Genomic DNA, 129,939 nt, shown 5'->3' on the forward strand with positions numbered 1-129,939 from the left:
GTCCTCATAACTGAGCATGAGAAACAATGGGATGAGCAAAGATAGGAAGGCACGAGAGAGCAAGATATGGTACAAGAGTGATGTGATTGGGGTGTACTGCTCATGCAGGGCTATCAGGAGAGGGGAGAGCTGAGGCTAGAGATACCAGTGGGGATGAACAGTTGAGTTCCAGCTGAAGGCTTTGGATGTCTTCCTGAGGGCAAGGAGAAGCCCTTGAAGCATTGATTGATGGATCATTCCACTGACCAGTTATTTTAAGCAGGGAGTGACATGACAAGATTTGTGTTTTAGAAAGGCTGCAAGCTGCACCATGGGGGCTTTGAGTGGAAAAGGGAAGCTGGAGGCCAAGAGCTCAAGCAGGATACTGATGCACTAATCAAGAGGAGAAGTAACAGGCCTTGAACCAGGTCAAGAGAAGCATCCTAGAAGTGGGGACATCTAAGATGAGTCCTGAAAGATGAGCAGGAATACATCAGATGGAGAAGTTGGGAATGGTATCCAGGGAGAAGAAATGACACAGGTAAAATCTCAGCATATAGAGAGCTCCTGGCAGGCTTGGGAAATTTCTACTAGTTCAGCAGGGCTACAGTGTGGTCTAAGAGAGAGTTCATGAAGAGGGATGAAGCTGAAGAAGGGGGTCGGGGCCCTCAGTTTCTCTCAGTATTGTCTCCTGAACCTAGACTCAGGTGAGAGAAGAGGAGCACTGGCCACTTGTACAGAGGTGACTGTGTGGGGCTGCCTTCCCTGCAGACTGTGAGAGCCCTGGGTCAGGGGCACTCCTTACTCAAAGCAAACCTTTACATGATCACAACACTTCACATTTTACAAAGTCCCTTCACACTTGATCCTCATGGCTTCCTGGTGAGGAATGTGGAACAGGGATTATTGTCCTCATATAGTGGATAAAGAAACTGAGGCCTAGAAAAGTTCAGGAATTTATCCAAGGTTGCTTAAAAGCCCAGGCATCCCACTCTTAAAACTCTGATGTTTTTTCTAATAAACATACTTGTCCCTGAATCACACATGCACAATAGATATAGTAGCTGCTAACTAATGTGATTGCAATAGGAAAAAAGAAAACAGATCCGAGAAAGATTTTCTCCTCCTGTCCCCAGTTCCTCAGCCTTAACCCTGGAGCTGGAGACATTCCAGCTGAGAAACAGAACCAGGTTGCAGCCAATTGTCAGCCTGGGCTGCAGTCATCAGAAGGTTTGACTGGGGCTGGAGGATCCACTTCCAAGCTTATCTGTGGTTGTCGTCAGGTCTCCATTCTTTGCTGGCAGTTGGTCAAAGGTTTCAGTTCCTTTTTACACAAGCCTCTCCATGAGACTACTAATGACATGGTGACTAACTTCCCCTAAGTGAATGATCCAAGAAAGAAAATCCATCAAGATGGAAGCCATGGTGTGTTTTACAATCTAATCTTGGAAGTGACATACCATTGTTTTTACCATATTCTTTTTGTTACACAGACTAAACTTGGTACAGTATGGGAGGGGAACACAAAAGAGTATAAATGCCAGGAGGTGTGGATCTTTGGGAACCATTTGGAAGCTGGTTGCCACAAGTGCCCAAAACAGTACCTGGTACTCAATAGGTACTTATTCATTAGTGGCTGCTATTAGTCTCTCAATGGTCACAGACTAGCTGGGAAGACAAGATTTGATGTGAAAATATGAGACAGCTTGGCAAAGTAGACTGTGACTTCAACTGGGCAATGCTCAATTACATGGTAGAAGAGGGTCTGTGGGACAAAGAGGTGGAAATCAGGGAAGACCCCCCTGGCAGAGGTGGAACTGAGAGAGGATGCCAACCCAGAGAGGAGACAGAGGGCAAATATGGAAGGCACTATTGGTTGCCTTCCCACAGCCAATCCCCTTTTCCTCTTTCCAGGAGCAAGGTGCCCAGCCACAAGGATGGTCCAAGCCATTCATGGAAATGCCTTCTTCTTTGCCAGTGAGTGGTCTAAGAGTGGACATGTGACCTCATTTTGATCAGTGAAATATAAAGAGATGGTCTTGGAAAACTCCCCTCTTAGATAAGAGAGAGGCATGAGAGAAGATACTTTTTGCTCCCATGCCTTTTCTTCCCACTTGGGAGGACATGATACTTGGTGTCACATCAGTCATTTTGTGATCACAGGCAGAGTCTCTCAAGGCTTGGAGTGGGAAAAGCCTGGGTCATCAGACATGGTTGAATCACCAGACCAAACCTGGATAAACCTTCTTCTGTCTTCCTTGTTAAGGAAAGAAAAGGTTTAGGCCACTCTAAACCAGGTTTTCTCTTACTTGCATTCTAACTGATTTGGTGAGCAAAGTATTCCAGTTCCCTCTGTTTTTCTTTTTCTTTTTTTTTTTTTTTCCCCTCTTCTCCAGAGGGCAGTGTGAAAATGTGGAATAGGAAAGGGTCCTGGGCTGGGATACAGTAGTCCTTGGTCTAACCCCAGCTCTGCTGCTGAGTTGCTCTGTAATCTTGAGCAAGTCCCTGCCCCTCTGGGCCTCCAATAATTATAGCTAATATTTATTGACTGTTTGCTGTGTGCCAGGGACTCTGCTAAGAGCTTCCCTTACATTACCTCATTCAATCCGCATATCAACTCTGCTATGTCAATATTATTATCCTCCTTATTTTATAGATAAGGAGACCAAGGCCCAGAGATATTAGGTAATTTGCTCAAGGTTACACAGCAAGTGTAACCTTGGCTCTTTGGATTCTGAATTCAGGCTCATCTCTCTCTAAAGCCCAAGCTCCTGGCCATAATGCTATGCTTCTTCGTGGTAAAAGGAAGTCTCTGGACAAGATGACCTCTAAGGGGCTTTCCAGCTCAAATATTCTTTGATTTGCTGTCCCATTTCTAGCTACATGATGAACAAACCAGCTTATCCTAGAGAAGAAACAAATAAGGACTGTCTTTAGCCATCTGAAAAGCTGTCATGTGAGTGGGAGATTAGACTTATTCAGTGTAGCTCAGAGGACATGAACTGGATGAGTGTGGGGACACTACAGGGAGATAGAATGTAGCTTATATAAGACAGAACTTTCTAGCTTCCATTCAGCAGGGGGTAGATGTATGCGCAGAGGCAATGACTCCCCTGTCATGAAATTTCTACAAGCCTGTGTTTGATAAACGTTTGTCAGAAGTACTGTATTGAGTAGAGGTGGGATTGAATGGTTTAAAATTTGTGGTGGGAATTAAATGGGATAATATAATCTAGTATATTTTAATACTCTCAGCACCCCAACTGATACAAATAGAGGGAGTCAAAAAACTGTTGTTTCTTTCCCTTTTTGACCCTGAGATTCTTAAGATTCTCTAATATAGATTTTTGGTTCTTTGGCTCTAATATTCCACAGTTCTGTAATTTCAACACATTGTGATTCTGCCCTGCTAAGACTCTATGATTTTAATATTCCAACTTTCCATGATTGTGTGGTTCTAGAAGCTGAGCAGTCTATGATTTTGTAATTTAATACTCTCTAGCTTTAACAATCCAAGATTCAATTAAGTGTCTCTCACCAGCTCCAAAAACATGAGGGAGTTGCTCCATATGCTGTGCTTCAATGGCCTGGACACACACTGGGCTTCTCCCTCTGCTCATGTTATCATTCCACTGCCTTCCCCGATCCCAGCCTCAGTATCTTCCTTCAGATCAACCCTCCTCCCTAACTGATACCTCCATCTTTACTCTGCTGCCTCCCAACCCACCAAGAAGGTATGTTCACTCTCTACCTGCTGGTGTTTTTTCATTGAACAAGAAACTTCTCTATGCCCAGGCTTGTGCTTATTCCAAAAGAGACAATAGAATAAGAAGGCATGGTTGTGATTCTCAGGGGTCCTAAGATCTAGGGGCTCAAGTTTCTTTTAAGTTCAACTCAAACTCACCTCTACCAGGAAGCCTTCCTTGATTGACACTAAATATGTAGCACCAATATTCTTAGTCATAACTGTGAAGATATGAGCACTTTGGTTGACTATAGGGCACATTTTAACTTATCTGTTCATCTTGTCTCCCGGATTATAATTGAGATTATCCCCTAAATTAAGAGCATGTCTCATCAACGAGAGTGAGAGTTTTCTAGAGGAAGATCATATCTTCCCCATCAGACATGGTCCATGCCTCTCTTATATCATACTTGAGTTAGAGTTAAAGGCAAAGTAATGTTTCTCCACCAGATTAATAAATTCCCAAAGGCAAGTTCATGTCTCTCCCATGGGACTGAGGATTTTATAAAAGCAGATGCTACATCTCCCCTTAATATGGGGAAGTCCTGAAACCAAGGACTGAACTTCCACTCTCATGCTGGGGGCATCTCTCTGAGATCAAAGGGTCTAAGGCTCTGCCCTCTCTTTCTGTTTCTTTAATCCCAGTCCAGGACGTTAGTCTTAAGAAGGGATATTTTCTCTAAAGCAGATAGATGAATAGAAGAGGGAATACTAGGAACTCAAGCCTCTCCCCAACATGTCCAGACCTTTTTGTGTCCTATCTTGGGCCATCTCCTAAAAGCTCCATTCCTCTACGCAGACTGGGTCCCTCCTGGCTCCTCCCAGCAACTCAGAGCTATAAGTGAAGATGTCAGCACCTTGGACAGCGCCCAACCCATTACAGGACTCTGAGCCAGCGGAAGCTAAGCTCTCCGACTCCCTTAGCCTCTGGGTGATGGATTTCCTCGTTTCTCAATTTGATTAAAGCCCAGTAGATAACCAGAGCGCCTTGTTCCTTTCTCTTCTCTCTTCCTGATGAACATAATTAACTCCGTCAGGCTGAGAATACTTGCTCTTAAATACTGCCTGCCCAGCCCCGACCTAGGCATGAATCAGGAACACATAGCCGGAACACTTTGACAACGCACACTTTTTACCCCTTGGAGAGTGGAGGTGGGAGAGAAAGCTCTCCCTGAGATATACAGGGGCTATGAATGGAGATGAAATGTGGTGATTGGGTAAAGAAAACCCTGAACAGAAAGTCAGGAAATTTGAAGTTTAGTTCTGGCTTTGTCACTAATCTAGATAAGATCTAGAGCAAGTGATGTGCCCTTTATGAGCCTGTTTTTCCATTTGTAAGATGAGGATGTTGGATGAAACAACCTCAAATATTGCATTCAGTGCTAAAATTCTCTAGGGGAAAACTTTTAAAACAGAGAGGGAAAGAGATTTGCCTAAGGTCATATAGCAAGCTCATGGCAAAGGTGGGTTTGAACTCATGGCTCCTGGCTTCTATTTCAGGGCTATTTCCCTTGTACAGAACTCCCCCCTTCATCCACTTTGCAGATTTTTTGCCTGAGGGTGGGGCTGAGGAAGTGAAGACAGGTGGGATTGAGTTTGTTGGTGCCAACAAAAGAAAATAAAATTTAAGATATGTGAAAATGCTGATCTCTTTGCAGAAAGCAGAGAGCATAGTAGAAATAAAGATTATCTGGGAAGGACCACCTGATAGAGACAGAAATTCAATCTTAAACTCAGAGAAACCTAGAAGGGTTTTGTAACTTGCCCAAGGCCATCCAGCAAGGCAATTGTAGAATCCTCTTAAAGAGAAAGAATGAGCCTGATCAAGTGTTGGGGAGGGGGTGGCTCTACAGAGAAGAGAAGAGAAAATATCAATCAGAAGGTACGCATTAGGTTGCTAAAGTGTGCTCAGATCTGTACTAGGCACTTTTAGCAGGAATGTACAAAATAAGACATGAATTCTGCTTTCTATATCTTTGATGTGCTGCTTCTTCTACTTGGAATTACTTCCAGTGAGTCTATGTATGTCCAAATACTGCTGTTCTATTAAGGCTCAAAAGTCCCTCCTGGTGGGAAGGCATCCATAACCTAATCCAGATATTCCTTTCTCCTCTGAATCCCCAAAGCATTTTATTTGTTCCTGTTTTATAGTACTCAGCATCATCTGCCTTATCTGCTCCCATCCCCTCCCCTAAGAAGAGTGAAGAGAGAGAGAACTTGTATTTTATTCAGCTTTGAACTGCTCAGAATACTCAATACAAGATTTGAAATGTAATAGAATCTCAGTAAGTATTGGATAGATGAATGAATAGTTGGATGGACAATAAATATAGATGTATAAGTGAATGAGAGAGAGTAGAAGAAGGGATGGGTGTGTGGATGGGTGAGTAGGTATTTGGGTAGATGGTGGGTCAATGGATGGATGGATAGATAAGTACATGAGTAACTGAGCTAGTTGGTAGGTGGGTAGATGGACAGGTGAATGAGTACATGGGTAAATCTATGACAACTGAATGGAAGGATATGTAGGTGGATAGTGTGTTTGGTGAATTGATGGATTAATATAAAGTTAGTTGTGTGGATAAATGGATGAATGTGTAATTACATGAATACATGATTACATGATTATATGTAAAGATAAATGTCAGGGTATATAGAGAGAAGAATTATGGGAAACATGGAGATAGTCCTGATATCACAAAGATCATTTTCATGGAGGTTTTCCATTGCTAATGTCAGAAAAATGACTATGGGGGTAAGCTGACTCTGTGCTTAAGCCGAGTCAAAATATGCTAAGGCCCCCCAAAATCTCAACCTAGTATCAATGGAAGTCTAATATCAAGATCAAAAAAGATGGTGGTTCTGCCTTGATCTGAGACACTGCCCTGAAGTCTGTGTTCTGCCCTGTAGATCTGAAGAAATGATGACATCCATGGCTTGTCCACATAAAAGATACAGTGAGGAATAATCTGTAGAGTCTACCAAATGAAGAACTGGTGAAAAAAACAGGGGTGTTCAATGTAGAAAAGAGAAAAGTCAGGGGTGACTATCACCAGGTCTCAGGATTTGGCTAGCTGTCCTGGGGCATGCCCAGTGGCCCCAGAGGCAAAGCTGGCTGCAAGAGGAAATCACAATGCTGAGGCCTCAGCCCAACATGAGAAAGGCCATTATACAAGGGAAGGGCTTTCTTAGGGAAGTGAGCTCCCCATGGCTGGAGCTGCACAAATAGGATCTGGATATAATCTATCAGAGAAGTTACAAAGTGGAGACTTGCTTGGTGTGGAAAGTAAATAAAGGCAACTCTAAAGTCTCTTCCCACATGAAAATTAAATCATCTGTTCACCTCTTCAACTCTCAACAATTAGGTTTAGCTGTGACCTGTGTTCAGATTGGAATGCAAGGAGTTTCTGTCCAGAGCTGAGGGTCTGAGGAGATTTGAGAGACAGATAGGGTCTAATGGGACCCTCAACTTTCTCTCCAAGTAGAACCGGGGTTTGAGGAATAAGAAGGAGCTGAAAATGTCCTTTCAGAGGCCCAAATGATGGAGGAGGGGGAGAATCAGAGCCACTCAGAGTCAATCCATGACCTAGATTCCCTATAATTAATGAGCCTACGTCACTGATGTGTTGGCTTCTGATCAGTGCTGTCTTCCCAACCCTGCCCAGCTCCCTGGTATGAGAAGATTAAATCAATTAGGAGGAGGAGGAGATCTGGCTGGCACTGGTTAGGAGCAGTGGATAATTCACTTACATAACAGGGGATTGAGGTTTTGACTTGGCACTTGGGGTGGGGGTAGATCCCAGACCCCAGGCTTTTGGGGAGAGACTTCAGGAGTTGTGAGTAAAGGCAGAGGGGAAAGGGAGTGCAGGGGAGGGGGAAGCTGTGACCCTCAGGTGGAGGCCCAACTTCCATCTTCCTGTGAGAACTAACTCCCTGTTCTCTGGGCTGGGATAGGAACAAATTGTAAAATCACTCTTCTTTCCCCCAAATAAGGGGGTCCCAGTCATCAGGTTTATTCAAAAATGAAAATCTGACCAAGCGTCTCTCCTTAGCCTGACATTCAAGATCCTGCAACCTCTCCAGCAGCATCTCCTGCATCCAAGAGATGGGGGTGGGTAGTGAAGCAACTAGCACTTCCTGGTTTTCCCTCTGTGCCAGGTCCTGGCTAGGCACTGAAAGTACAGAGAGAAACAGATCCAGTTCCCTCAGAAGTGTTGCCTAGTTGGGGGGATACATACCTGCAACGCTCTGTGCCAAGTGGTAAAACAGAGGACTGCATGGGCAGGGCCCAGAGCAAACATAAGGGAGGCCTCCTGGGGTCAGTTCCAGAAGGCTCCCCAGGGGAGGAAGTAATTGCACTTACTGAGCCTTAGAGGAAGGATGGATTAATGGGAGTTCACTGGGCTGACCTGGTTGAGGGAGGGCCTTGGGTGGAGGGAACAGCATGTACAAAGGCATGGCAGTGAAACAGCCTGGCACACGTTCAGGGAAATAGTTGGTGTAGCTGGAGCATAGAGCATGAGGTAGAAATGAGGGAGATGAGGCAGGAGAGGTAGTTGGTTCAGGACTTGCTTCTGATGGCATGCCAAGAAAGGACTGAGGCAATGATGCCAAAGTCTCTGATCAATCCATGCTTCCTGAGCACTTGACAGTGTGCCAGGCCCTGTGCTGGAACTGGGAGTGGGTGCGAGTGGGAGATAGGGAGATGAACAAAACTCAGGCCCTGTCCTCCAGGAGTTCTAGGGGAACGCAAATATTACCCCTTACCAAGCTGATAGTCCCAGCTTAGCTCCAGGTGGGATTCAGGCCTGGCTGGTGTCTCTGGAGCTCTGCTGATTGGCTGGGTCTGCCTGCAGCCCCTTGCCTAAGGACTGAGATACCCAGGCAAGCAGTCTTGCTGTTCAAAAGTGAGCTGGCCTCTGAGGACCTGCTCCTGATACCTAACTCCTGAAGACTGGTCCTATGGCGAGCAAGGTCCCCATAAGCAAGTTCTAGGTGGAGAGAGTGATGGGCTGAGTTGGTATCCTGGGGAGGGAAGCAAAACACGGGTGGAGAAAACATTTTGGAGTTGGACAGGAAGGGTCTTGGGAGACCCAGGGTTTTTATCTTGGGTCATGCCATCCTATGGGAAACACAGGAGAATGTAAGGTCAGGAGGGGAAGAAGATGAGTTGCAACAAATTTCATCAGGTGGAGGCCCACAGAAACTTAGGAATTCCAGTGAACCACAAAAAAGCTGCCTGTAGGCATGTGGAAATTCCTCTCTTGCCTATTCTCTCCCTTCCTTCATTCTTTCCTACAGAAACTCTGAGTACCTCCTCTCTCCAAACAGGCATGGGGCTGAGCAGCGAAGCACAAATCTAGGGTCACCCAGTTCTTTGTCCAAAAGATCAGCATGAAACAACATTCTAGCACATCTAGGACTTGTCTGCATTAAAACTTTGGCTAGGAATTGAAGCTAGTGCCTGAAATTTATTTTACTGTTGAAAAGATTTAGGAAGTAACCTTTGTGATTGCAAGCAACAGAAACTGACTCAGACTAAGCAAAACAGAAAAAAATTAGCACTTCCACCGGGCAGCTTAGAATGCATGACGAATCTGGAGACCCAAATGAGCAGGCAGCTGGACTCATAGCCAAGGTCATACCACAGGAACACCTGGCCTCAACGCCTCCACAGCATGACCTTTAAACATCTCCACCACACTGCACCCCTAGTTGTGGCTCTGCTTACATGACATAAGCACAAATGAATTCTAACAAGTCTCCTTCTCAGCCTCACTAGTTGTCACATTCAAAGTCCTGAGCCAGGTACATCTTTTCAAATTGCAGGGGGTGTCAGTGGGAACGTATCTTGCTCCTTTTGGCTTTGAAGTGAAAGATGTGGTCCTAGTTTCCATAAAGATTCACCTAGTGGGAGATTCACTCAAAAGACAAAGCCATGAATTAGTCTTAGGCAGCAAAAAATGTCCATTACACATTTATTGAGAAGTCACTAAATGCTAGATGCACTGCCAGGAGTTTTATATAAACAAATCTGCAAAGCAACTCTCTAACTGGATAATGGTTTCTCCCATTTTATAGCTGAGGAAATTGAGGTTTTAGAGGTGAAGCAATTTTCCCAAGGTCACTCAGCTAGTAAGTGATGGAGCCAGGATTCAAATACAGGTGGGTGGTTTTGTTGTTGTAAATACATTATGCTCTCTCCCAAACACAGAGAATTTGTACTTATGATTCCCAACATTTTTTTTTAAAGTGTGAGGCACAGAAAAATGACTAGAGGTGACTATTCCAATATCTTCACATAATGATTGATGGGATAATAGGATTATGAGTAATCTTTCCACTTTCTAATGTTTTTCTATACTTTCCTTAAAAAAAAAAGAGCATGCTTTGCCTTAATAATCAAAAGAAAAAATAAAAACAGAAAGATTACAGTACTGTTAACACAATCATGGAGAAAATATGCATAGAAAAAAGACTGGAAGGAAATTTGTCCCAAAAGTCTCTGGATAGTACGATTATGGATCTGTTTATTTTTTTTTCAACTTCTATTTTTCAAAATTTCTATAGTGAGCATGCTCTGAATCAAACAGTAAAATAAGTTTTATTTTAAAATATAGCATAAAAATGATATTAATGGGGAGAGGGTATAGTGCAAGTTATAGAGCATATGCTTAGCATACACAAGGTCCTGGGTTCAATCCCCAGTACCTCCTCTAAAAATAACCTAATTACTCCCACCAAAATTTTTTTTAATTTTAAAAAATGTTTAAAAAGAAAATATTAACAGATTGTACAGCCGTGTCTTGGTCTTTTTAAGTTTCCGTAGTGGTTTGGAAGCCAAGGTAGTTCTGGGTTTTCTGGGGCAGCCTGGCAGTGCCTGGCAGTGTTTGCTACCAGAGCTGACATTGTTAACAAGAAGTGGGAATGCTGTGTTATTCCCACCCTGGCTCGGAGTGTTCCACCTGAGATAACTGTTGCTTGTGCTCTGTGCATCCTCTGGCAAATCACACACACCACCACCCCGATCCCCCTGACCACCCCCCTTCTCCCTTCCTGCTCCTCAGGTTCTCCTTGGGCAAGGTGAGGGAGCTAGATTACCTCGCAGGTCCTCCAACTCAGTGGGGACATTCTGTGTCTCGTTGCCCCTTCCCAGCCCCCTCCCCTTCCCAGCTTCTTCACCAATCTGCTCCCTCTCTTCCTCCTTCCATGTACACTCCCTTCCTACCAAGTCCCCAGAGTCTCCAGGTAGAGGCTCACTTTGGCTCCTGCAGTGGCTAAGCTGCTGCAGTAAGGGATGCAGTGGGGTAGATTAGAGGCAGCTGGGGAGGGAGGAGGGTCCAGGCCAAGGCTCAGGTCGAAGAGCCTGGGCAGGGCAGGCAGCCAGCCCCAGCAGCCCAGGCCAAAGCTACCTCAGCAGCTTCTGCTAAACTCTAGCAAGGCATCTACGCTTGGGTGGCAGCACCAGAGCTGAGAGGTTCGTAGGGGAGGGGAGCATCTGCTGAGGTCAGCACAGCCTCCAGAAACCTCTCCAGAGGAGGAGGAGGCCACAGAGAGTCCTGGCCCAAACTTTGGACTCAGAAATAAGAGGAAATGACATTTCATCCTCCCTAGGGAATGTGACTCAGGTCCTAGAAAGCTAGAATCCAGGGCTGAGAGGGTCCTCAGAGGATACCTGATGGAGATAAGAATCTTTACTACTCCCAGATGGACTGTAGGGCTTCCTTGCCTTCTGGGATGGAAACTCATTCCCTTCTACAGCAGCCCACTCCACTGAGAGGTGGTTCATGCCTCAGTTATCAAACTGCCACCAGTGTCATCTCTGCGCCAGGGCTTGGGCTGGGCCCTGGGGATGCAGAGATGAATGTGGTCTCTGCCCTCAAGGAGGTCACCATGTAAGGGTGGAGGCAGACACTGACCACACACTGTGGTGGAAAAGCTGCGGGAGCCCAGAGGCAGTCTGGAGCCAGCCTTGGGGTAGGGTGGGGCTCAAGAACTGCTTCCCAGGGCAGGCAGTGGACCCAAGGAGGGTCTGAATAAACAGGTGCTTCAGTTACCACCTAAACGCTGACAACTCCCAGCTTTGCAGCTCCAGCCCTTACATGGCTCCTGAACTCCAAACTTAAATATCCAACTGCCCATTCGGCACCTCCACTTGGATGTCTTGGCATCTGTAACTCATCAGGACCAAGGCTGAGTTCACCCTCTCAGCCCACTCCAGACCTGGTCTTCCCTCTCTTGGTGGATGGGTCCCATCATCCACAAACCAGACACCCTGGAGTCATCCTTCCCCCGGCCTCCATATCCAGTCTGTCACCAGGCCCTATGTTCTCCCCACCCGCACGCCACTACCCAGCCTAAGCACCATCACCTTCCACCTGTGCTCTTCAAAGCATCTCCTCAGTTGTCTTCTTGCACTCAGCCCTCTTCAATCATGCAGTGACAGTGATCTCTCCAAAAAGCAAATAAAATTGTCACCTCTTTGCTTAAAAGCCTTCAGTGGCTTCTCCTTGCCTTTGGAGTAAAGGTTAAAATCCTGAACAAGGCCTGCAAGGCCCACATGGCCTGGCCTTTGCAGGCCTCACCAACTGTATCTCAGCAATCCCCTCCTCCCTCTCTTGACGTCTCATCTCCCACCCACCTAGCCTAGTTGCCCACCACAGAGACCTTTGTACATGTTATTCACACTGTCTCCCATATGGGCACAAAGACATGGTCTGCCCTCCTTTCCTCTTCCAAATGACTTCCAGGACATCTGTTCTTTGCATGTTCACTGCCCCTGAACACCAGTTTCTGGGCCTTCTCAGTTGAAGAAAACAGGACATAGCCAACAGTTACAAAGTAACCATCATTTCTGGAGCCCAAGGTCCCAGAACCTCCCAGCATTCCCAGAGGCACATCCCTCACTCTGGCTCCCAGATGCCTTCCAGAACTTCCGTTCTCCTTCTGCTCTCTTACTCCATTTCTGGGCTGGGGGCTGGGAGTGGAGGGCTGGTAAACCTCCCCATCCCCTCAGCCTAGACCCTTTCTGGGCCTTAGTGAGCTCAGAGCCCTGAGAAGAAGAAACAAAGTGCCCAGGCTGGTGCTCCGCCTGGACCTGCAACCCACGTGCTCCCTGACAGGACAGCCATCCTCAGGCCCCAGGCCAGGCATTGCCTCCTCTGTGCAGTTTGGCAAGACCAACCCCTAAGGCAGGAGGCCCTTTTCCCTGGGCTCTCACAGCACTCAGTGAGCCCAGGACTGTCAATTCACCTGCTGTTGTATACATAGGTTTCTCTGACCAGATCAGGAGCTCAGCTGCTCAAGGGCTGGTTGTTTTAATCTCTGAACCCAAGCCTGGCTCCAGGGTGGTCTCAAAAGTGAGGCTCAGAAAAGGCTTGGCATTAGAATTCAAGACTAACATCACATAAATGTGTGTTTTTTGTCTTCTTGTCACATAAACCACTGTTAAGCTCTCTGACATCCAAAACATTTTGTGAGAAGGGGGACTAGGAGTCTGACCAGCCTCAGTTGTGATCTCAGCTCCACCTGTTTCTAACTGTGACCTAGGGCAAATGCTTAGCCTCTCAGGACCTCAGTTGCTTCCCCTATAAAATGAGAGCAAAGTTCCCCTCAAGGATTTTCATAATTAAGTAAGCAATCTTATGCAAAGGGTATGGCAGACAGTGTGTGCTCAATAATTCTCCACCCCTCACCCCCTGCCCCCACCCAATCTTTGAGCCCAGATAGGGACTTGGTATTTACCTGGATGAACTTGAACCTATGGTTGTCACCTATAGGTCAAGTTAATTCAGATCATTTTGAAACCAACATCGGCCATCTGACACAGATTAGTTACACATTTTATTTGACCTCATCCAAGTCCTTCAAAAATACATCAGACCCACAAGTCAGCATGGAGGACAAAGCCTGAGCCGGGATCTAGTTTGCCCTCCAGGCTGCCATTGATCCACTAATCAATTCTCCTCCATCAACTCTCCAGGCAGCTAGGGATTCCCCTAGAGTATCACTATTTGGTCCTGCCCCTAATCTTGCCATAAAAATGCCTTGGGAGATGTTCCAAATGCCTTTTTGAAATCAAGATTGTCAGAACTCTGACAGACCCTATCACTCGGGTTCTCGCAAAGGAGGAGACAGGAAGTCATATTGACTTCCTTCAAGTAAACCTATGCTGGGTCTTGATGGCCACTGCACTTTCTTCTTTATTTTTTAACGATATAAGGCATTCTTTTTCTGCTGTCTTTGTTAGTTTTGTTAAATCGGAAGAATTTTCAGTTCTCAGTGAAAAGTCTCACTTAGAAATGATCAAATTAACCCAGGCTACTTGCCTACAACAGTTGGCTGTTGGCTGAAAACAGCTCAAAACACATAAATGAGAACCTCTCTCTATCACAGGAAATTTGCTTTCTGGATGAATGAAGGTTTTCTATCAGAAGGTAAATTTCCATCCTGCTCTTCTGGCTCATAAATGTGGAATAGTGGGACTGAAATAATTGCTGTCTTCTTGTAATATTGAGTCAAACATTCACTTGTTAAAAATATAACAACACTGTGCCTTAATAAAAGCTTAGCTGTATATTTTAAGACCTAGAAAATAAGCTTAGCCGACTATGATTTTCAAAGTTTTGTAAAATTATTGAGAACACAAAAAGCCAGTACAAGAAGGAGCATAATGAAATCCAGCAGGAATAATTTGTAATTAGAAAACCCCACGCAATTCTTCAGCCAAGGATAATGGTGATCCATCTTAAAAACACATGTGTCCCATGCTGGGCACTGATGAGGCTAATCAGACACACTCCACTGATATTTTTCACAGTACTGAGGGGCCCCTAATTGCTGGTAGGTGCAAACAAGCAAGCTCCTTGCTGCTCCTCTTAGGAGATCATGATGATTAAGAGCAGGCCTGGAGCCAAAGAGCCTGGGGTGGAATCCCAGACCTTCTCTTACTCACTCTGTGACCTTAGGTAAGTTACTTACTTTCTCTTTGCCTCAGTTTCCTCATCTTTAAAATCAGGATTGAGAATCACCAACTTTCAGGGTGGTGGTTGTGAACACGGGACGAGCTGCTATGTGAAGTTGGCCCGCCCCAAAATGTATCTTTCTGACTCCCCAGTTGCTACTGGAGTGTTCATAGGCAGGGCCAAAGGAGGGTCTCCATTCCCTTCCCCATCCTGCCACCTGTCCCTGTGTTAGGGGCACTCGGCTCCTGCCAGAAGATGTAGCCTGTGTGGAGGGGCACCATGCCCACAGTGGCACTGCTCTGAGGCCTCGTGTTCCTCTCCTCCTCAATGCTGCCCACCCTACTCTTGACCACAGCCTGGCCCTGGCCCAGCTGGAATTCTGGTGATCTGCCCAAGCTAAGCAGGGGTGGCTTGGCTCCAGCAAGGGCTAAAGGTTCTTCATTTTGTTTTCTGCTTCAGCTTAACCACATGGGGTGGGTTGAGGGGGAGGGGAAGTGGCAAAGTGGGGAGAAGAAATGCACTGTGCCCACACTTCTTCCTACTCTGTCTCCCCCATGGCTGGGCACAGGCTGTGTACAGTCCAGCACTGTCCTCAGCCCCAGGAAAGTCTCCCACCCCAAGGGTCCCCTGCATGGTATCCCAGGGCATGGGAGTGAACTGCCTCTCTGTCTCTGCAGCACCTCCACCATTCCTCCAACTGTCCCCCTGCTTTTTATGTCCTTCCCTGGTTTAGCCTGTCCTGCCTGTTGAGTTCAATAGCTCTTCTCAGCACTTGCCACTTGCCTGTCCCTTCCCACGCTGGGTGCTGGGGGCACAGAGATGACTCAGGCCAGGGCTCTGCCCTCTGAGCGCTCATTTTATAGCACCAAGAGTACAGGCTGAACAGCACACAGCCCGAGCTGGACTCTCCACTCGGCCCCTTTTAAGCCATGTGATCTTGGGTCAACTACTTAACCTGAGTGTCCACTTCTTTATTTAAAAATTGGGGCCAAAGTACCTCCATTTAAAGGCCACTGTAAAAATGAACACAACCATGTATGTAAAGCTCTCAACTCAGGCACTGAGTGCACCGGGTGCTCAGTCTAGTCAGCCTGCCTTCCATTCCTCCATCCGTCCTTCTACCCATCCTCCCACATCCCTCCCTCCCTCCTTCCCTAGAGCCAGCTGCCTCTTCAGAGGAGAGGAGCAGGAAGAGATGGGTCTGCAGGTAGATGTGGAGCCCTCCCCAAGTTGGGGGCCCTAAGAGTCAGATGGGTCTGTGCAGGGCCCAACCCTGTGCTGGGTGGTGTGGATCGCAGACCAGCCATGGCTCTGCCTGCCAGGTGCTTTCTTTCAGAAGTAGATTGAGTCCTCTGACCTCCTTTTCCCTCTCCCCGTGGCTAATTAGGGCCGATTGTGGGCTCCTTTTTAGCTTTTCTTTTTCTGAACTTCCAACTGGCTTCTTTTTTCCTTCTCCAGGGCAGGGCTGGGGACACACTGGCAGGGCCAAGCTGAAGCCCCTGCCACCGCCAGGCCCTGTGCTAAGGAGGGGGAGAGCTGTCTATTGTGGATATGCCACGAGGGCTGCCGAGGCATGGAATGTGGAGTTGCCTCAACAAGGAACTGCTTCTTGATTGTTTAGGCTGCTGTCTATTGTCCTAAGTCCAAAAATATGTGGGGCAGCCAATAATCAATGTTCTGGCAAGCCTTCAAGAAAGTGATGAGCTCACAGAGATCCCAGGGAAATCAGAACTTTATTAGGGGTGGGAGATGCTACCCCAACCATACCTGAGGCTGAATGTTTTCTCTGCCATTTTGGAAAACAGTTGGGGAAATCTAGGGACCTAGATTGTGACCCACTGAGGGAAATCAGCACTATGTCCTCCTGGTAAATGGGCAACGAGAGGTTGGAGAGGAAGCGGGAAACCTCTAATTCTTGAGACCTAGGCTAGTGTAGCAAGAGATGGTCTGTCTGCAAAAAGCGGGGTTTTCTAGGGGTTCCTTCATGAGCTGGGAGCTCCAGCACTTCAGTGGTGGGAAATGAGTCCATTGTGAGTCCCAGGGCCAAGGATTAGCAACAAAGAGGGCTGAGACCCAAGGTGGGATTGAAACATCTTAAATCATTAAGAAAGGACTGAAACTGCAGTGCAATAAAGCTGCTCCAGCTGGGCAGAGAGAAGGGTGGTAGCAGCTGAAGCCAGGCAGGGCTGTCACTTACCGAGAAGCACAGATCAATGGAAAGGGTAGGCATGTCAGGGCGATGTCATATTGGAGCTCTGAGCAGAGCAGAGAAAGAGACAGGGGTAGGGTGATGGAGGCGGGGGGTGGGGCGCAGTGGTGCGGGAAGCAGAGGAGTCATCAGGAAGGCTTCCTGGAAGAAGAGTGTCACTATGAAGGTCAAGAAGTCTGCTGTCAAAAAGGTTCGGGAGGTAAACTGGAATTGGGCTCACCAACCATCTTGAGTGCCAGGTCCTGCGCTGTGGTTACCTCTGCATTCTAGGTGGGTGCTGAGGGTGTGATGCTGAACTACTCAGGCCAAGGTGTCCTCCATGCTCCAGCTCCAGCTCCAGCGGGTGGGAGGCTGCCACATGTTCTCATCACGCCTTCTCACCTGGAGCCGGAGCCTGCTGTCTGATGGTTCCTTTGCTAATGGCTTCCAGGTGTGTCCTTGCGCCCCTGGAGGGAGACATCCTGGAGGACACCCCCCCTACCCAGTTCCCACCCCTGTGGTCACCTTCAGCCACAGAACCTGAGCTGGCCTTGGGCAGGCCATTGTGTACTGGTGCAATCTCACTCCAGGTGGGAGGGGTATCAAAGGTCAGACTGCCTCCTTCTCTGATTGGCTGCTGATCTCTGAGCCCCGCTTCATTGTCATTTCTGGATCCTTGGTGCCTTTAGTGCATGGAACCCGGGGTAACATGAAAGTTGCCTGTGGAATAAGATAGTTGGATGGCCTGCATCTCTTTGGGGAGAGGGGTTGGCCTGTTTCCTCTTTGTGAGACTAACAGTGTCTGTGCCTATGGGTCTCCATGACTTTGGGCCTGTTTCTGCATATCTGTAACTCTCTGCGTGTCTGTCTTTGCAACTATTTGTCTCTATGTCTGAGACTATGGGTCTATGTGTTTCTCTGTGTATTTCACAACAAAGATTTCCTTGACAGTAACAACAAATTCCATCAGCATTTATTGTTTAATAAATGGAAGTCCAATATTGCCTTTTCTGCTTCACCTCCCTAAGGCCTTAAATTTTCATTCCAAAGTTATTTCCAGCCTAAATGGGTTGGGGGTGGGGATCTGATTAATGCTCTTCCGGGGGTGACTTGGACTCAGGAAGGAGAGAGGCTCATGGCTGATGAACTGCAAAGCAGCAGGGGTACCAGAAATCACTTCCCTGTGACTTGGAACAGTCCCCAAGCTCCAGACACCTTATAGTCCCTGGGTCTATCTTCTGGTACTCTCCTGGTCCAGGCTGGTCCAGGCTGACAATTGACCAGATGCTTGTGCTCCTGGACCAGAGCTTATATTGACCACCAGCTTTATCATCACCATCCTCACCATTACCTCTTCATCTCTACATCACTTCACTGCTACTATCACCACCATTACCATTATCACTCCTCCTACCAACATCACCACCACCACCATTATTACCATTGTGTCAGCATCAACATAACTGGTATACCTCAGTCATTGTCTCCATCAACACCACTACTCCATTACTAATGTTAGAGAGTTCAGGTTACTTTTCAATAGCTATTTTTTCTTCCTCTTCAGTAATAAGGACCACGACTTCTTGCTGGGAAAATTGCCCCCTTCCCAGTTAAAGGACTATAGTTTCCAGGCCCTTTGAAGCTATTTAGATGTGTCCATGCAATTGAAACTGCTGAGTGAAATTATGGGAAATGCCCATAAAGGGAAGGGACACCCTTATTTATCTTTTGCCTCCATCTGCTACTTGATGGCTGGTGCTCTAGCAGCCACTTTATACCACAAGAATGAGGAATATGCCTAGGAAAGGCAGACTAGGAGGCTGTAAGGAATACTGGTTTCTCAATGGAGAAACCATTCAGACCCTGGACTGCTATATATGGACTTTCTCTGATGAGAGAGTAAAAAATGAACTCCTATTTCCATATCACTGAAGAGATTGTTGTTTTGGGCATTCTGATGCATACAGCTAAACCTAATCCTAATTAGTATACATTATCTCATATTACTTTGCATTAAATAGTTCAGGCCAATGATCTGTATATGAAGGTGAGGGAGATAGGACATGAGGGGATGGGGTGAAGGGTGAGAGGCAGAAAGGAAGTGGGGGTGGGAGAGAAAGAGGCAGGGGGTGGGGAGAGAAACTGACTGAATTCCAGGACAGGGGAGCAATTCCTACCCTTGGGAAGTAGCCATTTTGAAACAGACAGTAGCAAGGACAGGCATTCAGCACCATGGACAGATCCTGGGAGGCAGTAATGAGGGAACAGGGCAGGAAAAGATGAGAAGTGTTTTGTGGTGGTGGTGATGGTTGTTTTCCCTCAAGGAATGTTCATTAACCCCCACTCTGTACCAGGCACTATGCCAGTATCTTGGATAAATACCAGGGCAAATTTCCACCACGTCCACATTGCTCCCAAGACCGGAGCAAGGAGATCAACATGCAAAGGCTCCCTAAAGAAGAAGGAAGGAACTGAAAAACCAATTGTGGGGTAGAACAAGAAGAATGCATGACAGGATAGACAGACAGTGAAGAATCGAGGACTCTGGGCTCCAGGCTAGAAGAGACTGAGTGGGTCAATTGGTCTGTGAATTAAAGGAGAGTGCAGCACTGGGTGAGAGTTAAAAGAAGTCAGTTCTCAGGCCCTTCTATTCCCCAGATACTACACCAAAGATTCCAATTTCTGGTCATAGGAATCTATGATACTGTGATTGTAGGAGTATGTGGAATCTGTGACTAAGATTCTACAATTCTAATTTAAGGCTTTGAATCAGTTATCTACTGCTGTGTAACAAACCACCCCCCAAAGATTAATGGCTTAAAACAGCAACCATTTTATTTGTTCACAATTCTGAGTCAGCAATTTGGGCTTGAGCCAGCAAGGTAGCTCTTCTGGTCTTATCTGGGGTCACCCAGGGAGGCAGAGTCAGCTGGAAGGTCATCTGGGAGCTGGTTGGTCTAGAACTTCAGCAGGATGGTTCCTTTCTGGTCTCTACCTCTAAGAGGCTTGCTTGGGTTTCCACACGTGGAGGTCTAAGGGGAGCAAAAAGGGGGGGTGCTCAGACACAAGCACTTTTTAATCCTCTGCTTGTATCACATTTGCTGATGTCTCAGTAGCCAAAGGAATTCACATGGCCAAACTGAAGTCAGTGTGGGAAGGGACAGCGTAAAAGACTGGATACTGATAGGTTTCATTGGGGAATATTAATATAACAACCTACCACATGGTCTAAGTGTTTCACCACCATTCATATTACCAACACCGTAAGAGTCTTATGTTCTGATTCCAACAGACTATGGTTCTCTGGCTCTCTGAGTCTTGTGGTTCTTAGAATTCAATGTTTTGATTCCAAGATTTTGTAATTTTAGAAGTAGAAGGCTTGGTACAGCTGAGGAGGACAGTGAGGACCCAAGCGGATGCAGGGGAAGTCAAGTAAAGTAAGGTCACTCCCAGATCTAAGTGGGAACCCACCTGTCTCTTTCATTCCCATCCCTAGAGCAGAGCAGTGGCATGAGCTGAGAATCAGAAAATCTAGATTATAGGCCCTGTTCCATCATTAGTCTGGGGTGACCCCAAGCACAGCATGTAACCTCCCAGTGTTCTCATATAACCAACAGAGATATCAATCCCTGTCTTCCAAATGACACAGAACAGTGGTGAAGCCAGGAGAACTGGGCCCACTAACTGCTATTATCAGGAGTCTGACCATGACACAGCTAGGAAGAGGGTTTTGCTCCCCTCTTCTCAAACTGCATCTATAGCTGCTGAGACCATGAGTTTTAAGGAAGCCAAGATTTAAATATGTTATTGCCCTTGGTCTGTCCTGACCTCTACCTGCAAAAGAAAGGAAGGAAGGGAAGGAGGAGAGGGGTTAGAGAGGGAAGGAATCCAACTCTGCTCCTTCTCCTTCCCCCTCCAGCCCCTGACTTACACTGGAATCCTGGGGCCAGACCCTGCCTGGCCTTGAGACTTAGTCTGCTCTGCTCTTTATTTCCCCAAGAAGAGGAGTATGGAGGCAAAAAGTAGCTCCATGAGAAGAGACTTAAACCAGGGCAGCAACTCATGAAATTTAACAGCTAGAGGGACCAATGGCAACACACAGGCTAAACCACCTTGTAGCACAGGTGAGGAAATAGAAGCCCAGAGAGGGACAGGGGCCGTTCACAGTCACATGGCTAGCCAGCAGCAGATCAAGACCAAAAGCCAGATGGGGACAGTCTCCTTTTCTAAATTTCAGTTTCCAATTCTAAACTGGGGCTAACAAGCCCAGCCTGGGGCACCACTTAGAAACTATAAAGCACAGTGCAGAGGTAGCAAGGAATCGGGCTTTTCCTGATGGCCTGAGCATCTGGGTGGAGGAGGGTGAGTAGAGGTGAGGGCAGGAGCACTTAAGACTTTCAGAGGACTCATCCAACTCATTTATTCTAGTCTTTCCCCAGAGGCCCAGGCCGCAGAGTAGAGGCGGGTATTAAATACCAGAAAGTTATTTAAAAGCCAGTTGCCTGCCCCACAAAAGCAGAGCTTGGCCTCTGCTGACTCAATGGAGAAAATGAATCTTGGGCCTATGGATTTTCCCGTGTCTTATGGCAATGGGGGGAGGCGGGAATGAGAAATGGGAACGGCAAAGCCTGCATTGGAGTTTTCCTCTCCCTGCCATGGCAGAAGCTATACAAGAGGAGAGAACCTGGGGCCTCCCCCACTACCTAATGACTGAGCTTCATCATGTCAGCCTACCGGGCTGCTCCTCCACCTACCTCAGGAAAGGGAGGCCAACATGAGGGCCACCAGGATAAAGGGATTGCAGGCTGCTACAGCGTAGGACTTAGGAGGACTCCAAACCATACTACTACTGCTTTATAGTTGAGGTGGGGCCAAGTTCAAGGTCACATATTGAGAAGGTGGGGCACCAACTTGGGCAAATCACAATATTACCTTCCCCTCCATGACCCCCATCCCTAAAAGGCCAAGAAGCAAAGGACTCACAAGCCCTCCAAGATCATGCTGCACACACACAGGCACACACAGCTTTGTAGACAGGGGAACAGAGCTGGAAAGGCAGACGTGCCCACAGGCTCTAGTAACTGAGTTGCCCCTGATTGACAAAGTGGAGCTGGAGGCAGATGGGGAAGGGCTACCTGCTGGGTGACCTCAGGGAAGTTGTAAAAACTCTCCAGGCTCCCTACCAAGGCTTAGTGGAGCTTACAGAGGGCAGGGCCTTTGCAGGGAGAAAAGGGGTCAAGTGTAGAAACTGGAGTTTGGGAGAGGGGACAACACCGTGGAAGGCTGAGAGGGGCTCTGAGGCCTGGTGGGATAATAAACTCAAGAATTGGGGTCCAGTGTGGCTGACGTGGGGAATTCTCAACATGGCACTGGGCAGAGGATCACTCTACCTGGGTGGGGCTGGAGTGCCTCACTGAGTCCTAAGGAAACCCTGAGGGCCTGAACTCTTTGTCCACAGGCTCCCTTGGGATCTGACCCAGTCACTCCCTAGAGAACCTAGGATGGGGAGGGCTGTGGCACAAGAGATAAGCAGGAAAACCGAGCTGCTGTCAGGCTCTGGTCCCAGTCGGCTGTGAAACCTTGGGGAAAGCATTTAACCTTTCTGGGCAGCTGTCTCCTGGTATAAAGTGTAGATGGGGGATCCTCACCTAGCCAGCTTCACAGGGATGGGTGGATGGAGCCAAAGATTTTTAAATCATTATTTCATTTAGTAAATGTTCCCTGGTGCCTTCTCCAAGCTGAGCTCTGAGCTGTGTGCTAACAACACAAGAAATCAGATGGGTCCTGAGCCACAGCTGCTGACAGTCAGGGAGCTCAGGGAAGCTCTGCCCTCTCTGATCACTAAGTGAAGTTCAAAGGAGAGCAAAGGAAGTCATGAAGGCTTCCTGGAGGGGACAAAACTCGTGCTGAGCCCTGAGAGACAGAGGGCTGGGCTGGAGAAACAGTCAAAGGGAGAGAGCACCCCATGTGGGGCAAACAGTGAGCAATCCCCTGGGTGCATCAGAGAATAAACACACAGTCTCAGATGCAATTGGAAACACATTTATTGAACACCTACTACATGCTGAACACTGACAACCCCAAGGTGGAGAGGGCTGTTCCTTCGGAGAACAGAGGCCCCCACATGGCTCACAGACTTGGTTCAGGGGAACTTGGACAGAGAAAGGGGACACTTGTACAAAGAGGGGAGGGCAGGGAGAAGGCAGAGTAGAAGCATACACAAAGGCAGCAACTGGAGACTCATTCTTTTTACAAACTACCATGAACTTGCAGTGTTGGGGGAGGAAGGAAGAAAACAGCAAAAAGACATGGAAGCTAATTAGTCCCAGAAAAGGGCAATGCCTTGTCCAGAGTCACATGGCAAAAGCATGGCATGAACCTAAGTAATATGGCTTTTCTTGATTCAAAACATTTTCCCTTCACATTATCACAACAGCTCTGAAAGGAACAGGAACGACAGGAACTCAGAAGCCCATCTACTTTGCAGAAGTAGAAGCTGACAGCCCAGAGGTAGAGAGAGGTTCAAGGTCACACCAGACCCACCCTGGCATCTGTTCTTGGCCTCAGCTTCCTGGGAGCAGGATGGGATTTCCCTGTGATGCTGGCCCCTCTCAGACACAGCTGCTACCTTGGATAAGGCCCTGAGTAAGGATCCTGGGGTCAGGTTTCCAAAGTCCTGAGAACTATAGGCTTTGGGGCAAGTCCCTGGCCCTGTGGTCTCAGATTCCCCATTTACGGAACACAGTCATTGCCTTGTTCTCTGGCACCTGATGGTCCTAGGTTCTCTGTGGATCTCCTTTCCCAAACTGAGGTATCTAGCACTGCCCTCCTCCTCACCCTCAAACAAAAGCTGCCTGCTAACCCTGCAGCTGTTTCCCAGGAGGGCCATCAGTCAATCAGGAACCAGCCACCATGGGGCCTGGGGAGGGGGTATCTGGCTTTAGCAGTTGGTCTGTCATTTCTTAAAGACTGGAGGCAGAGGGGCTCTATGCAGCAGGATAGTGAAGCAAAGATCTTTTCATTCATTCATTCATTCATTCATTCATTCATTCATCTAAAAACATTTACTGCACAATCTCTTGTGCTAGTCCTTGTACTGGAAACAACAGTGAAGAGAACTCATGCCTCCCACTGGGGGAGATGTCAGAGCTGGGGCTTGGAGCTAGGGCTGGACGAGTACAAGAGCTGAGGGCCCAGCCCCAATGGCACCTGTTTGAGCTCTTAGGCCCATATGAGAAGACACCACACCCTGTTAATGTCACAGACCAAGGACATGGTGGAGGGCAGGAATGGGCTCAGAGTGTGTTCACCAACCTCTGGATGTATGTCCTTGCATGCATAGGTCTGTAGGCTTGCCCCTCAGAGAACACACCCAAAAATCTGCATGGTCCCAGAAGTATGAATGTTCAAATATGTATGTGCTTATGAATCTATGGACACATGAGGATGCACTCAAATCTATGCTCACATGTATGAACATATGCATGAATGAGCCTGCATGTAACTGCAAGAGGCAAATCTGAGCCTGCCTGGAACTATGCACAAGCTTCTGCAAGCCTTCTTCTGCATGTGTATGCACATCCAAGTGAGCTTGAGTGTTGATGTCCTCACATGTGGACACAGCTAGGTCTGTTCATGTGTTAAGCATGCATCTAAGAGTACACGTGCATGTACATCTGTACAGACATGTTCAATATGCATGTGCAAGTTACTTTTCTCATCTACCAATACCTGGGAGTGATGATAGGGACAGGGGAGAGAGAGGGAAGGGGAAGGGCAGGTGCCCCCACCCTCAGCATCAACATCCCTGGTCCTTAACACTGGCTCTTGCCTGAGACCCACGCCACCACAGGGTCTACTTCTTCTCCTTAAGTGGTATTGATCGGTTGGTCGTCAGTTAATTATAACTTCAGGGAAGAAGTCAACCCAACAACCATTCCTAATTCAAGAGAAAGAAACTGACTGATTCTTAGGTCGGGGGAGCCTCTATCTCAACCAGCTCTGCTGATACCAGAATGGCCCACAGATCAAGTGTCAGTCTCTCCAGCCTGAATAATTAATGCCAAGGCCAGAAGTGCTGCCTTCTCAGGAGCCTGTCTCTTTAAATCAGGTCTGGCGCTCTTAAGTTCTGGGGGGGGGGGAAGAATCCAGAACAACCCAAACCTATGAACAGCTCAGCACTGGCTCCCTCTGAGACCCCCGATTCCATGCTGCAAAATCTGCTCCTGTTCTCACAACCTCTGGAGCCCCAAACTCTCCTACCCGTCCACCATTTATAGGTGGGGTACCCTACAGGGGAGGAGGGGCAGTTGGTGGCATCCAACAACCCTAAGGTCCTGAGACCAGAACAACCTAGCAGGGTGCCCAGGTGCTAGGGCAGTGAGGGTCAGTAAAGAGCTGAATCACCAGACCCACAGAGTCCCAGAGCCTAGGAGAGTGAGTGGGGGTGGAGTCCAGCCTGGTGGAGGAAATACGATGGAAGAACTCCAGGCAGAGCAGCCAGTGAGTTGTGGGGGTGAGGGGAAGGAAGGAGGAGGGGATGTCACTGACTTCCTCAGGGGGGATGGGTTGAGGGTGGAGAAAACAGTGGTCTCAAAGAACTTGCAGGGGTTTTGACCCAGTCAGGCGTAAAGTAACGGGTCACAGAGGAGGGAACCGAGGCTGGGAATTTTCCAGTCTCTCCTAGCACAGCCCACTCCTTGATCATTGGGATTAGGAAGAGGCTGAAAAATGAGTAACTTTCTCATCCCACCCCTCATCCCTGCCTGCGCTTGTAGGAGAAACTAAAATTTAGTCTTTCCTCTAAATTCTCGCTCAGTGCTGCTGACCCACCTGCCGGCTCTCCCCGGCCCGGCCCTGCCCCGCCCCACACGTGCCAGAGAGGGAGGAGGAAGGAACCAGCTTAAACGCGGGGGATGGGGAGAGATGAGGAGGCAGCAAGTCAGAACCTCGGAAAGCCAAACTTCTCAGCAGTCCGGGAGCCGAGAAGGGGGAAGAGCAGCCAAAAGCAGCAGCCAAAAGCCCTGGTTTTTCGGGAGCCTCCCACTCCGCCTCTCCGCGAGGAGGGCGCGGAGACACCGCTGGGGGCGGAGGAGGAGGCCGGGAGGCGGGGAGGGGGGAGGCAAACCCTGCCCACTCGGCTCCGAGCCCTGAACGGCTGCAGAAGTCGGAGGCCGGTGCGCAGGGAGAGGAGGGCACCCGGGGCGGGGGGCTCGGCTCCCCGCCGGACCCCTCTAGCCCCAGCCAGGAAAGTGAAGGCTCTTCGGACTGTAAAGACAGCGGACGAGCCGACCGCGACCGCCAGACGCTGCGGGTCAAGGACTTGCCCCACCCGCCCCTCTCCCCGCCCCCAAGGCGCTCCGAACTCACTGGTGAGCGCGGCGGAACGGGCGCTGGATGCGGGGGCAGCCGCGATGGCCCCGCGCGTGGGACAGCCGGAGCACAGGTGCCCGCTGCTGCCTGGGCTGCTGCTCGTGGCAGCGGCGCTGAGCCGGCCCGCCGCACCCTGTCCCTTCCAGTGCTACTGCTTTGGCGGCCCCAAGCTGCTGTTGCGCTGCGCGTCCGGCGCGGAGCTCCGGCAGCCGCCGCGGGATGTGCCGCCGGACGCGCGCAACCTCACCATAGTGGGCGCCAACCTGACGGTGCTGCGCGCGGCCGCCTTCGCCGGCGGGGACGCGGACGGGGAGGAGGCGGCGGCGGGCGGCGTGCGCCTGCCTCTCCTGACGGCGCTGCGCCTCACGCACAACAGCATCGAGGTTGTGGAGGAAGGCGCATTCGACGGGCTGCCCAGTCTGGCGGCGCTCGACCTGAGCCACAACCCACTGCGAGCCCTGGGCGTCGGCGCCTTCCGCGGGCTGCCCGGGCTGCGCTCGCTGCAGCTCAACCATGCGCTGGCGCGGGGCGGCCCCGCGCTGCTGGCCTCGCTGGACGCTGCGCTCGCCCAGCTGGACGAGCTGCGCCTCCTCGGCCTGGCGGGCAATGCACTGAACCGCCTGCCGCCCGCCGCGCTGCGCCGGCCGCGCCTCGAGCAGCTGGACGCGAGCCTCAACTCTCTTACCGGCCTGGGCCCCGACGAGCTGCACGCGCTAGAGCGCGATGGCGGCCTTCCCGCGCCGCGCCTGCTGCTCGCGGACAATCCCCTGCGCTGCGGCTGCGCCGCGCGCCCCCTGCTGGCCTGGCTGCGCAACGCCACGGAGCGCGTACCCGACGCCCGGCGCCTGCGCTGCGCCGCCCCGCGGGCGCTGCACGATCGGCCTTTCCTGGAACTGGACGAGGCGCGGCTGCGCTGCGCCGACGGCGACACCGACGGTCGCGGGGAAGAAGTAGAACTCGCCAGTCCGGAGCTGGAAGCCTCCTACGTCTTCTTTGGGCTGGTTCTGGCGCTCATCGGCCTCATTTTCCTAATGGTGCTCTACCTAAACCGCCGCGGCATCCAGCGCTGGATGCGCAACTTGCGCGAGGCCTGCCGGGACCAGATGGAGGGCTACCACTACCGCTACGAGCAGGACGCCGACCCGCGCCGCGCTTCCGCCCCGGCCGTCCCAACAGGCTCTCGCGCCACTTCTCCGGGCTCTGGCCTCTGAACTTCTCCTGTTGAGACTTGGGGGCCGCCCCTGCCAGCTGACGACCTTACTGGGGCAGCCTGCCCCAAAGCCATGGTTGTCAGATACCCGCGAGCTTGGGGCTTTGAGATCTGCCCCTGACCGACCTGAGACCTTTGGATTATGGCATCTCGCCCACCCGGAGGCCCCAAGCTGTATTCCCTCTCCCCCAGCCTCTGAGACCTGTCACCATCAAAGACGCAGACACCCTCTTCTGATTCCAGAAATTCCATCCACCCATCCCAGGCTCTGACATCCCTCCTGAACCACCCAAAGCGCCTCCTTTTCAGGACTCACCCAGAGACCCTGTCCTTCAATCCCCAAACCCTGAGACTGCTTCCCTACCCTGTGCTTTAAGCCCAGACCTCTCAGGACTGAACATCCCCTAGACTACACTCCAGCTTAGAGCCCTCAGCTCCCTTCCAGAGCTCAGGGACCCTCACATCCCATTCTGGTCTCAGAAGCAGAGCATCCCCACCAGAAGGTTTTTGTGGAGTTTGAGCCTTTTTTTTCTCATCCCAGAGCTCTACCCTCTATCCTGCGTAGAGATCTGTATCCCGGAGCTCTGAGGGTTGGGCACTCTCCCCCAATCTGAGGATGTATTTCATACCTCCTACCACCCCAGCTTTGGCCCAGGCCCCTTTCTTCCTTGGCCCAGGCTTGAGGCTCAGTTCCTGTCTCTCCCATCCCAGGAACAGGCACACCCCGTTATAGCCTTAGTGTCTGGCCGATCCTCAGCCTTTCCCACTTTTGGCTCTGAGCCCCCAATACTCAATTCTTGTCTCCAATCTCAAACTCTCACCTCTTTGCTTGGATCTGAGTTTCATCCCCTACCCAAGTCTTAGGCTCTCAATTCCCCCCACACCTATTGCTTGCACTCAGTACCCACGCCTACCACTCCCTATGTCTGGGTCCAGTGAGGAATCCATCCCTGTGATATGCCCATCCCCCTTTCCTCCTAGGATGAGCTCTCCAGCCCTGCAAAACAGGCGCAGGTGCCAAGCACCCCCTCCAACCATATCAGCAGATCCCCATGGGGATCCTGGAGGAGAGAGTCCTGAGGGTGCAAAGTAGATGGTCTGGCCTCAGAACCAGGGTCACCTGACCATCTTGCTGAAGAGAAGGGTAGGGGAGGTCACCCCCACGGGCTGGGAGCTGCTGCCCACATGCTCTTTCCACCCATGTGACTCTTCTCCCCTGGGGAGTCCTTGCTGCCACCCCCCCCAACCCTGCCCCTGAATGCCTTCTGGAAGAGGAAGGAGGTCTCTTCTGTCTCAGGCACAACCTCTCCTGTCCAGGGTCAGAGCCTCAGCGCCCTGCCTTCTGCATGATCCCAAAGCACAATCGGTGAGTGGGGAGGGGGCTGCCTCTCCCTGACTCCCACCCCCTAGGTCAGGCAGAATGGCTGGCCTGTGCTGTCTCTGCACACAGGAAGTCACCCTTCTTCAATATACTGGCTTGAGGTCTGCATTCCCACCTCAACCTGAGAAATCTGGATCTCCCCTGGGCAGTTTTCTATAAAGTCTGCAATAATATCAGATACTCTGCTCTTTTAAGTGGTGCTATGTCATGGAAGTGTTGACCTTGGATTGTTGAAGGGGGTCAGAGGACACCAAGGAGAGCATTTTGGACCTTCTTGAGGTGAAGCAATGACCCTCGGTGTCTTCTCTCAGACTATAGGAGAAGAAATGGGCTCTGACTATATGTAGTAGGACTGAGGCTAGACACATGGAGGGACTTCCCATTGGGATAGCATTGCTCTCTAAGCCAGTTTGCTTTTTATCCTGAGATAGGCTTATCCACAGCCAGGGTAGGATCTTGTGCTTCCTCTGCATCCTCTTACCCACTGGTTCCATTACCGAGGTGGAGTTGGGAGTTATGGGGGAGATACAGCTGGACTGACAAACTAGCATCAGATGATACTATCAGGGAGAAAATTCAGGTACAGAGAATCAGAGGCAGTTAATTCAGACAGTAAAGAGGAGGGATCATATAACTTTGGCATCATCTCAGATGAATTACCTGATACTCAATTACGTACTGTGTCACACCATGCTCTCCTGGCTAGAAGGGTAAGAACTGCAGGAGTATATGAGAGGCTAGGGGGAGAGGCAGCCTAGTTGAGGGCGTTGGGGAGTGGTGGGTAAAATAACCCCCTGAGATATGCGGAGCAAGGAGGCAGATGAGTTGTGGGCCATTAGGACCAGGATAAGAGGCTATCTTCTGCCTCAAGGTCTCCAGGCTGGGTTATTTTACATCTAGGGTCTCAGAGCCCTAGAACCACATGGCAGAAGTCTAGAATTCTGGCATTTTAGAATCTTAGGGCTGTGTAGTTCTAGAATTTGTGTCTTCTAAACATTGATAGGGACCTCAGAAGTAATGTGGGAAGCCTCATAAGCTGTCAACAAAGAGCACCCTCTCTTGATGAGGAGCTCACTCCCTGTCCTGGGAGCATCCCTCTCAGTGCTAGAGAAATCTGCCTGGGACTCCTTGACACTCCCAGTTTGCCTTGAGGCAAGGAGCACACCTCACCCCAGGACAGCTCTTCACAGAGTGGTTGGTCCTGCGTCAGTGTCCATATCTTCTCCCAGCAAATTCCTTACCCCTTCTTCCAGTCATCTCTCATGAAAAGGGGTTAAATTCTCTTGAAGCATTTCCATCCATCCATGACCTTCAAAGGGTGCTCTGCGCATCCTGCAGGACAAAATAGTGATGGTCTCCCTAATACAGGTTAGAGAACTGTGTCTCTAAAAGGTCACCTCCCCAGTTCCAAAGACATGTCCTCTGATAATGTAGCCTAATACTGCAGTAAGTCCTAGCAAATGAAACATGCTACTAGCTGTGGGTTCATTGTCAGCAACAATCTTTGAGGGTTAAATACCAAATCAATAGTTGTCAAAAAATCAATAATTGAAGCCTAATGTATGCCAACTGACATTTAACCTTAGTACCATTCACTGATTCTCATCAAATGTCTCTGAGCTGCTACCCTTCTTGCAGCCTGTCAGTGGCCTTTGGCTTTATGAGACTCTCAGCAGGTTCCCAGGGCCCCCAGCCTTGCCTCCTCTGCAAATCCAGCCATTCACTTAGTCTCTATTGAATACAACTTTGCCAGTCCTAGAAAAGCTAATGACCTTGGGAGAAATTATATTCATTCAAGTTCTAGAGAAAAGAGGTGCCAGGAAACCATGAGAGCTCAGAGTAAGGGCTCTCAACCAAGCTTAGGGAAGCTTCTTAAAGTCACATTTGAGCAGGGTTTTGAAGGATGAGCAGGAGTTTGAAGAACAGAGAAAGATCAGAAGTATCAGCTTGTGCAAAGTCCTGGAGGCAGGAAGATCCTGTTAGTCTGAGAATTTGAGAAGACCATTAATGGTTGGGGGTAGATGGGACAGTGTGTGTGGGTAAGGTGATTCTGTGTTCCCTTCATTCTCCCCTGGGAGGCACTCAAGGGACTTCCACCTTCAGAAAAGAAGACAGGGAAGTGGGAAGGTGTGATATGTGGACCAGGAGAACTGCATGGTGCCTCTTACTTGTGCCTTCCTTCTGCCCATCCTTTTTGTGCCAGGCCTCATGCCAAGCAATGAAGACAGAGAGAGGAGTCAGAGCTAAGACCACGGGAGGCCAGATGAACTAGGGGGTAAGGGAAGGGGCCACGGAGAGGCCTTGCAGGAAAAGGTGAGATGGAGGAGTCTGACTGGCCCTCCCCTTACACCCTGATGTCACCCACCCACTCCAGACCCTCTCTCAGCAGTGCCAGGGACCGGCTAAATGTCTAGTCTCCCCCCAATCAGATGTTATGAATGCTGCTGAAGTTGTGGGTGGGCAGGGGACTGCAAGGGCAAAGCTGGGGCGGGGTGGGGTATGGAACCCCGTCTAGGATGTGCCCTTAAAGAGCAGGTACGATGGAGAGCAGGGAAAGGGGGAGAGAAAAGTTGTGTGACTGTCAGAAATGTGATAGACATGAAAGCAGTTCTGCTCCAAGAAACATGTCCGACTTCCTGGAGTTCTGTGAACCTGTGAAAACTGAAATTTCCTCTCAAAAACAAAGAGATACCATGATCACCATCTCCTTGAGAAGACTTTTACTTCTGCGACCCTTTTCCTACTCACGCTCCTCAAGTCTGAGTGGGAGCCAGTGAGGGCCCAGCTGGAGTCCAGAGGACTGAGTTTCAGTCTGAGCTCAGCATGACTTGCCGTGTCATCTGGTCCCTAATCAGTTGGAAACATTGGTTAGGCCCTACACTGTGCTGGGTGCTGGGGATTCAGCCGTGAACACGGCAGAGCCGGCGCCTGCCTTCCTGGCCCAGTCTGACCCTGACTGTGGACATCCCCCGCCCCTCTCTGGCTCCAGGTTCCTTCTGTCCAGGCTGGGGCTGGACTTGTGACCTCCAGAGGCACTGCCGGCTCTCACTGAGGTCCATCTCCTTCTTCATTAAAGTCTCTGCCCGGCAGACTCACGGCCCTAATTTATGGGCATGGCCTTTCCTGGACTGGGAGAAGTGATGGGGGCAGTTAATATTCCTGTGGTAATGGTTTGGCTGCCTTCAGAGTCCCCTCCTCCACCCCTCACCCCTCCCTCACTGCCCCCACCCTCTTCCCTCAGCACTGCCCCAGGGCAGTTTGCCTGGTACCATGCATAGCACCTCAACTAACCCTTCAGTGTCCTGGTGGGGAAGTTGAGGCCCAGAGAGTGCAGGAGCCCATCCAGGTCACACATCATGTCTGGAGCAGAGCAGATCCAGAGTTCAGGATGCCCCCTGCAGACATCTCTACCCTGCTCTGGGTCTGAGTGTCTGACAGGGCTGCCCCACTTCCTGACTCTGTGTCTGTACACCCGTGATCATTGCCTCCTGCGGCCAGGCCTGTGGTGGCCTCAAGATAGGAAAAAGAAAGCCAACAAGGAAGGAGTGGGGAGTTCTCTTCAGCTCTCTTCATCAACAGCTTCCAGCAGGTCCCAGAAACCTGCTCTAGCCCCTTGCAGGCAGAAATCCTGATGAGGGATCCTTCTTGAAGGGAGGGGTGTCTCTACCTGTCTCTGAGAGGAGAAAGGGGTTTGTTCTGGACCCCTAAGCTCTGAGGTTCCCCTGCATGAAACTCATACTTCCTGAGCCCCTCCTCTCTGCTGAGCACCTGCTGAGATGGACCAGATCTGGCTCCTGTGCTCAGTAAAGATGTGATAATGGAGGCATGGAGGGCCCCTAACTAGGGTGACCATCCAAAATAGGAGACTTTGGAGAGTGAAAGGGACCGCTACAAGTAATTACACTGGGACAAGAATAAGGTAGGACTGTACCAGGCTGGAGGGCCCTGGACTCCAGTGAATTTTGACAAGACCTGGTGGGGAAAAGAAAAAGTGCTAGACTGCTAGACTAGCTAGTCTACCAGCACTGTATAGCTAATACACTCCCTGTCCTTGACTCTGTCCTCCAGCCATGCTAAACAACTTCTTGAATGCTATTCACCAGCCACACCAAACTACTCAGGTTTTAAAATGGAGCCCAGCTATTCCAGGCCCCATACCTTTGCTCACACAGTACCCTCTGCCCAGGAAGCCTTTCCCACACAGAGGGCAGCAGGACAGCTCAAGAGCCCCCTCTGCTTTCCTGACCTCACTGTCTTCTTCCTGTCACTGGATCCCCCAGACCTTCATTTGTGCTGATTGGTTTTCTGGCCCATTATCTGCACCAGACGCTCCCCCACGGGGCTGGGTCCAGTTCCTTTCTGGGTCCCCATTCCTGGTGCATAGAGATTTGTGAGCACTGTCCCTGCCCCGCAGAAATCCGAAACACAGAGGAAGAGGCATCACGCAGGGCTCAAGGCCTCTGTCTGCTGCATGTCAGATGCCTGCTCCCTTTAACTCCCACAACCTCTCAGCTCATTGAACTGAGGCTGCGATTGTAGAAGATGCCTGCATGGCCATCCTTGTTACTGTTCAATAAAGTGAGAAAACAAAGAAAATGCAGCTTTAGAATATGTAATCATGTAAAACATAATTTAGCTTTAGCTTTTCAACTTTACTTTTTATCACAATTATAGCTTTCTGGCCCTCCATTGGGAGTACTTGTCCAGCGTCCTGTCTGGACAACATCGGCCATTGACTGGCTCAGCCCATCACGGCCTTGGTTTCTTGACCCAGGGAGCTGCAGCGACATCTGTTGGCCAATTTGTGTAAGAGCGGAACCAGCTAAAAAAAAATTTTTTTTTTTTTTGCATACATGCACTATCTGCTGATGAATATGGGAACGTTCCTTCTTCCTTTTTGACATGATCCATTCAGCAAGTATTTTATCAAGTGCCTATGATGTGCCAAGCTCTATTCTAGGAAGAAGCTGGGGGTTGTTCTAAGCACTTTACATACATTAACTCATTTTAGTCTGATGGCAATTCTGTAAAGTAGGTATTATTATTCCTACTTTACAAATGAAGAAAGTAAGGTACATAAGATAGATGATCAATTTGTTCAAGGTCACACTGTGAGTAAGGGCTTAGAACTCAGAGCTCATGTGCTTAGACTATAAGCAAGTAAATAAACAAGAAAGATACTTCTTATGAGGGAAATAGAATGATGTAAGAGTGATGGGGAAGTGTGTCCTCTGAATGGGGTAGTCAGGCAGGCTCCTGTGAGAAGGTGGCTTACCCTGAAGAATGGGAAGGAAAGAGCTCTGTAAAGAGCCTAGGAAAAGTCAATCCAGGCAGAAGAAACGGTGAACGCAAAAGTGCTGAGACTGAATATTCAAATACGAGATGGGAGGCCAGTTCTGGCCATTCTACCCCTAAATACCCCTCCAATCGGTCCTTCTTCTTCCCCCAGCTGATCCCAGCCTCTACCTCTATCAGCTGGGTCCCTGCCCCGCTCCTCCCTGATCCCTCCACTTCCAGCTTCCCCTTTTGGCCTGTCCTCTGCAGTACAGCTGCCAGGGTGATCCTAAAAATGCATAAATCTGATCCATCTCACTGCCCCACTTAAAACCTGTTCCACTGTCTTCTGGACAAACAAACAAAAAAACCAAGCTCTTTGGATTGATTATCTGTAACCTCCCTCCCTATGGCTATGGTCTGGTCCCATGACATGTTAGCTCTTCTGGTTCCCTTCATTTTGTAACCACATCAAAGTCCTTACAGTTCCCTGAAGGTCCCGGGTTGTCTCACCCCAAGGCTCCCCATGTGCTACCCCTTCTACCTGAAATACTCATAAGCCTCTCTTCACCTGCCTAACTGTTCTCATCCTTCAAAACTCAGCCAAAGCAATTCCTCCTCTAGGAAGTCTGTCTCATTTCCCATCTCACTCACCCCAGCTAACTGTGATGGTCCCTCTCTGGTGCTCTCCTGGCATGCCATGAGTACATGTCAGCACAAATCCACAAGAGAGAAGAGAAATAAAAGGGAAATTTACTCCATGCAGGTAACTACCCCAAATTTTTACTCCCCTGCACCATCTACCTGCTTTTGTTTAATTTTCAGAATCATCAGGAAGTTGTGTTTTGTATTTTTGTTCAGTTTTTATGTAATCAGTAGGAGGGATCGGCTGTAGTGGACTTACTCTGTCTTGGCCAGAATTTGAAACTCCTACATAGTTAATTTTAAGTTGTTGTAATTTTTAAAAGCTAAGAGAAATGAAGTCTCAAAACACCATGAAGACTGTGACAGCAGGAGAAAAGCTCAAAGCTAAGAGGCAAAAACAAATACCTCTCCCATGTTTAGAGTCCTATTTAGATGTCAGGCCACTCCTTCTAAATTGTGGTATCCAGGCCAACAGGATTATTTCTATTTTTTTTTTTTTTTTGAATGAGAAGATTAAGGAAGAGCTGGTGATTTGCCTATTTGGTCTCAGATCTAATCCCCTGTCATTCTCCTGCTCTGTATTGCAGGGTATTGACCATTGCAAACTACATTTCCCAAGATTCTTTGAAAATTGGCTTTTAATTAGAGCCTGCCAATAGGGGGGCGAGAAGAGAGGAGAAACCAGAGTACTTCTCCCACTCTCTCTGCTTTGGGCAGCATCCCAGCGACAGCTGTGTTTCTTCTGTGTTCTATTCTTCGTATACCATCTCCCTCAACATCCCTGCTGGGCTGCCCTGGTCCCCAGCTCGGTAAAACCACCTCCTCTCTCTGTCCTTCCACAGTACAGGGGGTAGTGGTTTCCCACTGTACCTGATCTCCGGGTTGTCCTACATCCCATTTCCCCTTTCAACCCTTGCAACATTTTTATATCCAGTTTCTTTGATTAGATTCCTGTACTGAAATACTGGCATAGGCTGCAAGGGAGCATCAGAGGAAACAGACCAACTTCTGGCCAGTTAGGAGGGCAATGCATTGATCTAAGTTGCACATTATCTTACAGGAATGTGAAAAATTGTTTTATCTATATAACCAATTTTCTAGGAAAGTCATCTTATAATCAGCAGCATCATCCTTTTGTTTTAATACAGTACCCTGTCATTTAGGATTCTGAATCTTCCTCACCTGTATCACCACTCCTCCCATGTGTTCTTTTAGAACAGGCAGTGGGTAAGTTGTGGAAAATGGAAGTGACTTCGGGGAGACCCAGCAGAGCAGGAGATGAGAACTGAATAAGAACCAGGGCTGGGACAAAGGCAGGACTCCAGCAGTAGTCAGTGCTGCCAAAGAGAAGGTGGGATGGCTTCACCCCAGGACCAAACCAGGGGTCATGGGATCCAGTGGTGTCTGAGTGGGATCACAGGTTTGGCAATTTCCCCAGGCCATATGGCTGGTAAATGGCAGTGAGGGGAGGAGAAAGCTTCCTGGCAGTCTCCAGAAGGGGGTACGGAAACCAGGTTGGAGTTGGGGCAACACCTGACCCAGCCACAGGCCCCATCGCTGGTCCAGGGCAGCAGGCCCAGCATTTGCTGGTCTATGTCCTGCTGTGGGCTTATGAGATAGAAATAAAAGCACAGCCAACATTTCTCACAAAAGACCTTTAATGGTCTCCTATTTATGATCCCTTTGTTCATTTGTCCTGTTAGAGCTGAATAAACTGTAATAACTTATCTGACATAATAAGGAATGCCATAGGTTCAACAGATAAACCTGGCAGGTGGTCCAGGAATAAGGGCATCACAAAAGAGTCACTCAACAAAAGGGCCACAGACCTGGAGGCCCATCCCAGTTGCTTGTCCCTCCCCACACCCAGGATCCACACACAGTTCCAGGCTCAATCAGGCTCCCACTGGGAAGGAAGAGGCATCCACCAACCCTCAGCATCTGTGGCTAGACCCTAACACTGAGCAGTGGTGCCCCGGGAAGATGGTGTATCCTACGCTCATCCCGCCAAGTGCTCTGCTGATCTGCAGGGCAGACTGTGACCACATCCCGAGTTTGTGACCCCTCCTTCATACCCACTTATCTAGACACTTGTAGTAATCCCTCTGAGGTGGGCAGAGCCTGGTACTATCATCTTACACAAGGGGAAACTGAGGTCAGGTTCCCAGAGGCACACTCACACTGAACGGACAACACCAGTTGGCACTTCTTCTCCCATGCCACATGGCTTGCTGTACCCTGAGTCTCACATTTTCACCTGAAATGCCCAGAGTCAGGGACAGGCAAGATTCTATGCCAAGGGCTGGGTCCCCAAAGTGCCCACCTCTTCATCAACCCTGGTGAGGGACTTGGGCAGAGGGGCAGGCCAGCAGGGAGAGAATTGGGGGGCTATGGGTGGGGAACCAGCCTCTCTTCAGGCACCCTCCTGTTGCCACACACTCAGTTGACCATAAATATGGGAACGGAGTCTTATTAGAATTGCTCAAAGGAAATTTGCTTCTTAAAAGGTCTCTGTAATCTTGCCTTCATAGGAGGGACTTGTGTCATAAAGTCCTCCCTCAGCATTTCTTTTATGAAACCAAGACTTCCATCCACCTGGCTGTACTAAAGAGGAAACTGACTCTAGTTTATCCTCCCATTACATTGCTCCTCTGTCATCTCATTGGCCTGGGCCAGGGAAGAGGGATGTCACACTGGGGCACAGATGCAAGTCCTGAGAGGGGGTTGGGCCTCTTTGCTTCCTCCACCATCCCCCACGTTGCATGGGCCAATATCAGGGCCAAGACCCATCCTCACAGCACCAGGCCCCTGCCCAAATCAAACCGAAGCCAGAGCTTCAGGGGGAGTGGGGACTACAAAGCCATCAAATGTGTACGTGTGTGTGTGTGTGTGAATAAGCAAATGCGTGGGACTGGGTCTGTGACCCAAGTTCCAATACAAAGATACTTCGCATTGGAATGCTAGAGCCATTCCAACATGAAAAGCCAGAATAGAACCTGTGCTTGCTGGTCTAAGATCAAACCTCAGAATAGTGGTTTGAAGAAGTTTTTCTTCAGAAGAAAGTTTGAAAGTGAAACCTCAACAGGCAAGACAGATAAAAGCGGCATTGTCCTGGTGGAAGTAGGAATGGGGGGAGGGCTGGAGACCTATCCTTTGCCTCCACCCTCATCTTCCCACCTTAGCAGCCCCTGACAAAGCTCTGTGGAACACCAGGGGTTCCACAGCACCTGATTTGAAAACCAGTGTGTCAGAGTCTATAGATCATGGGTCCTGGGGACCTGTGCTTGACTTCCCTTTTGGGGTGAAGACTTGGGAGTGAGTGACGGGGGACGATGTTCCCCTCTGTGGGCCTCTCTTTGAAGCCGCTGTGCATTGAGCTTACAGGGGAGTGGCAGAGGTGGGGATCCAGCCCCACAGGTAGGCCATTTCAGTCCTGGAGAGAGGACAAAAGTGATGGAGCTGCCTGGGCCAGGAGAGCAAAGTCCTAGGCCCAATGCAGGCTTATGCACGAGGGTTGGGGGAGTCTGTTTTGGTCCTTGTTGACTTAAAAAGAAAAACATCAGAACAGATATGGGCTTACATCCATGAGATCCTATAAGAGTTTAAGGTTGGGGCCTAATGCCTCCCTCCGAGATGGATGGAGAATGCCCAGCCCCAGTCGCTGGCAGGAGGGAAGCTGCCTTTGTGGGCTGCTGAAACCACTGGGGATGGGTCAGCAGGGGCTCAGCTCTCAGAGTTAAGAAGCCTGGGTTTCCCCTAGACCCAAATCTCTCCCAAGCATCACCAAGAAGTGACAATTGGCAGCTCTGGTTGATCCTAGAGGGGCCTTGTAATCTGAAGGGAAGGGGCAGGCAGTTTCTGATCCACCTCATGCTTGGGGTTCTCTCATGGGGTAGAGGGGGTTTCAGCCTCTCCTGGGCCTGGGGGCTGGAGGCTCTTCCTAACCTGGGATCAGAGCCAAGGCATCCAAGATGCACCCCCACCTCCCAATCACTGACACTCTCCATGTCTTGTCTGTCCTGGCTGCTGGGACCACTGCCTGTGGGCATGGCATTCCTGAAGAGAATCTGAATTTCCCTCTCAGCTGGGTCACTGAAGCCAAACTGGTCGCATCTCGTTCTGGTTGACCTCAGCATAAGGGAGAGGGGGCAAGAGATGAAGACAGGTGGGAGGAGGCCTCAGCCCACAGCAAACTTCCTGTGTGACCCTAGGCTACTCCTGCATGATGGCAGGAAACTTACAGAGCTGACTTTCGTCGCCACTGATTTTCATCTCCACTGACTTTCATCTCCTTTGGGCCTCACAGATTCCTTGAGTCAGGCAGGGAAGGGATTACTGTCCCATTTTCCAGTTAGGGAAACCAAGATCAAGAGGTTGAATGAGTCGCTCAAGGCTACTCAGCTAGGTAGTGACAACCGGAACAGAGAAGCATTGTGGACTTCCAGGCCAGCGTGCTTTTTACTGCACCATGTGGGAACCAGCTTGTCAGCAACTCCCCCAACTGAATCAACACCCCAAGCAAGCCCACTCTCACTGGTCCAGGCTCTGAGGCTGAGGAGGTCTGTGGAGTCCAGCCAAAGAACTCAGTCCTTCTCTCCACAGGGACTGAACTCTTCTCATGGTTGGAAGGCTTAGGAAGTCCCGCTGGCCTTCTGCCTGCATACTTTCACCCCGGGCCATGCTCTTCCCTCCTGCCCAGACTACTATCTACATGTCACCCACCTGGCCTACTGGAAAGTCCCAGTGTGGAGCTGCATGGCCAGCCCAAGCCCCAGATGTGTGGACAGAGAAAGCCAGTACTGTGGGCTGGTGCCAGGGGACCAGTTTGGCTCCCTGACTCCCAATTTCACTCCACGGGCTCACCTGCACAGGCTGACTCCAGATGGAGAGAGGCCCTGCAGAGAAGGACTCAGTTGTGCATGGGTGGCTCTGGGCAGCAGGATCTGGAGCTAACCAGAAGCTTGGAAACATGATCTGGGCCTTTCTCTCAGGAAGAAGCTTTAGTGTCCCACTGGGCTACAGCACATGGATGTGCAGGAGGGTGCCCAGCCCAGGGGCAAGTGGGGCTAAACTCCAGCCAATGACCACTCAAGAAGCTGTGCATTTCAACATGGGTTCAATCCACATGGAAGGGGCACCATTTCTAATTCAGATCAAGGCACTATACAGACTAGCAGCAACCATGGAGCCCTGAATGCAATGCCTTCCCCGTTACTTCCCCCTGTAACTTTCCCTTGATCATAAGCTTTCCAAGGACAGGTGCTGGGACCAACCCAACTCTGTCTCCAGTGCTCAGCACAGAGTGGAGAAGTTGTCAGGCAAGGATGGTTAAGCCAAATTCAAATGATCTTGACTACTGCCCTTCTGTAGTTCTGGGTCCAAAGAGTAAATAAAAGATTAAATGGGTCCGCGATGCTTCTTACAGCTGGAGAAACTTCAGTTCAGCACTAGGATAAACCCAAAAGGGTGAGTGTGATATTCAAGTGGAAAGAGGTCAAGAAACCAGCCTGACAAAGCTTTTGTGTGACCAGGTTAGAAGAGGTCATTTTGTAGGTGAGTGATCACTCCAAATCCTAAATGGTCATGTACCAGCCCTAAAGGTTCCAGAAGACGACCCTGGAGAGCATATGCTTACCATGCGTTGTTCCAAAACTTCATCAACTCTACAGCTGCCTAAATGAGGTGCAAACTGCCCAGCAAGCTCTGGAAGGGGGCTGTACGCAGCTGGGACCGCCGAACTGGCCAGAGAAGTTTGTCTGCCCCGAGCTGACTTGGTTCTGACCTGGGGTAGGGGTCCCGAGGGTTGCGTCTTCATGAGATCCAAAAGGGAAGGGCTAGGGTGCAGGGCCAGGCGTGTGAACTGGGTAATTTCACGGTGGAAAGTGGTTATAAAGTCCACCTCAGGAGAGGCTGGACTGTAAAGTACTGAAATCCAGCCTGTATATTAAAATTTTGTTGTCTCCCTTTTCACAAATATGGGACAAGGATAGAAGGGAACAAGAGATCCCTTTGCCCTGCTAATCAATATATTTGCTTGGGTATAAGGCCAACTTCAGGACATCCAAAGCGAGTGTGAAGGTCCTAGCACAGCCCCTCCCCCAAGCCTCGGCTACAAGCTCTGGCCTTCGGTGGTGCTGGAGCCCTGGGGCCAGGTGGTGCGTGCTGGCTTGACATCAGGCAACACCCACAGGGACCCAAGAAGGACCCTTCTCAGGGCTGAAGCTGTACAGGTGGTGGTGCTAACAGCTCTCCAAGGCACTTCCTGGGGCCCAGTGAATCCTCGACGGTGGCAGACAGACCGGAGTCAGTGGCTCTGGCTCTGCCCACCAGAACAGAAGCTTTAATGTTCACAAATTCTTGGAGGCAGAGCTGGGAGAGTCCTTTGTGATCATCTAGTCAAACCCCTTGGCTTTCTTGCTAAAGAACTGAGACCCAGAGAGGAAAAGAAACTTGCCCAAGATCACACAGTAAGTGGGCATCAAAGGCCAGACAAGAACAGATACCTTTTAACACTTCCTGCCTCATCATCTGCCTGCTCCATTGCCTTGGAAATGCCCCACATCCCCATCACACCAACACCAGCCAGTGGGTACTGGATACCCATGACACTGGTAACTACTTGGGGGGGGGGTGGGTCATCAACTCCCCAGGGACACAAAGGAGTCCCCCTTCCTTTTAGGTGAGGACATGTCGATGGACCTGCCACCTTCTGGGGAAGGATTCCCTTTGCCAGTGGGCACAGTGGCCTCAGGTGCTCTCTCCTAGCCTGCAGGGCCAGCCCAGCCTAGCCCTGGAGAACCGCAAGGGCAGGAGGACACCGGTGGCCCCAGCCCCTCTGGCCCTCCACTCTTGCTCCTGCAGGATTCCTGATCCCTCATAAGTCTACAAAGGAAGGGAGTGGGCAGACTCTCATCTTCCCACCCGGCCCCCATCTCCCAGGCAACCTCTTCAGGAGCTTGGTGCTTTCTAAAGAACTGTCCCTTCTCTCTCTCTCTGCATGTCTGTGGACAGGACACACACATAAGATGAAAGACAGCTGGGCTATCACATCCTGATGATACTGAAGTAGAACTTGGGCTAATTCACACAATTTGCCTTAGACTAGGTAACTGCTGGTAAGAAAGTCCAATTGCTTTTCTCCACACCTGGGGTCTACAAACCTTCACCAATGTCACTGTCAGTCACAGAGGAACATGGGGTGGAGACAGGGGAGGAAGGGGAGAGGTGTTTGGTGGGTTCAAACTGCAAAAACAACTACATGGAGAATCTATCCACAGGTCTGCCCCTCCCAGCCAGAGGAGGGTGGCCTTCAATGCAGTCACGTTTTAGCTGCCAGAACTGTGTTAATCATCTGCGACAGTAGACATCCTCTCATGTGTCTTGAGCCCCCATCCCCACCCATCCAAGCCCTCGTGCCCCATTCTCCTGTTTCTACTCCCCATCCAAAGTCAAACTCAGAGCCGTGGTGGCTTTCCTGGGGGTCAACAGGAAAAGAGAGGGGGATGGAGAGGTGACTGCAGTGAGGGGGTGAAGGTGGTGCATGTGGCCCTGCTGGCATGGTGATGTGGGCCAATCCTGAGGCCAGAGGTTCACCACCATGACCTGGAAGACCACTGGGCCCCCTGGAAGAAACTGGAAGAACAAAGGGGAGGGGGAACCAGGACAGGAAGTAGACAAACAAGCATCCTAGTGCGTGAGAGTGGACCTGGAGCCGCCCAGAGGGAGAGCCAGCCCCAGTCTATCTGTCGTTGAGCTGTGGAGAGCCGGTACCATCCTCCTCTTCCTCCTTGTCGTCCTTCACACCCTTCAGTCTCTGGCGGGCAAAGTCCTCAAACACAATGTCGTCATCGCTGGTGGGAAAGACAAGGAAAATGGGTGTGTGTGCAGGGCAGGGAGAGGAGGCTTAACCAGAGGGGTCAGAGGGCCAGCCCAGCCAGGTGGGGCTCAGAGGCTGGACTCTGGGGCTGGCCTCAGGCAGAAAGGCTTGTTAAGCTGGCACATCTGGATAGCCATCTGTGGCAGTGGGACTGGCCAGTTGTGGCAATACCAGAGGGAGGCATGAGTTTGCCGTTCATGGAAAATGACCCAGTTCTTGAGGAGCTGGGGTTGGGAGACATATTAAATGAGGGGTGGGTGGTGTGGCTGGGCTAGGGCCAGAGGAGGACCTTATTCTCACTGTGAGAGACCAGGCCACCAGTAGTTTCACAGCATATTCTGAATCTCCCAAGAACAAGCCCAAGAAAACCCACTCACCCACCCAAAGAACTGCCCTCAGGAAACATTCCTGTTTTCTGCACAGGAAGAGTGGGCTTGGCTTGAAAGAGAAAACCACGAAGGCCCTTTCTGCAGGGAAGTGTCAGCTCACATTCTATGGTGAGGGAACTCGGATAAGTCAGGGTCTGCTTCAGGGGGAGAGGGGACAGAGTCGGGGGGAGATTGGGGTGAGGGGCAAATCTAAATAGCAGGGCAGAGAAAAGGTGGGTGGGTAAAGAGGGTGCCTGAGTGGGACTTCAGGGCAAAGAGCTGCTTCTAAGAACAGTGACTTCTCTTCTACCATAAAACACGTCCACATAGGCCCACCCAAGGCCCCAGCCCCACAGAATTCAGTCAGCTGCATGGGGTGTCCTCGTAGCTGACTTAAGACCCCCTATCCCAAATATCTCCTGGTGGACAAAGGAAGGGCAGATTTGGAACTGGAGTAAGAAAGCTGCTTGGCCCTGGAGATGCTTTGTGATGTCCACCCAGGTCCTCCTGCTCTGGCCACTGTCCAGTGATGCATTGGAAATCCACATTGGTCCTCAGGAGTCAGAAGCAACAAGATTCCCCAGAGTCTTCCCCACCCCACAGCCTGATTCCACTGGCTGGGCACGGGCAAGGCAGGATAGCCCCAGCCCAGGGCCACAAACCAGCCCTGTGACAGCCGAGCCGGTGCTGTGGATGGACGAACAGACTGACGGACTGACGGACGTGCAGGGACGAGGGAGGAAGACAGACCCCACCAAGGCAGGAGGAAGAGGAACAGGCACCGAGGGTCCTTCAAGTCACATGCAGGCAAGCAGGTTGCTGAAGAGGTGAGCAGAGGCAGCTCTCAGCAAACAGAGTTAGACCAGCTGCTCTTCAGGGGTTAATAAGCATAAATGCAAATAACCTGGTAGCCCTGCCCACCACCCAAGATCTGCCCCCCAGACATCTGCTCAAGGTTTGGCTTACTTGGTGTCAAGTTCTATGAGATTGGTATCTACCGGCGCCTCGTTCTCTGTAACTGAACACAGGGCAAGTGAGCGCCTATGGGTTAGTGGTGAGGAGGCTTGGGAGCAAGTGGGCACGGGTCCCCACCCCAGGACAACTAAGCTAAGATGGGGAGGGAAAAGGAAGAAGGGGAGTGGAGAAAGGATGGGCTGGTCCCTTGTCTCAGAAATACTCCAAATCATTTTAAATGCAGGAAGGAGGGTCCAGGGAGTGCTGAGGAGGCCCACAGCATCCCCAGGGTAACAGAAAAATCTCTGGACCCTGCTCCTTTTGGCATTTCTCCAACACGACTTAGATTCATTTGTTGCATGCATGACAGCCACTAACTCTAACACAGCCATTTAATCACATTGTCACATCTCCGAACTTGGGGTATGTTTTATGATCAATGGTATTTCATAGTTTAATTGGAACATTTTTCTTCCTTTGTGCTACATACTATAATGTCTCTTTTGACTGAAACAGTCTTAGGTTTAATGAAAGACGACCAATCTGGTATCACCTGGAAAAATTAAGGGGATGGTGTGTCCAGGGACCATCTTATCCATGCAGCCCCTCTGCTACACCTGGATGCAAGCCAGGGCTCCAAGCATGGTCAGTACCCCTCCCAATACCACCCCCAGTCCATGGAAAACAGAGCCAGACCTCTCTGTCTCCTAGGGAATCAGATGCAAAGAGGAGTGTGGGCCTCAAAAAGCATCCTGTGAGCTGGGGAAGAGGGCTGACCCTGGGCTGAAGGCCAACCCAGAGGGAGGTGGGGTGATGGCAGCTGGTGGACAAGGGGGTCAGCTGTCTGGAAACCCCATCCCAGTGACCCACAGACCTTACTCACCTTCTCGATGTGGGGGTTCCTCTTTGGGCTTGGGGTGCATTAGGGTGAAGGGCAGTTCCACGGCCACATCACTGAAACAGAGACCCAGTCCCAGTGAGCCTCAAACCCAATCCCAGGCTGTAAGACTCAATGTCTTCTCAGTTTGAGGACTAGGAAGGATTTCACGGTTAGAGGAGGTAGCTCTGGGGCAAGGGGCAGGAAGAAATCTGGCCTCAAGGCCCAGTTCCATCACTCTCTGAGCATCAGTCTCTCTAGGAGTTGAACTGGGAGAACTTTTCTCCTGGATCCAAAAAGACATGGAAGCTTCCCTTTTCCTGAGAAGGATCCCTAGATTCCCACAAACCTGGAGAGGTCATAGAAGTGGGAAAAGGATCGCCCAGGGCAGTGTGCATCTTGGTCACTGGGTGGCTCTAGAGGTGCCCTGGGACTCTGCTAGCCTCAAATGGCCACAGTCAACCCAGCTTTCCCTGACACTGCTCTTCCCAACTTCCAGGCTGGAACTCCTCCCACCCTCATTCTGTCCTATCTCCCAACATCTCCAGCAGGCTCCTGCAAAAGTGCTTGGGTGGCCCTAGCCCCCCGCAATCTGGATGATGCACTGCTGAGGTCAGTTTAATCAAATTCAAGCTGGATGGGACCCAGGTCTCAGCACTGTCTACATTGTGTACAGAGCCTTGAAGCCGTGTGGGGGTGGAAGGTTGGGAGAGATGCTGCTACTGGTTAGTGCTTCTGAGCAGGCCTTCTCTCCTCTTATCCCTGATTGACAGAATAATAACAAGAGCAGACACTTAACATGGTGCTGACGCTCTGCCAAGGAGTATTCTAGAGTAGCTCACTAAATCTTCACAACAACGCTATTATTATACCCAAAGTACAGATTGGGAAATTGAGACCAAGGAGAAAATGATCTTGTCCAAGGCCACACAGCTATTAAAGGGAAGTAACATATTGAGGATTCTGACTCCATAATTCACACCCTTGACCACTGTGTGGTAACAGATCAGAATTGAGAAGGTGATTCCACTCATCCTTGGCTCTTCGCTCTGCTCAGGGTGATGTCACCCTACAAGGCCCTGCCAACTGTTGAGTGCCTGCAGGCACTGCCTCATCTTACTGACCTTGCTGTCCAGAGCCCAGCTGAAGGAGGACGGGACATGGGAAACAGGCAGTGCAACCAGAAAGGGCAGTTCCACCAGCCCCACCACTCACTGAAGGGCACTTTCCATCTTCAAGTCTCACTGAGCTCATCCAGAAAGCAGGGATAACTATGCCTACTCTCTAGAACCACTTCCAGGAGATGATGTAGGTAGCAGGCTTGGTAAAACTGACACTCGTGCCTGCCAGAATCATTACCTCCCCTCAACAGGAACATGGGCGTTTCATAAGGGTATTGAAACAATTTGGCTGTGGGTTTTTGTTTTTGTTTTTGTTTTGTTTTGTTTTTTGGCTTCCAAAAGGGGATTGCTTCTCCAGATTCACTTGTAAGAATGAGCTGTCAGAATGGAAGATTGAGATTGCCAATCTTTACTAAAGCCATCCAGGATACAGATGGAACAATCTGGACCTTAACCTTCCACCAGGCTATGAGCAATCAAGGGCAGGGGTGTGTGTCTGATTCCTCTCTGAGACCTTGGTCCCAGCACAAGGCTGAGCTCAAGTCTGGGTTCAGGAACTCTTTACTGAATTATATTGAATCAAACCGAATTGAATTAATTTCATCTCTCCAAACGGACTAAGATTTCTTGGGATGAGTAATGTTGGCTGGCATCTTGTGACAGGAAGCAAAACCAATGGGTTTGGGGCACATAGATTTTTGGAATATATATGGATCCAGCTGGCTCCAAGGAATTCTTGTCTACAAAAGCGAATCTCTTCAGGACTTCTTAGCAACACCCAGCCAGCAGTTAGTTCTCATTAGTGTAGAAGTTTGAAAGCCACAAAGCCCGCATTTCTCCAAAACATCCTGTAAAACAGACTGATTTGGGGGGGGGGGCACTCCCAGATCAGTGAAGCCAGCTCTGCTGTCTGCATCCCATCCAAAGCCAGCTCACTTGGATGGGATGGAAGAGCAGAGTGAGGTTTTAAAGGACAAACTGCATCTCCCCAGTTCCTCTGGAGAGGGTTCTAGACTCCATACATGCCTGAGCCTGGCAATCAAAAGTGACTGCTTAGAGTCCTTCCAACCTGCTGCCCGCAGTTCTGGATAGTCAGGCCAATGGTCTGGGCCCTTCAGAAAGTGGGTTGTTGGGGTTGAAGGGAGGGACTTTACCTGGATGCAAGATCTCCCAACAGGCTGGGTAGGTCAGAGGAGGCGGGAGAAGTGGTCAGGAGAGAGTTCAGAGAGGAAGAAAACAGAAAGCACGTTCATTCACTACCTCTGTTCCCCTCTGGGGTAGAGAAGACCCTGGGACACACTCCACCCACCCCTGTACAGTTGTAACTACCCATTCAGGGATATACAGAAATGGCCTGAGCCCTGACTAGGGAACTGAGACCCAAGTGCAGCTCAGTCAAACCCCCTGCGAGGCCACACTGGGCCCCAGGATGGTCATCTGTAAAGAAGACATAAAAGCTAAGCCCTGTGCCGCCTGCCCTGGGGAAGCTGGGACTATACAATGGCAGAAGGAAGCACTTTAGGATTCCCCAGGAAGGAGCCTGAGGCAGACTGTGGGTCCTGCAAGAGTCATAGGACACAGGATTTGGGATATGCGACTCTGAGATGTCATATAATACGTGGTGAGTATGACACACTGCCACCTGCACGAGGCATTATTCTAATAATAAAGGGGATTTGATACCTAATGTTATTAGCTTCCCAATCTTGTCATAGAAATTTACAAACTAAAAAAAAAATTCCCTCTGACAAATTAGAAATCCTAATTCTAAGTTTATAACAACACATAGGCCAATATATGGGGAAAAGTGGGAGTTCTTTCTGAGCTTCCACCAGACTATGCTCCAGGTCAGGGAATATGTTTGGTCCACAACCATGTCCCCAGCACCCAGCCCATGACTTGCAATTAGGGGAGGAGATTTCAGGAAATGTTGGGGGAATTGTTTGAGCCTCTGTTTCCCCATTTGCAAAATGGGAGAGTCAGAGTATCCCTGATCCAACTTTGGGATTTGGAGCTCCTTGAGCCATTTCCCCAGCAGATCAGCCTGGGCATGAGTTGGGGTGGGTACTGTGGGCTGAGATGTGATGGGGAGCACAGAACCCCTTGGAGACCCCAAAGCACAGACTCTGGGGAAGCTTCCCATCACTTCCCACATGACCAGACTGGGGATAGGGAAAAAGAGGAGGAGAAAGAGGAGGAAGAGGAGGAAGAGAAGGAGAGGGGTGGGGAGAGAAAGAGGGAGGGGCAAGAGAGGGGCTGAAGGCCTCCAAAGCAGGAGAGGGAAAGGGGTGGAGGAAGAGGAAGAGGAGCATTGCAGGAGGAAAAGGAGGAACAGGATGCCACTAAGAGGTCCAGCAACAGGCAAAATAGGGCAGGGACACTCCTTGCTGCACCTAGAGGTCTGGGGCTGGGCTGGAGCACTCACCCGCCCCGAGACACCACCAGCTTCACCTTCACTTTGTAGGAAACAATGATGCCCAGGATCTCCCGGTTGGCTCCTTCCCTCAACCTGCAAGGTGACATAGGAAAGCCAGGTCATGGGGCTTGCTGGGCAGGCAAGACACTGCAGGAGTAGGGTGCAGAGGGGCCATCGGCTATCAGTCCCTCTCCTGGCCACTCAGCCACCACTGCAGGTGGAGCCCAGTGTGTGAGGAAGGCGAGGTCTGCCCTGGGGGAACAGGAGCTCAGAGCCCTGGGTTCCAAGTCTGGCTGTGTGACCCTGGGAACCCCCACTTCCCTCCTGAGGCCTGAGTCCCAGCAGTGCGGTGAGGGGCGGCTCTTCCTGCTTTCAGGTAGATTCCCCTTCTCTTGCTGCTAAACCAGACTGGCAGTTCTGAGAGGTGAGGGCAGTTGGCAGGGGCGGGGGTAACAGACCTGAAGAAGGTGGTGTTTCAACTAGGTCTTGAAGGCAGGTAGGACTTGCGAGCAACTGCTTGGAGGGGAGTGGGTAGCATATGCAGGGGTTGATAAGAGAGCATTTGGGCTGGAGTGGTGGGCAGGGGTGCTGCAGAGGCAAGTCAAACTCCCAGGAAGGGCAGAGCGGGTCCCTACACTCCCAGGTCTCCACTAGAGCAGGGTGGCCTCAGAGAGCCTGTGATGACCTTGGAGCAGGAGTGACCATATGGCCCTGGGATCCCTGCCTTCCAGGGGCACCCCCATGTGGTTTAGCCCAGCTCACTGCCCTCATCTCTCCAGACTCCCCAAGCCCATCCTGATTCATCCTCTCCTGCTAGGACCCTTCCAGAAGCCACTCCCTTCCTTCTAGCCTTGCTCTGCCTCAAGGACACACCCCATCCAACTGAAGACAATAGGTCAGGAGCTGCTGCCTCTTACAGGAAGCCTCTCAGGTTGCCCTCCCCTAGGCAAACCAGCAGAGCCCAGCACTGACTAAGAGAGCCTGGGCTGATGGTCCACCCTGTTCTCTGGGGCAGCCCTGGATAATGGTGGGAGTCGGGGACAGCTTCTCTAGCAGTTCAATCTCCTGAGGATGGGTCCTGGACAAGGCTTGGGAAGGGTGTAGCCAGAGCCCGTGCTGGCACTTGTGGGACCAAAGTGGCTATGAACCTATCTGGGGGAGGGGGGACATCCAGGAGCCTGGGACTAGGGAGGGTGGGTCCTCACAGGGTGCTGGAGGCCAGGTTTGTGTCCTCATGCTTGAGCTTCCCGTCCAGGGCGAGGCCTCGCTTCTCTCGGTTGTTGGCCAGGAAGGGGGTCAGCGTGTAGACCTTGCAGAATGTGGAGCTGGGCGCCACTGTGTCACTGGGAAGAAAGGAGGCAAGTATGGAGATGCCTCCCCAGAGCCAATCCCAGCCTCACCCCCAGCCCAGCCAGGACACGGAGCGCGGCCCTGCTCCAAGCCTCCCTCCCCCATGGCAGGGCCACTTGGGCCAGGCCCAGCTCTGGTAGGGAGACCACTGCCACCAAAAGGGGCACATCTCTCCTCCACACACAAACAGCAGTGACTCTGGAATGATCCAACAGCTTCATTCATGGCTCACATGCAGCCGCAAGTTTTTAAAAATTCAGTGTACTGCTTGGCACTTGCTGTGTGACTAGGATAACTTCTTAGTGGAGAGAGCATGGACTATATTTTTTTCTACCACATCATGAAAAAATTTCAAACCTACAGGAAAACTGAAAGAGTTGTGCAGTGAACACCCATATACCCAACCTCTGGGTTCTACAATGAAGACTTTACTTGTTTTACCTCATCTCTATCCACCGTGTGTAAGGTGTTTGGATTGCTGAGCTTTTACCTGCTTTTGCTCTATCCCCCACCCCTTTTCAACAATGAGAGAGCTGGGATGCAGCAGGCCTTGGAATTGGAAGAGCCCAGCTCTGCCACTGACCAGCTCTGTGAGGCTGAGCAAGTCACATCTCTCTGGCCCCATTTCCTTCTCTACATACTGGGGCGGCAGCAACCCTGACTTGGAGCGCTTTGTGAGGACTAAGCAAGACTCGGAATGGGATCGACTCCCCAGCCATCCAGGCTGGTAGGTTAGGTGCCGGGGCCATGCAGATTGGGCATTTTCCATTCTTTACGGATTACATGTTATTTTGGCCTAGAGTCACTTCACTTTACCCCCACCTCTTGCCAGAACACTATGCCTTGTGGCTTTGATTTTCTAAAAATCAAGAGTGGATATAGTACCTAACAGCAGGGAAATGTTTAACCCAATCATCACATGTTCACCTATATGACATTAAAAACAATCTCAAAGACCAAACAGTAACATTCAAAAAATATTTTTAGGTTGCAAAAATACCGATTGCTATTGCATGTAAATAAACATACACATGAAAATTTACATGAAATGCAGTTGCCCCCCAAAATTATTTGCAGGGCCAGGAGAAAAAACAAATGCGTCTTCTAATGGGCCCATCTACTTCCTTTACTTAAGAAAAGATACTTCACTTAGGATCTCTCCTCTTGCCTTAGCTAACAAGCTTGGGACAAAGTTCCCTGGGCTCAACCACAGTAGCCCTCCTTAAACTAGATTTTTCTGTTGTTTAATGTAATTATTTTCTACCCTCCCGCACAAACCCCTTTTATCCAATGACTTGAATTATTCTTTTATGTGTACCTAGTGCCTTACTCTCTTTGCTTTAGCTGCCAGGAAGCTCAGAGCAAAGTCTCTCCCTTCAGTCTAGGTTTCTGGTACAGTGTAATTATTCTTTTCTCACCATAACCCCAGTCCCCTTAGATTCATTAGCTCTTATTTTCTTATTCTAGTTTTAATGGGTCTTTTCCCTGACTGTCACATGCACTTCCTTGTAGCTAAACCAAGTAGATGGTCTCTAAAAGGCTGTTCAGGGTCAGCTACTCTGAGTGCAACAAAGTCTGAGGCCCAGCCCTCTGCCAGGTGGAGAAGAGCCATCTGATCCTGTAACTGGACCCAGGGCTTCTCTTTCCCCCATCCAATCCCACACGTCCAAAGCTGGGCTTTTGCCCACTTACTCAGCCTCTTCCATGGCCACGGGGCACTTGTACTGGGCTGTGTTGAAAAGGCAGATGTCTGCATACTGGCGCACTGGGGAGGAAGAGGGAAATGAGGTGGGGTGAGCCGGGGTACAAATCCCAGGCATCCCAGGCTCCCTGAGTCAGGGAAGTTCAGCACCAGGCAATAGCTGGAGTCCACTGGGGGCTTCTGCAGGAGATGGATCCGTCCTCCACCCAAAGGACAGCCCAGACATGCCCATTCCCTTCCACAACCAAAAGTCTCCTCCTCAGGGAAATCTACCCAGAACCCAGGGAACCTAAAAGAAGAAGGGGCCTCAACAGTAAACTCATTACCTGGCCAATAACCAGCCTGTGTTATCAGTCTCAAAAGCCTTACCCTTTGGCTTAGAGTAGGCCTTGGGCTTCCCTGAGGACCAACAGTTATTTACAAGGCTGTTAATGAAGGGAGAGCCTTCAGCTACCCCAACCCCTGGAAGGAGACTCCTGGGTCGCCCCTGGGCTGGCCCTCTGCCCGGGTACCCGAGATCTTGATCTTCTTCACTGTCTTGTTGGTGTTGTTAGTGACATGGACGTTGACGCTGATGGGTTCTCCGTGGTAGTAGATCTGGGAGGCATAAGAAGGGAGAGGGGTGGATGGGAGGATTCCAAAGCTCTAGATGAGAAGGAGGGAGAAGAGGTCCCACACACATCTCTGGGATTCCCTAGGCCTTGGCCACTCTGACACTGACCCCAAGTTCATCAGCCACTTCCTACTGATGCTACGCCACCAGGCATATTAGACTTAGTTCCTTTGAGGGATCTTGAAAGATAACTGAGTTAGAAGGTGGTATTTCTGAGTTCCAGTCCTGGGTGGGTCACCAGAAGTAATGGTAACAGTAATGATAACGATAATGAGAATGTGAGCGGTGTGACCTTGGACAGGTTATCTAAGCCTCAGTTTCCCCGTTCATACAATGGAAGGGTTGGAGTAGGTAATATATCAAGTCCCTGACGGCTCTGACGGCCTGGAATTTAGACTAAGGTGGGTCTGAAAGAAGCAGGAGGAAGGTGAGGAGGGGCTGACCCCCTCACTGAGGGAACCAGTTCTGAATCTTCATTGAAGACCCTCAACTTGCATCTTTCCCCTAGCACTTGCCTTCAGCTGCCCCTGCCCCAAGAGAGGGAGAGAGGGTGCCCACACTTCAAGGGGGGACAGTGATGCAGGGATTCGGCCAGGACCCTTTGGGAGGTACAATGACCTCTGAAGTCAATTGCAACATTCAGGCTCATGCCCCCCTCTGCCACCCCTTTAGTCCCCAGGAGGCTTCTCCAAATCCCCCAAGGGAGGTCTCAGCTCCCCGGAGCCCTGTGGTCCTTGGACTGGGGGCAGAAGCTCCTACTTGAGGAGTCCCAGAGGCCATGAGAGAGCTGGGATCTGAGGCTCCAGCCCTGGGAGATTAGCTCCCACCCCCACCCCCACCCCCAAGCCTCCTACCTCCTTATCCAGGGAGGCCTCCAGATGCAAGGGCTTATCTGACATAAGGAACTGCCTGGTGGTTTCGGCTGTGGGCTGGGGGCCAGGCCTCTCTGGGGCATACTGAACCTTCCGGATGACCAGGCGCACAGAATTCCTAATAGAGATGGGCAAAGCACAAGACGATCAGAGTCACCTGCCTCCATCCCCTTCCCTTGTGACCCTCACATCCTTCTTTTACTCAAGAGACTGCTATGGCTACCATGGCTTTAGAATCCAGTCCAAACTGCAGACATTGGCATAGGTCTTGTCACCATCTGGTCCCATTCCAGCCTCCCCCATTCTGTCCCCAGCCTCCCCCACTTTCTCACTGTCATCCTTAATGGTCTATCTAGTTCTCTTCCTGGAGCTCAGCCTACACTGGGTCTCAGCCTATAACACGCTCTTTAGGCTTCTGCCTTCATTTGCTTCCTTCCTCAAGGCCCAGTGAAACAACTGTTCTTACAGGAAACCTTCCTGGATCCGCCCACTCTGATCTTCTCCTGGTCTGAACTCCCACAACATCAGAGGCCAAACCATCCCATGGTCACAATTTAGGTGGATTTGCGTCTTGGTAACCAGCAGGATGCTAAAAAAGGGACCGTGTTTCACTTCCTGCATCCCTTAGGTCACCAAATAGTGTGAGCTCCTTAAGGACAGAAGCTTTTGTCCAAATTGTTCACTGTTGTATTCTCAGCACCTATGACAGTGCCTTCTGTCATATAATAGATACCTGCTAAATATCTATTAAATAAGAATGTGCACAGGGGACAAGGGACCCATGAAGAAACAGGGGCTTGGAAAGGTGACAGAGTTCAGTGAGGGGGTACTGATTCCGTCAGGGGCATGCAGGCCAGTAAAGAGGACAAAGACTCGGTGAGAGGGTGGAAGCTCAGAGATGAGATGGGGCTCAAGGAAGGTGATGGGCTCATGGAGGAAAACAGGGACATGAAGATTTGATGAGGGGATGGGGACTCAGTCAAGCAGTCTCCGGGGTGTGCTAGGTATTCCAGCATCCTCATGTCCCAGATAAGCCACCTCCACTCCCTGGAACTGGATAGTCAGGGTTAAAGTCCTGGCTCTCCCCTTACTAATTGTATGACCTTGAGTAAATTAACCTCTGTGCCTCTGTTTCTTCATCTGTGCAATGGTGACAAAAGCCAAACCCACTTCTTAGGGTTGCTGTGAGGATTAAATTAGTTCAGACATGTCTACCACTTTGAACTGTGTCTGGTGCCTAATAAGCTCTTGATAAGTGATAATTGCTGTATCATTGTTAGTGACTCTGGCGTGGACTTAAAATATCCCATTGGTGGTCAGTTGAGAGTGCTGGCTCTCAACGTTGCTTCCTCTTCCTTGCTCTAGTTTGGATCCCTGCCACAACCTACAACCCCCTTCCTTTCTCCTTGTTGCAAGTCTTAAGAAGAAAAGGGGGACAAAGAAGCAAGGGAGAAGGGTCCAATCTCCCTACACACGTAAACTGCCCCCTCTGGAGTTAGAGATGCCTGCAATGCATCCTGTGACCACCAGGTGGCAAACTCAGCCCACTCCCTAAGAGGTTGCAGCGCCCTCAGGAAGCAGCTCAGGAGGCAGGGTACATCAGAATTGGGGGCTGAGGCCAGCCTCGCCAGGAGGCAGGGCAGAGCCTGACCCCAGGAAGGGCAGGTATGAGAGCGGGGCTGGGCAGCTCACCCTAGAAGTCAGGGCCAGTTATTTCTGGCTGTTAGCCTGGGGTCTCTGTCTGCCCAGGGCTGTGTCTCTCCGGGAGAATGCTTTCCCTCTCTGAGACATGGCTGACCTCCTGCCCTGGGTAGTTCACTTTCTCCACTTCCCTCCCTTGCTTAGAAGCCTCCACTGACCACCACCACCCCACCACCCCACCACCCCTGCCTCCCCAACCTCCTGCTGCTGGCCTCCCGGGAGAACTGGTTGGGCAATGGGGGTCCAGGCTGGCCGGGAAACATCTTGTTCACTGTTTAAAATAATATGAATTTCGTGGGTTTGTTTTTTTTTTTTTTCCAAAACAAAATAAAAGGACACTCTGTCTGGAGAGGAAGAGATTAGAGGCAGGGAGATAAAGGAAGCAGGTATAGTGGTGCAAAGGAAAAAATGCTGAGGCCCGAGTCAGAACCATTGAGCCACCTCTCCCAGGAAACCCTCATGACCTGCCAGGCTTCCAGAGTGCCCTTCACAGAGCTCCCAAGGCTGGAATGCGGGGCCCCTCCCCGCACACTTCCAGGCATTGTTACTTCTGTCTTCTCCGGACTCAGCCCGTCCTGTCTCCCTCCCTCTGCCAGCAGGCAGCCAATTCCCAGGGGGGGAGGGGGGAGGGCGGTGGGGGGGGGGGCAGAGGGCTGCGCCTTCTTACCGCTTGTGGATCTTCTCCTCCAGGTTCTCCGCGCAGAAGGCTTTGACTTCGTAGTCCACCCCACAGGCCTGTAGGGAAGGGTCATTGACCACATGGCCTCAGAGGCCAGGCTCCCGCGAGCACCGCCAGCCCACCCTCTTATTTAACAGGGCCTCTGGATGGGAACACCAAGTACCCTCCCCAGCCTGACCCAGCTCACTCTCTGACTCGGGCCCCTGCACTCTGCCTGGTGTGGGGTTGCCTCCCCTACTTGACCTTCCCACAGAGCTGCTCCCTGACCGGGCTCCTCTCCAGACCCCTGCCTGTCTGGGTGGCTGTCCTCATCAAGGCAGCCGCCCAGAAATAACAATAGGCACCTCAACAACCCTGTTCTGGGAGCGCAGACTACACTGGCTGCACCCTTCAGCATCTCACTCCCTGCTCCTGACCCCATGACCAGGCACATCCTATCACCTTCATTTCACAGATGAAGAAATGGGCTCAGAGATCTGAGGCTTGGAACACTCATGGTGTCACGTCTGAGCCTCAGTTTCCCCACCTGTGAAACAGTGATAACTGCACCTCCAGACAAGGCTGCGAGACCAGGCGGTAGTCCAGAGAACATTCTGCAGCCAACACCGAAGCCAGTGAGAATGACTCAGGAGAGCCCCTGGGCACATAACTGAGAGCGTGAGAATGACACCATACCTGCCACCCCTTCTGAAAAGAGACTGCTTATCTGAGCCAGGATCAGCCTGGCCTAGATGCAAGGCGACTTCTACAGGAAGGGCCCCAGCACTCCCCAGAGAGAAAGCCAGGGCCCTGGGGACACAGGGTCATCGACCCAGGGAGATGCTCCTTCGGGGGGTGACCCACCTTCCCTGTGTCTTCAGGCCCCGGCTGCAATGTCACAGAGCATGGGAGGTTGGGAGGGATCTGTTAAGAGGATAGACAGACCTGTCACATTCACCACTGACCTCCCGTGTCTCCCATCCCTGCCACCCCTACACACATTCATTAGACCAGGGACCCCTAAGGACAAGCCATGTCCCTTCCATTAGACTCGGGGATTCAGAGGACAGACCATGGCTCCCCATCAGACCATGCCAAGCCATGTACGTTAGACCAGAGGCCCCTTCACTAAAGCCAAGGATTTCAGTGTTTTTAGTTATCTAAGGTTTTAGCCCAGTACAGTCCCTACAGAACAAGAGTTGGAAAAGGTCTTTCCATGATGTCCACTGTGGTAGGCAGAATAACGGCCCCCCAAAGAGGTCCACATCCTAATCTCCAAAACCTGCGACCATTACCATAAATGGCAAAAGGGACTTTATAGGTGTGATTGAGTTAAGGATCCCAAGATAGGGAGATGCGACTGGATTATCCAGGTAGACCTGATGTAATCACAGGGTCCTTAACAGTGAAAGCAAGAAGCATAATAGTCAGCATCAGAGTGATGGGATTCGAGAAAGACTGGACCTGCCATTGCTGGTTTGAAGATGGAGGAGGGACAGGCTAGGGCCCAAACATGTGAGTACCTTTCCTCTAGAAGAAGGAAGAGGCAAGGAAACAGATTCCCTCCTAGAGCCTCCAGAAAGAATGCAGCCCTGCTGACACTCGATTTTAGCCCAGTGGGACCTGCTTTTGACTTCTGGACTCCAGAACTGTAAGGTAACACGTCTGTGTTTTAATTGGCAGGTCTAATTACTGCCAGGTTTGTGGTGGTTTGTAACAGCAACCACAGGAAATCTACAAAGGAGAGGATGGCTCCTCCTCTAACCCTCACAGAGAGCCAGGGGATTTCACTGAATCACAGAATCAGAGTCTGAGAAACAGGAAATTTGAAAATCCAGAATCTTGGAGTCTTGGAGGGGAAAGGTGGCAGAGAAGGGAAATCCACAACTTGCCATCCTCGTTTGTGAGCTGGGTTGAAGCCGGGCTAGTGGGCAAATGGTCTGAGGGAGGAGACAGCCTTGTAAAGTGATCCAGGGGCCAGAAAGGGCTCCTTCTGTCTCTGCAGCCCCCACCCCGACCTCCCTTTCTCCCACCAATGACATGGACTCAGGAGGGTCTGAGGAGTAGCCCAGAAGTAAGGGTGACGCCGCTGGCAGTGGCCAGAGACAGTTAGCAGGCGATGTAAGTGCCAGTGCCCTGGTCCCAGCGTACACGGGCAAACTGGTTGGCATGGAGCTGCTGTCCCAGCTGCCCCCATGTGCCCCGCAGAGGGCTTCCCAGAGATGGTGCTTCTGGACTGGGGCCCCAGGGGCTGGCAGTCCCTGACCTCAAAGGTGAAGGGGTAGGCATGCTCGCCCAGCTTCTTGATGAGGCGCTCCTGCAGCCGCGTCAGGGGCTTCTTGTCCTCGGGGGCCGGTGGGAAGGACTGCACGTTGGCCACAAACAGGTCCTTGCGAAAGGTCAGGCCCAAGACATCCAGGTCCTCCCGGCCATAGCGGAAGGCGCAGGTCAGTGTCACATATACTGTGGGAGCAGGGGGCACTGAGGAGGGGCCTGGGAGGGCAGCAAGCATGCCTCCCAGAGTGCTAGCCGCAGCCCTGGGGCTGGCTCCAGCGGAGGCACTGGTCTGTCCCAGAGCTCCTGCGGGGAGGGCTGCGCTGCCCTTGGGAGGCAGGTGTTGAGTGCTTGGCCCCTGGGAGTAGGTGGTGCTGACTGCTGGATCAGTTCTGTCCTTCTCCACCCCTACTGCGGCCCAGGGAACGTATGGACAGGGTTGACAGGGTTGACAGCGTTGGTAGGGGCTGGGAAGGAGCACAGTAGGAAAGAGTAGAGGGGTGGAACCAAGTGCTGGGCGGTGTCCGGAAGGCATGGAGTCTTGTCCCAGCTCAACCCCCACCTGCTATCTTCCTGCTGACCTTGGACAATCCCTTAACCTCCCCAGGAATCAATCTTCTCTTCTGTACAATGAGACCCTAACTACTGTCCTGTTCGCATCCCCAGCCTCGCAACAGTGATGATAGATTTATGTAAAAGTGCTCAGAGCATGAAAATGTTCTCCCCAAGTGGGTGTGGGCAGGGCCGCCTCAGGCTGGAGGAGGCTATGGCACCTGATCTGACATTGGCTGGAGCTGTCAAGGGAAGAACCAATGAGGAGGGACAGGGACAGGCTTGTTCCCTTTATCGCCAGTGTTCTGCCTGGGAGTCAGGGAGGCCCGGGGCTGGAGGTTATAGGTGAGGAGGAGGCCCCTTGACAGGCTGGGGGAGGGGGCCACAGCCTCACCTCTCCTCTCCTTGAGATACTCAGGATCCACCAGGACCACACCATCTGGAGGAAGAACAGAGAGTGAGCAGACCACCCCGACTTGACCTCTAAAACTTCTGAGCCCCAAACACCAAGTTAAATTCAAACCCAACCATCTGTCTGTCCAAAAGCATCATGAGAGAAAACGAGAGGCCAGCACCCAGGGGATGGTACTGCCATGCCCTCCTCCACCCACGCACCCAGACTGGCCTTACAGACCAAGATTTTGACTTTGGGGAAATTATTTAACTTTTGTTTCTTCATCTGTTAATAAGAATAGTAAGATGGGTCCAAAACCCCAATATCAGGTATACTTTGGAATTCAGAAGTGTTGCCTTGCAGAAAGGTCAAATGGTCCATCTTCCATATACTCTCTAACGCCCTCAGCAGGCTCTGGGGCCACACCTCTTGGCAAACCCATTAATACCTCTTCAGGGTCATGTGAATATTTTCACCAAGAAGCTAAGGCATAACTAGCCTCCCATCAGCTCAGGTCAGGTTTGCCACTAATTGAATTCTGTGTCAAACTTATGAACAATTTGAAGCCTTCAGAACTTTTGGATTTAGGGATCAGGGCTTCTGATCCTGTAGTACCTACCTCACAGGGCCCCTGTGAGGACTAAATGAATTAATATATATACAGTGTTAGATGGTGCCTGGCACATGTGACACCATGGAGAATGTCCCAAAGCCTGGCCTTGGGAGTGCAGAGTCCAGCTGGAGACAAGATATTCTCTCTGCCCAGGACCCCAGGAGGCCAGGAACACTGGCTCAGGGGTCACCCCTTGCCTGACATCACCAATCTAACCCACCGCTGCCCCACCCCACACTGCCCCCTACAACCAACTGCTCAGGGAACCTCAGAGGCCACATTAAGAAGTGTACCTGCCCAGTCCCATCCCAGTGCTGGGCAGGTCCGAGGGCCAGCTGGTCAGGGTAATGCCCACCCTGTGCGCAGAGCGTGCCAGGCATCTTCCCTCCTTTTACTGTGGGGTTTCCTCTGTGCCTGGGCACCAGGGGCTGAGTGGAAACTCAGTGGAGGGGGCATCTCAGAAAGGGCACTCCCTGAACCAGGGGTGTCAGGGAAGGCTCCCAGGGGGAGGGAAACTGGGGTCAGGTCTTAAGAGCAAGTAAGGGCTGTTATTTAGATGACTAAGGGACGGGCCAGATGGAAGAGCATGGCTCTAAGGCTTGGGAGATCAGATCCTGAAGGCCAGTGGAGCAAGGAGGGCTGACCCTGACCTTAAATGTCCTGTCTGCAAGGCCAGGGGGCTCAGACTTGCCCCTGAGTTTGAAGCGGAACCAGGGGGAAAGTTAAGCTTCAGGAAGACATAATCACCTCAACATTGTGAAGGAAAAAGGTTTTCTCACTGTGTGTCATTTGAACAACTCTTGACAATGCCCCAGCACTCTCTGGGGTCTGCAGGGCCCAGCACAGGGCCTGGCCTGAAGTAGGTGGTCTGTGAACACTTGTCAAGCAGTTCTCAGATGCCGGTGTATGTTGGGGTAGCCAGATTCCCCGGCTTCTGCCCCTACCCCCAGGCCCCATGCCCCCGCTGCTGTGCTTAAAGGCCAATAGGTGTGGACATCCCTGGCCTCCGACAGCCTGTAGGAAACTTTGCCTTGAAGCAGGTCACAGGCGAACACAGGGATGCTTGCTCACTGCCTCCAAGTTCAGGGAGGAGATGGAAACAGCAGAGGGGGCAGTGAGCTTCAAAGGACACCAGATAGGGCAAGGAAGGAAAAGTGGGGTCCTGTTACTCCAGGTCAGGAAGGGAGGGGACTGGAATAGAACTGGACTCTGCAGCCCACAGCCTGCTCGGGGACCCCGGGGAACCTCCAGGTCTCCTGCCCCAACATTGCAAAGGCCTTCCTCCCAGAGAGCTGAAACCTGCCACTCCGCTTTCTCTGCCCAGCCTGGGCTCTGGAACCACACATCACTCCTGCCCACTTGGCCCCAGCACAGCCCCGAGACCACGTTCTCTCTGTGAACTTTTCCCCGAGCAACACATCCCAATTTCTTCACCTCGACGTAGCAGCTTCCAGGACCCATCCTCCCAACCTGCCACCTTCTTTGGCCTCATTCGAGTTTGTTCGTGTCCTTCTTTAGTCATTTAACCTCTCTGGGCTTCACTGTCCACATTTGTAAAATAGGGGTAATCCTGGGCCTCAGACAGCTGTGGGACGAGGCAATGAGATCAAGGCTCTTCTAACGAGAGCTATGGTTCTTAGAATCCTAACCGAGGGCGATTTTGCCCCCAAAGGGACATTTAGCAATGTTGAAAACCACTTTCGATTGTCACACTGGGATAGGGGGACTCCCAGTGTCTAACGGGTAGAGGCTAGGGATGCTGCTGAGTATCCTTCAACGCACAGGATGGTCTCTGCCAGCAAGGAATTATCCAATCCAAAATGTTAAGAGTGCCGAGGCTGAGAAACCCTGAACTAGGAAAAGTCCTTGTGGCCTTTAGCCACAGCCCAGCCTCTGGTAAGACCCCCATGAGAGTGAGGACAGCCTCCATTTCACAAGCCCCTAGGTTTTCCTTCCACCTCCCATCCTTCTCAATCAGGAGGCAGCAGAACAAAGGTTCGGTGGAGCCAGACTGCTTGGGTTTGAATCCAGGCTCCTTGATCTACTAGCTATGTGATCTGGGGAAGTCACTTAACCTCTCTGTGCCTTGTTCTCCTCTGTAAAGCAGTGATATAACAACAGTAGCTACCCCAGTGTTGGGAGCATATTAAGCCTTATGATAAGTGGTGGCTACTGTCAGCATCATCCTCATCCTCCTTACCAGGACATCTTCCCTGCTTCTTACCATAATTGCCTCTCGCATGCTCCTTAACTGAACAGGAAAGCAGCTGCTTGTAAGTGTTTGCTGACTGAAGCAAAAAGCCACGCACACCCTATTCTTGGACCAGGTCCCTCTGGAGACCTGAAGGCTATTTCTGGGCAGCCTCAACATGCCCTTCTCTGGAAGGGGCCAGGCCAGCTCTGCCTCCCCCATTGCCTCCCTCCCTGGCCTCCAGGGACTCACCCACGGGGTCCACGAGGTCGATGTGGTCCACAAAGTCCCGCTTTCCCAGATAGACAGTGAGCTGGGGAGGAGAGGCACAGGGCACATTAGCAGCTGTGGGCCCCGCCCTGGAAGAAACCCTGGGAGCTGCCGCAGAGATCCCTGGACCCATCCCTAACCCTCATTGAAATCTCAACTGGACTTGGACCCAAGCCCCAGGCCTGATACTAAGAATAACAAACCCTTGTACAATTTTAAAAGCACCCGTTCATCCCAAAACCCATGAAGAGGTTGTTACAGTTCCCATTTTGCAGATGAGGACACTGAGGCCTGGATGGGTCTTCATGCCAACAAGCACCACTGAGGGTCGAGGGGCAGCAGCAAAGAAGTCTGCTGAGTGGGGGTGCAGGCACATCTCTGAGAGGACAAGGGGATCCAGAGCAGGGCCAGAGGCACCGAGAACTCTGGATGCTGAGCTCTGTGCCCTTTCTGCTTCCTGCCCCTGTGCAGTCTGCAGGGATCCACTCGAAGGAGGACTTGTTTTCTGAGGCAGTAAGCCAGTGCCTCGCTCAGTAGCCAGCCTTCGGGGAGGAACCCCAGAGCTAGAATCCAAAGTGTCATTCTAGGTGCTTCCTACTCCTCCACAGTCCCTAAATCCTGACGAGTCTCCTGCCATCAGATTTCTCAATCCACCCCCTCTCTCCATCCCCACAGCCACCCTTGCCTGGACTGCATACCAGCCCCTCAGTGGTCTGCTGCCTAGAGCCTCCTGCACTTCAACCATTCTCCCCTCCTTAGCCAGACTAATCATCCTAAAATGCAAATTTAACCATAGTAGTCTGGTCTGAAAACCCTCTAATGGTTCCTCAGTGCCTGGAGGTGAGATGCCAAATGAGTTTCATTTCAGATGCCAACTCTGATCGATTGGTAGGGGCTGCCTGTAGCCCTGGGCTGAAAAGGAATCCAAGATGGAATACTGGCTCAGAAGGAAAGGGTAAAGGGTGACTGGTGATGTCTGCTGTGGGCACAGAAGGGAGACATGGGCGCACACGTGGTGCTATCTGCCAGTCCAAACCAGGAGTCCAGACTCCTAAGCCTGGCCATAAGACTCAAGTCCCAGCCCTGCAACCTCCCCACCTCAGCTCCTGTTCCCTCTGCCTCCCTCTTGGCATCCAGACTCCCTGCGATTTCTGTTCATGCCTCCAATATCCTTTTCCACACTGCCTTTCCTGGAAATGCATCCTTCCTCCAGGAAGCCATCCCTGAGCACCCAGGCTGGGTCTGCAGCCCCGGGGCATCCCTCTATCTCATACTTGCCACTTTATATGGCTGTAAGGGGCACGGGCTGTGCCTTATTATCTCAGTACACCCTCCCCCGATCCCCACCAGCTCAGCCTGGACCTGACATGGAATGATGACAGTAATATCTGTTTGCTAAACTGAGAAGAAAGCAGGATGGAGCCTGGGGCTGTGTAAGAAAGTGGGGCAGGCACTGCGAGCTGCCCCGGATAACAGGGCTGAGTAGAGAGGCTCCAGGGGCCACTCGCACCAGAGGCCTTGGCTCCCGTGAGGCCCTTGGCACGTGCTCTCATTACTGCACTCACAGTGCAGCCTCTCTGTGATAGGTCATGTCTCCCCACAGCAGGGCAGGGGCTCCCTAAAGTCCAGGGGTGCTGCACACCCCCTTGGACAGAAGGTTTGCTGAGAGGGCTCCTCCTGCTGTGACCAAGGGCTCCTAAGGACAGAGCTGTGTCTGCCCCTCAGACAGGGTGTTCGGGTCCTGCATGAGCAGAAGAGATGCTGGAGAGAAGACGAGAGTTTGGGGACAGGGAGGAGCCAGGGTGTGGCTGCTACAACTCACCTTTCCATTGGGGCTCGCCTTCTTGAACACCCTAGGGAGAGAAAGAGTGGGAAGGCCAGGTTAGGAAATCCTGCTCAGGGGAAGGCTCCTGCAGGCCATCCCTCAGCAGAACCGAGAACAAGGGGCCCAGAGTGACTTGCAGGGACCATCCAAGCATTGGGAGCCAGGCATGATCGGATCTCACCACCTCCCCCACTATCCCCACCCCACCCCAGCTGCCATGCTTGCCTTGATAGCTCTCCTGGGCTCCCTTGACACCCCCTTGGTCTATTCTTAACCCAGCAGGCAGGGGGAGTCTTCCAAGATGGGTCAGACCATGCCACTCGTTTGCTCAAAGTCCTCCCAGCTCAGGCAGAGGCACAGCCTTGTGTGTGTGTCTGCCCGCCTCCTTTCCCTCCCGGCCTCACCTCCCACTCCTCTCCCCAGCCTCCAGTCACGAGCCTGCTTGCCTTTCCTCCAGCACACCACCAACACACCCGGACGCTCTCCCCGCACAGAGCTGCTCCCCTGGCCTTAAGCCTTACTTATATGATGGGCTTCACCCTCTGTCCACTGAGCATTCCCAGTCCTCCTCTCACTCGACCTTCCCTTTTCCCACAGCACTCATGGCTTCCAAACCTACTACACAGCTGACTCGCTGATTACATTTATGCCTGTCTACTCTGCCAGTGTCAGCTCCGTGAAGACAGGGATCTTTGTCTCTCTTGTCCACTGATGCATCTATAGCACCTAGAATGGTGCACCTAGTAGGTGTTTAATATATCTGTGTTAATGAATGGCAGGGAGCAAGCTTCCAATAAATATTAGTTGAGAGGGTGAATGAATGAATTAGGGAAGGAATCAAGCGAGAAACTGAGGCCCAGGGAAGGGAGGGGATGTGCCCATGGCTGCACAGCAGAGCACTGGGTGTGAAGTCAGGAAGAGGCATGGTTCCTGACTCCCACAAAGTGCTCCCTCGGCCTTCCAGAGCCCGCTGTGGCCCTCAGCAACACCTCCTGCCCTCCCCACTAGCTGGGGGAGAGGGTCTGGGAGCCTGAGGCCCCTCACCTATCCCCATCATCTAGACCCAGAATTGCTCAGAGTAACATTGGGAGGGAGAGGAGAAATGTGAAAGGTAGAAACAGAGACACAGAAACAGGAGAAGGTAGTGGAGGAGGGAGGGGAGGGAGGGAGAGGAAAGAAAAGGGACGCTGGTTCTGGAAGTGTGAAAATAAAAGATAGAATGAGAGAAGAAAAAATAAAGAGAGGGAGAGAGAAATAGTCACAAACAGAGAGAGATGGAGCAGACACAGAGCAACAGAGCAGGCCTCCACGCACTGAGAGGGATCCAGGCAGCCCAAATCCTGGAGGAGCAGGAGGCCCAGCAGGCACCCAGGACAAGGCTGGGTGAGGCCCACAGTGTCACAGTGACAGCAGGTCCTTCGAGAAAGGGAGTGGGGTGGTGGCTTTGAGCTGCCTCCACACCTGCCCCGTTCACCCCCACCCCTTCCTTTTGGGGCCCAAGGGACTACTGATGGATCTGAGCTTGGCTAGCCAACAAGGACTAGCCCGTCCCTCCCCCACCTCCCCTAGGACTCTGGGCTTTTCTCCTCATAAATATTTATCAGTGTTTGGAGTGTGAAGATGCCACAGTCGGCGAGGGTATAATAATTGCTAAGGTGAGAAAAAGTACAGATCACACGGTTTGAACCAGCAGCTCCCAATCTAAGGCTGGACCCGCAGAGGAGACCAGAGAAGTGACAGGCCTCATGTACCCCAGCTGCTTCCAGAAGCCTCAGTGATTCAGACCCTCGGAAGCCCCAGGTCTGAGAAAAGGGAGCGGCCACAAATGCCCAGGGCCACACATAACTGAGCCAGGAAAAGCCATTCCAGTAACCCCTGAGAAGGACTAAGGCACCCTGGCCACAGGAGGAGGCCGGGGCCAGCAGGGAGGAGTGATAGGGAGGGAGGGAAGGAAGCAAGGAGGAACTAACATTTTTAAAAAGAAGGAACTGGAATTTGTTGAGTGCTCAATTAATTATTTCTCATAACAGCACTGTGAAGTGGGCATTAGAATGCTCATTTTATAGATAATGAACTCAAGGCTAAGAGAGATGTAGTAATTTTCCCAGGAACACACAGCAAGCAAGGGGCCGATAAGTCAGAAATCAGACCCAGTTCCATCTGTCGGCCTCCAGAGGCTGGGTATTTTATATCCAAGCCTGCTGCTTTCCTGAAGCAGGTGTTTTTAGCAACATGAAGAATAACAAAAAAAGAGGGGAAATGAGGACAGGAGGGTGGGCGGGAAAGAAGAAAGGAAAGAGTGAGTAAGGGGCAAGGAGGAGAATGAGGGGCAGGAAGCAGGGCCAGCCCAGCGGAGGGGGATGTCCAGTCAGCCTGGGGCCACCTCCTCAGGGTGCTGGATACTGATGGCTTCCTCAGAAACAACAGCAGCCGCCCATGCCCTCCAAGCATGTACGCCCTCATCATGTCTCTAAGTGTTTTTCCCAGAACATTGTTGTGGATCCTTCAACAATCCCATTTCAGAGACAATAAAACTGAGGCTCAAAGAGGGAAACTGTGGCTGCCTGTCTCCAGAGCGAGAGTCCCACAGCCAAATCGTCCCTGAAACAACTCCACTGGCTTCCTGACCCCAGTGCTGGCAGAAAAAAGGCCCCCATGGAGGTGCTTCCAGTTCACTGGAACCCCTGCCCATACAGCACCTTACAGATCGCTTCTGCCTGTCCACTTTGAAGAGCAAGCACAAACACGCAAGGCTGAGGTCAAAGCCAAACTTCCAGACTGTGGGGTGGCTGCATTTGGTTCACCACCAAGTCCCATCCGAGCCCCACAAGCCTGATCCTCAGAGCCAAAACTGCATCCCATAAGAGAAGTACCGGCGGTATTCTACATGATTAAGACTCTGGAGACAAGGAACAGAAACCCACCAGGCAGAGCTCAAGAAAAGGAGTGGGGGGTATGATAAGGAGGCAAAAGTCTCACGGGAAGGATATGCAGGCAGGATGCACGGGGGCTGGAGCCAGGAACAGGGAAGCCATCAGCCTCTCAGGCGGCTGCTCTCTCTCTCCATCTCTCCCCCTGGGGCTGCATGTTCTCCTGGCTGCACTGCTCTCTGTGCGGCTGCTCCATTGTCTCTGTGGACCAACTCTCTCTGCTTACTCAGAGCTTTTCTGCTCCTCCATCATTTTGGCTTGCATGTGGCTCTCACTCCAACTGGGCTTCTACTCTGCCTCTGCTCAGCTTCCCACTGTTAACTGGCTGAATGGCCCAATTCCAAATTCCCAGGAGAGGAATTTGATTGGTCAGCTGTGGTCAGGTGTTCCACGACTGGGCCAATCAGCTAGGCCTAGGTTGTGTCATGTGGTCCATGAGGCATGGGCAGAGGAGGGCCTATAGAGAAATGTTTTTCAAACCAGGGGTCACAACCCATTAGTTGACAATGAAATCAACTTAAGAAATTGCCACCAGCACTTTGTCACTGTTATTGTTTAAGGGAATAGAAGATTTAAGCATGAGGTGCAGATGGCAAGGGAACAGTATTTATTACCACATTTACCAGTATTCCACTCCCCTCTAAGACTGGGTATATGGGTGAATCAAATTTCTCCAGTCCTATGAAGTCAGACATGCCCGTGCAGCTTGTCTGGACAAGGAAATACAAGTAGAAGTTCCATATGTCACTTCCGGGCAGAAGCATTGAAAGGCTGGTGCATGGTTTCCCCAGGCTGTTTATATTAGTCTTCTATGGAGATTATAACAAATGATCATGAACCTAGTAGCTTAGAACAACATAAATTTATTATCTTGCAGTTTTATAGTTCAGAAGTTCAAAATGTACTTCACTAGGCTAAACTCAAGATGCTGGTAGGGCCATGTTCCTTTCCAGAGGTTCTAGGGAGAAATCTGTTTCCTTGCCCTTTCCATGCACAATCCATGTCTTAAGGTCTCTTCCTCCACCTTCAAAGCCAGCAACAGCAAGTTAGGTTCTTACCACATTGCTTCACTCCAACCTCCTCTTCTGCTTCCCTTTTCCACTTTTAAAGACCCTTATGAATACATACAACTCCCTATTTTAAGATTAACTGATTTTAGGAAACTTAATTCCATCTGCAACTGTAATTCCCTTTTGCCATATGATATAAACTATTCAAAGGTTCCAAGAATTAGGATGTAGACATTGTTGGGGGACCATTCTCCTGCCTACCACACCCTCTTTCCTCTGTCACTGAAACTAGCCATGATCTGGCTAGGGAAGTCTCCAGCAACCTAAATCCCAGGGCTCTCCTGCTAGATGATAGACATGTAGCATGAGGAAGAAGGCTCTTGAGCCACTAAGACTTGGGGACTGTTTGTAACTGCAGCAGACCAGCTTTTGGCAGACACAAAAATTATTATTTAATAAAACTTTTGTTTCAGATGAACTGAGTTGCAATGTAAAATGAATGTCATGCTGTAGATTTTTCTATGTTTAAAATCCACTGTTCTAGAGAAACATGCCGAAAACAAACATGCTCTATCAGTGTCTATGCAGCCTACTGGATCCTATTTTCTGATTCTGCTGCTCTTCTGTGAGCCAGCAGTCCTCCCAATGCCCACTTGTGCCTGTAGGCAGAGGTCTACATCATGGGGGACCCAGAACAAAATATCTTCCTAGAAAGATCACCCAACAACTAGCAGTTTATAATTCTGTTCAGCCAAATAATGGAATATTACACAGCACTGAAGTTATGCTTGCATCTTTCATAACACAGGGAAATGCCTATGATAGAATGTTAAGCAGAATAAATCAGGAATAAAAGCAATGTTTGGCATGAGCTCAACTTTATACTCAATAAACATGCCAAAGAAAAAATGAAGACAAAGTTGTTAAAATGGCAATACTCCTCATACTGACCTATGGATTCAGTGCAATCCCTATCAAAATCCCAGCTGGATTTTTTGCCAGAATTGACAGGCTGATCCTAAAATTCATATGGAAATACAATATCCAAAACAATCTTCAAAAAAAATAGAACAAAGTTGTAGGACTCAGACTTCTCAAATTCAAAACTTATTACAAAGCTACAGTAATACAGAATGTGTGACACTGGCATAAAGACAGACATATGGATCGATGGAACAAAACTGAGAGTCCAGAAATAAACCCATATATTTGTCAGTTGATTTTTGACAAGGGAATCAAGACAACTCAATGGGGATAAAAGTAGTCTTTTCAACAAATGATGCTTGGACAACTGGATATCCACATGCAAAAGAAATTAAATTGGACCGCCTACCTCACACCATATACAACAATTAACTCAAAATGTATCAAAGATCTAAATATAAGTGCTAAAACATATTTTCTTAGAAGAAAACATTAGTGTAAACCTACATAACCTTGGGTAAGGTAATGGCTTCTTAGATACGACACCAAAAGCACAGGCAACTAAAGAAAAAAGTAGATAAACTGCACTTCAAAATTAAAAACTCTGGAGCTTCAAAGATCACTATCAAGAAAGTAAAAAGATAATCCACAGAATGGAGGAAATACTTTTAAATCATGTATCTAATAAGGGTCTAGTATCAAGGATATATAAAGACTCTATTATGATTCAACATCAAAACAGGCAAATAATTAAAAGCAGGCAATGGATTTGAACAGACATTTCTTCAAAGAAGATACACAAGTGGCCAATAAGCACATGAAAAGATGTTCAACATCATTTGTCACTGGGGAAATGCTAATTAAAGACACAATGAGATACTTCACACCCACTAGGATAGCTATCATCAAAAAGGACAACAGCAAGTGTTATTGAGAATGTGGAGAAACAGGAACCCTTGTACACTGTGGTGGTGATGTAAAGGGGTGCAGTCACTTTGGCAAACAGTCTGGCAGTTCCTCTAAATGTTAAACATAGACTTAACATATGACCCAGCAATTCCATTCCTAAGTAGATACCCAAGAGAACTGGAAATGATATCTACACAAATTCTTGTACATAAATGTTCATAATGGCATTATTCATAACAGTCATAAAACTGAAACAAACCCAAATGTCCATCAACTGATGAATGTATTTTTTTAAATGTGGCATCTACATGCAATGGAGTATTATTCAACCATTAAAAGGGATAAAGCACTGATTCGTACTACGACATGGCTACAACTTGAAAACATTATGTTGCATGAAAGCCAGACACAGAAAGCCATATGTTGTTTGATGTTTGATTCTATTTATATGAAATGTCCAGAACTGGCACCTACATGGACACAGAAGGCAGAGGAGAGGTTTCCAGGGGCTGGTGGGAGGGGGAAATGGGAAGTGATTGCTAATGGGTAGGAGTCTCTTTTTGGGGTGATGAATATGTCTGAAATTAGACAGTGGTGATGGTTACACAACCTGTGACTATACTAAACACCACTACATTTTACACTAAAAACTCAATATTGTGGTATATAAATTATATTTCAATTTTAAAAACTAAAGCTAAAATGAATGGAAGGAAAGGAAGTGTGCCTAAATGCTAACAGGGGTTGAAGGACCCTTCGTCCATCCACCAACTTGCTTCTTTATAGCCCTTATTTTTCCACATTGTACAATGAGCACAAATTACTTCACAAAGATGCCAGGGCCTCCATAACAGGATATGTCTCAGGTCTTAGTGAAAAAATACTGATGTGAGATAGAGAAGATAAGAATCCTATGACTCTGAATCCTTTGATGTTAGAATCTCAGATTCTGCGATTCCTCAGATCCCTCCCCAGGCCTGCTGGGTCAGCTGTCAGAACTGCTGTGCTGTGTCTTCTGCTCAGCTCTCTCTTTCTCCAGGAAGCCTTCCCTGACTCCCCCCAAATCTGGATTAGATGCGCCCCAACTCCCATACCCAGTGTGTCCCCAGTCACAGTATTTATCACATTTTGCAAAAGTCTGTTAACTCACTCTCTGCTTCCCTTCCATAATTTATATGAGAGTAGAGATTTTACTTGTGTTATTGATCCTGGATCCCTGGGACACAGCATGGTGCCTGGACCACAGCAGGTGCTCAGTAAATACAGGTGGAATGCTGTTGAATGAATGCCCTAAGAGAGAATTAGTCAAGAGCGAGGATGGATGAAGTTTAAAAAGAGGTAGTGATGATCCTTTGCTCTGGGTGAGTGGACTCCAGGGATTTATTCTTCTAGCCATACCTCTCTAAGGCTCTCAGGATCAGTAGCACTGGGCTTAGAAAATGCTTCACAGGGGCAGGTCCCAGCCACCATCAGGCTGAGCCAGGAATACAACTGACACACCCCGACGGGCCTCTGCTCAGCTTTGACCAATGACTCTCCCATTTATCATTCACTTACCCAGTAAACATTCACACAGCTCCTACCACTGCCAGGCTCTGCGGGCACTAAGATGAACAATTCATGGTCCCTGCTGATAAAAGACCGTGGTAGAGCCAAGTTAGAGAAACCCTCAGCCATGACGGCCACTGTGCATGAGCTCTCCGTATAAAAGCCAGCTGCTGTGCTAAGAACTTCACACACAATAAGATACCATATTATTCCATCTAGATACTCCCTTTTTTTCAAAAGAGAAACTTGAGATTCAGAGACCTTAAATAACTTAACCAAAGTCTCAAAACCGTATCAGAAAACTCATACAGGAGAGAAACCCCCTGAATGGACCATCTATGGGAAATCATTCAGCCAAAACACATCTTACTCAACATCAGAAAACTCATCCTGGAGAGATTACCTGTAAATTCAGATTTACTACCAGTAAATTGAGAGAGCACTGGCAACAATTCATTCCTCTGTAAGCATCAGAAAATTCATGTTAGATAAAAATGCTATGAATATGGTGAATATGGGGAGGCCTTCAGATAGTAATCTTAATCAACAACAGAAAACTTATCCAGGAGAGAAACCAGGCGCCAATGACTGCTCTAAGTGTGTTATAAATATTAACACATTTGCTCCTCCAACAACATGTAAGGAGGTACTATTATCCCCATCTCACAGATGAAGAAACTGGGGCACAGAGAATCTAAGTAATTTGCCCAAGGTCACATAGCTAGTAAGAGGCAGAACTAGATACTGGAATCCAGGCAGTCTAGCTCCAGAGATCACACTTTCAATCACTCACGATACTACCTTATAGGTGGGATTGTGTGGTTCTGTCTGTCAGGAAAGGCTTCAAGGGAGGAGGCAGCAATGAGGGGGATCTTTAAGAAAACACAGAGGTGCAGAAGAGGTGACAGCCCTGCAGGCGGAGGCCTGGGGAGGGCAATTGAGTTCACTGGGTGTTGGGGAGATAGTGAGAAATCCAGTTTGTCCGAAGGGCCTGGGAGGAGCACCAGGGAAGAGGACAGACCAGAGAAGGGTCCATTCACTGCCCTGATAGTCATGGAGCATCTCCATGCATGGGGCCCTGGGCTAGGTGGGAAGGGTCTCAAATGCTAGACTAAGAAATTTGAACCATATCCAGAAGGCAATGGGGAGCCATGGGCACTTAAGGGGAAGAAGAATGGGCAGGGCTACATCTTAGACACAGAGATGCCTGTAACCCCATACCTTTCCCCTATCCCTGCCCAACTGGGCAGGGTGGCAGCCTGCAAGGGGGCATTCATCCTCAAGTACACCTGCCCTACATTTTGACCCACTTTCCCAGGTGTGAGAACAGCCATCAGGGAGCAGGGAGGTGTGAGGAGCAGGTGGCTGTGGCAGCAAAGAGGTTTCTAGGGCCCTTATCACACTCTCCCGGGTAGCAGAGTTATTTGTGTACCAGCTTGTCTGCTCTGCCAGAATTGAACAGCCTCCTTGTGTCAGTACATTGCCTGCCTGTTTACCCACCATTAGTGCACCTGCTTCTCAGGACAGCCCAGCAGAGGGGGTGGGGGCAGGAAGACAGGACATGTCACCCCTGTTTCACGGATTTGGGGAGCATGAAAGATCACAAAGCAGCCTGCTTTATTTCCCAGAGGGAGAAACTGAAGCCCAAGGGAGAGAAGAATCTTGCACCGAGACCAAGAAACTCAGGGATAGGGAGGCTCACGGGTGTGCCCAGAGTCACAGACTGGGAGGAGAGCCCCAGACTTCTGGTGCTCCTGTCACATTCCTGCTCCGAATCCCACATGGCTCCCTTGGGCACAGGCCTGAGGGCTGAGGGGTGGCGGGTGGTGGATTGGGGGCTCTGGCCAAGTCAAGCTCCAGGGCTCCAGACTTCTCACAGGCTTCCAGGCAGACAGCAATTGCTCCAGCTTCCTGCCAACATTCACGTGTTCACTTTTTTGGTCATGATCTATATTTGTGAAGACTTTCAGGGGGTGCAGAGTGAGGGAGGAGGGGAGCCTGGCCCATTTTCTAGTGACCCATGATACTGGAGATCTGAAAATCAAAGGCTAATAAACATTTCACCACGCAGACTGGCAGCTGGATCCCAAAGAGCCCACAGACCACACCTGAATGCTCTCCAGCCTTCTCGAGGGTCGAGAGGCAGGAAGGGAAGGGTGCTGGCAGAGGAAACAGTGCAGACGCTGAAGCAAGCAGACCCTGCCTGAGTCCTGTGTGACCTTGAGTTTCGCTTCCTCTCTGAGGCATACTTTCGTTGCCTGGAAAATGGGGGTGATATCTACCCCATAGGTGAAGGCATGTATAAAGCCTTGGTACCTAGTAGGGGATGACAGAGGGAAGCGGACATCATTGGTACTGAAATTATTACTGTTATTGTCATCATTCCCCAGGCCAACACCCTGCCTTCTCTCCAGCACCCAGGGGAGAGTTCTTGCCCAGATGTCCCTCAGGTAGAAGGGGATGATTACATTACCGCCACTGGAGACAGACAAGGTTTTTTCAGCTGTCTGTCTCCCACCCAGTCTCTGATAGAAAACAGCAGTTTATGATTTTCTCTTCCTAGACCCTCACATTCCAGAAATCTCCAGGGACATGCCCTGCTATTCCTTCTTTCTGTAATAGCCTTTCCATCAGTTCCTCCACTGTAGTCCCTCCCATCCTTCCTTCCCAATGTCACCTCATCCAAGAAGCCTTCCCTGACTGTTTCAGCCTAACATGTCCTTGCCCTGACCCCTCCCCTCCTTCCCTTCTTTCCTCTTCCCAACCATCTTTCTTACTTCCTTCCTTGCTTTTCTTCCTTTCGTGTTTTCAGTCTCTGGACCTGACACTGTTCTTACTTCCAGGAGGCACAGGGCCCTGTGCACCTACACACTGGAGCAGGAAGACAGATACTCCACCAATAAACAAAACCCTCCCTCAAAAGCACAGCAGGAGGGTGGGATGATAGGGTGTACGATGCATCCAACTCAGCTCCAGGCTCCCCTTCTAGGGTGGGGTGCACCCCACACAGACGCACCTCTCCCTTCCCCTCCTCCATTCTGTCCCTGTGTCCCCTCAGCATCCCCATGAACCTGCATATCTCTGCTCCCCCGTGGGCGTGGAACCACGTCTTCCTTCGGTCATCTTTGGTATATAGCTGGTGCTTAGTAAGTATCCTGAATGGATGAATAAATGAATAAACACGAGCCAAACCCTGAGCTTGAAAATGGGGAAAAATAGAACTTGAGCCAAGAGGCAAATTAGAGGCAGGCTGCCTGGCCACCAGCATGAGACACGGGTGTGTGCGGCCTCAGCAGGAGCACGTCACATGCAGGGCGGCCCCAGACACTCGGCAGCCCGTGATTCTTCTAATGGGAGGACTTTATTTAAATTTTCATTTGTTTGGGTTTGTTTTTTTCTTTTCTTTTCTTTCTTTCTTTTTTTTTTTTTTTTTTTTGCCAGTTTGAACATACAAAGTTTTAGAGCTATAGAATAACGTATTATATTAAAACGAGATTAATGAGAAGTATTATTTTTCCCCCATTCTCACATTTTATACAACATCAGAACAGATTAGCAAGGTGGCCATCTCCAACTCTGCGTCACCCACTCTGGGGGCCAGTCAGGGGCCAAGAGCCCTCTGTGGTCGGGGGCTCTGTCCAGACTAAAAGCTATGGCCTAAGGTAGTGGCTCTTTCCTAAGAAAGAATTTTGGGGAGGAAAATCCACACCTGCTATTTTGCCAGACATAGTGCCCTTGCTGTGCTGGAGAGTGGCTTGGTACAGGCTCATAAGAACCGACTGTCACCTTCGTAGGAATTTTGTGAGCTTGTTGTTAAACACAGCCATTGCTGGTGGCTCTCTACTAGGGGTGAGTCTGTTCCCCGGGAGGGCATTTGACAATGTCTGGAGACATTTCAGGTGGTCACGACTTGGGGGAGGGGTGCTACTGGCACCTGGTGGGTGGAGGTCAGGGATGCTGCCTGCACCAGCCAGCCCCCACCTGGCCCTCAACAAAGAATCTCCGGCCCCAGTGTTAACAGTGCTGATGGTGAGAAACCCTGATCTAAACTTACAATTAAATAAATTATATTAAAGACAAAAGGAATACACACTCAAACTTATCACTTACTATTATTTTACTGTATTTCACTATAAAGATGGTGTCCTACTGTGCATCTCCTCCCAATTCCATGTTCAGACATCACGTTAGTCGGGGGAAATCCTTGGCAGGAGAACTTACACCACAGAAATCAGCAAATACTACAACCTCATCCTCTCTTTGTTTCCCGGCCAGTTGTTATCAGGGCACTATTGGGTGTGACACTAAGTAGAGAAGGGAAATTCACAAGCCTGGTGGGTGCCTCTAAGTTTCCAGCCCAGGCAGACAGCTCAGCACCAGCCCACTGTATGCAGTGTGGAAGCAGGATCCAAATGTAACCACGTGCACAAACTCTACACACCACACACACACACACACATACATTACTAAGCACACCCCATGTGCACACCTGCATCACACAGCCCACATACAACTCCCCCGACACACCCATACACACACCTCATAAATACACCTGTGCTCCCACAGCAGCCATCTAGCCAGACTGGACTAACTTAAATTATGAGAACAATAAGAGAATACCAGTCTGACTGACCATCTTCCTTGATGCGTCTGGACACCGCTGCCTTTACTCTCCCGTCTTCCCATGGTCTATCCTCCCCATACCCCCACACCCAGCTTGCTAAGGCAAAGGTCTCAACACCCACCTCCGGGGCACCATCCAGTGACCCCATCTCAGTGTCCATTCCTCTTGGCCACTGGAGCCCTGGCTGAGAAGTCCCCCATCCCTGCCCTGTGCCCTGCTTTCTGCAGGCTCCAGAGCAGAGCCTGGCTGGTTGTGACCTTCAGGGCCTGGCCTCCACCCCTTCCCAGAGCCTATGATGAGCAGTTCCCTTGGTGACTCCACCCACTCGGGGACTTCAGCTGCCACCAGATGCTGGTAAGTCCAAACCTCCATCTCCAGCCAGAGTCTCCCGGACCCCACACCCACCAGCCTTGGTACATCTGTATTTAGATGTCCCCTGACTCCTCAGACAAGTCCCAAACAGACTTCCTGTCTGCCCACACCTGTCCCTTGCCTACACTCTCTGCCCCTGCCCACCCCAGAGGTCAGCACACAGGAAGTGCTCAAGGCACATCTCATGGATAAAGGGATAAATTACATAATATCTATAAAGAAAGGAAAAAACAAACTTCCTTATGAGGCAGATAGGAAGTCTTACCCCATTTTACAGACGAAAGCCCTGAGTCTCGGTGAAATTAAGGGGCCAGCCCAGGAGCCGCAGCCGAGGCAGGGGGCTGTGTGTGGGGAGGAGGGAGGCCGTGTAAGACCTGGCACTGGGGGCTGCAAGCAGCAGCCAGGCCAGGGTAGCCCCGCAGGATCGGCTCTCCCCAGCCCCAAGTGAGGGGGTTAGTTACAAAGAAAAGGAAAAGGCGTTCCTGATATGCGTCCTGTTTCCTCTCCTCCTCTGGGCTTCTCAGGCCTTGGAGGGCGGATGTCTCTGGGCTGGCAGCACTCAGCCAGTACACGCACGGACAGGCAGGGGGTCAGGGTCTCCCAGGGCCCCTTCCACCCTAGCAGTCTGGCCTGCATGGAGTCAGGGGCTCCTGAGTGACCCTCAAGTTTCCCTTCCCAGCCCAGAGGAGCCTCCCTTATCCCTAGTGAGTACTCGTCACAGCCAGACACCTCCTTCCATCAGACTGTCCCATAAAGGCACCTCCACTGGGAAGCCTTCCATGTCACCCTTACTTGCTCCGAGGGGGCCCTCTACAGCCCCTCTTCTTCCCTTCCTCCCTGCCCCTCAGCCACCTAGTCCATTACTCTGCCCAGCTCTCTCTGTGGCTATTGCCTGCAGATGGGAGCTCCCCATGAATCAGGCCAGGGAGCAGGGAGCAAAGGCAGAGGCCATCAAATGGGGCTTCTTCAGTGAAAGAACAAGATGAACCTCCTCCATCAGACAGGGAGATTGGGGCCTTCCTGAGGACAGGTTAGATCTCCTCTGTCAGGTAAGAATTTCGCTGAGGGAAGTGGCCGTGACTCCTCCATCAGATAGCAGGCTCCTGCAGACAAAGCTCATGCCTCCTTCCAAAGACAAGGAGCAGCTAAAGGACAAGAGGGCTATGTCCTCTCCATTAGATAGGGGACCCCGGGAAACAGGAGCCATGTTCCCCCCATCAGATCAGAGTCTCTCTCCTAGAGGACAGGACCATGTCCCCTCCATCAGACCAGGAGCCCCAGAGGGCACACTCCCTGTCTGCTGCCTCCTCAGCAGTTTCTAAAACAGTCTTCGGCTCAGTCTAGGACACAGAAGGAACTCCCCCTGGGGCAGAACTGGGGGAAGTCGTGCCCACATCCTCCCTTGCACAGGGTCCCATGCCAACTTCCCATTCACGCCCTCAACTGAATGGATGCTGCCTTGCCATCTTTAAGACAGCCATGTGTCTATCTGGACAGAGGCCAGATGTCTTCTATTTCAGGCAGGAACACTGACTTCTAGAGAGATAGCAATGGGGACAACTGGGAGAGCCCTAACAAGAGAATGCCCAGGACCAGATGGGCAGTGACCAGATGTGTGGGCTGGATGGGTCTCTGCTCCCGACTCTGCTAATAAGTGGGCACACCTCTTCCCCCTGTGGCCACTAATACCCCCCACCCATCTCCAAACTTTGTCAGCACCCACTGCTGGCCAGAGTGGCTGGAGGCATCAGGGAGGAGGGAGAGCAGGGCCCTTCCCAGGTCCCACCTTGAGGATATCACTGGCCTTCCCCGGTGCTGTCGCTGAGCCTGGTCCAAGCTGCCCCCACAGCCGTCCTCCCTACATGTGCCCGCTCCAGGAGCTGCTATTAGTTAGCATCGATCTGCAAAGTGCTTAGCCGAGACATTTTATGAGCTCAGCCTCACCCAGGGCCCTGGGGGCTGAGAGCAAGAGGTGGAAACTGAGTGGGAAGCCCAGGCCACTTGACAGAGCCTGGGAACAGCTGAGCCCCAACACGAAGATCCAGACAAACCCAGGGCCAGCATTCAGTAAATGCTAGCTAAACACATGTTCACTGAAAAGCAACCTAACTAGATCTGGTAACTAAATCCAGGTGTATTTTTTTATTAAGAAAGAATTAATATTATTATTATAACTGATTTTTATTAAGTGTTTAATACAAGTCAGGCACTATTCCAGACACTAGAGTAACTCACTCACTCCTCACAAGCACCCGGTAAGGTTGATCCTCCCCACTCTACATACAGGAAACACAAGGAAGTTAAGTAACTTGCCCAAAGTCACAAAGCAGAAATAAGAAATGTTAGCAGCTCAAACCATCTGCTTGATAAATTAGGAAGTAAAAATATATTAACAATGATCTGTTTTAAAAGAATCAGACACTTTTGAAAGATATAACTAATCCTAAGTGTGTTCCAAACCAAATACTTTCATTATCGGACATTCCGTGGTATACTTGGGATGTAAGAGGTTCTCTGAAAGAGCAGTATCACAAGTGTAAAACATGCGCTTGTCAGTCATCTCAAAATCATGGTTATCCTTCTTTTGAAACTTCTAACTAAGCAGTTTTACTAAACTTTAGAATACAAGCCCCCAAGACCACAATAACAATTATTTTAAGATTTCTCATTTATTTATTTGTCATATGCTAAATACTTCACCTATTCCTCCTGTTTCACCTTGAGGACAACTCAAGGGAAAAAAGACATTACTCCGTTGAGGAGGGCTTCCTCGCACCTCCATGCTGAGGGCACCCATCCCATACACCTCGTTGGTGGGCATGATCTGGCAGGTGTTTGCCCCTCCAAGATGGGAGCTGCTCCAGGCAGAGACTGTGCTTGGCACAGACAAGGTGCATTACAAAGGGCTCGGGGTTAGACAGGCCTGCTGCTTCATCACTCTGCGCTTCAGCTGTCTAGGGGGTGAAGTGAGGTCCCGGCACATAATTAGAGCTCTGTAAGTGGTGAAAATACTAACCACCACCATCACCATCACCACCACCACACCATCCCCGCAATGAACAGACTTGCTGGGCGGCCCTCAGCAGGTCCTTGATGGACAGAGTTCAGCTGGGTCACCAGGTCTCCGAGAGGGTCTTGTTACCTCATAAGGGCCTGGGCAGCTGAGAGAAGATAATGGGTATGATGAGTTCCTGGGAGGCCAGAGTGCTGGGCAGAGACAGTGGCCTGTTATTAGGACAAGGCTGTCTTAGCGAGCATTTTTAAGAAACACATTTCCATTACTTCCAAGAACACAGAGGCTTGCAGATGAGGTGGGCACAGCAAAGCCAACCAAGAACAGCTGCCCTCAGTGAGGCAGCAAATGGGGAGGGACATTCTGTGGCATCTCTGAACATCTCCCCAAACCACACCCTGGGGCTTGGTAATCCACCTTCCACCTGCTCCTCACACACGTCCCTTCCTTAGTCTTGGGGGACAGGGATAGGGTGTGAGAAACCTTCTAGGAGGAACAGTGCTGGCCCCTTTCTTTGCCACCAACCTGTTTGGAGTGACAACCAGCTCCCCATTCCCTGACCTAGATGTTCAGGCTGTCTTTCCCGCAACCTGAAGAAGGCCATGCAAACAGTGAAAGGTGTGGAGAAGGGCAACTGGGAACAGGGTCCAGATCTCTACCCTGGCACTTTATGGTTCCTGACCTCACCTGTCCTCACCTGGACAATGGGATAACATGATCACCTCCAGGGTGTCGAGGAGAATAACTGAACTGATGTCTGCCTATGCTTGGAACATAGTCCAAGTTCAATATATGGTAGGATTAGGGCACTGAGAGGCACCAGAAGAGCCAGGCTATCCAAGTCCCTGGAGAGGTGGGGAGGGGAGGGCGGAGGCAGATAATCACAGGTTAGAACACACAGCGAGGAGGTGGAGGCACCTTTGACCACCATGCCAAATCTCCCAACATTTTTCTGGCCCTCTCTGTGTATCTAGTGGGCCCGAGGCACTGGGACACCTAGGGGTCCCTGGAGGATGACAGATGAGCTTATGGAATATACTCCTTAGGGCCTAGACAGCCTCTCTGGAAACACTCTCCCCCTCCTTTGGCTCAGATGTCACCCTCATCAGAAAACTTCATGACCAACATGGTCCCCTTGGTGTCCTGATTATCAGTTGGTAGTCCCGGGCAGTGAGCATGAGCATTTACATCACAGAAAGTGAAGGGCTCTTGTACCTGGATGATTGGTTACCTGCTTTGAGCTGGGTCTCTGTGAGTCTGATTGAGTCCATCATGGGGGCCTTCTCGCGTCTAAGGGCTGGACTGCCCTGCAGAGACCTTGCCCAGGCCAGCCCCCGGGAGACCAGCTTCCCCAGGGCCTTCGCCATCCTGCTTCTGTTCTACCACAACCACAGTGACCTTAAGAAGCAGAGTAGTCTGTGGGGAATGCACTGCCCACATATGCAGGGAAGACATACACAAACCAACAATATCCTGCAAAAGGCACCAAGAGAGGGTTATAAAGAGGGTGAGAGTAACTCTGGGGAGGGGGTAGCTCCATTCTTCCCAGATGGCCAGGGGGCTGCTGAGGAAGTTACAGAGATCAGGTGACATCTGAGCTGGGACTTGAAGGATGACTAAGAATTTTCCAGGTCATCAAGGTGCAGAAGAAAGAACGTCAAAGTGACGTGCATATGTATGGAATTACACATCCTTACAGAGCAGAGTGCACATTTCAAAATCACTGTCTCATTTGATTCTCTCCAATCCCATAACAGTGTTATTACCTACTCCTCCCTGCACCTCCCTCCCCCCGCACACACATACATGCAAATAAGAAAAGTGAGGTACAGTGAAGGCAGATGATGGGCCAAAGGGCACATGGTGGCTGACTTCTGGGCAGAGGGAGGGGTGGGGGATGTGTGCTGGCTGGGATGGCCCTCTTCTCACAAAGGTGAGGGTATTCCTCTCAGGGAGCAATCCCTCACTCCCGGCCCCTGCTGTCCTGTGATAACCCTCCTCCCATCCCCAGCATACCTACACACTCCTCCGGACCCCAGGGCCTGTCAGAAGGGGCAGCCGGCAGAGGGACAGAGCAGCTTGGCTAGGGCTCAGCAGAGGGGGTTGAGGAAGAGCTGACCATTTTCTAAGGCCCAACCTGGAGGCCCTGCCCCGCCCTCTCCCATTCACCCCAACCGCTGATAACCTCCACCTCTCCCCCTGTAAATCTCCTCTCCTGGCCTCTCCTCTCCCCTTCTCTTGAAGCAGCTGCTGCCAGCCTCTCCCTCTCCTCCCTCCACCCCACGCCCTCCCGAGGGAGCTGTGAGCTCAGCCTTTCCCATCAGCCGTCCCTGGGAATGATGGGAAATGCTCGGCAGGCCAGGAACTGAGAGGAGGCCAGCCCCTGAGAGGGAGGAGGAGAAGCAGGGCTTTTCTGAGGGCCGCTGGGGGCATCCTGGGGGCAGGGCTCAGTTCTGCTGCTTCCTATGAATCCCAGGCTGGGCTTATGGGTGCAGTCTGCCTGACCACATTACACGCTCTAGATGAGGTGGGCTCCAACTGCTGGAGCCAGGATGGGCCTCTCTTTACAGATGGGGAGACAGAAGCCCAGGGAGAAGACAAAAAAAAAATGCGTTGAGGGACTGACTGCCAAGTCCCAGGTACTGCTTGAGCCTTTCATACTTCTTGTCTCATTTAATCCTCACAACTACCCTGCAAGGAATGTGTGATAGGCTGAATGATGGCCCCCTGAGATGCTCACATCCTAATCCCTGGAACCCTGAATCTGTTACCTTACATAGTAAAAGGAACTTTGCACAAGTGTTGTTAGTTAGGGATCCACAGATGGAGAGATTACTCCCTATTATCTGGGTGGATCCAGTGTAATCACAAAGGTCCTTATAAAGCAGGAGGCAGGAAGGGCAGAGAGAGAAAAGGCAAAGTGAGGATGATGGAAGCACTGAGAGAGAAACTGGAAGATGCTGTGCTGATGGCTTTAAAATGAAGGACGGGGCCAGGCACCAAGGAATCCAGGCAGATTCTAGAAGCTAGAAGTGGCAAAGGAAAGGAGTCTTCCCTAGAGCCTCCAGAAGGAACGCAGCCCTGCCAACCTATTTTAGGACTCTGACATCCATAACTATAAGAGAATAAATTTGTTTTAGGCCACTAAATTTGTGGTAGTTTGTTACAGGAGCAATGGGAGACTGCTGAAGTAGGTATTCCCAGTCCCATTTTGAAGATGAGGAAACCGATGCTCAAGAAGGCACACGATGTCCTCAGGTCCTGCAGGCCCTCCTCCACACCACCCTGGCTCACTGGGGATCTCCACAGGCTCTTAAAGTTGGGAGCCCCTTGGCCAGGGCTTCAAGGTTGGGGAGAGTCTGAGGAGGAGGAGGCAGAGGTCTGCTGCTTGTAGGGCCGAGGCTGAGGGCAGGGAAGGGATCTGGGGAAAGTAAAGCTCTGCTTGAAAGGGGCTGTAGTGTGGCTGGGGGCTTCTGGAGCCAGTGGCTGAGTCCTATCCTGCCCAGAACTGGGAAGCAGGGAGGCATGTGACACAGAGGAAGGGCTCTGGCTGTAGAGCTGGGCTCAGGGGGCTGAGTGTTTGCAGGATTAACTGAGATGAGATGAAATCCCCCCATTATCTCTCTTTGATCTTGACAAAATCCTTGGGAGGAAGGCTCCTTATCCTTCTTCCTGCATTACTGGTGTGGAAAATGAGGTCCTGAGGATTAGTGGCTGGCCCAAGTTCTCACAGACGGTAAGCATGGAATCTGGGTATTCATAATGATCAACATAATGAAAAGCATCAAACCATGATGGATGGCTATTGAATGTTGTGTGCCTGACACTGTGTTCATTGTCCCTGATCAAGTCCCTCCTCTGCTTCAAACTGCTTAACTGCTTCCCACAAGTCCTTCGCAATCTGGCCCCTGCTCACCACTCCAAACCCCTTCCACCACATTCCCCTGTCTGCCATCCTCCCCACCAACACCCTCCAGCCACAGTGACCTTGGTCCCTTCCCTGGAGCCATCAAACTCGTTTCCACTTTGGAATCTCCCACAGGGTTCTGGGCCCCCTCAGCCCCAGGCCACTTGTGAAGGAGAAACCATGGGTCCTGGCCACTCCTGCTCCTCCTTATGGGTAAGGAAGGGAGCAGAGACAGGGGTCAGCCCTAGATGGCAGGCCTTGAAGGCTGGAGCTGAGAGGGCCTGGGTAAGCTGGTCATTTCCTACACAGTAAAGACAACAGCAGCCTGGAGGTGTGGGGGCAGAACTCCCCAGGGGGTAAGCCCACCCAGATACATAGAGGCTAGCACACTGGAGCTGAAGGGGCCTTGAAGAATGTTGGGTCCCTCCCCTCAGGGCACACATGGTGACACTGAGGCCCAGAAAGGGCAGAACTTGCCCCTGGCTCCACAGTGTGTCACTGTGGGAGCCAATCTGAGGTAGAGGTAAAGCTTTGGGGTCTGCCACTCACTTGCTGGGTGCACTTGGGCAGGGAGGGAATCGCTCTGATCCTCACCTCTAGAATGGGAAAAGCTTGCCATTTTCAATGAATGCTTAGGAAGCACCTGGTGCAGGTGAAGCCCAGGATAAATGAAAGCTGTTCTCACCATTGACAGAGCTGGGCCTGGACTCAGGACACTGATGTGGGAGTGCACCCCCTCTCAGCGACATAGCTGGTGGGTTTAATTTAACCCCCAGGTTAGACCCAGGAAAGCACCCAGAGAGGTGGGCACTCAGCTGTCTCCAAAGCCACTGCTTCTGGGCCCTCAGTGCTGGTCAGACCTTGACCTTGGCTGATCATCTCTAGGAAGGGTTTTGTTAGCCTCGTTTGCCTTACAGTTAAAGAAAGGACCCCCCAGGGAAGCAAGCCTGGACCAGAGGGGCTCCTGGTCAAAACCCGCACTTCCCACTTCCACGTGGAAAGAGGGAAAGAGGAATTGACCACATACTGAGCACTTCCTGCAGGTGGTGCTGTGCTTGGGCTTTTGTGCGCTCGCTCACTTGACCCCCACCACCCAGAGGGGATTAGAAGGCCCACTTGCTGAAGAGAAAGCCAGAGGTTTCCAGAGGGTGAAGAACTTGCCTGTGGCACCAGCTGGTAAAGTCCTGTTCCTACCCTGCTCCAGGAGGCCTCCGGGCAAGGGCCCATTCCTATTCCAGAGCACTGCGTCTAGGGCCATTTTGAAGAGAAGGAACCCAGACTGAGCCAAGGCAGACTGACCCGCCTACAGCCCGCTATGGCCATCTCCTCCCTCCAGCGCTTCTCACCTCACCTCAACCTCCCCAGAGATCTGTTATTAATAAACTATGAAAATACCACACCATGATGCTGTTGCCTCCGTCTGGAATGCTGTCCAGCCCCACACCAAGTTCACATCTACTTCAGCTTAGATTTTTGCTCATTCGGCACTTCCTCAGAAAGCCTTCGGTGACCCCCAGCTAGGGCAGATCCCCACATCAGGCACCCTCAGCTCTTCTCACAGTGTGCACCTCCTGCCTTCTGTCTCCCTGCTCCAGACCATAAGCCCCATTAAGCCAAGGACAGAGTCTGTTTGCTGCCATGGTATCCCCAGAGGTGAGCCCAGTGCTGGCACGCAGCCTCCGGAAGCCACTCTACACTTGCCTGGGCCAGGCCCCACGCCAACTGCTGAAGCTACACATTATGTATAATCCTCACGATTACTCTAGGACGTGGCGATTATCACCCCCCACATCCCCATACAGATGAGGACAGCAAGACTCAGAAAGAAAGTGACTTCCCCGAGGACACCCAGCTAACCTGGAACACGCTGAGACCAGCACCTTGGGCCGGCTACAAAATCTGTGGGCCCAAGTGCAAATGAAAACATGGGGCCCCTTGTTCAGATTTCAAGAGAGAGACAGAAGAGCATTAAATCAATCAAGAGGCACTTCTGAGCTCAGGACCCTGAGCAACTGCCCAGGTTACATGCCCTGAAGCCAGCCCCAAGGGCACCCGTGTACTCTGACTCCCAGCCCAAAGCCAGGCTCCTCCCACGGAGAGGCCCTTTGGCATCGGTCCCCTAAGACGGTGGTTCTCACACTTGAGCTTGGGTCAGAATCACCTGGGAGGCTTGTTAAAATCCAGTTTGCTGGGCCACACCCCCAGAGCACCCTCTCTCAAGGTGAGATGCAGGCCTGGGAACCTGCATTTCTAACTGCTGCTTTCTAAAGGTGGTTGCTGATGTTGGTGCTGGGGCCTGAGCCACAGAAGCCCTACCCTGAGGAATGCATATTTAATAGGGCATTCCAAATCCAGGGCCTCTCAGAAGAAGAGATTTCTGGTGGGCTATCAGAGTTGAGGATGCCCGAGGTCCTTCAAATCATACTCAGGCCTCAGTCCAAAGGGCCAACTCTGCTAAGAAGGAGAGGAGCATGGGGGAGGACAGGGAGAAGCAAGGTGGAAAAAGGAAAACTTTATACAAATTACCCTGTTAATTTTTGTAACAATTTTGAGAGGTAGCTTCTATTATCTTTATTGTAGAGAAAACCACAGCATAAAGAAGGCAATGATTTGTCCAGGATCACAGTCAGGAAATTATGGAGACCATATCTGAAGCTGGTTCTATCTTAGGTATGGTCACAAAGTCTGCTTCAACCATCTGGCCCTGACAGGTTCTAATCCCATGACCTGCTCAGGCCAGAGGAGCAGAGCCAGGGGCCTTGGGTTGGATTCACACAGTCCCAAACCCTGACAAGATCTGAAAAGCCCCGGCAAACCCCCAGGGCCCTCTGCTCACTGCCTGCCTGCCCTCCAAGGTCAGGCCTGCAGCTCAAAGACCTGCGACTCAGCAGGGCTAATTGCTGGCATCATTCTAGCAGGCCAGGGTGCCCACCCCCAGATCAGAAGTTCCTTCCACATGCAGGCCCTTCTCTCCAGCCTCCCCTCCCACTACTTACTCACACATACCCTAAGTCCCAGATCACACACCATCTGTTTCAGGGTTTGCCCACACTATTCCTTCCTTCCTGGAATGCCCTTCCTACCCTGCCTATCTGTCCAACTCTTACCCATCCTTCAAAACCCCAGGTCAGCTCTTCCGCCTCTGAGAAGTCCTTCTTCATCACCTTGTTCATCCTCACCGTTCTGCCAACTTCTGCTTCCCTGGCTGCTCCTCCAACCATTCATTCTACAAATATTTATTGAGCATCTGCCTTGCTCCAGGCACAGTGCAAGGTGCTAGAGGGGCAAGGCTGAGTTCCGTCAGGCTAGGATATGGGTCTGCTTCATTCTATGAGCCTCTGCCAGGAGGGTGACAGAGAGGGGGACCGGTGAGGGTCCCCAGGGAGTGATGAGACCTCAGCTGGAGATTTGAAAAGGTAGTGCAAATGCTACATTTCAGGCCACTGCCAAGTTGTGGGGAGCAGCTACCCAATGCCCTTGGCAAAGCAGCATAAAACTACTACCAAATGAACACAAGACATTTACGTGCATCTGTGCCAAGGGGCTGCACTGGCTGTGGGCTCCCCAGGAAACCGAGGGCCAGAGGGGGACAGGGAAGAACCCCGAGCAGGAGGCAGCCCTGAAGTGGGCCTGCAGCCTCCTCTCCCAAGAGATGTGTGAATTAAACAGTGAACGAAGGAGGAGTCAATGTGCCCCCACCCTGAAGTACATGCCCTGCGGACCCCTCCTTGGGGGCGGAAGGCATTAAGGGCGCACTCTGGAAAGCCACAGCCCACAGAAGCCCCAGGCGGGGGAGGATGGCTGCTGCCCGCACAAGGAGGAGAGAGGCTGGAGTGGAGCCAGGCTGGCAGAGGAAACATCTTGAGAGGGAAGAGGGAGGAAGGGAGGAGGAACGAGAAAGGAGGAAAGAGCCAGACATGCAAACACCTCCGTCTCCTCTTTCCAACCAAAACAGAATCCCCAGCAGACTGAGACCTGTGAGGAAGGAGACAGGGAATGAAGCTGGGGCCTCAGAGGGGCGGGTGGCTGGAAGGCGCCCAAGGCTGGAGTCTCTAGAAGCTGGGTAGCCCTGCCAGGGATGAGGGGGGTGGGGAGGCCCAGGGTTCACCCAGCTCTGTCCCACAGGGGCTGAGGCTCAGAGAGGGAGAGGATGTGGACTCCACCTGGTCACTCCTACTGCTCCTTCAAGACTCACTCAGGTACCAACTCTTCCCAAAGCCCCTGGGCCCAACCTCTGGGCTGGGCTGGGCTCCAACATAAGAGTTAGCACATACTCAAAAAATACTGCACAGCAAAACTGATCTGATGGAGGAGTCCAGGCCTAACCTGTAGAAAGCCAACAGTCTGGTGGGAAACCCAGGGAATTCAAAGGAGGGAGTGCGGGCACCAAGGCAGCTCTGGACTCCCAGATAGCCAGGGACTGTCAGGCACTTGGGGCCATCCACAAAGCCTTAATGGAGGCCTTTTCCTCTGATAGGACACGCTACTGGGATAGGAGTCAGGAGGAGCCACGGGACTGGGGAAGAAGGAGGCATCATCTTTGCCCCCTACTCCCACTACATACACACCCACACATCCTCAGCGCTTGGGGCGGAGGGGCTTCCAGGGACCTGGGCTCTGGGACTTGGACAAATCCCTTGACATCTCCAGGTCTCACCTATACAATGGGGGCTCCCCATCCCCCTTTCCTCTCAGGAGAGCCACAAGGAGAAGGACAGCCCTTCAAGCAGGTGAGAACTGAGGCCTCTGGTATGACTTTAGCACGTGGGAGAGACTCTCACCCCACCTCCTACTTCCATCCCATTCCTGCCCCGCCAGCATCTTCCTTCCTCAGGCCTCCATCACGGTACAGAGCCTGGGAGACAGAGGCTTTGGTCGGGAGAGTAGGTAGCCAGCCCTGGGGCCCAAGGGGAAGAATGGCCCCAAAGCAGATCCACTTCCTGTTTCTAGGGGCTTGTCTCTCCTTCTTCCCTTCCTGCTGGAGGAAAATCCCCCTCCCTACCCATGTTCTTGCCATGATCGTGATGACTTGTGTCTGGACTTTCCCTCAGCTGACGGGCTCTAAGCTGCTGCAACACAGGGGTCCTTCTTTCTTTCACTTTTTTATTACAGCAAACCAGTCTGCCTCCGCTGAAACCTTCACTTGCTAGAGGTCAAGTGACCCCCCTCCCTCAGCCTGTTTCCTCTTCTAAAAAGAAGGAGCAACAATAGGGCCTACCCCATAGGATTGTTCTGAGGATTAAATGTGCCTGCCACCTAGTAATATATATTAGCTCTTATTACTAATAATAACAGTCAACAAATATCGAGTGCCTATTGTGTGTCAGATGCTGTTGGTCACCAGGGACACGTGGTGACGAGGGCAGATCTGTGCGATGGTCCCCTCCTGGAGGGGAAGACAGCAGGGCTCTGTGTTGCCTAACTCTGGGGGGTGCATGGCATAGACCACGGTGCCAATGGTGTCCCTTGCACACGTGTGACACAATAGTTCTGCAAGACAGATAGCGAACAAGTGGGCTAGCAGTAAGTACGCAGTGACTCTCAGGCTACACGCTGTCAAGTGCGGTGCTCCACGAGCACAGGGAGGGTGACTGACCAGCCTGAGAGGTTGAGCTAGGAGCTGAAGAAGAGGCAGTAATAACCCTGAAAGGGGTCAGGGATGGGGATGCTGCATTGAAGCAAAATGAAACAAAACCTGCATCGCGAAGGCTCTAGGGAAGAAAGGTGCTGAGGGAGATGGTAGGTGAGGCCAGCAGGGCTCGGTCACCAGGCAGCCTTGGTCAGGAGTTGGGATTTCACTGTTGCCGTAAGACGGCAGCAGGGTTTCAGCAGGGAATGGACACAATGTGATTGTACTTTAATATGCTCACTTCAATGGCTGGGTGGAAAAATGGAAGGGCAGAGAGGCTAGAGTGGACAGAGGGAGACCAGTTAAAAGCAGGATTAACAAGGCTGCCTTGGGTTCAGATCCAGGATCTGCCATTTATTCACTAGAAGACAGATCACAACAGCACTTGCCTCCTTGGGTTGTCATGAGGATCAAATGAGCAACTGCACGTATGTAAAGAGCTTGGGACAATACCTGGCCCGTGGAGAGTGCGGTGTGTTTAGCTGGTATTATTCATCCAGGTGAAAAATGAAGGTGGCCCAGACTAGAGAGGTAGCCGAGAGAGAAAGAGAGGAACAAGGCCAGACGCCAGGGATAGTATCACCAGGTCCTGCTGGAAGCACCCAGCTGCTGCAGCCCAGTGCCAGCTGCAACCACAGGAGAGGCCCTGAGCCCCAACCACCCAGTGACCTCTTCCCACATTCCAGACCCACGGAAACCGGGAGATAAGGAGATGGATGTTGTTTTGAGCTACTGTTATTGGGAGATTGGTTATGTAGCAAAAGATAAATGGAACAATTCATGTTGAGAGTTACCCAGAGGGAAACTCCTCTCCCCCAACAGGAAAGAAGGTGCCCCTTAGGTGCCAGAAAGGTGTGCGGGGGAGGGGAAAGGGGAGGGGGCAGCCCCAGCCCGGCATCTCTGCGGCCTCCAGGATTCTGCCCTTGGGAAGTGATCATATTGCTTCAAAGCTAATCATTCCAGCATTATTTAGAATAGCCAAAAAAAAAAAAAAAGTGGAAATAATGTAAATGCCAAATAAGGGGATGGTTCAGTAAATGGTGGGGCATTCATAAGAGGAACTCATGTCATTAACAAACACGGATATTTGGATAAGTTAAGGACATGGGGAATGCTGAAGGAAAAAAAGCAGTAATCCAAGTGCCACGCACAGTTTAAGCACGATTGTGTTTGAACACCCAGGCACATGCACGCACACACGTACACATACACACATAGCAAGGAGCTCAAAGACCACCCTCCAATTTTTTTTAATGTTCTAAGTGATGAGATTATGGATGATTGCTGTCTTCTCCCTGTCCAAATGTAAAGGGTTTTGTGTTTTTTAAAGTAATTATTGAAAGGTAAATGTCAGTTCTTTCAAATGTTCCCTCAGAACACTGGTCATTCCCCTCAAGGATGACAGCACTAGAATGGCAGCCGGTGGGGGTAAGGGTTCTCACCTGCTTTGGTCACGGCTGGTGCCGGATGCTAGAATGGTGCCTGGGACAGAGCAGGCCCCCGGCCAGCATTTGCAAGGGAGTGAATGAATGGTGCAAATCAGACGCCCAGCATCCCTGTCTGGGCAGCCTCCCTCATCAGCCCTCAGGCAGGGACCACGTCCCACCCCACTCTGTGTCCCCAGGGTTCAGCATAGGCCTGGCACTGAGCAAAGACAAATGAATGAATGAAGGGCTGAATAAATGAATATTCTGGCAAAGCAACTCTCCTTGATCATAGTGCATTGAGCTCTCCAGAGCCAGGATCTGTGTGTGTCACAGGGTGGTGCCTGTGCCTGGGAGAGAGAAGAGGATAAGAACACATCGGGGCTTTCTGTCCCTCCCTTCCTCCTCAGGCCCTCCCTGTTCAGCTGTGACTTTGCCTGTTAGGTCCCTACTTCCACCACCAGGGAGGAGTTCTGGAATGCCTGGCTCAAACTACTCAAGTCATAGCTTTGTTTTTAAAAGAAGAGGAGAGAGAAGAACAAGCTCCTCCCTGGAAAGACTTTTCTGCCCTTTTGCCCTGGGACAACCTCAGGGACGTCTGGGAGGGAAGCCAGCAGGTGGAGACTGAGTTCCAGGAGGGGAGAGGAGGGCAGGTGGCTGGAGTGTGAGGTGGCGGGGTGGGGGGTGCAGGTGTTAGAGGGCGGTGCTGGGGTGGGGCAGGTACAAGAGCTGAACAAGATTCCTCAGGGGGTGAATGGGAGTGAAAGCGGCCAGGTGGTAGTGTGTGTGTTGGTTGGTTATCACAGTGAGGGCAGCAGAGGTGACGCGCTGAGGACGGCAGTGGAAAATGTGTCAACATGGAGTGGGTGACAGAGCGGGGAGAAGCAGCAGCTAGAATCAGATGGTTTTAGTCCAGGAGGGCTGCGGTCAGACTCAGCCTGAGTGATTACTGGTGGGGGGAGACCAAAGGGGGCTGGCTGTGCCTGAAGGAAGGCAGAAGCCCAATCCTGAAGGCTGGAGCTCAGGCTGGATCCCCCAACCTCTACTGTCCCAAATGCCAGCCTAAAAAAGACTGTCTACTTTTTATAAATCATACCTCAGCAGACGTGACATCTCAGACCTGTCATAAAATAGGCTAGTAAGCTATGTGGCTCAGAGGTCTGGAGGCCAGAAAATGCTGAGAAGAACCCCAGAGCACAGCCATCCTGCCTCTCCCTTGACAGGTAGGGAAACTGAGGCCTGGGCAAGTCCTCCCTCCAAGCCCAAGGCACCAGCCTCCTAATCCAGGGTGTTTTCAAGAGGAGGCCCGCCTGATCCCAGGGGAGACAGTGCTTGTGCAAGCAGCTCTGGAGAAGCAGGAGGTGATGAACAATTTTCATTAACAGCTGAAGCTGCAGGCACAGCAAGGGGAGGAGGGTACCAGGACGTGAGGGAGCTCCTGAGAGCAGGCCCTGAGTCATGCTCACAGCTGTGTCCCCAGAGAATGCAGCCTTGGGCCTGGCTCAGTGGGGGTGCTCAGTAAATGAACAAATAAATTAAAATGTGAATGAGTGATAGTAACAGTAGCTAACACTTACACGGTACTTACTTTGTGCCAAGCACTATTCTAAGCACTTTACAAATATTAACTCGCTTAATACTCATGAAAACTTTAAAGGTTTCTCTAGTAAAAGATCTAGATTCCCGTAATAAAAATTTCATTATTCCCATTTTACAGATGGGGAAACCAAAACAAAGAGGGGGTGGAATAGCCTGCCCAAGGCCACACAGCTTTGCACCCAGGCAGTCTTGTTCCAGAACACTTGGTCTTAACCAGGCTGCCAAAGTGCCATCCCCTGGACACATTTACCCTGTCATGGCTGCTCGCTCTGCCCACTCCTTGTCCAGTAGCCTCACCCCAACATCCATGTCTCATCTTCAGTACCCCTTCCTCAAGATGCTGCCTTTTTTTTTTTTTTTTGATTAGCCATTTTTTAAAAAATTATTGAGGTAAAAATCACATCACATAAAATTTACCATTTTAAAGTGAACAATTGGTGGCATTTATTACATTCACAATGTTGTGCAAAACCACCACCTCTATCCAGAGCCAAAACATTTCCATCCCTCCACAGTAAAATCCATCACTCCTAAGTGGTTTTTTCCCCCAGCCTCCCCTCCCCTCAGAACCAGCAACCACCAATGTCCACTTTCTGTGTCTATGGACATATCCATTCTGGACATTTCAAATAAATGGAATCATACAATATGTGACCTTTATGTCTGCCTTTCACTTGGCACAATGTTTCCAAGGTTCATCCATGCTGCAGCATGCATCAATACTTCATTCCTTTTTATGACTGACTAATAACACTCCATGGTATAGACAGACCACAGTTTGTTTACCCATGCATCCATGGGTGGACATTTGGGCCATTTGTTTCCACTTTCTGGCTACTGTGAATAGTCCCTTGCTGCCTTTTGATCCTCACCATGACCCTGTGGGTGAGGGCTAGTGTTCTGTCTCAGTTTCCAGAAAGCAACACCGAGGTTCATTCATGGTAGAGACAGTGACTTGGACTGAAGCCCCCTACCTCCCAGACTAGAGTGTCCTTCCCTACGTCCTCGTGTTCAATCAGCCATTCACCCATCCCCCGGGTCACACCTTCCCCAGGCATCAGTTACCACATACCAGGCTCCGCACCGGGTGCTGGAGACACAGAGTGGATGGCTCAGGCTGGGCCCCAGTCTCCACCACAGCCTGAAGCCCTAGACATAAGCCCTGCCCAGCCCAGGGGCTCCAGGATCCAGGCCCAGCATGTTCAGAATGGGTACATTTTCCTCCCTGGACTCAGCTTGCCTCCCTCCAAAGAGGGAAGATGGCCCCCAGCAGAAGGCTCTAGAGGTCTGCACAGCAGGACTGTGGGGTGGAGCAGGAGCTGCTGGGCTGAAAGGGCCTTCAGAAAGCACAGAACTCACAGCCCTGGAACTGGGTGGGGAATCAGGACAGTGGGGAGAGTCTCCCCTGCCAGTCAGTCATTTCCCTCTGAGACAAAAATGCATTAGAAGAAGCGCTTTGCCAGGGTCCTCACTACGCCTTCCTGCTGTGTAGCCTTGAGCCAAACCTTCTCTGAGGCCTCTCAGCCCAAAGGCAGGGGCCCGAGGATCTCAAATTTCAGATTCTGGTCTGGAATCAGTAGGGTGACCCTTCCTATTGAAGACTGCTTCCATTTGAGCCATCTCTTTGTGTAAGATGCGGTGGCTATGGCCACTAGAGACCCTGAGAAGCCACCCGCTTCCTAGTCCTCCAAGTAACCTCCTGCAGCCAACATGAGCCTGTTAATGGAACCAGACTGAGGGGGTTCCCAGCATTCAGTGCAGGGACAGTCTCAGCTCAGTCACTAACAGTCACCACTGCCTCCTCAGGCCCCCTTTACACATGACAGGGGCCAGACACATACGTGATGAATGAATAAATTAATGAACGATCAAACAAACATTTCCTCGGTGATTTCCCAACATCTCCCCTCACTTCTCTAGTCCATTGTTCTACACAGCTGTCATGTGAACCCTCAGATCCTGCCACTCCTGCAAGCTGTGTGTCCTTGGGAAAATTCCTTAATTTAGCTGAACCTCAATTTCCTCATCTGCAAACAGGGATTCTACTTGTGGGGTTTTTGAGGAAGATTAAAAAAGAGAGAGAGCCTAGGCCCAGCATCTCAAGGGCTAAGGAGGAGTCCAGGAAAAGCTGTTGAAGGAAAGCTGTTTCTCTTTGGCACCCCACCCCACCCAACCCCCACCCCCAGCCCTAATCCTCTAATCCTGCTTTGTTCCAAAGTCTGGAGGAAAGAGCCTAGCCCCTGGGCCAGCCCTGTCTGGATGTAAATGTTTATGTCAAGCCCAGCCTCCCAGGGACAAGTTACTTGCTCTGCTTGTAATTAATTGCAGAAGGCCCGACTGGGTGATAAACTCCGCTGGGGAAACATAAACAGTTTGTACAGAGTTCCAAATCCATTGTGAGACCAGCAGAGAGGGTCTATGAGGAATGGAATGTTCTCCCCAGTCTCCTCCCAGCCAAAGGCCATGAGGTCACTGAAGGTCAGAACCAGAAGGACCCTGGAGATCATTTGAAAAACAGGAGTTGACATGATGGGGTGCTCAGCTTGTTTCAGGCACAGCTGAGGACTTGATTATCTGGGACCACTATTCTGCCCATTTTAAAGATGAGGAAACTGAAGCTGAAAGAGGCAGGGTGACTCACCCCCAACTAGAAAGAGCCTGGGCCGGGAGGGACACGAGATCTGACCTCAGAGAAGAAAAAGAAAAGGACAGCCACTCACCCAACAAAAATGTACATGCACCCCTTGTGCCAGGCACTGGGACCTGGGGACACAGCTACTGTGGCCCTTGCATTCCAGTGGGGAGAGGCGGATCTCAAAGGCTGACCAGTGATTTGATTACAGGAGTGCTAAGCACGTAGAAAAAAAGAAAACCAAGTCACTGGTGCAGAGGGTCCCAGCAAGTTACAAGTGGCCATTCAAAGTCTGTAAGGCAGAGACCACACAGTAGGCCTCAGGCAGGAGAACATAGTAGGTGCCCAGTGAGTTTCTGGCTAAAACTTAGTGCTCTTTTCTTTGAGCCAGTGCAGCTTCTCGCCAACCAATTCAAGGTGTATAGAAGGTACTGTGCCAGGGCTGGGGTGTGATGATGGACCAGCAGAACACAACCTTTGCCCCCGGGAGCCCACAATCCAACCGAGGGCACACACAAATGAGTAAAAGGGTGCGGAGCGACACAGGTTGATGAGGGTCATGGAGCAGGGGAGAGGAGCAATCAGCATTTACTCAGTACCTACTGTGTGTCAGGCACTGTGCTAAGTCCTAGATTATCTCATTTAAGCCTTACCACAACCCTGGGGTGCTGGGGAAGGATATTATCACCCCCCTTTTGAAAATGAGGAAACTGAGGTTCAGAAAGATTATATAATGTTCTCAAGGTCACAGACATAACAAGCAATAGGGATGGGATCTGAAATCTGTCCTGACACCAAAACCAGGTTTTTTCCTCATAGCACCCACCCCTATCTCCTCCTCCCTCACCTCCCTGAAGGGCACACTGAGGTTTGAAGTTGAGAGGGGCAGGAGGCAACCACCACTAGTCCACCCTTCCCCAACCGACCCTGCCAGCCTGGCTTCCTTTCTGATCAGGAAAGGTCAGCTGAGCCTGCCAGGCTCCTCACCACCATCACCTCCCCTACAGCAGCAGGAAAGGTCAGTCCAGACTTCCACCCTGCCCCTCCTCCACAAAAGGGCCACTCAGTTGAGGACAGCTCCTCCCCAGGGAGCTTCATAGCTGATAAACACTTTCAGACTCTCAGCTCATCTGACCACCAGCACCCCACCCCAGCAGCCGGCATCCCCAGCGCTCAGCACCAGCACAGGTGAATCTGACAGCAAGACTGGCTCCATTCCAATAGAATGGGTGGGCTCCCCGAGCCATTTCCATGTAGCTTCCACCAACATTTACTGAGCTCCCATGATAAGGCAGGGGCTGTGCCAGGCAGTTACATCTGTGGTACATTATTTAAAACTTTCCACAGCCTTTTTAGGTAGGTATCATGCCCATTTCACAGATGAGTAAGACTGAAGGCAGAAAGTCCTTTCCAGTCTCTTACTGACACAGCAAGCAGGAGCTGTGGGTTTGGCCTGGCCCAGAATTGGCTCCCCCAGAAGCCTTTCAGGTCCTGCCTCAGCAGGGAGGCCTCTAACTGATGACAAGGTCCACAGTGGGATGAAACCTCCCTGAGGACATGCAGCAACATGGCACCAATCTCCTGGCACAAAGGACCCCTGGTCAGAGGAGGGGCAGATCCAGGCTTGAATGGGCCCGAAGCTCATGTAGTCTGGAAGTTGTCTTTAAAAAAGAGGACAGAAAATATCTTCTTCCTTTTGTGCATTTCACAACCCCCCTGAGCCCGTGGACACCTTGCTAAGCCTTGGAAAGGGCCCTGGAGCACGCAGGCCTGAAGCTGAAGCTGCACCAGCCTCACGGTGAATCCGCCTCTGGGCTGGAGGAAGGGCCCAGAGGCGATCCGAGCACTACCCGCCTTCACAAAGGCCCTGCCTCCAGCCCAACAGACAGACGAGGCTCCGGAACAATCCTTCTTCTTGTCACGTGTCCCGCTGCTACTAAACCCTCCCAAGTCTGTCTGTCCATCTCTCTCATGCCATGGTTTCAGAAGCAGCAGAGCTCACCTGAGTGCAAGGCCTTCCCACAGGGTCTGTGTGTTCACATGGACAGCATCGCTGGAGCACAACCCTGAGGATCCTTCCAGGCCTGGGTGGGCAGGGTTGGCCCCCACCTGTGCCTGGAACCCTGGCAGGCTGGCAGACGCAGCTCTACCAAGAACCGCATCCCCAAATCTTTGAAGGCTATGACACTGCTGACCAAGTGTTCCCACATCCCACTGAGCGCACACAACAGCCCTACAGAAGCAGACAACAAATGACACCAGTTGTGCACCTACTATGTGCTAGACATGCCGAGGGGACGACCACAAGCGACATCTCACAGACGCACTGGCAGGAGAGGCTGTATCCCCCTGAACAGGTAGGGAACTGAGGTCCTACTCAGTCTCTGGGCCTGGGCTGAAGAACGGCGCTGCAGCCCTGCTCCCACCTCCCAGCCCAGGCCTCCACCTAGTCTCATCTCAGTCTGAAGTGGACAGCTCAGAAGGCAGTGGGCAGACACACCAGAATATAGCAGGTGGAGGAACAAGAGGCCAGCAGCTTCTGAGGCAGAAGAGCAGCTGGGGGCTCATTACAGGTCCTCCTAGAGGAAGTGGACACCAATGACTGCCTTCTCTCTGGATGAATCCAAGGAAGAGTACATGGGCCTTGGACGCCTAAACCTGCTTGAAAGCAACAGCCTTACAGACTCAGGGCCTTGTGTCTCCCCACACCCTGCAGGGAGGGCCCCATGACCACCTCCCACCTTCTACTTGCTGGGCCTTCCAGATCCTTCATGAGACTACCTCTCACCCCACAAGCCAGCCGCCCAGCCCAAGTCCCACATCTGTCTTTCCCTTGTGGTTCATTCATCCATATATACATTCTACAAACCCTCATGGAGAACATAGTGTAAGGTGTTCAACTGCCCCATTCACCCAGGACTGAAGGTTTTCCCCAGATGTGGGACTGAGACAAACAAGGAAAATTGGGATGATTGATCACCCTACTGTACTGTGTGCCTGGCCCTGCACTGGGCCCTGAGGACACACTGGGTATGGTTCCTGCCCTCAGGAAGCTTGCATTCTGAGAGTACCTCTCATTCTAGGAGACACCACTGCCAAAGGCACCTGCTCAGCACCTCACACACACTATCAAGGGCAACCTTATGAGGCATGTATCATCACCTCCATGTACACATAAGAAAACTAGGGCTCAGAAAAGTGAGTCACACAGCTATAAGTGACATGTCAAGATGTGAATTCCAATGAGACAGATAAAGGAAAGGGTAAGCTCCAGTATGAACATTAAGACGGAAAAATATGGACATGTTTTACTTAATCAATTTTTGTAGCCTCAGTTTGGCATGTCCTAGAGGTTCAGAAAATGTGTATGGAAGGAAGGGAGGAGAGAGGAGGTATATGCTTTATTTAATATTCTCCAGACTAGGAGATCCCAACCCCCAGTTCAAAATGCATACATTTCCCTTTTCACAGTCAGCCTCAGCTGTTTTCTTTCAGCTAGGGCCAGGAAGGAAGTGAGAAGAAGGAAAGAGTGCTTCTCCTTTGGGTCAGCAGCTCAGGGCTCACTTCCTCCAGAGAATTTTCCCTGACTCACTCCTCCACGCAGTACCCAATTCTGGCCCCCACTTATTTGAGTACAACAGCCACGTGTTTGTGTGTGTGTTCGTTGGGGGGAGGGTACTTGTACTCCTGCTTCAATGCACTTCTGCAAACCTGGACCTCGCCAGGCTTGGCCAGCCCCAAACAGGAGCTGGGGGTCCAAGAGGTACCAGAGACAGGCCTGCCCTCTAGCACAGGAAACTGACATGACAGCAGCCAATTACAAAACAACACACTATCATGAAAGCCTGCAAGGTGCCAAGGGAGCATGGAGGAGGGCATCAACTCTGCCTGGGCAGGGAACACAGAGTCAAAAAAAGGTGTCATGCCCAAGCACACAGCAGGTGCCCAATGCAGTTCAACTGCATTGTGTTCAACTGAACTGCATTGGGCTTAGGTTCAACCCTAAAATACAAGGGAGATATCACCAGGCAGAAGAGGAAGGGATTCCAGACAAAGGGATTGGCTTGAACAAAGACACAGACACGTGGAAAGTACAAAGACTGTGGAGGAACATTCAAAAAAGTCCATGTAGCCAGAGTGTTGGCTGTGTGGCGAGGAGAGCTGGGAAAGGAGCATGGGAAGGAAGGGCCACCAGAAGAACATGGACTGTCTCACAGGAAATGGGGGGGAACTGATCAGTGTTTAAGCTGGAGAAGGACAGGGTCAGATGTGAATTTCAGAATAAGAAGAGCATTTGGCAGGGGGGTGGGGGTGGTCAGTGGGGAGTGGCATTAGACTGAGCAACCAGAAGACTACTGCAACAGTCCAAGCCAGAAGTGGGGCTCGGACCGAGCTGGTAGCTGTGGAATGTGGGGAAGAAGAGCACTCTGGTGATGAGGACATGTATCCATCACCACCAGGTTGAGTGCCCCAAAGGTTAGAGTTTCTCTTCTCCGTGGAGTTTGGAACCTCTCCCACCCCAGCACCAGCTCTACACTCCAACAGAAGCTGGCCTGGGTCAGGGCTCAGTCCGGAATTGGGTCATCGTTCTTGGTTGAAAGTTCTACTAAAAAACTTTTCTTTCCTTTTTAATTTTTATTTTGGGCAAAGTTGACTCTACAAAATTGTGAACATCAGAGATGGCTGGATTGTTTCAAGTATGCATATGGAGTCCGCGGTTGCCAAAGTCAGCACTCTAAATAATATGAGAAATGAATATGTGCATATTAACTACTCCATTATGCCGTGTGATCATCTTTGTCATTTTTAGGATATTAAAAAAAATCTGTTGCAAAGAAAGTTCTCCTTACTGAGTTTAAAAATGCTTCCCGGTTTCTTCCACTGCCCTGGAGCTATAGAAACCCATAATAAAATCAACCTGCTAATGTGCTGGGTGCTTTCATTAGCACATATACAACAGAGAAAGGATGGAAACTTCATGCCCAGAGGCTGAAAAACTCAGCGCACAGACACAAAGCTACTGGTAGAGGGGAGGTGAGAACCCCAGAAGTGTCACCTTGCTCTACCACGCCACTGCTCGCCTCCGTGTTCCCAGAGACCCCCCTCAGAGCTGCAGACCATGCGAGTGCCCGACCCCACCCCCGCTCCACAGCCCCAAGCCTAGAGCTATTTCTCATAAGATGTGATTTTCCGGCTCTTTCATGTCCGCCACTCGTCTGAGAAAAGTCATCTGCAGGATCTTCCTGGCTGGAGGGAAGGCTTTGCTCCCACTGCCCTCCACCAGAAGAGACCGGGCAGCCCCTGGTTTCCATGGTGGGGTTGCTGAGCCCAGTGTCTCCTTATATATCTGCCCCATTTCTTCTGTTCGAGCCCAAACACTGTAATACCACATTGCAGAGCTCTTACTTTTCACCCTAGACTCTGTATCCTCAAGCAGTCCCAAGGCACCCTTTGCTGACAGCAGATGAAGCAAGTGTCTGACACTGTGCCTGGCACCTAGTGGGTTCTCAAGTATCTAATAAAGGAAGTCAGTCCCCGCTGAGAACATCGGTCCCAGGAACAACTCCAACAAGTGTCACCTCTGCCTCACGTCAGACTCACTATCCAAAGCCTGCCTGCTACAATGACCCCTTCTTCTCTCCACTTCTGGGAAGCTGCCTCCGACACGTACCCACTGGGCTTGCTCTGCTCCCAGTATAAACTAATTCCCATTACCCCATTCTGGGAGCATGTTGGGATGATCTATTTCCTCTCCCTCAAAAGATATAAGCAGCTCGAGGGATGAGACTTGTCTGTTTCCTCTTCATACCTCAGGTGCCCAGCCCAGGGCCTAGGAACGTGGCAGATACACAGGTGTTTGTTCACAGGAACCTCCCTGGGAAGGCAGGGGTGGCTGAACAGAAAGGGTATAAGCCAACCCTGAAAACACCTAGCCCAGAGGAACCTCCATGCATCCTCAACATGATGTTCCTGCCATCCTGGAACCCAGGACAGCCAGGTCCTGCCTGTGGGAAAGGGCTTGGTCTTAGGTGGGAGACAGGAGCAGAGCTGCTCCTTAAGTCAGCTTCCCACTAGGAGAGAGACAGGTCATGAGGGTGGACCAGCTGGCTTCGGGGACGTGCCTGGACTGGAGGTGTGCAACTGGCACAAGCAAGTGCTCAGGAAACGTTTGTGGAATTGAGTGGAACAAACTAAAACACACTGGCTATCTGTTCAAACGGCTGCAGAGAGGCCAGCTTCCCTCTGGGGCACTTTGCAGGCAAATTATCTCAGGACACGGCCTGTATCCTCTAATGAGGCTTCGCCCCTTTGCAGCTCTGCTCCCAGGAGTGTGGGAAGGGGGCAGTGCACAGGGCCTACCCCAGTGCCTGCACAAAGCAGCGCACGTAGCTCTCCTCCCGAGGTGGTGTGGGCAGCACACACCAGCGCCCTAGGCAGGGGGACAGTCATGATGACCTCTTGGGCCCAGGAATCAAAACAAAACAGCGCCTCCTCCAAGGCCCCTCTGGGGAGGAGTGGAAGAAGGAGGCAGGGAATCGGACTGAGTTATGTAACCAGCTTCCTGGGAGTCAGAGGCCCTGGCATGTCACAGTCCAGCGCTGTGGGGGGAGGCTGGGGGAGGGGGAGGCGGCTTTCTTCCCCTCTTTTGCTGCTTCTCCTCCAGACCTCGGCAGACCTCTGCAGCCGGCACTGCTTTCCAAGTGCCCCAGCTTCAAGCAGGCACCTCCCGCTAGGGGTTGAGAACCAGGAAGGGCTGTTGTTGTCTGAGTGTGTGAAACAGCAGCTTGCTGGCTTCCCTGGCAGAAAACCAGGCTTTGGGCTCCGCACCCGGCACCTGGGGATGGGGGCTAAGGGAGAGAGGCCTGGGACCATGCCTCCACCCTGTCCCCGGCTTCCCATCCCCCAAGTTCTCCCCACTTCCTCCTAGAGAATCCCCGTAAGTGAGATGACAAAAGGGAGGGAGGGGGCCAGGCTGCCCCAGCACCAATTGCTCCACCCTTCCCGGCCCTGGGCAATCTCACTTCCCTTTCCAGCCATTATCTGACCTTCTCCTCTGGCCCAACGCAGCCCTCCACCCCCGCATACCCAGCAGTGCACACAGTCCTGGGCAGGATGGGGATGCGAGAGAGAGAGAGAGAGAGAGAGAGAGAGAGAGAGAGAGAGAGAGAGACAGAGACAGAGACAGAGACAGAGACAGAGACAGAGACAGAGACAGAGACAGAGACAGAGACAAGAGAGAAAAGCTGAGGTCCACTGCCAGTCTTGAATAATAACAAGGACCTTTATCAAATCCTTACCCTCTCTGCCCACAGCAACCACATGCAATAGGTGATACTATTACCCTTATTTCACAAATGAGAAAACTGATGCCAAGACAGTTTAAGACCCTCACCTGGGGTCGTGGAGCCAGTGCACAATATTGCTGGACAGCAAAGCCAAGTCTAGGTGATTCTGAAATCCAAATCTTCTGGCTATAACTTCAGGGAGCCCCATCCCCACACACCTGAGGGTGTCACTTGGGAAATTCCTAAACTGTTGGAAAAAATATTACACAACTCTAAATCATCACTGAGGACACTAGTTTGGGAAACACAGGACAGTCATGAGGACAGGGCAGGGCTAAGGGCACGACAGAGGCCCAGAGCTTGCTGGCTGCCACCAACAGTCTTCCCTTCTGATTAACCTATAGCAACTCAGTCTCAGGCTGGATCAGACCCATACACAAGCTACCACTTCCAGAAGACAGGGCTGCTAGATGCCAAGCTATCGAGCAGAGAAACACAGCCTGCTGTTTACACCCCTTCCCCTGCCAGCTGTTGAATCGACAAGCAAAGAGTCCTAGAGACTTTCCAGGCCAACCCCCTTCCCCCTTGCTGCCTGACACACAGAGAAACTGAGGCCCAAAGGGGAAAAGCAGCTCGTCCATGATGTCACAGGGTCAGTGAACAAGTGGGTCCCTGTCTCCCAGACCAGATCCCTGCCCTGATTCATCTCACTTGAGTGCTGTCCCCAGAGAGCACCCTCTGTTTCTCTCCCTGCTCCCCTCACCACCCTCTCTTCCCACTTTCTGCTTCCTTTTCCCAGCTCTGCTCAGCAGGCCCAGTGTCTGAACTCCCCCTACATAGCATTCCTCTCCTTCTCACATCTCTTCTGAGCCTCACCACCCACCCCCATCCCACCACTCCTCTGGGCCAAGGAGCAACTCTTGGGTGGTTTAATTAGCTGATTATGACCACAGCCTGCTGGATCCAGTGCCCAGAATTCTGTCCCCAGCAATTAGGTGGGTTCTGAGTACTTGCCCAGTGGGAAGCTGATGAGGAGTTCTGTGCTCTGCCAGTGGGCTAGCGGGGAGAGGGGGGCTCTCCAGTTGCATAAAGAACTCCATGATAACCAGTGGTTCATCGGCAGCCATGGTCCCCTCCTCATGTCAGGTCAAACCACGCTGGATATACTGTAGCCAGATCCAGATGTCTACCCTAATGGGGGACTCCCTACTCTCCCATGTCACTGCCAGGCCCAGGAAAGACTCAATAAATGTCTGAGAATGGGCATGATGAACAGAACCCACCCTCTGGGGGGTCAGGAAGGGATGGCGCCATGTCAGGGCACGTATCTAGGAAGTAGAATTTGGACAAGCAGAAAAGGAGCAAGGATGGCATTCTTGATGGCAGGAGCAGCAGGAGCAAAGGCACAGAGGCTGGAATGAGCCACCAATCCCCTGCCAGGTAGCTCTGGTTGTCCAAAAACACATTCTCCTAGCAAGGTAAAGCCCGTCATCCAGTAACCTCCACCCTTCAGGTCCTAGAGAATAATCTAATGCCTGTGGCACCGGGTCACTTTTAGATATTTCAGAATCAGCGGTGATGTCCCATTGTCCTCACCCACCACACTGCCCATCCCCAAGTATATCTTTTCCCAGTGAAACACCTACGTTACCTCCTTGGCTGAACAAATATTTATGGAGCTCAGTGCTATGCCAGGTCTGCACAGGTACAAAGGGACAACAGACCCAGGCCAGGTGCCCTTGGCCTCACAAAGAGGTCATCACTAGTGTGCAGATAAGCAGGGCCCATGAAGAGAGGGAGAAATGAGTGCCGACAGAAAGAGAGAGAGAATGAATATATGGCCAAAAAAGGTTATAAGACACTTGGAGATCAGTGAGGGCTTCCCAGAGGAGGAGGCCATGTGTGATCCAGACCTCGAAAGACAGGAAGGGTGTTGTGAACTAATCTCATATAACACTGCACTTGTGCCAGGGACTCGTCTCCTAGCTGTACCTATTTTAACTCATCTAATCCTCAAGACAACCTATAGTGCCAACACTATTGCTACCCCATTTTACAGATGAGGGAGTTGCAGTAGAGAATGGGTTAAATAATCAGCAGAGTTCTCCAGGCTGGTAAGTGGCAGAGCTGGCTTTTGAAACCAGGAAATCCGGTTCTTCCTAGAACCTAACCACTATGCTAATGAGCCTCTAGTATTCCCTAATCAGATCACAGAGGGAGCCGTGGGCACCCAGAGGAGGGCACAGCCTGGGCAGAGACAATGAAAGCTTCCAGGACCCGCCTGCCTGCTGGTTCCTGCAGGTGCTTTGAGAGGTGGAAGGCTGCTGAGGTGAGGACCTGTTCCCTCTAGGAGAAGCAAAACCCACGCCCACCCAGGCCCAGCTCCCTGACAGTCTCAGTCCCACTGGTGTGTGGCAGAGATCTGAGCTGCCCAATCCCCTACTTTTGTCCCCCAGAAGAAAGGTCACCCCAAACCCACTAGCAGAACACAGGAAACGAGTGACTCAGGAAGAAGAGCATACACTGGCTGATTTGACTTCCATAGGGACACCAAGTTCCAGAGAAGATGAATATCGTGCCCAAGGTCACACAGCAATGAGCACACATTAGAGTGTACCTCTGGGAACCGCCCCACCCCACCGATACATCCCTGCTTCCACAATCCACTCCCCACCTGCTTCCTGGTCCTTTGCCAAACGAATCCTCATCCATTGACTGCATAAGCTGGGGGTAGGGGATGAGGCTGCAAAAGGACCAGGAGGACCAGCTGTGGGGCCAGAGGCCCAGGGCCAGTATGGCAGGGAGTGTCTGCCTCATCCAGGCCCACACCCCTTCAGTTTCTGGGCCTCTGAGTGTACCCTGGAGAGAGAGCCTGCACCCTACATGGCCTCTAAACAGCTCAGACCTTGAGTGAAGGGTCCTGCCTCCTGCGGGCCTGACAGGGGCCACAGCACCCTACCTGCTCCAGATTCCTCTCTGGGTACAGGAGGACCCATGGGACTGGCTGTGGTCTCAGCCAGGCCAGGCCCAGCCCTACGAAGAGGGAAAGCTACTCAGGGGCTATGGTGACTTCAATCACACAGAACTCCAGGGACCTGTCTGGTCCAGTCCCTGGGGCCTGGCCTCCCAGGGATCTCATCTGGCACCAGGTCTCCTGGGAAGGAACAAGCAGTTCCTCTCAAGTGGGACTAAAGATGGGGCCAGGCCCAGGAAGGAGGTGGTGCGTCTCCAGAGAGATGACCCTGCCAGGGCTCCTTGGGAGGGAGGGAAGGAGGGAGGAGATTGGGACAACGGTGTCCTTTGTTCCCCTCTCAAAAGCAGCCACCCTGTCTCCCCCACCCCCTCTGTTCTATACCCCCTCATAGGACTCAAGCCACCCTGAGGCAGGACCCATTCTGCACACAGGAGGGAGGGAGGGTGCCTGGGAACCATCAGGGTTACCTGTTTTAATCCCGGGGGGTTTATACTGGAGATGTGCCCCACCCCCAGGAGCCCCTGGCTTGATGTAGGAGTCACAGCTCCCACCTGCAGAAGCCTGCCTGATGGGGGAGAAACAGGCTTCACTTGCAGGTGGCCTATTCTGACAGGGGGTACATCCGCTCCGCCAGGACTTCCCAAGCTGATGGAGGACACCCCCCATATACCCAGTCTAATGGGGAAGCATGGCTTCTACCCTTAGGGTTCCCAATGGGAAAGACCTAATTTCAGCACGCTAGGGCTGCCACCTCCCTCAGCAGCCTCACGCCTCACACACCCACACCTGCACCCACTACCTGCACCTTGGCCTAGACTCTTGTTTCTGTCTGGAACACCTATGCCTTCCTCATGCCCCAGGACCCAGCTCAGGGGACACCTTCTCCAAGAAGCCTTCCTCAAGACCCCTAGACTGAGTCAGCATAGGCATGCCTGCCATGAGCAGCTCACACTCCCGCGATGTCCCTCCCACCCAGAACCCCCACCGCTCCCAGCCCAGGGTCTCACACCCTTCTTCATTCAGCTCTAGGCACGGAGTAAAGCAAGATCCTTCCCTTCCTTCCTCCTCTGCCCCCTGCAGCCCAGCTTTGCCCTCATGGCTCCGTCAAAACCCCTCTCACCAAGTCACCAGACACTGCCTTCTGCCTAAATTCCAGGGGTCTTTCCCAAGCTTGCCCTCTGTTGGTCCTTCCCTGCTCCTTTGGCTCCCAGGACACAGTTCCCCCTGTCCCCTTCTTCCTCCTCTCTCCTCCCTCAGGCATGGATGCTCTCCAAAGGCTCAAATGCCCCCAGCCATCCTCTCTTCATAGCTAGACCTTCTCCTTGCAGCATGTCATCCACACTCCACAAGCCAACAGAGACTTTCAAATCCCTGCCTCCCACATCCATCCCTACCCTGAGATCCAGACCCACCTATGCAGAAGCCTCCTTATATCTTCCTCAACTTCCAGTCCAGCTCTTGGTCAAGCTGATCCCCGCTGCAGACCTCATCAGACGGTCAGCCTGGTCACTCTGGCAGCAGCGGAGGATGGCTTGGCGGAGGCCAGGAGGCCACTCCAGGTGTGCTGACTCCTGGCCTGTTGTTCTTCCACTGCCTCAGCCCCGAGGTATGGCACACCCACGACTCAAGACCCTCAAACCCATGCCAATGGGAGGCTTCAACCCTGGGCAGGGAGGCCCACACTTAGAAGCAAGAGTGCTGTGAAGTCTGAAGCCCAGAGGCAAGCCTAGAATCAGAGGTCAGAGACTGATCGGTCAGGTTCAACACTTTCACTCCCAGCAGCCCCATAAGCAGCCCAGGCCAAAGCCACAGGACTTCCCCATGTTCCAGCCAAGATGGGTCACATACAGCTTAACCGCCAAGAAAGACGACAGCCAAGGTTCACAGAGAGCTGGTGATTACGTGTCCCATGACACCCACCCTTCTTCCCTGCCAAAAAAGAAGAGTTCATAAACATCTGTAGGGAAGGAAATGTCACTCCATCCCACTGCCTCCCAGGAAGTCCCTCCTGTTGTCTAACTCTCCTTTATATTACCAATTGAGTTAGTAGGAACAGCAAGAACCAGAAGGGATGTACAACCTGGGGATGGGGCCACCGGGGAGGTGAGGGAGGCCAATTGTGAGCCAGACAACCTCTCTCTCCGAGTGAAAGCACAGAGCAGCAGGGCAGACAGGCCTGGGTTCAGAACCTCGTTAGCTGAATGGCAGTGAACTAATTACTTAACCTCTCCTAGTCTGTTTCCCAGTCTGTAAAATGGGAACAACAATCCTCACATTAATAGAATCGTAGGGAGAACCAAATGAGATCATGCATGTAAATCTGACATACACCAGACATCCAACCAGTAAGGCTAATGGACTCCACCTCCTTGTTCATATTTCCCAGTTCCATCCTATCCACAGCCTTAATTCAGATCACCCCTTCTCTCAGGCTCCTCCTGAGCCTCCTCACTGGTCTCCCTGCTTCCAGGCCCACCCCTCCCACCCACCCTCCTCACCACTGCCAAAGGCATCCCTCTGAAACAAAAATCTGCTCCCATCCCTCCCTTCCTCGCGCTCCTCTCTGAATCATCGTCGACTTCAGGAGAAAATCTTGTCTCCTTAGCTCGATATCCCAGACTGTTGATGACTGACTGGCCTGTGTTCACTCTCACCTGCCACCCCAGTCCAACCCACAGGCTGCACGTGTTACTTCATGCCTCCAAGCCTTGTCACACTGCACCCTCAGCGGGCAATGACGTCCCCAATCCCACCCCCTTGCACCAATGCCACCTCCTTCCCAAGACAGCTTCCCTCACCACACCCCCCGACAGGACTGGGATGGGGGACTCCTCCTTCGGCCTCCCACAGACATGTAACCCTGCATTATAATCACCTGCTCTGCTCTAAATCCTTTGGAAACAGAATAGAGCCATTCATTTCTAAACCCTCAGCCCCTGCACTCGGTCAACATTTGTTGAATGGATGTATGGTTGCTCCCAGGGTGCCCAGTTAGAGCAGTCATCATACTACCTGTTCAGTCCTATGCAGGTATTTGTCTCATCTCCTCTTTCCCCCTGGACCCTGGGAGTTCCTAAAGGGCAGTGACAGTTTCTGACTAATTCTCATTGTCACTTTCATATGGGATGCATTTCAAATCCAGATGCAGGATGGATGTGATGACTTCTGATCCTTGGAGTGCTGGATATGTGCAGTTTTCTCTTCTAAGTGAGAGATAAAGCAGAATCCCATGGCTTACAGAACAAGGCAAGGTACCACCCATTATTGATTTTTGTCTTTTTCTTCCAAATTACTCAGGAAACCTGTCTGGAAGGGAGAGGGACACCTCCCTGGACTACAGGGGAAACAGAGAGAGAGAAGGAAAAGGAGAGAAAGCAGGGCTACCATTACATGGACTAGAGCCAGGCCTGGGCACCAGACTTCGGGCAGCACCTCCTCCCCTGCCCAGCGTATTTAGTAAACACAAGGAGAGCCCTGAAAATGTTAAGTATGGATAGCTCCAATTTAAAATTGGGAAAACTGAGGTCCAAAAAGGTGAAAATAACTGCCTAAGAGCACGGGGAGTTGTGGAAAAGGCCTGGCCCCCAAAATAGGGTCCCCCAACAGGTCTGGGTTGCTCATGGGGTCCCCATCCTGCTAACAACCTATGCCAGCAGGGGAGCAGTAACACTTCCCCCCGAGTCACAAAGAGGCTAGCCAAGGCCCAAGAGGGGCTGATGGCGAAGCAGCACACAAGACACGAAGGAGAGGAGAAAGGGCTCCTGACTCTCTACAGGGAGAAAAGTCTGACCTCAATGGCCAGAAGGATCTTGGCTTTGGGGGACATGGACGTGGCGGAGAAGGGTCACACATCCTCACATGCTCCTGCTGAGGACAGATACCTAGGTCACAATCCTGGCCAGCTGGTTGCAGTGGGGACCAGCCATCAAGGTGAACGCAGAGGCATGGCACAATCTTCCGAAACCTCCCCCGCCAGCCTGGGCCTGCACACTCATAGCAGGCCATCCCATCTACGAGGGGCTGGCCAGTGCCCAAGGGTGAGCCACAGAGAAATGGGCCAAGTGGGCTCCAGCCTCTGCCCCTGCCTCTGACCCCTCTTGACCTTAAGCCAGTCAGGTAACCTCTCTAAGCTCTGGTTCCTCTTCTGGAAAACAGGAAGAAGAAAATTAATCTCCTTGAAGAGCTGTCAGGAGGACGGCTGGGAAGCAGTTTCTAAACCTTAGGAGTACAAGTTATCTCTGAGCCTCAGTTTCTTCTTCTGGAAAATGGAAAAATATCTAGGAGACTTTTCTTAGGCTGTTGAGAGAGAGTGTCAGATGCAGGGGGTGTTACATTGCATCGTCAGTGGTCCTGAAACATGATAACCACAGGGGCCATTTATCCCCAGTGTTTTAGCTACTTTGGAGAAGGAATGGGTCTTACACATCTTTGATCCCCACACTATGCCTCATACACCCCAGGCGTTAAATAAATAATTATTGGAAGCAAAGAGAGGGTAAGGGCAAGTGGAGAGGGGGAAGAAAGGAGGAAGAAGTGGGACACAAGGATAAAAGAAGGTAAAGAAAGAAAAGAATGAGTAAGAGGGGGTTGCAGGAGGGGTAAGAGGAGATGAGGGAAAAGTGTGTCAGAACTTAAGTAAGCTGGCAGAGTGAGTGGTAGAACTAGGGTAACAAAACTAAGCGCCTGACCAGGGCTTGTCTTGGGCCCCAGCCCCCTCCCCTTTTTGTCCCAGTTTCCCATTTTGGAGGCATACCTCTCCCTTTCTGAGTCAGGGCAGGCTCCTAAAGAGACAGGAGCCCCTCTTCACACCCCCAGCTCAGGAGATACTGGCCACCACCACAGGCTTCAGGAGGTCAGAGGGAAAGGAAATGCTGGATGGCAGGCATTTTTCCCAGGCTCCAGGGGGGCCTCCCACCCTGGGTGGTGTGTGTGTTTCCACTTCTCACTTCGTGGGGACTGGAGTGAGTGTGTCAGAGGCCAGGGACTGTTAGCACATGACCTGGGGTGTCAGTCTGATGTGTGTCTGTGGGGGTCAGCGTTGGTGTTATCTTGAGAACAACACCATGTTAGTGAGATACGTGCCAGCACAAGAGTTCCTGTCACTGTGACAACGTGCGTGTCTCAGTGAGAGTGCTTGTTCCAGGTAGTGCAAATGACAGTGCATGTGTGTGTCAGGGTAGGCAAACATGTGTGCACCAGCATGAAGGTGTGTTAGCCTTGACATGTGTAGGAGTGTGACCCGTGTATGCCAACACGACTGTCAGCAAGACCGTGTTGATGAGTGCGTACCAGGGAGTGTGTGCCAGTGTGTCACTGGATGTGATGAGATGTGGCAGTGAATGTCAGTGTGTGCAAGCATGAGCTCTCTCATGGATGAGTGTGTCCACATGGGCGTGTGTGCCATTGTGTGTCAACCTACCCACTGCGTCCCTGCGCCGGCTGGCTAGTGCTGGGTGTCAGCGAATGAGTGCGTGTGAGTGCCTCTGCCGCCTCTAGGTCTCCCAGCCCCCGGCCCTGCAGGCGACCACAAGGGAGACCTCGGGCGGAGGAGTGCCGAGAGCCGCGGAGCAAGCGCCGGCGCGGCCGGGGTGGCCGCGCACGCAGAGCCGGGACGCGCGGTCTAGAACCCCCGCCCGCGCCCGCGCCCGGGTCGCCCCCACGCTCGCGGGGCCGGCCGCCGCCCGCACTCACCGCGTCCCTTTGTCGCCCATGGTCCGTGGCGGCCGCAGGGAGGTCCGCGGCGTCAGCTCCCAGGCTGGAAAATCCCCGGCCGGCAGGAGGGGCGCGGGCCAGCCGGCTCCGGGCTCCTGCTCCGCCTCCTCCGCGCTCCCGGCCGCCGCCCCGGCCCGGTCCCGCCGCGCCGCACAGAGCCCGCCGCACAGCGCCCGCCGCGGCCGGGGCGGGGAGCCGGGGAGGCGCGGAGCCAGGGAGCCGAGCAGCCGAGCGATGGTGGGGGCGCGCGGGGGCCCGTGTGCGCGTGTGTGAGCGCCGCCTAGGCAGCCGCCAGGGCCTGGACGCGTCAGGGCCCGGAGGTCAGCATTCGTGGTCCACAGGGGTGCTGTCGGGGGCGCGCGCGCGCGCGCGCGTGTGTGTGTACGTGAAGGAGCACGCTTGGGTGGGTATACGTGCGCGTGTGTGCACGCGAGGGTGCGGGTGCGTGTGCACCGTGGTGTGCGCCCCCGACTGGGGAGTGCGTTTGCCTGGCTGGAGCGGGGTGCACGTCTTTGTGCGGTGTGCGTGTATGTAGGCGCGCTCCCTCGCGCACACCGAAGGTCTGCCCCTGACCCCAAGGCCGAGCTCGAGGCAGCGCCCCTGGTTGGGGGAGGGTGGGTGTGGATTCGGTGGGAAACTCCGGGTGCCCGCGGTGGCCTTCGCCCGACGCCCCACCCTCCCCGCCACCCCAACTCCCCGCCCTTCTGGAGAGAGAACACCCAACCACCCAACAAGGAAGAAGAGGCGGTGGGGACTGATGAAGGCAGTGTCAATGCTGAGGAGCTGACGAGAGTGGGAGGGGGACCAGAGGCGAGCGGTGGTGGTTGTGGTGCCTGCTCCGGAAGAGGAAGCACTGAAAAGAGGCGATAAGGAAGGGGGCATAGAGTTGGCTTGCTGTGGCCTGGGAATCTGACCTGGCTGGCTTTAATGGAAAAGCCCCCATCTAGCTTCATGGTCGGCTGTGGGTGACCCTGGACATTCGCCCTCTCAAAACCAACCTACAAATACCAGCTTGCAGAATTGTTCCTGGGTGTTTGCTGGCCTCCACTGAGTGCCTGACACACAGTAGGTGTCCAGTGAATGTTAGCCCATCCCTCTGCACGCTGCTTGGTGTCCTGTAAAATCCTGATTGGACCCTGCTTTGTGGAGATCCCTTCCTGCTCTGCATGTAGTGGGAGAGTGTGAGGTCTTTCCCACCCCCTCACTGCTGGGATTTGGCTAATTGGCCCTGATAGGGCCCTAATATTGCCATATTAATGGGAGGAAAGGAAGCTATCATTTACTCTGATGTGATTGTGGGTCTGTAAACATCTCCTATAATTATGCTCAGAAGCAGTTACCTATGCTGGTTATATATAATTGGGAAAGAATATCCCAGTCTAATTACTATAATTATGTCCAGATGGGTAGGTGGTTGAGGAGGGGGAGTGTTGATGGGCAGGCAGGGTGGTCCAGAATCTGGGCGATGTTAGGAATTAGGAGAGTTGGATTAGGGCCCAGAACCTTCCTCCTGGCCTTGGCCTCTGGGCTTCACCCTCACTCCCACAGGGGAAGGAGAGGAAGCCACCTGCGATTTCTGCTGAGGGCAGGGACTTGAGAGGAGCACACCAGAGTCCTGCATGATGACAGGAGGCTTACCCAGTGAGCCAGAGAGGGCTCTGACCAGGATGGAAAGGCCAGGTCCTGCCACTGTCTGCATCAGTTTCCCCACCTAGAAAATGCAGCATCCATCCAACCACATGATCTCCAGTGCCTCTCCTCATAATGATGCTCAAAAAGCACCTGGATTTAAAAATTCAGGCAAATTCTGCATTTGACTCAATAAATATTTGTGTTTAGTTTACAATAAAACATAATGTTGTAAATTACTTCCAAGTAAATAATCGAAGAAGATGTATTAGATGCATCCCACATAGGTCTCCCCAGCCCAGTTTGTAAAGCATAACTTTAACATTCTAGGGAGGGGGAAGGTATAGCTCAAGTGGTAGAGCGCATGCTCAGCATGATTGAGGTCCTGGGTTCAATCCCCAGTACTTCCTCTAAAAATAAATAAATAAACCTAATTACCTCCCCCTCAAAAAAATAAAAAATAAAACATCCTAGGGAAGCTGAACAGATTGGTAGACTGGAATCAACATGCAGGGTTTCAAGTACATGCCCCCCTCCACTAGCCTATAAACTTCATGAGGGGGAATATGGTGCACCTGACACTAATTAATGCTCACAATTCTATGAGATAAATGCTATTTTCCCTTTTTTACAAATCAGCAAACTGATAGTTGGAGAATAAGCAGTTTGCCCCAAACTGTTGCCTCCTCTGGACCTTGGTCTCTGACCTCGCGTTGGGCCCTCCCCAGAGGGAAGCAAATGAGTACTAGAGCCAGAGTGTGGCCCTTGATGCACTCTTCATTAAAGAACTGTTGAACGTGCCATGTGTGGTTCTAGGAACTTACAAATCACGGTCAATAGGACAAATGGAGTTGTCATTCCAGTGAGGGATCTCAATGGGAGAAGAGGAGTTAAGGGAGTATTTTTGCTTTACATGTCAGGCTCTTTGGATAACATAGTCATGTATTTCTAGTAGAATTAAAATTAATAAAAATGTAAAAGTAGTCATGTCGAGGAGACTTCTATAAATATAAAAAGTCTAATTTCGGGCATTGATAAGTGTTGTGAAGGAAATAAAACAGTGACGGAACAGAGTGGTGGGGAAAGTGTACTTAGGAAAAGGCTCTTCACGGAGACAACCTCTGGGTGGAGACCTGCAAGTGAGGACTCAGCGCTGTGTGCTGTGCAGGGAGAGCCAGGGGAAGGGCTGCCCGGGGAGGGGGAGCAGCAAGTGTGGAGGCTGGGCCTTCCTGAAGCAAAGGAGCAAGGACAGGGTGCCTGGGTCTGGGGAACAAGGAAGGAGTGGTGCAGTCATGCAGATCTTGGGGCTAGGGCTGAGGAGTTTGGGGAGCTGGTGGAGGACTTAGGAGATGAGTAACAGTACCTGCTCTACATTTTTAAAAGTCACTGGCTGTTGGATGGAGATGTTTTGGAGTGAGACGAGAGCAGAGGCAGGGCATCCCATTACTGGAGTCAGCAAGAGAGAACAGATGGTGGTTGGACTAAGGTGATGGCAGCAGAAATGAAGAGAAATAAAGGGGTTGTTCATCCATATTTGGAGGTAGAGCCAACAGCACCTGCTGAGGAACTGACCGGGCATTGAAGGACCTGGGATTACTCTGAGGGCCTACACGCTCCACGCAGGCCACCTCCCACACATTTCTCCAAGGCCACTGATGGTCGAGAGGCCTGGATGCTCCTTCCTTCCTGTCTCAACTTATTTGTAATACATCTTCCACCTGAAAACCAGAGTGATTTTTCTAGAAGGCAAATAGACTCTATTGCTGAGGCTCATAGGAGATGGTCATCTCCACCTGTGTCCCAACTTGGGCCAGTCACATGCCTGAAATTCATCACTCACAATAACTTTTTACCCAGGAGGGAGGGAGGGAGAAAGGGAGAGAGAAGGGAAGGGAAAGGAAGAGAGGAGAGTAAGTATTATTTCTGCTTGATAGATGAGAAAGTGAAGGCTCTGGGAAGGAAAGTGCCTAAGCCAAGGACATAACAAATAAAAGGTAGAGCTGCAACTCACACCTAAAGCTTCTGCTTACCTGGTCAAGTAGTTGAATGTCAGACTGAAGTGTGAGTGAGTGGGTGGGTGGGTAGATGAGTTTTCAGCTTCCTGTCCAACAAAGGATGTGAGGTTGAGAGGCACACACCTTTGAGATATTAAAGGTGAATAAGGAACTTTCCTATCTCTGCCCCAACCAGAAATCTGGGGGTCATCCTTGATTCTTCCTTTGCTCCCCTCAGTCCATACCAAGTTGGTCCCCTACTTCTGCCTCCTGAGGGTCTCCCAGTAAAGCTGCAGAGGTAGGCAGGAGCCAGACTATACTGAGCCTGGAGGGTCTTGTTAAGGAATTTGGTCTTTATCCAAAGATCAATGAAAGCTTTGAAAGGTTTTCAACAGAGCAGTGGTATGCTCAGACATGTGTTTTGAGAAGATGCCTCTGGCTGTTGTATGAAAAATGGATTGGACGGAGGCCAGAGGGGATGCAGAGGGGGAGACCAATTAGGAGGGCAGTGTCAGCAGTTTAGGGAGGGATGATAACTGCATTCCAGGGAGAGGACACGTAACAGCTGCAAAGCCAGGGAGGAAGGAAAGGGCATGACACTTTGGAAGGATTCAGATGGATCTGTGGCCAAAGCACAGAGAGGGGAGGGGAGGCCCTGGAAAGGAGGATGAGGGCCTTATCCTGAGGAAGCAGGCTCACAGATGGGTCAGCTGCCCAGTTTGGCAGAGGCTGTTTTACATTTGTCTAACAAGATCTCCAGTTTGTCTAACAAGACTTCTTTATGGTGGGATTACTTGTATTTAACTAGGTGGACAATTCAAGATTCTTATTTGTAATCGCCAAAAACCAATTCTGGCTGACTTAATCATACAAAGAACTTACTGGCGAGATATTCATGCAGCTACTACTACTAAACAATGGACACCACAACTCATAACCCTATTGCTAGAACCAAACCTAGCCCTACTGCTGCTCCAGAAACGAGATATGGCCACTGCCACCTCTGTTGCCAAAATGGATTCTTTGCTGGCCCTACATCTTTGGAGTCAAAGTCCCCCATGCATCTGATTGGCTGAGCCTAGTCATGTGCCCTTGGCTAGGTCATGTGATCCTACCCTTGCTGCAAGGACACTGAGAAACTGTGGTTGGCATTTGTGATTCCATACTTCAAGGCAGGCTTTAACTTATTCCAAGATTCAAAGTGTGGAGGAGTCCCCAAACATGAGTAAGGAGGTTTGAGGCTGAGTAGCCAAAAAAAAAAAAAATACAAATATCCACTTTACTGTGAAATGCAGTAGAAGGGAACTTCCTCAAGTTTACTAAAGGGGAACTATGAAAAACTTACAACTAAAATGATACTTAAAGTTGAAATACCGAATGCTTTCCCTGTAAGATCAAGAATAAGGCAAGGCTTTCAGTCCTTGCCACTTCTGTTTCACGTGATACAAGAGGTCCTAGCCATTGCAATAAGGAATAAAAAGAAATAAAAGGCACAAAGATTGGAAAGAAAGGAATAGAGCTGCCTATATTTGGAGAAGGCATGATTGTTAACATAGAAAATACTAAGGAATGTACAAACAACTACTAGAATTAATCAATGAAGGCAATATATAAAAATTAATTGTGTTTTCATACACTAGCAGGAAAGAACTGAAAATGAAGTTTAAAATTCTGTTCACAAGAGCATCAAAAAACATAAAATTAGTAAATTGAAACTTTACCTACACTGAGAATTATAAAACATTGTTGAGAGACATCAAAGGAGATCTAAATAAATGAAAAAAATATAATAAAATCATGGTTTAGAAGATTCATTATTAGGCTGTTATTTTCCCAAAAATCAGTCTATAAATTCAATACAATCCAAATCAACTTTTTTTTTCAGTAGACCTTTACAGAGGAAACTTATATGAAAAGAGTTAAATCAGTCTTGGGGGAAAAAAAGTGACAAAGTTGGAGGACACACACTGTATGATTTCATGAAGACTGAATAGTACTGATGTAAGGACAGACAACTAGATTAATGGAAGGGAAAGAGGCCCACAGATCAATTATCAACGTCCCCTTCTAGATTGTAAACTCCGTATTTGTGTCTAAATCTATTTGGTCCCTTGCTGCATCCTCAGAGTCTAAACAGGGCTGAATTAATGAATAAATGTAATGTAACAATAATCAGAGCATAGTACATAGTAGGTGCCCAATGAATATTTATTAAATAAGTGCATTTTAAAGAATGAAGTGGGCATAACAAAGGTCAAACTATGCCTCCCAGACACCCAACTTGGGAGGCGCAGAAACCACCCTACCTTAATCTATCCCATGCCACTTCTCCTAGCTCCATTCCTCGGAGTCCTTTCTCACTTGACCTTAGCCACCCAGAAATCAGAATCACCAGCTCTCTGATCTTCGCCCTGCCTACCCTCCTACTGCAGACTCTCCAAACTTCAGAAAGTGGAACATGCTGTCTGTTCTAGAGGTGACACCCACAAGCCTTGGGTTCCTTGGTCTCCTCCAGCAGAACAAAGACTGTCAAAAGTGACAAGTGGAGCTAGCACTGCCCCCTCAGAAAGGGTGAACAAGTGCCCAGGTTTGCCCAGGACAGAGGGGTTTCCTGAGACAAAGGACTTTTCAGATTTAAAACTAGGACAATGGTGGGCAAACCAGGAAGGTTGCTCACCATACCTTCCAGGAATCCTCCCCCCAACCTCCTTCAGCCTGAAAAGAAAAGTCAAAAGGACTATATCCTTCCCATGGTGGGGAGAGCCAGCTCCAAGTTGAGCAGTCTTTTGTAATGATTGGTTTAAATGTCAAAAGCAAAGATGGCTCTGTATCCTCAGCCCCAACACAGGGTCTGAAGCTCAGCAAGTGCTAGGTACATGGTTGGATGAAGGAACAGCCTGAAGGAGCAGAGGAAAGGGGCCCGGCCTCTGGGAACACCCTTACCCAAGGGGGGCTGTTTTCTGCAGCCACAAGCTTGCACTCCCTCAGCCTTATCCAGCCTTCTCACCATGCACATTCTATCAAGCACCAACATTTGAACCAGTGTTCCACATTTACATACATTTAAATTATTTTTATAAAATATTTTTATAATACATGTTTTCTTAATGCTTTAATGCAGAACGTTACCAGGGGAAAACTCAGTCTTACTCCATCCCAGCCCATCCTGCTCTTGGCCCACTCTTTAAAGAAAACCGGTAAGCTATTCTCATTGGAGATGCGGTGGCTTTTACCACCATCAGATTTATCAAATCTGATTAATATGCATATACTTCCATTTCTTGATTTACCAGCTATATTAATAGCTATTGACTCCCTCATGAAAAGATGAAGACATCTGCTCACTTACCCTACTGCTCATCTTCCAGTTTCTTCCACGTTGTGTTAGTTATAGTGTGAGTTTATTCTTCTATTCATTACTGCTTCAAGCTCAATGAATCTTTATTTCCACTTCCTTCTTCTTTAGCTGTATCCCGTGGTTTCTACTATGTAAAATGAAGAAGTTAGCACCGTACTCTGTCCCACCTCTCCTCCACCTCAACCTTCTGACTCTTGACAGCTATACTATTTATTACTTTTACATCACCAAGAATTACAATATTCATATATATTCTGTAACCATAATTAAGTCTTTCATGCTTTATCTAGAGTAATTCTGATCATTTAAATCCAATAAATGGCATTTAGAACCTTATGATTACAAATAAATTCTAATTTGACATTAGATTGGATTCATAAAACAAGAAAGGGCTCCTAGTAAATGAATCAATTAGAAAACAGGAAAGAGTTCTGGGAAATGAAAAATATGATTGCCAAAATAAAAAATATAATTTGAAAGTCTAGAAGCTAGTGCCAGAAACTAGAGAAGTGCTTAAATAAATCAGAATGAGGGTGTGTCGAAGGGACATAGGTGCCAACCTGAAAGAGCTCTCAATAGCCAAAGATGGGACAATTTGAGCAACAAAATAATGGACTAATAGAGTGTAACTCAAAGTATAAAATAAATATGCATGAGTCTATGCTGATCTAAATAAGTGATTAAATAAATAAACACATGGGGAGAAGGGGCAAATCTTCCTTACAGAAGAATTCCAAATAACATATGTAGATACTCTTCCCTCCAGATGGAGCTTAATTGGCTCTCTGCCCATGAATGTGTGCTGGACTTAGTGACTCACTGCCAAAGAATAAAGTATGGAAAGGGAAAAAACAGTAACTTTACAATAGACAAACCTGACAAACTGCCTTAAGTGACCAAGGATACCATCACCAGCTGATGTCATGTGATGAGTGGGGCACCTCACCTTTGTGATGTTCTCCCCAAAACACTTCATCCCAGACTAATCATGAGAAAGAAATTCAAATGGAGGGACATTCTACAAAATATCTGACAAATACTCTTCAATACTTTCAAAGTTTAAAAAAAAAATGATGAAAAGCAAGGAAAGACTAAAGGCTGTCCCTGAGGTGACTCGGGAGACAGGATGACTAAATACAATGTGGTATGCTGGATTGGGACAGAAAAAAAAAAAAGGATATTACTGGACAAACTGTTGAAATGCTAATAAAATCTAATAAAAATTTGGGAAAACAAGAGCAAAAATAAACTAATGGGACTACATCAAACTAAAAAGCTTTTGCACAGTGAAGGAAACTATCAACAAAATGAAAAGGCAGCTACTGAATGGGAGAAGATAATTGCAAATGATATATTCAATAAGAGATTCATATCTGAAATACACAAAGAATGAATACAACTCAACATTAAAAAAAGCCCAATTGAAAAATGGGCAGAGGATCTAGACATTTTTCCAAAGCAGACATACATATGGCCAATAGCACATCAAAAGATGCTCAACATCACTAATCGTCAGTGAAATGTGAATCAAAACCACAATGAGATACCACCTCATACCTGTCAGAATGACTGTTACCAAAAAGTTAACAAGTAACAAGTATTGGTGAGGATGTGGAGAAAAGGGAACCTTCCTACACTGTTGAAGGGAATGTAAATTGGTGCAGCCACTATGGAAAACAGTATGGCGAGTCCCTCAAAATTAAAAATAGAACTACCAAATGATCCAGCAAGTCCACTCCTGGGTATTTATCTAAAGAAAATAAAAATACTAATTCAAAAAGATACGTATACTCCTATGTTCATTGTAGCTTTATTTACAATAGCCAAGGTGTGGGAGCAACCCAAGTGCCCATCAGTAGATGAATAGATAAAGATGTTTCATATATACACATACTCAGATATATATATATAATAGAATATTACTCAGCCATATAAAGAATGAAATCTTGCCATTTGGGACAACATAGATAGACCTAGAGGGTATTATGCTAAATGAAATAAGAGTCAGACAGAGAAAGACAAACACTATATGATTTCCCTTATATATGGAATCTAAAAAGCAAAACAAATGGTCAAACATAACTAAACAGAAACAAGAGTCATAGTTGCAGAGAACAAACAGGAGGTTGCCAGAGGGGTGGGAGAAGAGAAACAGGTGAGGGAGATTAAGAGATACAAACTTCCAGTTGCAAAATAAGTGAGTCAATGGTATGAAATGTACAGTGAGGGAAATATAGTTAATAAGTATGTAATATTTTAGTGTGGTGATACATAGTAACTAGACATCCTGCTAATCATTTAAAAAATATGAAATATTGAATCACTATATAGTGTAACAAGGACTAACATAGTGCTGTAAATGAATTATACTTCAAAAACAAACAAACTCATAGAAAAAGAGATCAGATTTGTGGTTACCAGAGGCAGGGGGTTGGGGGAGAGAGAATTGGAGGAAAGTTGGCAAAAGGTACTAACTTCTAATTATAAGATAAATAAGTATTAGAAATGTAACGCACAACATGAAAAATATAATTAGCACTGCTGTATGTTTTATATGAAAGTTAGGAGAGTAAATCCTAAGAGTTCTCATCACAAGGGGAAAAAATTTTCTATCCCTTTAGTTTTGTATCTATATGAGATAATGGATGTTCACTAAACTTATGGCAGTAATCATTTCATGATGTATGTAAGTCAAATCATTATGCTGTGTATTTTAAACTTCAGCAGTGCTGCATATCAATTATGTTTCAGTACAACTGGAAGAAAAAAATCTTTTAAGCATAGGATAACACCATGGTCATAGTTTTTAGATTTCTATTTGTTTTTCCTAGGGATTATTTTGTGTTTTATCATGTTTCTTCCAAAAATTAAGCACTTTGTATCTTAGACTATGCAAGGGCAAAAGATGCTGCTTTTCACCCTCACCTGGGAATTTTGTAATCTTGTTTTTATCATTATTTGATAGCTCATGGTGAAAAAGAATATGAAAATGAATATATATATATATTCATGCATGACTGAAAAATTGTGCTGTGCACCAGAAATTGACACATTATAAACTGACTAGAACTCAAAAAATAAAAAAATTTTTAAAATAAAATAATCATTATTTGAGAGTTTTCATTCTGTGTAATTAATCAAATGCCTTAAATTTGAGTGTCAGAAACTTGATTTGTAATTGGAATTGTATTTTATTTCAGTTAATGAAAATAAATTGATTTTCATAATATTCTTTTTAAAAAAGAAAGGTTCAGTAATAGTAATGAATGTTACTCTGTTAGTTTTGATGTACTATGGTAATGTAGGATGCTAATTTTAGAGGAAGCTGGGTGAAGGGTAATGGGAACTCTCTGTATTATCTTTGCAACTTCTCTGTAAATCTAAAATATTCTGAAGTAAAAAATTTACATAAAACATGCCTGCAAGCAAAAATCATGGAATTCTCCAAGAATATAGAGACAAGAAAGATTTTTTAAATAAGGGGGAAAATTTGAGTCATAAAAGATCTTTTCAAGAGGCCTGATTTTTATCTAATGAGAATTCCAGAGAGAAAAGGGAAAACAGAAGTAAGAAAATAATCAGATAAATCATAGAAGAGAAAAAAAAACAAAAAAAAACACTGAAACAACAACAACAACACTGAAAAACCACCTTTAGATTAAAAGTGTCCATTAAATGCCAGAAGAATCAAAGGGTGCATAATTAGGATCTCATGAGGTTTCAGAAAACCTAGCAGCTTCTGGAAATTAAAAACAAACAAGCAGGTTGTCCATAAAGGAATAAGCTGGCATTGGGCTTCCCTGAAGCTAGAAACTATGAAACAATGACCTGCAAAATTCTGAGAGAAATGTTTTTGAACCAGCCTAACTGAAAAACAAATGTACAGGCAAAACAGACTTGTGAGAATGAATAGTTTACCTCCTATGCACTCATGCTGAAAAAAATTACTTGAGTTTGTACTCCAGGAAAACAAAAAAAAAAGGTAATGTAATGTGCTGTTTTGATTCTCAAAGTAGAGTTTCAGAAGCAGCATCTGGCAGCAGATTAGAAATGCAAATTCTCAGGACCCACCCCTGACCCACTGAATCAGAAACTCTAGGGGTGGGGCCCAGCGATCTGTGTTCTAGCAAATCTTCTGGGTGATTCTGGCAAGAGCTCAAGTTTGAGAACCACTGGAGTTGTAGAAGATGCTCTCAAACCTTCTTCACCGGCCTGGGGCACCCAGTGCCCTGCCCTGAGACAGAATGTCTCCTTGTCTCAAGGGGGAACAAACTCCAGAGTCTCCAGCCAAGAATATTTCCTTGCTTAGCTTTCTTCCCCTGCTCTACCCTCATGATAGTGATTAACTGAGAGTGGTCTCACTTTTACCAGAATCCTTGTCTCAGGCTCTGCTTCTGGGGAGCGTGACCTAACACACATATTATCCAAGCAACAGTAGAACAAATCCAGACGCACACTGAAAAGAAATCCCAGAGTGATAACTGTTTGCCTATTAGTATTTGATTTAAATTAGAACCGGAAAACAGAAGGCTCTCATAACAATGTCTTAAAAAGGTCTTCAAGAATAAAGTGAATTCCAGTCAATAGATAGTACAATCAAGAAGCTACAAGCTCATAGTCGTGTGGTAAAGAAGGCGTGAGTTTCTTCTCTCCCGAAGGAATAGGAAAGGCACCAAGAAACTCCAGGAAAAACACAAAACTATACCAGAAAATTGTGGTTCAAATACGAAGTAAACAAAAATGTGGCATGATTTTTTAAGCAATTGATGAGATGTAAGGAAAGAAAAGTACCTGATGCTAACATATCAAATATTCTATTTGGGGGCCTGATTTTACTTTTATTATGGAAACATTCAAATATATGCAGAAGCAGGAAAAAAATAGCAAAGTGAACCCCATGTCCCCACCACTCAACTTCAGGGACTGTCAAGATCTGCTTAATCTCATTATATAGTCAGTTTTCGAATTTCCCTAAATGTCTCTTAGCTTTTCCTTTTTTATGGTTGGTTTGTTTGAATCAGGATCCAGACAAGTTCTCTCTATTGCATTTAGTTGCCGTGTCTTCTAAATCTCTCCCAGGCTGCAGGGGAACACACCACTTTGGGCAGCAACAATTTCCCTCTCTACTGATCCAGGTACTGTCTCAAACCTGCAGCAATTGATTGTTTTGTTCCTGCTTTAAGGACAAGTCTCTTGTTTTAATTACTATTGTCTCCTGAAATAACCACTGGGCAGTCTTCAAATTCAGGCTGCTTCAAGCTCTCTCAAATCTTCCATTTCTTTAGAGTCAAAAGAATCTCCAATCTCTTTTGGCTTTAAAGGACCTTTTCTGGTAGTCCCATCCATATAGAAATTTGGGATCCCCCATCCTAGCATAAACACTGAGCCAGGTGTCCTACCTAGAAACCTTCTGGACTTTTCTGTTTACCAAAGTTTATCAGGAGTGCCCCTGGTTACATATGCTGTGGATACCTGAGTGCCAGATGTGATAAAGATATCCAAACAGTGCTCTAAATTATATGTGGACTTCTCAGAAAATCCAGAAAGTTCAGGTTAGGAGCCAAAAGATGGTTGGAGCTGCAGCTGCAAAAGACCGTCAGAGTGACCTGCACCAATGGGTCCCAGGTTTTGTTATAAACAGCTCAACTGACCATGAAGATGACAGAGGGGCCTGGCCTGGCAATCTGGGTCACACAGATTGCCATTACGGAATCTTCTGCCTCTGGCCCAACCCTGGGTCATAGGGTCTGGACTTTACCCCTTCCCTCCTCTTTGTCCAGGTGGTTGGTTATAGGAGGGACGGGAAGAACAGACAGGGCTGGAACCCAAGATGAAGGGTGCTTTGACCTTAGTTGCCGGAGAACTCACAGCTACTAAGTTGTCAGGCCCGGGCGTGAACCCAGGTCAGTTTGGCTTCATAGTTTGACCCCCTCTTCTTCCTGACTCCCCTGTAAACTGGAAGCCAACGGGAGAAGTCTTAATGTGACCTGGGTGTTCCCTGAGGGGCCCAAAGGGAATCAGAATGGCCAAGTTTCCTGCAGTTAAACAGTTGACTCAGACAAATATCAACAGACACTCCCAGAAACATGAAACCAAAAGTCAACCAACCAACTAACAGAAAAACGGTCCTTTCGACAGGTGAGGGAAATCAGGGAATTATTCAAGTCAACCTCTTTCCCATTGCCCAGAGGCCTGGGGAAATCAAACGTTAACCTGCTTATTTTGTGGGGCTGGGGTAGTGGATATCTTGAACGTCCCGGATACTGAGTTCTGCCCACAAGGAGACTTCCTGGAGGCCCTCTTCCCGGAACGCTGAACCTGCCGGCCACCACCGTTTCCATCACATTCTCGTCATCTATTCTTGTCACCAGCACAGGGCCAGGCACAAAATACAAACTTGACTCTGTGAATGAATGTCATTTTTGCAAATTAGCCTGCTCTCTCTGCCCCCTGATAATTCTTCAAGTATTTAGTAATTTTGTAAATGCCTAGAGAAGAGAAAACTGTAGTCAGGGAAGGGAATTTGGAGGTGAAGTGATCCCTGCTACTTAGTAGACTTTTTTCCACCAAGCCTTCCTAGGTAAAGCAGAGGGTGAGAGCAGCCAACCTGAAACAGCATCTCTGCATCTGCGGAGGGAAAGGCTTCCGATGTCTGAGGAGGTGTGGGACCAGTGGGGACGTTGTGCTGTGTTCAAGGCTTTCTAAGGATCCACAGTCCTGAGGTTGGGAAGGAGGCCGACTCTGGAATGGTTATCAGGAGCATATCTTCAGGCTTCAGGAAATGGGTCCATTCATTCACTCAACATGTATGTATTGAGCACCTACGAGGTGCCAAGCATTGAAGCACTGGGGATACAGCAACGAACAAAAGTTTAAAAATTCCTGTGCTGTCGTGGAGCTTACATTCTAGTCACAAAAGCAGGAAAAAAATTAATAGGTAAGTTAAAACTATAACTGCATTTACCCCTTGACTTAGCAATCCCACCTCTGGGACTTTAGCCTAGAGCTTCATTTGCACAGTGAAATGATGTAGGCATAATTTATTCATTGCAGTGCTATTTATAATAGCAAAAAAAAAAAAACTGGACACAACTCTGAATCTTGAACCATGTAAACAGAGTATCCATTCCAATCAAAACAAAAAAAATTTATTTAATATAGGTTTTATTAGATGATGATAAATGTATTATGGAGAAAAATCAAGTAGGGACTGGGAGGGAGTGCTGCTACTTTAAATTGATTGTCAGGAAAGGCCTAATAGAGAAGATAACATTTGAGTAAAAACCCGAAGGAGGTGAGAATGTACTGGGGAATTGTTCCAGGCAGAGGTGACAGCAGGTGCAATGGTCCTGAGGCAGGAGCCCATCTGGCATGTCCAAGGAACAGCAAGGAGGCCAACTGGGTTGGAGCAGAGTGAGCCAGGGGCAGAAGGTGAACCAGACTTGCCACCTGCAGTGCTCTGAGTCCAATAGGCTGCAGCTATGGGGAACTTGCAGCCCCAGGGACTCCTTTCTCGTGCTTGCATTCCCAGTTCATTCAAACGTTTCCCCAGATGACACTTGGTCCTCCCCTAGATCTTCTCTGCCTGTGAATGTTTGTCCTAAAGTGCGATGCCCGGAACTGTGCTGCCTAGCATCCTCAGTGCCCTCTCAACAGTGCTGCTTGCTCTTGACCATGCCTTCCCAGGAGCTCTCTTCTCCCCTGGCCCTCCCAACGTCAACCTCTACCTACCTCTCTGACCATTTCTTCTGTCTCCCTCACTGGCCCTAAACACTGAGGCTCCCAGGCTCTGTCCTCACCCAACTCTCTCTCTTACAACTCTTGACACCCCACTCCCCACCAGGGCTTCTGCGCATATTTCCTTCCAGAGCCCAGTCCCATAGTTTTTCTGCTCCTTGAACATCCACCCCAAATATCTCCAGCGTCTTGGACTCTGCATATGTCCAGAGCTGGACTCATCACCCACTGGTCACCCCTCTGCCCCCTAGGCCAGTCAGGCTGGTCTTCTAGATGCCCTTTCCTGAAAGTGCTGACCATGTCCCCTGCCTGCACCTCCCACACCTGCCCACCAGCGCAGGGACCAGTTCCCTGGTGGCTGAAGCCTCCCAACACCTTACATGGCACCTGGCACATAGTGAGAGCTCAGTAAATAAACTCCATCAAATGACTGGCGTCTCACCCACTACCTCCAGTTTAAGAATCTGCTTCCCCTCCCAGGGACCCTGGCCAGGCCCAGTGGGCCCATCCCCAGGGCCCTCAAACCTGGAGTATGGGAGGCGCCATGAGCCTGCCCTCGAAACTCTCCCAGGCCCCAGGGGACCCCTGCCTCCTTGCAGATTCAAAACTCAGGAGGCCACTGGCCCTTAACACTTGCCTACTGGGGGCTGAGTGTTGTTCTTTGGAATTCAGTGACTTCTGGTTTTGGGGAAACAGAAGGTAAATAGGCCATGGAGACCTTGGGGGAGCAATTTGAGTCAGAGGAGGAGGGAGAAGCAGAACTAGGAGTTGAAGAGCCCCGTCCAGCCAGCACCTGAGGAGCCTTAGTGGCACCTGCCAGCACCGCATCCCGCCCTGTTGTTCCCACTGTGAGATCAGAGATGAGATCGTAAGCCCCCTGGAGCAAGGATCCTCTGCCTGCTCCTCTATGTCTGGCTCCCTATGCTATGGGGAGGCTCAAGAGAGAGCAATCCCTTCACCCCCACTCCTAGGTGGCCCGATAAAATACAGGCTGCCCAGGTAAACTGGAGTTCAGATGGACAATAATTTCTCAGTATAAGTGTGGCCCTATTCATTATGTCCTCTGGGACACACTTTTACTAAAAAATTATTTGTTGTTTATCTGAAATCCAAATTCAAATTTAACATGCCACCTTCTATTTTTATTAGCTGAATCCAGCAACCCTACCCCCAGGTGACATCTGGCAATGTCTGGGGACACTGTGGGTTGTCACAAGTGCTGGGAGAAGGGTGCTACCAGTATGGCGTGGGCAAAGGCCTGAGATGCTGCTCCACATCCCACAGCCAGGACTTATCCAGACCAAAATGTCAACGGTGTCAGGATGGAGAAACTTGCCCTATTACTCCAAGGGCACACAGAACTTCCCCCTACCTCCACCCCATACCCTCTGCCCCGCACCATCTGCCTTCCTCCCCTCAGGCCATTAAGAGATGTGGAGAGAGACTTGTGGACCTGTCATGGATATTAACCAATGCCAAGGTTTGAAGTTATGAAAAAATAGAATACAAAATTTTGGATCTTCTCAATATCACTCAGGGGTGAACCATGCATAAAAAAATACAATGGAGGGAAAATGACTAAAATGTCAAGGAGGTGACCTTAGGCCATAGAGACGTTCCTTCTTCTCTGTTTCTATTCTTTTTCCCCACAGGTTTCTTGAGAACCATGTTTGTAAAATATTTTTAACTTTTAAAATGTTTGATTAAACAAGTAATGCATGAATATATTCTCCTTGGATTAAAAAAAAATGGAGGGGAGGGTACAGCTCAATGGTAGAGCACATGCTTAGCATGCACGGGGTCCTGGGTTCAATCCCCAGTACCGCCTCTAAAAAATAAATAAATAAACCTAATTACCTCTCCCCACCAAACAAACAAGAAACCAAAAAAATAATAATAATAAAGGAAACAGTGCAGTGAGGCCAGTCTCCTCCAACCAGCACCTCTGCTCTGACCCCAGCCCCCCGCAGAGATAACTGCCGCTGAGGGCTGATGTTGAGTTACTGTAGGGACTAGGGACACAGCTTTGCCCTTGACTGTAAGTGGCACTGAAAAATGAGATCGTACCAGCACAGTGCAAATACCAGATATGGCCAAGTCGTTTTAAAGTTAGCTGTATCATTTCACTCTGCCACCAACAAGGACTCACAGGACCAGCATGAGCCAACACTCAACACCAGAATGGAAAATTCTGGCCAATCTGATGGGGGAAAAGTCTAATCACATTGTTTCAGTTTGCATCTTCCTTATTATGGCTGAGATTTTTTTTTCCAGCTTTACTGAGACACAATGGAAACATGACATTGTGCTAGTTAAGGTATTCCACGTGACGATGGGGCACATGTATACACTGCAAAGTGATTACCACAGTAAGATTAACTGACACATCCCCTCACATAGTTACCTTTGTGTGTGGGTGTGTGTTTGTGTGTGTTGAGAACTTTTAAGATGTACTTTCTTGGCAACATTTGAGTATACAATACAGAATTGTTAACTACAGTCACCAAGCTGTGTGTTATATCCCCAGCACATCTTTTATCTTATAATTGGAAGTTTGGACTCTGACCAACCTCTCCCCCATTCCACCCCCGACCCCAGCTTCTGGCAACCACTTTTCTACGCATTTGGGTTTTTGTTTTTAGATTCCACATATAAATAAGATCACACAGTATTGGTCTTTCTCTGTCTGGCTTACTTCACCTCGCATAATGCCCTCAAAGTCCATTTTTGTTGTCACCAATGGCAGAATTTCCTTCTTTTTTACAACTGAATAATATAGACAAGTTATACATACCACATCTTTATCTTTTCATCCATCAACAGACACTTAAGTGATTTCCTTGTCTTGGCTTTTGTAATTAATGCTGCAATGAACATGTGCATACAGATACCTCTTTGAGATCGTGTTTTCATTTCCTTCCAATATATACCCAGAGGATTGCTGAATCATATATGGTAGTTCTACTTTTAATTATTTGAGGAATCTCCATACTGTTTTCCATAGTGGTTGTACCAATTTACATTCCCACCAGCAGTGCACAAGGGTTCCCTTTTCTCCACATCTTCCCCAACACTCGTTCCTTGTTGTCTTTTTAATAACAGCCCTTTTGACAGGTGTGAGGTAACATCTCACTGTGGTTTTGATTGGCATTTCCCTGATGATTTGTGGTGTTGAGCATCTTTTCATATATCTGTTGGCCATTTGTATATCATTTTTGGAAAAGCGTTATGACTGAGATTGAGTATCTTCAAGTGTTTGCCTTTATTTTTAATTAGTTAAAATTTTAATTAATAGGCATGCACATCATACAACATTCAAAAAGTGTAGTCAGTTAAAAGTCAGCCTCCTTCTCATTCGTGTCTGAAGCCCATCTCTGCAGCCCCCTAGCTTCTGGTATTTCCTACCAGAAATATTTAACACATGTATAAGCACTTACACACATGGCCTTTCTTTTTAGTTTTTACACTAATCATAACATTTTCCACACTCGTCTGCCCTTTGCCCTTTTTTTTTTTAATTTTGGAAGGTGATTCCTCCCACTGTACATAGAGCTATGTCATTCTTGTTCACAATTTCACTGCATCCCATCTGATGGATGTATTACAATTTGTTTAAACAGCTGGTGTTTGACAGTTTGGTGGATCCCAACCTTTTGCTACAATGACTATCTTGTGTCTATATGATTTCTCACATATGGGAATATATTTGCAGATAATTCCCTAGAAATGGAACTGCTGGATCAAAAGGCAAGTGTATTGAATGAGTTTCAGGTTGTAACCAAATTGCCTCCCATATCAATTTATTGATTACATTGATTACATTTTATGGTTGTAAGGAAACTAACTTACGTTTCAATTCAGAGAAATATGTATCACAATATATCATATAAGAAGACAGGATTTATAAAACATCGGCTGTGTGTCAGGAACCTTACATATATTGCCAAAAGCACTCATGACACCTTTGAGACAAAGCGAATTAAACTTTTTATTTAAGGCACCTGAGGAGTAGGTGGCAGAGCCAGAAATCAAACCTGTCCAGCTCCCTACCCTGGGCCTGGGCCTTGTCACCAGGCAGGAGGCTGACACGCTGGTATGAGGAAATAGATTCCAGCGTAACGTGTGGTGATGTCACGTGACAGGTGACTGGTGGTCCGACCCAAGTGCCTCTGGGAACACAGGCCCAGGGGTGGGGCTGGGTTGGGGGAAAGGGCTTCACAGAGATGAGCGCTTTTAAGGTGAAGCCCAAGGTTTGAAGGCATACATTTTGCTGGTGAAAAGTAGAAAAGGGTAGCCCATGCCGACTCTGGAGCCAAACTGTCTGTATTTGAATCTAACTTAAGCCATTTCTAGTTGTGTGACCTGCCTCTTCATCCATAAAATACAGGCTCTAATTCATAAAGCTGTGTGGAAATTAAATGCACTGAAGCATGTTAAAAAAAAACAACCAAACACCTGACCCTTTGCAAGCATTCAATAAGTATTAGCCATTTATTAACAAATAAGTAAATTGCTTTTAAAGCTTTTTTAATTGGTAAACTTTTTCTTTATGTTATTTAAAAATTTTAGTTGGCAGACTGATCACAGTGGGATCCATTTGGCTGGTGACAGGAAGAACTGTCATCACAGCAAGTTTAATCAGAGCAACACCAGGCCCAGCACAGCAGCTGGCAGTTCTCAACAGTTTGTTTTGCCAAATAATAATTGTTTAAAAGCATTAAAATGCGGTTATGCAAAAGTTGATTTTTGAGAGTTAACATTTATTGAGCTCTTCCTTTGTGCCAAGCACTGTGATGTGTCTCACTTAATCCTCACAACAAGCCTATTGGATAGGTACTGTTATTATCCCCATTTTACAGGTGAAAACACTGAGGCACCAAGAGACCTTTAAGGCATTGACTCAAGGCCACCACAGCTGGAATCCACACCAGGCTTCTCTAAGGGTGTGCCTCTCTCAGTGGGAAACTGGATGTAGAATCAAATTTTGCTGTTGCTGCCTTCCCAATCATTGAAGGTAAGCGATCTAAGCTCTCCAACCTCCTCAAGCCTGATTGGCTCTGTTCCCAGACCACAGGAGAGCAGACAGAAGGGACCTGCAGAACCATGAAAGTTTTCTAATCCCAGATCTGACGCGCTGAGCTGCATTTCAGGAAGCAGCTCTGTGTCACTGGGAGGGGTCTGAGAGATGAGCCAAGAGGTAGCAGTGCCCGCCCTCGCAGAGATTGGTACAGGAGGTGTTTAAGGGGGAGGGGACAGTGGCTGTAGGTCAAGGCTGTAGTCCGGGCCTGACTTATCCCCTGGGATGCTGCTGGAATACTCATAAGGCCTCTGCCCTGCAGGAGG

The 129,939-nt window shown here is 50.0% G+C and overlaps 2 protein-coding genes across 10 annotated transcripts; one reads left to right on the forward strand and one right to left on the reverse strand.

The window, feature by feature from the left end:
• The first annotated feature begins 22,891 nt into the window (after window positions 1–22,891).
• TPBGL (trophoblast glycoprotein like) lies at window positions 22,892–29,015 on the forward strand. Its single transcript, XM_074372651.1, has one exon. The coding sequence runs from the start codon at window positions 25,792–25,794 to the stop codon at window positions 27,457–27,459; it is 1,668 nt and encodes a 555-aa protein (XP_074228752.1). The 5' UTR covers window positions 22,892–25,791; the 3' UTR covers window positions 27,460–29,015.
• A 10,182-nt stretch (window positions 29,016–39,197) lies between these two features.
• On the reverse strand, window positions 39,198–110,447 carry ARRB1 (arrestin beta 1). Of its 9 annotated transcripts, none has more exons than XM_074372641.1 (16): window positions 109,858–110,436; window positions 63,383–63,413; window positions 61,543–61,603; window positions 58,487–58,531; window positions 57,533–57,729; window positions 56,131–56,190; window positions 55,276–55,343; window positions 52,890–53,025; window positions 51,935–52,019; window positions 51,413–51,485; window positions 49,576–49,713; window positions 48,380–48,463; window positions 47,109–47,132; window positions 44,840–44,910; window positions 43,969–44,020; window positions 39,198–42,608 (listed from the first exon to the last, which is right to left on the reverse strand). In XM_074372641.1, the coding sequence occupies exons 1-16, from the start codon at window positions 109,875–109,877 to the stop codon at window positions 42,497–42,499; spliced, it is 1,257 nt and encodes a 418-aa protein (XP_074228742.1). In that variant the 5' UTR covers window positions 109,878–110,436; the 3' UTR covers window positions 39,198–42,496. The 9 variants fall into 9 exon arrangements, with proteins under 9 accessions (XP_074228742.1, XP_074228748.1, XP_074228751.1 ...); XM_074372647.1 differs by lacking the exon at window positions 109,858–110,436 and adding an exon at window positions 101,300–101,415; XM_074372650.1 differs by lacking the exon at window positions 109,858–110,436 and adding an exon at window positions 75,968–76,153.
• Between the last annotated feature and the right edge of the window lie 19,492 nt (window positions 110,448–129,939).

This window comes from Camelus bactrianus, chromosome 10, assembly GCF_048773025.1.
Source record: "Camelus bactrianus isolate YW-2024 breed Bactrian camel chromosome 10, ASM4877302v1, whole genome shotgun sequence".
Lineage (NCBI taxonomy): Eukaryota > Metazoa > Chordata > Mammalia > Artiodactyla > Camelidae > Camelus > Camelus bactrianus.

Excerpts from the sequence above, each read along its gene's own strand:
- TPBGL (XM_074372651.1), top strand. The coding sequence starts at position 25,792 with ATGGGGAGAGATGAGGAGGCAGCAAGTCAGAACCTCGGAAAGCCAAAC.
- ARRB1 (XM_074372647.1), bottom strand. The coding sequence starts at position 101,400 with ATGGGGCTCCCTGAAGTTATAGCCAGAAGATTTGGATTTCAGAATCAC. Across the intron at positions 61,604-63,382 it reads AGGCGAGCCCCAATGGAAAG|CTCACTGTCTATCTGGGAAA; the intron begins GTGAGTTGTAGC and ends TCTCCTCCCCAG. Across the intron at positions 56,191-57,532 it reads CCTACCCCTTCACCTTTGAG|ATCCCTCCCAACCTCCCATG; the intron begins GTCAGGGACTGC and ends TCCTCTTAACAG.